The sequence below is a fragment of the Amphibalanus amphitrite genome, unplaced genomic scaffold (genome assembly GCF_019059575.1).
Source record: "Amphibalanus amphitrite isolate SeventyFive unplaced genomic scaffold, NRLGWU_Aamphi_draft 001497F_arrow, whole genome shotgun sequence".
Lineage (NCBI taxonomy): Eukaryota > Metazoa > Arthropoda > Thecostraca > Balanomorpha > Balanidae > Amphibalanus > Amphibalanus amphitrite.
The window spans coordinates 8,896-152,533 of NW_024882990.1; the positions used below are offsets into that span (position 1 = coordinate 8,896).

At 47.4% G+C, this 143,638-nt stretch overlaps 8 protein-coding genes across 8 annotated transcripts; 3 read left to right on the forward strand and 5 right to left on the reverse strand.

The window, feature by feature from the left end:
- Positions 1-12,853: 12,853 nt before the first annotated feature.
- On the reverse strand, positions 12,854-13,508 carry LOC122373449. The gene is made up of 2 exons (XM_043351518.1): positions 13,072-13,508; positions 12,854-13,024 (listed from the first exon to the last, which is right to left on the reverse strand). The coding sequence occupies exons 1-2, from the start codon at positions 13,348-13,350 to the stop codon at positions 12,854-12,856; spliced, it is 450 nt and encodes a 149-aa protein (XP_043207453.1). The 5' UTR covers positions 13,351-13,508.
- Positions 13,509-21,086: 7,578 nt separating this feature from the next.
- LOC122373450 (MFS-type transporter SLC18B1-like) lies at positions 21,087-22,196 on the forward strand. The gene has a single exon (XM_043351519.1). The coding sequence runs from the start codon at positions 21,087-21,089 to the stop codon at positions 22,194-22,196; it is 1,110 nt and encodes a 369-aa protein (XP_043207454.1).
- A 15,194-nt stretch (positions 22,197-37,390) lies between these two features.
- On the reverse strand, positions 37,391-46,678 carry LOC122373445 (neurogenin-3-like). The gene is made up of 2 exons (XM_043351513.1): positions 46,587-46,678; positions 37,391-38,277 (listed from the first exon to the last, which is right to left on the reverse strand). The coding sequence occupies exon 2, from the start codon at positions 38,275-38,277 to the stop codon at positions 37,513-37,515; it is 765 nt and encodes a 254-aa protein (XP_043207448.1). The 5' UTR covers positions 46,587-46,678; the 3' UTR covers positions 37,391-37,512.
- A 3,547-nt stretch (positions 46,679-50,225) lies between these two features.
- LOC122373446 (cadherin-23-like) lies at positions 50,226-100,625 on the reverse strand. The gene is made up of 36 exons (XM_043351515.1): positions 100,461-100,625; positions 98,284-98,510; positions 96,342-96,492; positions 95,967-96,087; positions 95,356-95,464; positions 93,490-93,637; positions 92,800-92,912; positions 91,506-91,623; positions 91,085-91,191; positions 89,336-89,471; positions 88,823-89,000; positions 87,570-87,713; positions 87,139-87,342; positions 85,327-85,495; positions 83,530-83,735; positions 82,594-82,814; positions 82,015-82,199; positions 80,840-80,985; positions 80,356-80,480; positions 79,101-79,256; positions 77,260-77,384; positions 76,969-77,076; positions 76,550-76,664; positions 75,992-76,152; positions 74,571-74,754; positions 70,553-70,653; positions 70,027-70,152; positions 69,079-69,211; positions 67,727-67,902; positions 66,600-66,720; positions 65,806-65,972; positions 64,762-64,846; positions 62,146-62,441; positions 60,745-61,059; positions 51,548-51,678; positions 50,226-51,161 (listed from the first exon to the last, which is right to left on the reverse strand). Exons 2-36 carry the CDS (start codon positions 98,419-98,421, stop codon positions 50,978-50,980), a joined length of 5,403 nt encoding a protein of 1,800 aa, XP_043207450.1. The 5' UTR covers positions 98,422-98,510; positions 100,461-100,625; the 3' UTR covers positions 50,226-50,977.
- A 3,618-nt stretch (positions 100,626-104,243) lies between these two features.
- LOC122373447 (CD302 antigen-like) lies at positions 104,244-105,727 on the reverse strand. Its single transcript, XM_043351516.1, has 2 exons — positions 105,435-105,727; positions 104,244-105,086 (listed from the first exon to the last, which is right to left on the reverse strand). Exons 1-2 carry the CDS (start codon positions 105,648-105,650, stop codon positions 104,844-104,846), a joined length of 459 nt encoding a protein of 152 aa, XP_043207451.1. The 5' UTR covers positions 105,651-105,727; the 3' UTR covers positions 104,244-104,843.
- A 2,922-nt stretch (positions 105,728-108,649) lies between these two features.
- On the forward strand, positions 108,650-110,146 carry LOC122373448 (lectin BRA-3-like). The gene is made up of 2 exons (XM_043351517.1): positions 108,650-108,878; positions 109,632-110,146. Exons 1-2 carry the CDS (start codon positions 108,660-108,662, stop codon positions 109,887-109,889), a joined length of 477 nt encoding a protein of 158 aa, XP_043207452.1. The 5' UTR covers positions 108,650-108,659; the 3' UTR covers positions 109,890-110,146.
- A 22,218-nt stretch (positions 110,147-132,364) lies between these two features.
- On the forward strand, positions 132,365-135,850 carry LOC122373451 (brevican core protein-like). Its single transcript, XM_043351520.1, has 2 exons — positions 132,365-132,659; positions 135,221-135,850. Exons 1-2 carry the CDS (start codon positions 132,365-132,367, stop codon positions 135,661-135,663), a joined length of 738 nt encoding a protein of 245 aa, XP_043207455.1. The 3' UTR covers positions 135,664-135,850.
- A 1,717-nt stretch (positions 135,851-137,567) lies between these two features.
- LOC122373443 lies at positions 137,568-140,025 on the reverse strand. Its single transcript, XM_043351511.1, has 2 exons — positions 138,099-140,025; positions 137,568-137,923 (listed from the first exon to the last, which is right to left on the reverse strand). Exon 1 carries the CDS (start codon positions 139,741-139,743, stop codon positions 138,253-138,255), a length of 1,491 nt encoding a protein of 496 aa, XP_043207446.1. The 5' UTR covers positions 139,744-140,025; the 3' UTR covers positions 137,568-137,923; positions 138,099-138,252.
- Between the last annotated feature and the right edge of the window lie 3,613 nt (positions 140,026-143,638).

A 143,638-nucleotide genomic window follows, 5' to 3' on the forward strand; every position in this document is an offset into this window, starting at 1 on the left:
ATATCTCAAAAATTTTCCGACCAATTTTTTTGAAACTTTGTCACAATAAACTTCAATCAATTTCCTACAGGTACCCAAAATTTGGCGCGCCTGCGGCGCGCCGTTTTTATGCTATGGCCCGGCGAAAAAAGTGGGGGCGTTTAACGCCCCCCCCCCAGCAACTCGCGGGTTAAGGTAAGTAAACTAATCCCACAAAATTGTAGTTATATAAACTGCTCCAATCTGAGGTAGCTATGAAAAACAAGGATAAGAAAGAAGCTTTGATTTTTTTAGAATCCTGGCAGTATCGACACTTTGACTCTGCTGGTAATCAAATATGTCAGGTCAATGGTTACAAAAATATTGGCAACAAATCGTTCCATTGTATGTATCACAGCTGTAGAAACTGGTTCGATGTGATCGTCTCACCTGTTATTTGTTGTGCTGTCGATGACTGGCAGCGTGTAATAAATTGTTGTCCGTTTCGCGCGCAGCTTTCTACCCATTTTTCAGCCGCCAATTGCCTGGGCGTGTTCCTCGCTGGAAAAGAGAACCAACTGTCATATTAAATATACGCTACGTGACATTGACCGAGTATTCAAATAGGGTAGATTGTGGGAAAGCGACGACTGAAATCCAGGCGGAAATTGACGCGAGGTGCAGCCCCGGGCTGCTGCACAAATGAATGCGGCATTGAAATTGATTCGTTCATCCCATCTGCTCGTCTTCTTGGCTGTGAAAAACACGCTTCGTTCCTAAGAGTGGTTTACCATAACATCACATCGTACCGTAACATCGCGGTAACAGTTCCATAAAACAGTGGTGGATCCAGGGAGGGGGGGCAAAATGGGCATTTGCCCCCCCCCCCCCCCCAAACGGCATAATTTTAACATTACGCCTATGGACGATGCATGGAAAGAATCGATAAATTATTATGGTTTGCCCCCCCCCCCAAAAAAAAACTCTGAGCTGGATCCCCTTCTGCCATAAAAACCTGCGTTTATCGCCCCTCTCCTTCCTAAGGTCCTCTGCATCCCAACAATACATCAGGAGTGTGCGACGCTCATAAGTCGTCAGTCGTCTCTCATCACTCGTCAGTCCTCCGTCGTCGGTCCGAGCCGTCGCCATCTTTCTCCGCGTCGGTGCTAACCGGACGTTCGATCGGGAGCACCTCAATCCTCCAGCGGGGCCAGGTCAGCGACCAGGCCACTCCTCAAACTCCATCCGTCGCCTCCCGAAACCTAGCGAGGTGCGACCGCGCCGCAAACCGGCTCGAGCGAGCCTCGCGCGCGTCGCCAACGCCTCAGGCCAGAAGAAAGTCGTTCCTTCGACGCCAGAGGGTGCCAGCGAGAGATGAGATTGATTTGAGGTTCTGGCTGCACCGCGGAGAGGATGAACGAGCTGGGTGACCTCGCAATGTCGCGTGGAGGGGAGGGAGAGAAGGCGAAAGGGGAGGGTGCAGGGGAGCCCACTCTCACTCAGCAGTAAGCATGCAGTTATGCATTATACACTATGCAACATGGCAGGAGTGGTACCGCAACGGGGACTGCTGTAGCAAAAGTGATAGTGATGAATGACGCATTGGTGCGCTGTGGGTTGCAGGTAAGTACAGGTCTCGCGAGATTAAGCGGTAGGTTTTGCACTTTTACATTTCCGGTTATATCTCAGAAACTAATCGATCTACGATGAAGCCATTTTACACGATCATGGCCGGCTTGTTACCCAACAAGTCGATCGCATCTTCAACACTTAAAAGCTTAAGACGACGAAGATATAGCCTGGAGTACACTAAATTTTCTAGGTGCAAAACCTACCGCTAAAACCCGCGAGACCTGTACACGCTGTTTATTAGATTGGTGTATTGGTGTATGTAGTCGACTACAGAATGATGTTCCACTCCTCAGAAGCTATCAGTTGACCGGAGCGCTAAGTTGTGCCATTTATCACACAATTAAGCGTGCCGATTGTGAGCATTGGGACAAAGCTACAATTTGTGAACTCAGCCCGTGTGATGCGGCACAGCCTACCACTCCAGGGAAATAATTGCCTGTGAAAAGTGGAACATCATTCTGTAGTCGACTATACTATAATTCGTCATTGTGGGTTACGTTTTATGCGAGGAAGGGGGCCAGGAGCACATGCTCACTGCCCACTTGTGCAGTGTGCAGTGTGCATTGTGCACACTGCACAGCTTTCATGTTGTGGTTATATATACTGTCGAACTATACATACGAGGAGGACACCGTCTTGTCTGAGCTTTTTAGTGCTATACAGAGCTGCAGGAAATAAGAAAAAGTAGATGCATGATAATATAAACGCAACAATTTTGATTTCTTTTTATGGAAGTAAATCGCTAGAAGTCCGCTCAACGAAAGAGTTGGCTAGAACACAAATAAACCGGGTTTCAATTCTGCCGCAACACCAAGTCTGAGTTCATACCAAGCACCTACCCGCTCAAACCTCGCCAGTTGCATGAATAAGTCATTCACTCTCACTGCCTTCTTGCATACGAGAATCCTCACCATGACATGCTAATTCGCGGCTCTCTCGTGTGTCGAGCTACCATGTGTGTCACGTTCTCAGGTGCTCCCAGGTGAACCAGAGTTCATTTCTGTGTTGGTTTCTCCCCATCCGACGTGTAGGCCTCCAAAGGCATTGGAATGAAACCATCAATCTCACTATTTAAATTTCTAACAACAAAACTTCTGAGAGTTTCCGAGAGTGATAGGGTGGGTGTCTCTAAGATTAGACGGCTGAATTTTTGTTGCCCTATCTTTGAGAGGTGTCCATGTGGTCAATTTGCACAGGACATGCTCAAGTTGTGATTCATTGTAAAGAGCGATTAATAATCTTCCAGACGACGCAATATCAGATAGTATTTCAGTGTAGACTTTGTTTGGTTTCTACGACAAATTTCAATATTTCTGTTCTTCTCACAGACAATGACAATACAAAAACAATGTAATAAGATCATTACATTGTATTGTCATTGTCTGTGAGAAAAACAAAATGTCTGACTCTTCAATATTTCTCTTATGTTCTCGGCTGCATCTACGCATTTTTGTTGCCTCAACCAGATTTTTTTTTTTTTGTTCCGAAGCACGTACAATTTTTATGCCGTCACTGAAGAACTTGATGATGCAACAGCAAGCATGAACATCATTATTAACAAGTTGTTGTACTGCATGTTGTGCAAGGTTGATAGTTTGCCACTTAATGTTACGGTCAAACTGGTTAGTGAGAGTTTCTCGGGTGAGGAAGTGGAGGCTGCCAAGGACATTTTATGCCATCATGTGGACGAGTCTGTGCAAGAGTGGGAACCAGACTGAGACGTGGTCAGAATAAGAAAAAGATGTATATTGAGGGCATTATGAAAATGATTTTGAATGTGACAGAGGAAATCGTCCCAAGTTCGTTGCACTCGATTTGGCCAGACTCCCTCCGATCACCGTGGATAGCATTGATGTAAGCTCTCTTATGCACAAGCACCAGCTGATGGATGTTTGTTGAGATGGCTGCACGATGAAGGACATGATCCATATTATCTTGAAGGTCACGGTCGATACCTCTAAAAGGTAAAAGATGCAATCTTGTAGCAACTTTAGAGAACACGTGCAAGGGTGGATGCCACAATACAGTGTTCTGCTGAGCCGACCCCTGTGACTACTGCTCCGAAACAACTGAAATCGTACGCTGATGCTGTTCAGGACGTGAATGTGATCCCCTCCGGTGACGAAGAAGGCTGGTCCACTGCGAATCGGTCCAAGAGAGGCACTCCCAAGAAGAGAGGAAGTCCACCAAACAGGACCCGTGTGCCGTGTTAATGCCAGTGCACCCGGCTGCTCCTTCTGCTGTTAGGCGCAGTTGCGGCTGTCAATCCAACTCATTAATGCATCGCCGTGATAGTCCCGACCCCTGGGAGCGATTTGAGAGTGTCGCGAATCTCTGCACTCTGTCACAGACGACCTGCCTTTATCTCAGCAGGTGTTAGCTCGAAAAAAGTCAGCAGCAGGTGTTTCAGCGATTTCTGCCTTTCCCTGCTCTTCTTTGATGGCCATCAAGCGTGGCGGCCATCATTACGAGATGTTTTCTTCCAAGCGACCAGAGTTTCAAGTTTTCGGCATGACCAAGCGAAATATGATGAATGAGAGCTATAGTATGCAACTAGGGTGACCCGCGTGCTCCGCAACGCGAAAAGGGATATTTTCGATCGGCGGGTGTTCGGTTGTTCTTGTGTCGGTTGGGTTATCTATCCATTTCGGTCGATTGCTTTTTGACGGCTAAACGTTTTGGTTTGTGGAAAAAATATCCACCGCATCGAGGTGCCCGTGTCTGATAAGCATGCTTTCCACTTCAGAATCTGTCAAATGTGCTTTATAATTGAGGTGCGTAGTTTTAAGACAAATGAAAGGCGTAGATAATTTTCACTAAAAATCGTTTTGCAGAGGTTTAAAACATTTATATTTTTAAGAATACTGTTGCTTGTCATGCAAACGTGATGATTGGATCTTGGAGAGAATTGAATGCTCTTTCTAATGATAGCATTTTTAATTGTCAAACGTATCAGGTTAAGCAGCAAAGTCCGTGTAACTTTTTAGTGGCACATTATGGACAAATACCATTTAATTCAGCGATTTTTTCCACATTGTTTTGATCAATTAGCTGTTCACAATTTTTCCATGAGAGGCGGTACATTTTTATTGCTAATAGGCGCTGTTTCAACTCATTCCGTCTGACGATCACCTGAAATTAATATAAATTCCAAAATCCGTCCAAAACGTCCATTTTTCAAAAGAAAGTGTCCTCCCCGGTGCACGTGGCGCGTGCCAACCCCTGCACCGCACACCATTCGATAGCCCGTTCGATTCTCTACACGATGGTGTTTTCCCCGTGACGATCGGGCGCACGGTTACCGAGATATTGCACGGGAACCGGACCCGTGTCGGGCAAATTTGGCTGTTTTCGCCCGTTTTCGCAAGCCGATTAATACATGTAAAGTCTATGACGCGAATTTGCACTTTTTGGGCACGCGCCACGCGCTCGCTATCGATCCGATCGAGCTGAGACCCATCAAAGGCACGTTGTCCATCCTTGTTCTATGAGTTGCGCAAACTTCAGCGCGGTAGGTGCAACGGTGTGACCTGTAACCCGCGCTACGTAGCACCATGTCGCGACCTTGGTAATAGACAGAAACTACGTCACCACAAATAGTAGTATAGATATTATTCTAGAATATACAATACATGACACGAGGAAGTATATTTGTTAGTTATTTAGTTAATTTTTGACTTCGCCTTTCAATGGGCACTGCCTGTTGGCGATGCTGTGAAATAAACAAACAAAGAAACAAATTATCGAAGAATCACTTCTTCGCTCCATGCATGCATGAGTCTCAGTCCTGCGTTCTACGCCAGAAAGTTGACTGACCTCCCTCTCTCGCCCAACACTTCTCTCTGGCCAGGGCTCATCACGTCACGCCACCAAACTGCTACGTCACGTCCGATCACGTCTGGGACGCACCAGTCACGCCGCACGCGCGCAGCTGCTCGATTTTCTCGGGCTGCGCGAGATTTTGAGTCGAATCTTCGCGACACAAAATCCATCAGGTGGCGGCTGAGATCCCATTGAGCGCTCTAATACACCTTTTTGCATTTGAATTCAACCATTCGCCCATACCTGTTCGAGGAGCCATTTCGACAATCGGCATTGAGCACAGCTATTCCGGCGTTGTATGTTTCATTTCAGCCGTTCAGCAAAACAAATTGAACATTGAAATGAGCGATCTGCAACAGTTTGACACTTGCCAGATTTCAGTATTGAGCGCGCCAGCTCGGCATATGGCGAATTGTTTCGACCATTGACGATTTGTTTTGCTTGCACAATGTTGATCCATTCGGTCAATGTCGAGTTGTAGAGGAAGACCGCCGAATAGTTTCGCACAATGGTGATTATTTGTGACCAGCCGCCCATTTGTAGCGCCACCTGGCACCTATACGGCGAATGTGTGCAAATGTTTTGTCCAATAGTCAAAAGCTAACGCAAAAAAGTGTGGAACTCTCAGTCGGATGCTCAACAATTTTTTTGTGGCTTTTGAGGACATTTTAGCTTGTTGCCTACTCTGACATCGTGTCGGTCTGTTCGTCGTCCCTTCTCATATCACGCATCGGTCCGCCAGTCGTTTGGCCCGTCTGTCGGTCGGTCGATAGGTGGGACGGTCAAGGGATGATCGGTGGACGTCGGTCCCTGGGAGTACCCCTATATCACATGTCCGTGTGCGCCTTCCTAGGTGTTCCTAGTCTCTGGTGCCTGACTGGGCGTCCAGCAAGTCCAAGTGAGCCACACCATGCTTGGTCAATGTGAAGTGTGAACCATCCTTTAGCCGTCCCCAGTCCCTGGTCCGTCTGACCAGGGCTGCCAGCCGGGCAGGTCCATGTGAGCCACACCATGCTTGGTTCATGTGAACCGGCCAGTGGCAGTGACCGAGAGTCGTCACACTTTCACCGGCCGTCTCCAGCGCCTGGGGCGCCGGTCAGCCCGGCCCGGGCCGGCTGTGTGCCCACCAGGTGTCCCGGCGCGGACACCCACATGGGACTGGGACACACCTTGTCCGGTCCCACCTGGGACTGGGACACAACCTGTCCCGTCCCATCTGGGACTGGGACACACGCCCTGTCCCGTCCCACTCCGTCCTCGGTATGTTCGGACTATTGCGTGAGAATGGTTCGTGGTCTGGTTTCAGTCGACTTCAGACGGAACAGGTGAGTTGGGAGGATGTTCGGGCCTTACAAACAATCGAGTCTTTCCTGACCACCACATGCATCGGAGAAATTCCACGAGACAGTATGTCACATAGCATGCCATCAATTGGCCGCCAATAATTGTCTGCGGCAGCCTCGTGGGACGGAAGCTCTGGCTCGTCGCGAACAGTTCTCAGCTCCGCAGTGCGGCGGCAGCTCCGCGTGGGAAGCACGTGGCCTTGTTAGCAGCGCCAGGAAATTTCTCCGCGGCTCGTTTGAGAAATCAGAAATCGACTTGGCTATTTAGCACAAGCGGTGAAGCGTCTGGTTTTGTGTTTGCGAACCAATTTAGCACCCAAAAAGCTTCCCGTCAAGGACGCAATAAAGGATGCTGGATGATTTGGTAAGACATCTGTTATTGCGTAAAGGACGTTATAGACATGGCGCATATTTTAGTCAACCTTCGTCTCCTTCGAGTTCGAGAAAGATGTTATGACATTAGCATGATATTGAGTCAACAATGGAGGAGAGGCCATATCTCAAGCTCTTTATTAGTGCCAAATGTTAGGTTGCAACAAGCCGGTGCAATTCGCGAAACTCACGACAATCACACGACTAACCATATTTGGAGTTTTGTGCTCATCTCTCGCAGATCGATTTTTCAGAACCGTTTGTTTTTAAGAACAATTCCTTGCACCGTTATAGGTATTCAAATTACCAAAAAACAACACAATTCTTCCTCGAGCTGTTTCATATTCCGTCACTCAGCCGAAGTATCTTCGCCAGGATGTAGCCAGCGCCGACGGTGGACGGTGGACGCGCGTCACCAGCGCTCCGGAGAAAGTGGTCAGCTCGTCTCTGCCGGCCACCGACTGCCCTCAGGGTGGCAGCGGGAGGTCGGGGATGGGGCTTTAGTCGCTGAAGAGCGTTGGAGGGATGTGCATTGTGCAGGGCCCATAGGGAATGCATACTGTGCGCTTGTGCAGTGAGACTTAGCGAGGAGTGGATTTGGGAAGGAATGGGGGCAGTAGGAGCTTTATGGCACGTAAATTATCTGGATTTGGCACACATTGGATTTTGGCGAATTGACACGTAATGAATCTGGATTGTAAAGGTACTAAATTCGGTTGTAAACCTTCACACACAGGAACACAGAGACACCTAGCAATCACTATCCCTACGCCAAGCAGTGACACAGTGTGGTCCTACGCGTATCATTGAGGTTACACAGTGACGACCAGACGAGGTCAAACGAGGTCACGCGGGGTCACCAAGGTCAACTTTCTGCCGGGATCCAGCCCGTGAGCTGCGCCACGAGGAAATTCTGCCGACCCTCCCCACCTGAAACTGACGCAACGTCGAACTAATGAATCAAATTTCACGTCGGCTGTCCGTCAATTAGTGTCGCGTCTTCAAGTCAGTGCGGTTTCCGACGGAAGTGTCATTTCCGCTTGACCTGTACTGTAATTGATGGTGAGACGGATAAGTGGTTCATCGTCAAGTCAGCGCTTTATGGTTCGAGGACTGATTAAGGACCTGAGGTTACATGCTAATGCGACAATGCGTGCACATGGTCAGAAAAAGCGCACGATTTGTGACTGCGTCATGACTCATGAGGCAGCCCTACCGATAGGTACAGCACGTCCCAAATGCAAAATTAAAAGGTGTCAAGTAATCAAGAATGATACCATTGCAAGGCGATTACTGGGGGGTTGCGCTGAAACTCGACATGCGGGTCATTGTCGCTTCCACGTCTCGAGAACGGCTGTGGAGCCAATTTGCAACAACTTTAGCGACTGGTTAGTAGGGAACTTTGTACGAACTGGGTCTAAAAAATTCACAACATGTGCGGAAAAGATGCATGAACAGGTATTTTTTAGATATCTGCGAAAACCGCAGGGGGGGGGGTGTCCAAGCACCCCCTCCATCCCCGGCGTGGGTTAACCCTCGCATGTGTAGGGGGGGGGGGGTCGGATGGACCCCCCCCCATGGTTTTTCGCGAATAACTCGCGTAAAAAGCGGCCGATCGCGACGAAACTTTCAGTACCCTCGCATTGATCAATTGGACACCTACCCTGAAAATTTCATGACCCTGACCCAAATGACCTTTGACCTGTGACCTCTTTTCCGAGACCATGTTTGGCCGGAATCGCGATTTCGCGTATGTCGGCTCGCACTAGCCGCGTGTTTGCAAGCTTTTCGTGGTTTCAAACGTTCAAACATGTGATATGATGTTACTCCCGTGTGTGTCAAGGTCACCTGAAGGTTAGGTCAGGTCATTGACCTTTGGTGACCTCGGGTGACCTCGGTTCACTTTTTCGAGTTTTACATGTTTCTAGGCTAGTTTTTGGAGCTGAATTCGAATTTAGCAACCATTTGAACATTTACGAAGTAGTTTTGGTGCCTTCGTAACATGTTACGAAGCTGTCAGAGGCGGTTGACACGTACTACGAATACCCGTCACGACGCCTACTGGTTGACCTGACCTGACCTGACCCGACCTGGTCTAAATGCTTCAAGACATCATCTGTGATCAAAACTAACACGATATTCGTGATCAGCACCCCGAAAAACCCCTTAGCAGCCACACTTTACGACTTTATAACAGGTCCCGATTTTCCCGACTTTGGGTCATTGACCTGACCTGGAAGGTCAACCAATGACCTAGGACCTTAAAATTGGGTATCATCGGCTTCCTCTCGTCACGGGCAACACGCTCGTTTTTTCCGCGAAGCTCTAGCTCGATCAGGGGCCAAACGGCAAGGGGGGGGGTCCAACCGACCCCCCCCCCCTACACATTAGAAGCTGGCAAACGCCGCACACATGCGAGGGTTAAGCAAACAGATATTCGAGTGAGCGGGACAGCTTCCGTAACTTTAACATGCGCATGACGGGGGGGGGGGGGCGGCTCTACAGAGCGCCCTCTCGTTTTTCTGCAATATCTTCTAGGCTGCTGAACGTATTGACACGAAACTGTCGTCCTTCGGCCGCGTGCACAATGGCCTCAGATGACACAGCCAACACTGATTTCGAAATCTCTGACCGAAATGGACCATAAAACATTTGTGAATTCATGATATAACATTTACGTGAGTGCCTGACCTAGTTTTGACCTGAAAAATTCGAAGTACCTACAAGTTCAGTACCCGCAGGGTATTTTAGGCATATACACGAATGAGCTAAAGATGTGAGATGTAAGCGTACTTAAGTGTAGGGGTCCACCTCAACAAAAATGAGCTTAATGTGAGATGTAGGCCGCCGGCCAGAGGCGGGGTCCAAAAATTGTGAAAAAGCCAAAATGTTGATAAACTTTATCTGGACCTGACATGTGACGTCATCGGTGACCTCGATGCCAATGAAATCATTAATTAGGTTTTCTCAGACAGTTTCTCCAGCCTCCAATTTGCATTCGGAGGTAGGAGACGGGGAAGGGGTCCCGCGGCTCTGTAGAGCCCCATCACAGTCAACTGGGTTATCGAAAATTAAAAATATAAATACCGCAAAGTCATGCATGTGTAGCAATAGAAAAACACAGTTTTACTTTTTACGAATAATGACACAACCCGAGGGCATTTTCAGACAGCGCATCCAAACATACCTATTTCCAAAGTTATAACATTTCGGTACATTGCGAATAGCCTTTACATCGTCTCGATCGGTACGCCCCCTCTCCGTCAGAAATTAAACTAAGGCTTCGGGACACGAACGTGTCAGCAGCGCCACCGCCATCGTCCGCTTAGTGGCGCCATCTAAGCTCACTACTCGGCAACAAAAGACGATCGGCGATGCTGCTCGCCGCCGCGCCGGCCCGGGGGGCCGGGGGGGGGGGGGGCGTAGCTTTTTCGTGATAGGATAGCTCGGAACACGCCAGCGATAGAGAGCTGAAACTTCGCATGCCTCACCTTTGATTCAAGCCGGATCTTATGACCCCAACCGCATTTTCAGGTCAGCATTTCAATGCAGATTGAGGAGTGGATCTCGATGGCACTATTCAGAGGCGTAGGAGGCGGAGGGGGGCTGGAGGGGGGGGGGGGGACAAAGCCCCGGCACAATAGTGCCGGGGCTTTGGATTTCTCCATGAGGATTTCTCAAAATCCATCAGGATCAGGAGAAATCCATCAGGATTTCTCAAAAAGTTATCTTAAAAACGGCGGCGCGCAGGGCCGCTGGTTTTGGTACACCCGTTCATACATCATTTCCGCATGCATGTGAAAATTTCAGACTCGGGTCGTTCAAGGTAGGTTACCAGGCCACGTCAAGTGACATTACCTCAGAAAAGGTTCAAAGGCTCGCATGCGAGCGAGCCTATAGAGCCAGAGCCAGAGCCGAGCCAATAGACACCCTTTTTGTTGAAAAATTTCAACTTCAAAATTTGCCCTTTTATGACCTGAACATGACCTGACCTAAGCTAAATTCAGCTCAAAACAATCTCGAATGACACAAACGACATTAAATTCGAAATATATGGCCTAAATGGACCATAAAACATGTGTCACGTGACTGACGCATGATATAATATTTCCGTGACCTAGGATGACCTGACCCTGACCTCAAAATCAAAGTACAAGTTTGGTACCCTCAGGGTATCTAAAGCATCTGTTCACGAGTGTGTAAACCGAAATGAGCATGATCTGACTTGTAAGACGGCGGCTAGAGCCCAAAATGTGAATAAGCCAAAATGCTAATAATTTTTACTTTGACCTGACCTGTGACGTCATCGGTGACCTCGAGGTCAATGAAATTAGGTTTCGCTCGACAGTTTTTCCGGGGCTATCAGACGCCGTTTGAATTTTGACGGTCGCCCCAGTAGTTTCGGAGTTAGGAGGGGTGGGGGAGGCTATGAAGAGCCCCCCCCCCCCAGTAGGGCGTGGTATACGCAGACCCCAGTGGGGCGCGGGTTAAGAACACGACAGGATTAGGTATTAGGGTGTGTCGATAGTCGCAGATTCGCGTTAGACAAAGATATAAATTGGCGCGAGCATGCCAAAACACTAGCCCTGCAGTTGGTTTTGCGTAAAAATGCGATTTGACGAGGCTCGGGCAGGTCGAAGTTACAGCGAAAAAGTCGCAGTCGACGGTGCTGCCACCTACATTGCCAATAACGGGCACTATCATATCGTGATAATTGGGGTAGTTTCAAATTAGAAATGACTTCTATTTTTGTTCAAACTGCTTAAGAAGAAATAAAACTTTTCGGAAACACACATTTTTCCCAAATATCGCGTTCCATTTTTTCCTGTTGAGTTGTTAGGAAAGTGGTAAATTTCAAGGTTGACGGCTAAAAAACGAAACAGGAGGAACAGAGCAGGAATCACCAAGACGTGTGCCGCGCCGATGCTGTAGCCTGTAGATAAGGGGTGAGCAACAGAACCAGCATACCTAACGATTTTGATTACTGATAGATATTTTTCTCTAAATGGAAGACTATTAGTAACTCAGGCATGCCTTCTAATATAGGTATCGACAGGGTTGCGGTAAAAGGTACAATCGATGGCACATTACAATTATTCTGAGTTGGGTAACAACACTCTTCAGATACCTACCATCAACAACCTCACTATCTCCTATATGGGAGCTATATCATCTGATTCCAGCGCCCTGAAAACCAACAGGTTATTACCAATAATCTCTATATTAGCGCCTACCGACATACGCTGAATGACGCTATCAATACCCGACATTTGTAAAAGGTGATTCGCCACACAGCCCGCCGGCGTCTGAGGGGTTGAATAAGTGAGCCAGATTGCCAGCGACTCACTGCTGAACTACCGGGCATAACAAAACGGACGATGCGACATGACTCAGAGATCATCACAGACGCAACGAAAAATGTAACCGAAGGCCATCTGAGCTGTTGTTGTTGTTGTTGTGTGTTCCCTCCAGCCGCGTCACCGCGGTGTAGCCGTGCGGCTCTGGAGGTCCCTCACGGCGGCCGCCAGGGCCGCCACCTCTCCGTCGTCGCGGACGTCTTCCGGGTTCAGGAAAATCGTTCCGTACATCCGGAGACGCCAGCCCATGAGGGCCGGGCACCGGAAGAAGAAGTGCCGGGGCGTGTGGCCTCCTCCCGGCACACGGTGCACCGGCCCGCCGCACAGTCGATGTCAGGGCACTGGCGGCGATCGTCGGAAGGGTTCCGTTCAATCCGGTGGAGGTATTGGCGGGATCCTGACCAGTGGCCCGCGCGGAGCTGGTGGACGTCGACGGCCGACGATCTGTCCCCCGTCGCGGCCGGCGGCGGCAGCCGGTTCTCCATCAGGGTCCGGTACCAGCCCTCCGGCCAGGCGGCGATGGTGCGGTCGCGGGCCAGTCTGGCGGCCGCGCGGTGGGCGGTAGCGACGTCCACCGGGACCGCCGCCTGGGGGAGCGCGGTCGCCTCCTTGGCGATCTGGTCGGCGCGCTCGTTTTCGTCGACGCCGCAATGGGACGGCACCCACTGTAGGTGGATCCGGCGGGACGGACCGGCCAGGGCCGCTAGTTCGGTCCAGATGGCGGCTCCTAGCAGGGTCTTCTGGGACGCCGGGCCCTCTCTCAGCGTCGCGAGGGCCGACTGCGAATCCGAGCAGATGGTGATCGGCGCGCTCGGCTGGTGCGGGTGGTCGCGCAGGTGGTTCAGGGCCGCGCGGAGTGTGACCATCTCCGCCCTGAAGCTCGAGCAGAGTTGACCGGCAGGGACGCGTAGCTCGTCGGTTGCACCGTCCGGCCACTCCACAAAGGCTCCTGCTCCTCCGCTGCGGACTCCCGCATCCGCCGACCCATCCGTCCAAACCCAGATGGCTTGCTGGGGGAGGGACGCTAGGTGTTTCTTCGCCGCCTGGTGCAGTTCGTCAGGTTGGGCGTCCCGCTGTGCAGCGCTCCGATGTCCAGGGAGAATGTGACGTGTGGGCAGGCGGCCACCTCCCACGGCGGCGCGCGGGCGGGCAACAGGGGCTCGATCGGCAGCACGATCCCAGCAGCCCGCCAGGTGTCGTGCCCCACCCCGCCCCATCTGAGCTCGTGCGGAACCCTCTTTCAGATACGTAATATTTATTTATTTATTTTATTTATTTGTTGCACATCCTTCCATGCAGGCATAGTTATTTCAGGATGGCACATGATCAGGGAACCACTATGCACAATGCACATGCACTTTCCTCGACCCGCGTTCGAGTTCACTCAAGAGGAGAAAAAGAGAAAACAGGACCAAGGCAACACCTTAGACCACTTCAGCATCAAACTATACATTTCGTGGTGGCCTGATCGCCCGCTTAAAAACAAATATGCTGGACATGCCTTGGATCTCTCGGGGCAGCCGGTTCCATGCCGAGCCAGCCCTGTACATGAAGTGTTTTTGAGTGGCAATAAGCCGCACTTTCGGTAGGTGCACCTGCTCTGTATCTGTCAGGCGCGTGTCACGAGTCGCCACATCACATCGACGTTTGAACATGTTTTGTACCACGATTGGTGCATGGGGATCGCAGATTGCGCGGTGCACCTTCAGTTGATCACGCTCCTCCACCAGCTCGCCAATCCGTGACCAGTGGAGCGACTTAAGAACTGGTGTGATGTGATCACGGCGCTTCGAACCGGTCACCAAACGAGCCGCAAAGTTAATCATTTTTTGCAGTCGCTTAAGTTCTTTGTCGGCAGCTCCGCCCCAAACTGGTAAGCAGTAGATAATTTGAGGGAAGATGTGAGCTTTGATAATAGTAAGCAGGGCCTCGGTAGTGAAGCTACGCCTGAATCTGTAAAGCGAAATCAATATGCTGTAGCAACGGCGCACAACTGATGAGATGTGTTGATTCCATGTTAACGTCTGGTCAACAGTTACACCAAGAAGTTTGATCGTTTTTGAAGAATGAAAGGTTCTGTTTGAGAACGTGAAAGCGAAACCAGATGCTTTTTGAAGCGAGTTTCTGGAGCCAAGGAGGATGAAATCTGTTTTTGATGCATTCATTTTAGAGAATTACTTCTAAACCAGTTTTGAACGGAAGCCATTGACTTTTCTATGCGCTTTCTGAGCTGTGACAAACTCTCACTGTCTGGCGGCGAGCTGTCGAGGAGCTGCGTGTCGTCCGCATAGCAAACCAAACGGCCGTAGGGAAGATGTCCCGGAAGATCTGCCACAAATATGCTGAACAAAATAGGTCCCACAATAGATCCCTGAGGAACACCGAAGTTCACAGGACAGATCTTGGACCCACCACGTACCATTTGCCCCCGTCCGCTTAGGTAACTGTCGAACCAATGTGAAGGCACACCCATCCATGCCATTTTTTTCAAGAGGACGCCGTGGTCAACACTGTCGAAGGCCTTACTGAGGTCGATCGTCGTTATCGACGTGAGCTCACCGTTGTCGATCTTATCAACGGCCCACGATACTGCGTCGAGTACGGCGTCCTCCGTGGAGTGGCCACGGCGGTAAGCGTATTGACATGCGCTCAGTAGACGGTTGTCATACAAATAATCACTCAACTGGGTACACACTACACGCTCAGCGATTTTAGACATGACAGGCAGTAAAGAGATAGGCCGGTAATTACCAGCTACACCACGGTCGCCAGCCTTATGAATAGGGACCACACAAGCTATTTTCCAGCTATCAGGAAACACACCAGTAACAATCGACTTATTAATCACATGAAGCAGCAATGGTCCAATAACGGCGAAGCAGCGACGCACAGCTAAAATTGGCACACCATCCATACCAACAGCCCTGGAGCTACTCATGTGACGCACGGCTGTTGAGAGCTCCGGCAGAGTGATAGGCGTCAGCTCAAAACCGGTGGCGCATACTACTGGGGGACGATCGTCAGTCCCCTCAGCCTGACCAGTAGACTGCAATTTAGATGCAATTTTGGCGCCGACATTAGCAAAGAAATCATTAAAATTGTCAGCTTGAGCGACATCAAGATCTAATGACGTAGCAGCGCCATCACCAGCCGATGCATTCTTAGCAAACAAATTGAAGCGACTCCAGAACCCACGGAAGTCCTTAGCTGCTAGCTGACTACACAAAAATTCTTTTCGCGCACGTACGAGTCTGCTCTTGACCGAGTTACGTAGGGCACAGTACTCACGTCGGAGATCATTCGATCGGAACATGAGCCAATTGTCACGAGCCTGATCGCGCTTCAACATCAGTTCACGAAGCTCTGGATCGTCTTGAATCCACGGGCAAGGCCCCGCACGATAAGACTTCACTCGCATCACTGGACAATGCCGGTTGATGATATCATTCCATGCGCGCATAAAAATACTCAGCTTTCCGTTAACATCTGGCGCATCGAACATTGGTGTCCAGTCCGTAAGCAACAAATCGAGACAAATGCGATCCCAATCTGCCCGCTCCCATCGTCTGGTCTCACGGATGACTGGTGCTTTACGGATCCTCGTCAGCGGTACGGAGCAGATTACGGGCTGATGGTCACTCAGGGTGTCAGCTAGTACCATCACTGAGTCACTCAGGTCGGCGCAGTTTGTGATTATATGGTCCAGCTATCTGCCACCTCGCGGTTCCCTTGTCAAGCCGAACTCATAGGCGGCGGAACGGGGAGGGCACCGCGGCACCGTGCCCCCTTTGATTTTGGCATTTTAACATTAGCCCTATGGGCGTTGCATGGAATGAATGGGACCAAAAGTCGGCAGTGCCCCCCTTAATTGAAGGTATTCCGCCGCTACTGGCCGAACTGATGACACGCAATGGCCAGTCAGTCACAGCTCAGCTTCCTGCGGAACACAGGAAGACACATTCAGTGAGAGTCGGTTGTCATTGATTGTGTCAATATTATTGACATGGTGACTAAAGAACGGTTATATTGCGCCAATACTGTTGCCAGTAGCAGCACCACCAATCTTTTGAACTAAAACCACTTGACATCGGTAAAAAGAAACCCTCTAGCTTTTTTTCAAACAATCCGTGAAATAGAGGGGATTAGAAAAACCGAAAACCCAAATATTAGCACTAGATAACATAGATCTTAAATTTTGGCCAACATTTTTAAAGCATAGGTACATCAGAGGAGCTGTTGGCGGCTTACCGTCGCGTCTGTGATGATCTCTGAGTCATGTCGCATCGTCCGTTTTGTTACGCCCGGTAGTTCAGCGGTGAGTCGCTGGCAATCTGGCTCACTGATTCAACCCCTCAGATGCCGGCGGGCTGTGTGGCGAATCACCTTTTACAAATGTCGGGTATTGATAGCGTCATTCAGCATATGTCGGTAGGCGCTAATACAGATATTTTTTTATGATAACCTGTTTGTTTTCAGGGCGCTGGAATCAGATGAAATAGCTCCCATATAGGAGATAGTGAGGTTGTTGATGGTAGGTATCTGAAGAGTGTTGTTTCCCAACTCAGAATAATTGTAATGTGCCATCGATTGTACCTTTTACCGCAACCCTGTCGATACCTATATTAGAAGGCTTGCCTGATTTACTAATAGTCTTTCATTTAGAGAAAAATATATATCACTAATCAAAATCGTTAGGTATGCTGGTTCTGTTGCTCACCCCTTATCTACAGGCTACAGCATCGGCGCGGCGCACGTCTTGGTGATTCCTGCTCTGTTCCTCCTGTTTCGTTTTTAGCCGTCAACCTTGAAATTTACCACTTTCCTAACAACTCAACAGGAAAAATGGAACGCGATATTTGGGAAAAATGTATGTTTCCGAATTGTTTTATTTCTTCTTAAGCAGTTTGAACAAAAATAGAAGTCATTTCCAGGGGCGGCGCCACGGGTTTTCGATAGGGGGGGACGGGGACCGAAACTCGAAAATCCCAAAAGTAGGTAGATACTGATCGTGTATGCAAAAAAAAAAAAAACGAGGCACGTAACGCCGCGAAACTTGGCAAAGCCCAAAACACATCGAATCGTGCATCCTGTTTCCAAACTTATCCTAGGACACCTAAGATCGATCACCTTTTCAAGCATCCTTGCCTCTAAATCAAAATTTGCAGTCTTGCCAACTCAAAGCTGGTTTCCTACAAGCTGCGAATTGCTCAGGTATGAGTAGCAGTGCCAACTATTCTTACGTTTCGTACTTTCAAATTTTCGATCTTACGTTTGGTCAGCTTCAGGGCTTCACCATTATATAGTCATGGAGGAAAAGTGGGAATGTCTTCTGCTCTGACAAGTGCGCCAAAACTGCAATATAATTTCAGAATCATGACATCACCACCTGATCCACATGCAACGGGCAGGGTGCAGCTAATGGCTAGCCGTCAGTGCCCAGTGGTCATGTCATCGGTGGGCACTCAAAAGGTCATGCTAGGTCATGGAAGGTCACCAGCCGTTATTTGATCACACTTTCTGATGGATTTTACTTGCCAAGAGCTTCGCGGGAAAAACGAGCGCATGCACCGTTGAAAAACAATGAGTGAAAGGGTCTCAGGTCCGGCGACCTCTGCAGGTGAAATGCCCCAGGGTAGGATTCCGGTCCTTGTTGATTAACTTCGTCAAAAATGGCAGTAGAGCTGTGATGTCGGCACCATTGTGTTCGTCATGATCGAGCTGGCGCGACCTGTATCGTTCTCATATTAACTCTCCAATCGTAACAACTACCTACAGCAGGGATTGGCAAATGGCGGGGTACACCCTTTGGGAGGTAATGAAGGTCTCTGGAAACCTCATCCCTCATCTCTTTAGCATTAGTGGCTCTCCTTATGGAACAGGTTTCTTGACTGGTCTGTTTCACCCCAGAATTCAAAGACCAGTCAAGGTAAAACCGAGCGCACCACAGTGAGCACAATTTGATAAGCTGGGTTATCTCAATTTTCATGTAGAACCTTTCACGTCTCACGTACCTAAAACCCTTTCGTGCACTCATGCAAAAGCAACTGCCATGTTTCAACAGCTGGTAATGGCATTTTCACAGCCGCTGACGTAAGAAGGGGAGGGGTGGGGGGCTCGATTAGACCCCTAGCCGTTCGGTCGGCCGCCGACCGAACTTAGTTTTGCAGAAAAAACGAGTGCTATCGAATCCCTTGACGAGAGGGAGCCGATGCTATCCAATTATATGGTCTTGTGCTACTGCGTGCTTTTTTGGTCCTGCCTCTGATCTATCCGAACACTTCTCCCCACAAGTGCTGGGGTTGAATGGCATAGATTTCAAATGGTTCCTGTGGTAGAACTGCCATGCTTGAATTTGACTTATTAGGAATGGAAAATATCCATATAGTAACGGAAATCTATGGAATTTCAGTGAACTTGATTTTGTCGGCAATGGGGTCTGGCAGTGGGGTGGGGAGGTAATAACCCTGCCTGGCGCCACAAAAGGGGGGGGGGGCACGATCCCCGAGGCCCTGCCGATTACCTTATAACTACAGGCATCACAGCTCCACACCTTTTGCAGATGGCCAGGACCCCCTGCGATACATCCCAACAGCAATGGCTTATTCAGAACCTGCCTTGATTAACCAACGATGCATTAAATGCGACGGATAACTCTACAATGCATTATTATCAACAACTGAACGGGCCTCGCCGATAGGGGGGTACTGTACCCCCCTAACTTTCGATAGCGGGGGACCTGTCCCCCCCGTCCCCCCCGGTGGCGCCGCCCATGGACTCATTTCTCATTTGAAACTACCCCAATTATAACGATATGATAGTGCCCGTTATTGGCAATGTAGGTGGCAGCACCGTCGACTGCGACTTTTTCGCTGTAACTTCGACCTGCCCGAGCCTCGTCAAATCGCATTTTTACGCAAAACCAACTGCAGGGCTAGTGTTTTGGCATGCTCCCGCCAATTTATATCTTTGTCTAACGCGAATCTGTGAGAAAAACCCCTCTGTCGACACACCCTATTAGGTATGTATTTTCATTATTCACCAGTAAAACGCCTTTGGGGGGCGACAAACTGGCGAGCGAGAGGGTGAGCCTTGCACGTGCGGAATTGCGAGTGGGTACCTCAAAATGACTTATGCACAGCACCCTACTAACTTGAGTAACTGGTCTCTAGCGATGTGCCAAATTTGAGCGCAATCGGCCCAGCCGTTTTCGAGATCTGGAAGCGGCACCCTTCACGTGCGCACGTGTTAACTGGGTCCCAACTGACTTGCACTGCACCCTACTAACCGGTCCCTAGCCGTGTACCAAATTTGAGCGCAATCGATTCTGCCGTTCTTGAGATCTGGCAACGTCCCCTGCACGTGCGCACGTGCAGCGGCACCCTAACCGTGACACAGGAATGGGTGCCTGCCTTCATGCCATTTTTCATGGCCATTGGCCCAGTAATTACAGAGATATTGCAATTGTTGCAAAACTGACACCGCTTCGTTTTGCACGTGGCGTGGCAGTTGGCACGTGCATACGAGGTCACACACATGCATCGGTAATAGTTCAATACTTGGTAGAAGGAATGTAGCTACCGGCTATAAAAACTTCTGCAAGTAAATTGTTACAGTGGTTGCGGAGATATAAGTTTCGCAACAGCGTGACCACGGCCGGCCCCTCATACTCAGAAATTTATGCTATTCTAACTATCTTGTTCAAGTGATTGTAATCTTGCAATGGCACTTTTGAGCATTATGAATGTAATTATTAGGTATGCTATTAATAACCTTATGCTCATATTAGTAATTATATTCAAAAAGAAAAGTACAAATTAATATATTTCGACTTGCGCCTTCATCAGAATATCAGTTATTCTGATGAAGGCGCAAGTCGAAATATATTAATTTGTACTTTTCTTTTTGAATATAATTACTAATATGAGCATAAGGTTATTAATAGCATACCTATTCTAACTACTTAGACTTCGATCGCTCCGCTCGCTCCGTAACAGTGGCGTGCGCAGTAGCTTACGCACAGCTCGACAATGGGTCCGAAAATACAATGGAGGAGCGTCACGTGTGTCACGTGCCCTGCTACCTGTGAGATTTTTGTGACATACAGGAGGTGAAACAGAGGGAATGTGCCCCAGCCGCCGTCACTCTTCTGTCTTCTTCCGTGTTGTCGGCTGCTAAATCAGTGGCCCAGCGTTGGAGAGTCATGGTGGTCTCTAAACAGCTACCAAAAAGTTTGTTCACAGTAGAACAGTCAGAAAACTCGCCACTGCTTCTTACAACGACACAGGAAAGTGCAAAGGCGTATTTTCAGGACGGTACTGTTTCAGGAAAACAAGAGTTATCAAGAAACAGCGAGATCGAGTCCGGATCTAACAACTCTTCATCCGCTGCTGATGGCCAATCATCAACTATCCCTGAGCGCACCTGCTGGTCTCAAGTGAAACTGTTGGCATGCCTCTCGGCTAGCAATTTTCTAACCGGCGCCGGTCCAAACACACACATACTACTCATCACAACAGAAGCTGATCGTCGTGGCCTGAGCAATGCCTCAGCGAGCTCAGTCTTCAGCTGCCACGCGTTCTCCCTCGCGCTGGGGTTCTGGGCCATGGGCTGGCTGGCGCCGCGGATCGGCGTGGTGACGCTCTACAGAGTCGGCCTGCTGTTGACTGGGGTCATCCTGGTGGTCTACGGTCTACTCGTCTACGTGGAGAACCATACGGCGTTCCTGGCGTCCAGCATGACACTGCGAGCCGTCGAGGGCGTTGGTACGGCGGCAGTGCTGACTGGAGTGCGCTCAATTATCATCAACCAGTTCCCGCAGAGGATGAACTCGGCCATGAGTCTCGTGGAGGGAATGTACGGAGCGGGCTCGTGCCTCGGCCCGGCCCTCGGCGGTGCCATGTACTCGATCGGCGGCTACGGGGCTCCGTTCTACGCGCTCGGGACGCTGTCGGTAGCTAACGCTGCCATCAGCCTGCTCCTGATGCCGGCCGTGACGGAACACCAAGCTGACTCACCGGAGAATGATGGCCAGGGGCCAAACTACCGCGACAGCCTGCTGTTCGCACTTTCCAACGCCGACAGCTGGCTCATTTTAGCGGCTTCCTGTTCGGTGGCCGTCAATTGGAATGGCATCGACAACTCTCTTGCACCATATGCGCTCGACACGCTCAACATGGAGCTTCCGGAGCTGAGCCTCTTCTTTATGGGATCGTTTGCCGGATTCGGACTCTCCAGCCTGCTGTGGGGTCGACTCTCGGACTCCATCGACAACACGTTCGTGCTAGAGGCCGGCTGCCTGGCGCTGGTAGCGCTCGGCATCCTGCTCATCCCTCCCTCGCCTCTGCTCGGTCTTCTACCGTCCCGTCTTCTGCTGGGAGTGGGGATGACACTGCGCGAGGTGTTTCAGATGGGCGTCAACCTGCCCCTGCTGCCCCTCCTGGTGAGACTCTTAGTGTCGCGCGGTATGCCGGACGATATCCGCAGCCACGCGCTCCTCACCTCTCTGTGTGGTTTTACGTTCGCTGCGGGTAACGCACTGGGCCCGATGCTCGGCGGTCTGGTGACAGACTTCTGGGGCTTCCCCGTCCTGGCGACGTGGCTGAGCGGCATCACGGCCCTCCTCTCTGTGATGATGGCCGCGCGCGCTCTGGTCTACCACCTGTCTCGTCGGACGGCACCGGCGCACTGTAAAGCCTATGTTACGCTAGCATGATTTTATTGAATATTGATTATGAATTCCGCGTTTTTTTTTTCTGTTTCTGTGACATTTCGGCTTGCGTTGTAAATTCGTCCCATAGCGTATCTATGTATTGAGCAAGCTACACTGCCAGCCTGTCGTCCCGTGAAACGAAATCCTGCAAAAACTGACAGGCACCGAAAAAAGTTCAATGCTCTGAATTCTTCGGTTTATTTGTTGAGCAAATAGTACAGTGTATGTACAATGTACACGATTCACTAATATTGTAAGTATTAGTGAATAATTAATATTGTACTCAATTGCATATCTTATCCCAATTCTCATCTTGTATATTTAATATATTCATTGAAAACAAAACAACTATAGTGTCACCTCGAGTGTCGTAAACCCGCGCCCTGCTGGGGGAGAGGGGGGGGGGGTTGAACACCCCCTTGTGTTTTTTTTTTTTGCACACTTTATCATACATCGATTCTACACATGTTGTGAAAATTTCAGACCAAGCTCATTCAAGGTCAGGTCACAGGTCACTTGGAGTGACCTCACCTCATAAAAAGCTTCAATGTCTGCTATAGCTACACCGAGTGACCGATCGCTTTGAAGCTTTCAGTGGTTGCTAAGAACTATAGCATGTACGGCTCTCGCGAGATTAAGCGGTAGGTTTTGCACTATGACATTTTCGGTTATATCTCAGAAACTAATCGATCTACGATGAAACAATTTTATACGATCATGGCCGGCTTGTGAACCAACAAGTCGATCGCATCTTCAACACTTAACCCGGCAGTTGCTGGGGTATTTCGCCACCCACCGTTTGCTGGGGGGGGGGGGGGGGCGTTAAACGCCCCCAGCCGATAACTCGAGAACCAATAGGCGCAGCGAAACGCACGAGGCGGCAAACGAAAGAGCGCGACGAGACAATTCAGATGAGTACTTTAAAGTTGAATTTTGAGGTCACAGGTCGGGTCAAGGTCAGGTCAAACACCTGAAATCGGGCTTTCAGTAGCATGGACTTCAGGACTTCGCAATGGGCGCCTCTCGCCATAAACTCTGTCAAAACGGTGCACAATCCATCTTATAAGGCCTACAAGAGTGTCAGCTCCATGTATGGGTCAATCAAGCATAGGTCAGGGTCAAGGTCAGGTCAACCGGGTAGGCACATATCCCCGAAAATCAAAACTGATATTCGCAGCCTGTGACACATGTTTTATAGGTAATTTGGGGCGTAGAACACGATGGTGACATTCATTTTATCATATGTGTACGTGTTTGGCTCAAAAAGTTCAATTTAAGAAATTCATGTATCATGGTCGTGAAGTAGTCACGAAAAATTGCCAAGATTCAGTTCAAGATTATGGAAAATGCGGAACGATAATCAATAATCTAAGATAGCCATTTGATTGACCATGGTATTGGCAGTCTAATGGCGTTTACGGCATGTCTGTATGTCTATTCTGTGATTTTATATGATTTTTTGAACATATGCCGTTTTTGGTCGAAAACTCAGAAATCATGACGTCACTAAAACCTCGATATCTCAAAAATATTCAGACCGATTTTTTTGAAACTTTGTCACAATAAACTTCAATCAATTCCCTACAGGTACCCAAAATTTGGCGCGCCTGCGGCGCGCCGTTTTTATGCTATGGCCCGGCGAAAAAAGTGGGGGCGTTTAACGCCCCCCCCCAGCAACTCGCGGGTTAAAAGCTTAAGACGACGAAGCCTGAAGTACACCAAATTTTTTAGGTGCAAAACCTACCGCTAAAACCCGCGAGACCTGTACAAAATTTATATCTCAGCATTTTGATATCGGTGACCTAAGGTCAGGTCAATTTTGCGACCTCCCATGATTCAATGTCAATGAGAGAAAACTGAAATGCGCCGCTTTTGGACGAAAGCCATTATAAACACTCCCAAACACTGAATTACAAGTAACGTAGACACACTGAACATGAAAATGGTATCCGTGACCCCTGTTTATGCCCTCGAGGTCACCTCAGGTCACGAATGGTATCTAAGAGTTTTCGCAAATAACTCTGATAGAGGCATGCTAGAGCAATTAAAACGCCTTAGTGATCAGCTCGACGATACGGATCGACTGATAAGCAACATGACCATTTTCGGTCAGGTCATGACCTTGACCTGAGGTCAATTTTTCAAGTTGACTTTTCAAGGCCTGGACCATCAGCAGCGGATGAAGAGTTGTCAGATTCGGACTCGATCTCGCTGTTTCTTGATAACTCTTGTTTTCCTCAAAGTCCTGAAAATAGGTTTTTGCACTCCTCTGCATCGATTTCGGAAGCAGCGGCGAGTTTTCTGTATTGCTGTGAACACGTGAACAAACGATTTGAAAAAAAATGGAAACCAGCACGATTCTTCGACGCTAAATCGCTGATTTCGTGGCCGACAATACGGAAGAGATAAAAGTGGCGACGGCTGGGGCGCTTTTGTTTCACCTCCTGCGGTCACAAAAAATAATCTCACAGGTGGCAGGTCACGTGCAGCCCCAAGTGACTCAGGTGGCGCCGCTTCATCGGGTTTCCGGACCCATTGTCGTGCTCCAATTGTGCGCAAAGCTACCGCACTCGCCGTTGTGAATGCCTTTACTGCCCAGTTAACCTTCCGAATTCCTCGAAGGCTAAGTGTCTATAAAGAAGGAATGTGATCCTATCGCTTTCTTAGGAATTTATTCTAAACTTATTATATGTGACTTGCACAGAAGTTATATGAAATATACTCTGATGCATAAATTATTCATTATTTTAAGTTCGTCAAGTGATAGGCATGATGAGCACGGAGCACCCCCTTTCATTCCTAAGGTACGGAATATATTACCACTGCTGGAAACTAAAACCGGTTTATTCCTTCATTTACCATTTCAAGGGCTAGCTCAAAACGTGTCACGATATATGCATGGTTGTCTTTACCCTTGCACTTCTGGGGGGGGGGGGGGGGGTCGAACGGACCCCTATGTTTTTCGCAAATAACTCGCGCAAAAAGCAGCTGATCGCGCCGAAACTTTCAGCACCCTCGAGTTTATCAATTTTACGCATACCCTGAAAATTTAATGGCCCTGACCTAAATTATATGTGAGTGACCTGTTTCTCGAGACCATGTTTGGCCGGATTTGACCTACATCAAAGTTGCAAAAAGGTCATGTTCGTGTTACAATCCTCCCAAGATTAGTTGGACTGTCCAAGCAACGAGCATAAATTCGCTGTTGTAAGCGCGGGGCACACTCATGTCGATTCAACAACAATATTCGAGGTGGGTTAACAGTTAAGTAAGCATTTGTTGATCTTTATGTAATATGTATGGTTAACCGTGCAGGTTGCTAAAAAGAGACAAACACTATTCGTTCGAATTGTGTTTCTCTATTTATTTTCAGCCTTTTTGAGCTGCTTCGATTACGTATCTTCGGAGTAAATTCGAAGCTCATTCTCGATTGTTTTATGACATACGACGGTTCAGATGCTCGTATCTGCTGGAAACGATGTCGGTCTAGTGTTGGTTTCAACGAAACTCTCCGATCCGAATCACTCCAATCAATCGTCTTTTATACTTTGTGGCCGTTCGACGAAGCTGCGATTAAATCACGCGTCTCTCTCTCTCTCTCTCTCTCTCTCTCTCTCTCTCTCTCTCTCTCTCTCTCTCTCTCTCTCTCTCTCTCTCTCTCTCTCTCTCTCTCTCTCTCTCTCTCTCTCTCTCTCTCTCTCTCTCTCTCTCTCTCTCTCTCTCTCTCTCTCTCTCTCCCCCCTGCTTCCCTCACTCTCTTTCCCCCTCCTTCCCTCTCTCTCCCTCCCTCCCTCTCCCTCTCTCTCTCTCTCTCTCTCTCTCTCTCTCTCTCTCTCTCTCTCTCTCTCTCTCTCTCTCTCTCTCTCTCTCTCTTCCCGAACGGCTGATTTCCATAACACAACAAGTGTTTAGTAAACGGCGCTGGTCCCGTGCACCTGTCCCTCATTGTTCCGCGACCCTCCCCCCTCTCTCCCTCCCTTCCTCCCCTCTGCCGTCGCGTCGGTGACGACTATTTGTTCCTGGACCGACGACGGGTCGGCCTGCCGCTCTCGTCGCTCCGTATTCAATGGTCTCGCGCTCGGGTGCCCCTCAGATCCCCTCTCCTCCCGCTGCCCCCCCCCCCCCCAGGCGCGGCCTTTCCTCTCTCGGCTTGCCCCAACTATGGGCTGCGCACGTGCGCACGTGCGGCGGCTGTGATCAGGCTAGCAGATCCGGTAGCGCGGGTGCGAAAATCCGCCACGTGCACGTGCTAATAGCGCGATGATGGTCCGGTTGGGCTTTTTAGGGATGTGGTAATGAGTTCGGTGGCATTGATTCAGATATAGCGCATTTATGATTTAATGCCGCAAAAATATTCCTATTTGAGTGAATATGGTTGACGGGAGTGGCTTGCCGGCAAGTAACGTTTTTACTTCATTTAAAACTTAAAAAAACTTAAATTTTATCTAAGTTTTTCTCACCCAGCGCTGCGATGTCGAGTCAAACATTAAGCATATTATGCAATTTGCTAGGTATACGTCAAACTGAATTGAGCTAATATTTCTTCAGAGTTTAGGAGCAGTTTTAAAAAACAAACGTTTGTATGCTTTGAGGCTTTGAAATGCGGCTCAAGCAGAGCTGTTCGGCCATAAATGATAAATACTGGAATACTAATAATACTGAAACAATAACAATAATAATAATAATAATAATCTGAAGTGGCCTTGATACAGCCTCTAGCTCCAGAATACAACCGGCACAACCATTCACAAATCACAGCCCACAGCCAGTATACAACTTCCTTATCCCGGTTGCACGTGCCACGCGCACCCCTCCCCCTCCCATCGACGCCGTGTACCCCCAATAATCGCCTGGGGCCATTCTGCGTGAATCTGCTCGCCAATTGGACGCGTCCCATACGATTTCCATACGGGGCGCCGGCGGCCGGGGCAGCTATTTTCCATGAATTTGGAATCACCCGGTGAGGCATTGTGTGCACGTTTGGTCCGCTCGCCGGGCCTATTGTCGTCGCTTCTATTGTTTACCGGCCGGAGGAGCGCCGAATGGGCCGCTGATTTTATATGGGAGGGGGGCCGGCGCGGAAGGGGAGCTGCGTGCTCGTTGGCGGAGGGGACAGGGGGTCGAGGCGGACGGGGTTTGATTGGAGCCAGAGACGCAAATGGTAGGCGATTTGTGTTCGCGATCGCGTGTGTAGAGCGAGTTAGACCTGTGGTTTGGCCCGATTCATTTGCGGGTTTGGGTTGAGATTAATTATATCGTCTCTAATATGTGAGCGGAACGAGCCGGGTATATTTCACTGAATTTGAGCCTTTGCACTGCACCAATGTGATCGCGAAATGGCTTATTATTTATGTGGATGACGCAGCATTTCTGATATTGACTAGCTCGAGCACCATTCAGCTCAAGATTAGCATGATGGAATAATCTATTACATCGAAGATTAATGCTTTCAATGATATGCCCTTCAGATATAAGCTGCCTGTTGGACTAATTTGCCTCCATACATGCGTAATTATCAGCAACGGAGCTGTATGCCTCGCCGAAAACGGTAGGTTAGGAATATTGGATATTCCTATGCATGCTAGGATTTTGGTTATTTACCTATCATTTCTCTCTTAGTTTAGGTAGAAACAGTAATTTTCAAACGGGACTAGGATTCTCTCTCTCTCTCTCTCTCTCTCTCTCTCTCTCTCTCTCTCTCTCTCTCTCTCCTCTCTCTCTCTCTCTCTCTCTCTCTCTCTCTCTCTCTCTCTCTCTCTCTCTCTCTCTCTCTCTCTCTCTCTCTCTCTCTCTCTCTCTCTCTCTCTTTCTCTCTCTCTCTCTCCCTCCCTCCCTCCCTCCCTCTCTCTCTCTCTCTCTCTCTCTCTCTCTCTCTCTCTCTCTCTCTCTCTCTCTCTCTCTCTCTTGCCAGAAACTGACAAACTGATTCCGTACGACCCGCTGCTAATCCGACCCGCACACTGTGCTTTACCAGTGAATCCGTGGAGCGCCACCAATTTCGGTGACCTCGCCCCGTTCGCTCACGCCACGGTACACATGCGCCCCAATCCTTCATCAATCGTTCCTCAATTCTTCAACCCCTCTCTCACTCTCCTGTGAAATAAGATCAATCCAGGTGTACCGGCCGCTGGGAAGGGTACCTGGCACCAACCCCATCCGGGGCACGTCACAATCATCAACGACACAATCGTCTCAGTCGCTTCATTTCGCTCAGATCGACCCATCAAAACTACCGCACAATCGTCCTCACTAATCGTCCGCACGAGCTTTCCACACCTTTTTCCCTCGCCTGCAGCGCTGCGCCCGACACAACGCCCGGCGCTTTCAGTGCTTCCGATTCGCACGCGCGCTCTCGCACAATTCAGGTTACACCCGAGCTTCGCTCGACGCCGCCGATTCGAAGCCGACGCCAGAGGACAAAGCATCTGTCACCGGCTGATCGGCTGGCGGGTTCGCCTCGCCACATCGACGCCCCGTGGCGAATTACCTGCCGATTTCACGCGGTGTGGCGGTAAGCCGGTGGGGATTAGTGGGATGATCACACCCCACACAAAACCTGGCTGCCAACGCCCGATCATTGGGGGAGGGGTGGGGAGTGAGGGGCGGCGCACGTGTGGATAAGACGCATCGGAAGTGGTTTTGTGTCTGGTTGTGATTATTGGACACTTAGGAAGAAGGCAGTGTAAGACGCAACTGGTTGTAGATAGTAATAAAGCGAATTCAGTTTCAGCGCCATACAAAACCTCATCCATCAAATACAACGATCAAGTAAAACATCATGCGTCAATGGGCCAATGCAAATGCACGTAAATACTTTTTAGCACTAACCAATTAATAACTCGAGCTATCTAGCTTTGAGGTACGCAGGTAAGTACCTACCATACACGCGCTTGTCTGTAGTCTACTATGAAGCTACTTTGTTTCAAAATCATAAAGTGCAGTGCCTGATATCGACCGTGAATTATCAGTTGGCACAGGTTATCGATCGACCCAGCTACATATCTCGGCTTTTGCCATTAGTGAGACGGCGCCCTCAACTGTGCCCACAGTCCACACACACACGTGCCATCGTGCAAACAGGGAGGTGCCACAGCGTCATCGGCTACTATGGCAACTGGTGTATATTGATAGAGACAAGTAGAAAAACACGGAACAAATTGTGCATGGACGCGTTTCGATTATTAAATCTTCATCAGCATGACATAACCACAGAGAAAACAAGACATATGACATTTATCTTGTGTTCCTCTGTGGTTATGTCATGCTGATATTTAATAATCGAAACGCGTCCATGCACTATTTGTTCCGTGTTTTTCTATGGCAACTGGGCTGGTTTATGCTGAGTACAAATGTACTCAGGTACTATGTATGTTCTCAGTGACTCCAGCACTGGTGCGCCGACTAAAAACGCATAAATAAATCGGGTTTCTGAAAATTTCAAGCTTCGGTTGCAAGCAATGGATCGCAAATGACATTCATTAGCCATGAGATTGCAAATTAGATGCTTTAAATGTCTATCTGGAGAAAATGCCCTTTCGGTTTAAGGGCAGGGACCTGCTTGGGTCAAATCATTCGTGAATTGATCCAGCTGAAAGAACCACCAAAAACGACTGTCACCGCGAAGCTCAAGCTGATTTAAAATACATGAAGCCATCATTTGTCGGTAACGGAATAACACGCTGAATGCCGGCTAGTGTCGTTCATTTGCCTAAATGCTCCATAAAAATGCATAGCTTCCACGCTAAACTATCCTCGAAAAATCGCAGGAATGCATGGCCGGACCAATACGCACCCCGTTCAAAATTTAATTTCATCAGCACGTGCACGAAGTGGCTCTCGTGTAAAACGCATAGCGAATCAGCTGGCTTCCGAAGGTTCTGCATAAAGACCTAATCATATTCACATTCCTTTTACAAAAGGCGGTTGCCTCTCTAAATGATCCTCTTTCGTCAAGCCTCATATTGGCCAATTTCGCGTTACCAGCGGCGCCTAATCATATCAGAGTACAAAAGGTGCGGAGGGTGTCATTGGCGATGTCACGTGCCGTGGCCCACCACGCACGTGTCGGCACGTGCGCGGCAGCACGTGCCGCCACACACGCGGCACCGCCGGTGGTATTATCCCGTCGGAGAGGCTAGTTAGTGGCTGGCACGAGTGAATTACAGGGGGGGGGGGGAACGGATTTGAGGGGTAAGGGGTGGCCGAACTAGCCAGATAGTCTATGTCGGGTTAGTCTGGAATACTGGTCTGGGTGGCGACGGACGATTAGTTGATGGATGTAAGGATAAAACGGCATTTTTGATAAAACTCTCAGGTTGACTTGTGTTGTCGAATACACCATGCAAAATGCAAATGATTTCTGAAAGAAAACCCGCCTATAACTTAGGATAAGGCATTTAGCTGCATAAATTTTCGAGCGTTTCTCAATCCACGGAGAAAATAGCTACAAATATCACTGCAGCCCTGAACGCTGGACCTTTTCCTCGACGTCATTTACTCTCTCAGTTCTCACTCTAAATTTCCCCAATGTCTCCAAGTACACACGGTTCCAACTCCTAGTCCTCACCTCACCACACCACAGCGCGGCGGACCGTTTCAAGCCCGTCCAAGTGACCGCTCGGCTCGCGGGCTCCAAGCGGGAGCATCTGCGTCCTAATGAGCCGCTCTATCTCTATCAGTCGGTCCCCTCCGGCTCGGTAGATGAGCTCCTCCTGTTGGACGGAGGGCTCATCCGGCTCCGGAGATGGGGACACCTGTTGGTCAAGATGGTCTGTCTGTTTAGGAGAAGTGGAATGTAAGCGATGAACTGCCAGCGGCGCAAGAAACGGGCATCACCGAGACAGCGAGTGTGGCCCGAGTCTGGTCCAGAAAGGAAGAAAATGTGTTTGCTTGTTTTCCTTTTGTACCCAAATAAAAGTTTTTAGAGGTATGTAGATCATATGCTGCTATGGCTTCAATCCACTAAAAACGCCACAATTTGGGCCTCTTCTAATCACACTTGCTTTACCTTATGCGTAAGCCGTAGCCGCCAGTGGGATAACTTAGCCACCTCTGTCAGTCGTCACACACGTGCATTCCGTGCACAAGTTCTGTACGCAGTCAGAAACTTCGGGATTTTTGGCGGCAGAGCAACGCAAAACAAATTCGGAGAACACGAGTATTAGCTACGACGGTTCCTTGATAAAGATCGGCAATAAAATCATTTAAACAATACTTGAAACGGACTCACCTGGTCAGAGCTCCTTAGTTCCATCCTCAGAGTCAGAAGTTCGTCCGATCTCGAGCGACGGGACTGACGGCACATTTTGGCAAGCTGCACAGTCGCTCACGACACGGTAGTCGGTAGTTTGCTGTTCCACTTCGACCGTCGCTCTCGCGATGCGTGCTGATGATAATTCTCACTTACACTGAGTCTGTAGCAAAACACCCGACACGCCACTTCGCACTTCAGACGATAACTGCACAGTAGGTATAGATCGGAAGCCGACTGACCGATCCTTACTCCTCTCTGGGAGGGGCTTCCGAGTTCCACAGTTTCCTAGCAACGGACACGTGACTGCCAAGGCGGACGCGACTTCAGATGTCCTTTCACTTTGAGCGGTCGCCGCCGCCGTCTGGAAGCGCGTCAGGTGACAGATGGGCGGCACCTTTGACGGCGCGTCGGCGGAGTTTGTTGTCCGCGCGGCCATCTTGAATTTGCATGGCCGTCGCGAAGGTGACAAGCTTTGGAAGTCATGTTAGCTCTTTTATTGTGTGATGCGATAGACTGTTATAAAATAATTAGTTGTCAATGTCTCCGAAACTCTGACTTCGCTGAATGATATCAATGATGGCTCAGCTTTGTGTATTGCTACTAGTATTTTTTTTGCGAGAACGTTTCTCAACTATGGCTGAAAGCCAGTGCTTCTATAATGTGCAATATACAATTTTCGGGTATATTTACTTGGGAAATATTTTATTCATACAAAGCAATAACCTGTTAAGGAATTGAATTAAATGTAGATGATATATTTGTTACAAAAATAAAGCAAATTTTCTTGACAAAAATTCTCAGTCTTGTTTGGCAGCGCTGACTTTGAACAACTTCCGCTCTGTTAGTATAGACAAATGGCGGCGCGGGTGTGATCACGGGGTGACAGCTACGAAAAGTATCTGCGATGGTTGCGTGGTGTTAGGGGTGACCCCCCGTCGTGATCAGTGATAATTGCAGTGATATGGGGTGGTAAGGCGAGGTGATTGAGTGATGGCTTGCCTCAGCGTGGTGAGACTGAACTGTGTGTTTTCATCATCATGGCGAGCTCAAGCTGTCATCCATGCGCGTTGGAGCTGCAGAGCATTGAAAGTCAGCCGGCTACACTTCGGAGATTTCGGGCTGCTTCCGGTGGTGGCTTGTCAGGTGAGTTTCAGTTTCTATCTTAAACACTTCTCATCGATGTTATGGGGCCATTCCGCTTCAAATAATCAACATAACGTTTTTTTTTGCTTGTTTGGCTAGCAATTGAGGAGTTTGACATTTCCTTTCGACTACTGTCTACTTCAAGGTCACAGGATAATAGGATGGCCAGCCAGGCCGCTGGCGTTTCTCGATTTCTCATCGATGAAATTCATGAGTGGTGCACGAACGCTTGGCTCCCAAAGAAAAGCAAAAAACGCTAGAAGGTGATATGCATTTATTGTGACGACCCGACCTTACCCAAGGTCATCAGCTGGTGGGCAACAACTGAGTGCGTGAAACACGGCACTACATGCCCGCCACGTGACTATCTCCGCCCGGTTCCTGCCCCTTGAAGGGATAAGGTTGAGATTGAACAAGGGACAAAACATTGTCCTGGCTTGAAGACCAACTACCGCTGCTCGAAGTCTAGCTTTGGGCTAAAGCCCATATAAAGACCGCCTATAACTTAACCTAGTTACTAACTTCGCCTAGTGGCCCTCCCGCCACCTGGGTGTCATGCGGCCTCATGCTATCCCTAGCCGGCGCGGTGGCTGCCCCATCCCTGGCTGAGGCCCACACTTATACCCCGCCCCGTCCTGCCCACACTGTTCCCACCTGGTGGTTGTCCTCGCTCAGTGCAGTGCTTCATGCCTCTCCCGTCACGTGCTCTGGTGGATCCAGAAAGGCGGTCTTGGACGCCGCGGGGATTTTCCCCAAATGCCCCCTGGATCCGCCAGTGGTCGCGTGCAGTGCAGTGCCTCATCCTCATGCCTGTCCTGCCCCTAGCTGAGGCCCTCACTAACCCCGCCCTGTTCCTCTCCTCCCCTCCCCGCCCGGGTCCTACCGTCCTACCCTCGACTCCTCTTGTTCTCTCTGTGATGGATGACCCGGCGGCGGATGAGCGCTATGACGCGGCTATCCTCCCGCCCGCAGGGCTCTCGATACAGCCACCGAGCTCCAGCCGCGCCTCCAACGCTCGTAAATCACGAGTTTGAACGCTCGGTGCGTGCCCCGCAGCTGGCTCGAGGGGCGTCCCCGGCGGCGGCGGCGGCGCACGGAGGCGGGCGCGGGCACGCTGATTTCAATCACCCCTTTGGACCCGGTGCATGGGGGGGGGGGGGAGGGGCGGCCGGCGGCTGTAGCCTGTAGCGGTTCCTGAGGTGAGGTCAGTCCGCCAAACTGTTGATATTTGGTTGGAGTCGTTGAGCGGAGCTGGTTTGTCGCCTCATCTTTTATGTTAGCCTGTTGAGTGTTGGTGTAATGGGGATGCGGTTGACAGCGTTATGGAATGGTTCACTGTTCAGGTTTGGATGAAAAGGGACGTGATTTCGGGTTGGCAGTGTCAATGCAAAAAGCAGTCGCACAGGCAAGTAAAGCTATTTAGTTGACCTGGTGAAACTCAGATTATTTGATTGTATCCAATTGAGCGCTACTCAAAGATACAAAATATAAAGATACAAAAAGATACAAATATACTCGAAACTTTGGAGTCGATATATTTTTATAATGGAATAACAGTTACACAAGTTCACTCCAAACTGTAAGTATCAAGAGATGCGGCGGTGACGCATGTAAGCCCCCTACCACGCGCAGCCGCTCTGCCCGTCCCGTCGTCCGCTCTGCCAGGACAATGGGGCGGGGCGCGCGGTGGGGGGCCTCGCGGGATGGCCCCCGGACCAGTGATCCCTCTCCCCTCCCCTGCCTGCCCTCAGGGCACAGAGCACCGGGACGCCTCAATGCACCAATCAGCAGAAGGGTTGATTAATCTAACAGAGTTGGATGGCTGTCGGTTCGGCGGGGATTTGCACTGAACGCCAGTCGTTGTACTGGGGTCAGGGGCAGGGTCACTGGAGAAGGGAGGGGTTGGGGTTAGGCAATGGGGCAAAAGGTGCCCTGGGGGCATTTGGTTAGTGCGGATTATGATAGGAGAGGGACGATGATTGAAATTTATGTGGGGTGTAGATTACCTTTACGATCATCGTGGTGATCTTATTTTGATACGTGATAATTGCAATACCTATCAGCATTTGTCTGGATATATTTTTTGCATATTTTTTATTGCTGCTCGTGAAGTTTATGGTACTGTGTTGTAAATATAAAGGTAAAGGCAATAATGAAAACACTAGACCCAACCTAATAAATCAGTTGTTACTTATTGAATCTCGACTCTTTCAGCATTGCGCAGATACGCCGAATGTTTTGATCAATAATGGCACAAACTCTTGTTCATTCGTGCATCCTAAGAGACTGGGAGTAGTAGCCGTGTGATTGGAAGAAGAGGAAGAAGTTAAAGTTAAACGCTCGCATTTAACAACCGAACTCGTAAGGGGTTTGGTGCGTTGTGAGCTATTTTCAACATTGTGCATTTTGGAGGGTTAAAACGTAGGATACCGTTTGGCGTTCATGCTCTTTCAAAATGAGGCAAATGTGCATTATACCTACCTATACGAAAACACTAATGATACTGGACGTAACGATGCGAAACTCTAAACTACATAGTCTTGAAAAAGTTTTTGGAACTCCAACGAGAAAACCATGTGCCCTAGTCCGAACTCTCCCGGTCATTTAAATTCATCTGCACTATTATCCCAGCTCACAAAACGCTAAATCCCAGCTTTTCCCATGCCACCCTTTCCCATAATGAGCGTAATCCATGCATCCCCGTTCTCTTCTGTACGGACCCCACAGAAGTGGGACGACACCGGATAGGCGATTCGTTCCGTTTTACATAACAATTACACGGGTCTCGTGCTCTCGCCGCCGCCGCCGCTACCGCCGCGCCGCTCCGCCGCTACTGGCACCGGCGCAAGCGACGCCCGCGCGCGGTAACCCTTCCACGAATCATGTTCCCCCATTTTTCTCGTGTTCGCCCCAGTGCGGCGGTGTGGGACGGGGAGGGGGGAGCGACGCCGGCGGGGAAAATTATCGGCCCGTCATTTTGTCACAATATTGATTGGAGCGCGCGGTGCCGCCGCCAGGGGGAGGGGGGGGGGGAGGGTGACACCTGCCCGCCCCGTCTGGGATTTGATGGACAGTTTAGTCGTGGTCTGCAATTTAGCACTGCCGCCGCCGACGCTGGTGTGGTTCGAGGTGTCAGCGTATCATGGCGTGTGTCAGTTGTGTCATGGCATATATATGTAAGTTGTGTCATGGTGTATGTCGGTTGTGTCCAATGGCGTGTGTCATTTTGTCGTTACAGTTCCTGATTTAGCTGTACTCAAATGAGAGCTATTTGAAGTTCATGTTCTTTTCTTGACCAGTTGAAGCTGGCCTTGCATTTTTTCTCATTCTAAATGTTATAAGATGCCCAGCTTAGAAAGAAAATGTTTCGACATTTGACTCCAATGAATTGCTCGAAGCAGGTCAGAGCTCGGTTCAAGCCGCTTCAGCTCTTTTACCTTTTACAGTGTCATCCCTTGACAACAGTCGCTCATCGTTCGACCTACGCTACCATCACTCATCGCCCCACCTGGCAATGTCACGCCTAAATTCAAACCCGCTAAAAACCGCCACGGCCGCATCCTTCTATCCCACCGCGTGGTAGACGCGATGAGAGGGCATGACACAACGAAGCTCCGCCGCGGAAGGGTTAAACCAGCGACAGCTGCGCCAGGCGACGCCACGCGAATTGTTCTCTTCACAGAGATAAGCACCGTGAATTGTGATTCACGTGAAAGATAAACCGTCGTGAATTATTCACGCCGGAGATAAAGCGACGTATACTGTCGGTAGCGAGTGAGATTACTGCAGTCAGCTGTCGAAGGGAGAGCCGACACAAAACGGCACGTGATTAGCTACCACGATGTTCAAGTGTTGAAAAACACTTTAGACTCGGTTGGTCTGATGTTTTAGACACTGTGGAAAAGGGTTGGAAAGTGGTGGCCGGGCGACGGATGGGATGGTTTTCTGGTGGCAGCGATGGAGTCTATTCAGGCTGGGGGCTATGAAGTGTATGTCATACAGGAGGCAGATGTGTGTCCATTCTGCTGCTATTGCTGTGAGCCGCTGCGCTAGGCAGCCGGCGTGTTTGTTCACTGTATGTAGATTATTATTGGTGATAACAGCAAATACTAGGGAACCTTACTAGGGAAGAGCTTGTAGAAGAATACGGGTGAAATGGCAGATCCTATAATATATATCTCTAACAGAACGTTATTGTTACAAAACTCCACAACAGATTCCTATTATAGTCCCATTGCGCAGGTCTACGGAAACTCTATTCCTATGAATCGTGATTTTACCATTCACCATAATCGGGCATGACCACACCTAAACAATACTCATGTTTCAAATCACCGTTGTATTGAAAACAAAATGCATACTGCTATATATAAAATAAACACTTGCACGATTTGTGTTGTTTTGATTGTGCGAAGCCTTTGAGATGCACAATTGCTTGGCAAGAGTACCCACACATAGAAAATACGCATCTAATCTTCATTGTATGTAGAGCATGATAAAACGATGCTTTCTTTCATTTGCGGTTAAACCGCCCTTCTTAACTCCCCTGATTGTCAACGCAGGTGTTTACGCCGTCTAAGATTTTCAGTGACTGCATATTTTCTGGATATTTATCGAACGGAAATCAACGCATAGGAACTTCAAATAAAAGCAAACACGTGTGAACTTCTCACATTCATCTGAAAAGTGGCATGACATAGTGTCACTCTCTGTGAGGTTATAAAACAGACCCTTTCTACTATCCAGTATCCAGCTCCTAAACCCGATAAAAACGTATAAAAACTAACAACCCTCTTCGGTTTACAACAAAAAATAATTGACTAAATTGGCAAGACTGCTTCCTTTAACGGCTCAAGGCATATGACGCGCTCGAATGTTGACTCTCAGCCCCAGACAAGACACTTTGCAGACACCACGTGACAATCACAACATGAACCCACACCCATAGTCCGGCTGAAGGTGCCCATCGCCCGCATAGCACGTGGTAGGCATCAGCGAGTGGGCGTGGCCACCATCAAACACAGCCTGATGATTGGCTGACCGTCCAAAATCCATCGCCGCCGGCCATGACCCGAAACCGCCCGCGGCGGTCACGTGACCCGCATACGCCGCGGGTGTCGGAGGCTCGTAGCACGGGTACAGGACGTTCTGTGGGGAGTAGCTGGGCTCTGTTTTCACTGGGACCGGCGTGGCCGGACCTCCAAACATTCCAGTATCCGACATCAGTGCTGCCGGCTGGGCACTCACGGTGTTTCCATCCCGTCCCAGGCGCACGGTCACGTTACCCACCGCAAGCAGCACACTGCCATCCGCGTCACGGACTCCCCCTCCGGCGCCACCGTCATCACCGCCACCACCGCCGGCCGATTCCAGAGTACGAGCTAGAGCCACGATATAACTGTTGGCGAAGCGAAGGGTCTCAATCTTCGTCAGACGTGTCTCCTCAGGAAAGGCGGGCAGCACGGTGCGAAGCTTCTCCAGCGCGTGGTTCAGCATGTGCATGCGGTTGCGCTCGCGGTCGTTCGCCTTGGCACGCCTCAGCCGGCGTAGTCGGACAAGCTGGGTGGGACTGCGGGCGCGCGTGCGGGGTTTGGAAGACCGCTTCCTTCGCGGGATGTCCGGACTGCCACCGTCGCCGGCTGAGGAGCACGAGTCTGTCGTGGTGATGGAGGGTGGAAGTGATGTCATCTGGAACAGAGAAAAATGATGTCAGGGTTCAGCTTATTTAAACGTTTGGTGTTGGACAAACAGCTTTGCATTCTGATATGCTAAGATATTAAGCTTGGATTTTGATATTTGGACCGAGCATTAATTATACCCATTTAGTGATCGTGGAACCTATCACTTTTCACAGCCGTCAGTCGTATGAGAAAGGGAAGTTTATCTTCGTAGCTGAATCAGGAAAGGCTCTTGAATTTTGAACAGCATATAGCTATCACAAATTCGCCCATTCATCAAAACACATCAGCTCATGAAGACAACTAGTTGTTGAGATTTAATTAGGGCGATTCGGCCTACCGGGCTGTCAGTATGTATAATAAAGAAAGCATGTTTTGGGCTTCTAAAGCGCTATAACATTTTCTAAATTCAGCCATCTTTCCAAGCTTGCCTATGAGGCCGCCCCACACCGGACCTCGCAGGCGGGTTGCGAGTTTGCGGGTTTTGAGTTTACGGGCATAATACTCATTCATAGAGTGATTAGACCGTTCCCTTATGGTAACTTCATGGATGCAGTGAAGCCGGTACACCTTCAGAAAATTACATATAGTCGCAAAACCAGCACAACGAACCTAAATTCGACTTCAACGAAAAACCCGCAAACCTCGCAGAACTCGCAGACCTCGCAGCGAGGAAAATCGAAAGCTGACTCAAAATCAACTTTTGTAATGCGATGCAAGGTGGCTCGCAAGCTAAAAACATGCAGATTCGCTTGTTCGATGGTAGTGTGGGTCACTCAGCATATATTGTACTATTTAATTTTGAAGAAACCCGAAAACCCAAAAACTCGCAACCCGCATGCGAGGTCCGGTGTGGGGCGGCCTGGGAGGCATGGGAGCAAGTCTAGTGAAGCCGCCGAACTACGAGCACCGATGTATAGATGCACGGTTACATTGTGTTCCTGGGCTCCTGATTTCTTGTAACAGGGTGCCGCGACATAACCCTATGACTGCATTCCTTAGCTCTCCCTTTTCATCGACCAATCGCCCAGAAGCTAAAAACTCTCAACAGCGGATCATCTAATTTACAGCAGGAATCCGACTTGCTCAGTGTTTCGAGACGTGACAAAAGCCTTCAGCCCCAAAACGCTGCGTCACTTACGATAGTAGGTCTACATCATGTCGAGAGCCGATGTTTTTCGAGCTCGCTAATTCAGGGACACCGTTGTGCATGACCCCATGGAGCCAGAATCGGGTAGCGATCACCTTCATACGGCCACCGGGCCACGAAACAGGGGCGGATCCAGGAATTTTCGGGAGGGGGGGCGGCAAGTCGAAATAGGGGCGACCTGGCAATCCGGGGGCGCTCCATACAAAGGGGGCGCCAAACCGTCAAAATCGGGAGCTAAAAGCCCGCGCCGTGCTAGGGGGCGTTATCGCGCTCCCCCTCAGGTTTTTCGCAAATATCTGAAAAACGGCTGCGCGCAGCGCCGCCATTTTCAGCATACCTTATCATGCATCTTTTTTGCACATGTTGTAAAAATGTCTGACGCGGGTGATGGAAGGTCAGGTCACCAGGTTATGCCAGGTGACCTAGCCTAAGAAAAAGTTCAAATGTTTACCATTGCTAATTGCTATACCGCTTTGAACCTTTCAGCGATTGATGAAAGCAACACTATTCATGAAATGTATATCTCGGAATTTCGATATCTGTGACCTAAGGTCAGGGCAGTTGTGCGACGTCTCCATTAGGTAGGTAGGTATAATTAAGTCTTTGGGAGAAAACTGAAAGGCATCTCTTTTGGACGAGCGCCATTCTAGACAATATCAAGCATTGTGATACATATAAAATTAACACACTGAAATAAGAACATTGCACCTAGTGTGACCACTCATTATGTCCCAGAGGTCATCCCATGTCATGAAAGGCCGCAGCAGTTTTTTTTTTAAATAACTTTTGATAGATTCAAGCTAGAGCGATAAAAACACCTCAGCTGTGTTCAGCTCGACGATACGCATCGACTGCTATGCAGCATGACCTTTCCCGGTCAGGTCATGACCTTGACCTGAGGTCAAATTCTCAAAATTACCCTTCATAAGGTCAACCTTTAGTTTGTTCGACGTGTCTCGACGACAGAAACGCAATGCTGGCAAACGTAATGTCGAGGCTCTCTTGAGTCAAAAGTTATTGCAGGAAAACATTGTTCGTAAAAAGGCTATTTTTAGAGTCTTTTGCCCTCTGAAGGCTAAACCGTTGACCTGAGGTCAAATCTGAGCGCAGCTTGCAGAAACACCTTTAAAAGGGCTATCGAATGCGCTTTTCTGCGGCGCTATAGCTCTATTGGTTTCCGAGTTATGTGCCGCTGCTTCGGAAACGGAAAAATGTTGAAACAGGCAACATGTTACCTTTGATGACCTCTGGTGACCTGACATTCGACCTGACCTAAAAAATGACCGTTTTGTTTTCGTCCTGTTTTTGACGATCTTTCGAATGCCGCTTATCGCGTGTCACTACGCGGCCCAGGAGCCGAGTTAGACAAGGGAGTGTGCCCCCCTCCCCAGCAGGACACGGAAAACTCAGACCACCGGCACGGCACGGGCTAAAAGTCGTAGATGGGCACCGCTACCCTAGCAAAAGATATTAGCAAAAAGGTGACCTCCATTTACTGGTGCAGTCCTCCTTCTCCCGGTGATGCCCCCTCCTTTTTCTGGAAGCGTCTCACTTATGCTAGTATGCCTCACTTCCCGGGGGCGCCCAACCTCTGCTTGGATCGCCTAATCCATTATGGAGAGACCCACTTTGCTTAAGTCGCCTCATTTCTTCCTTCTAAGAACGACCAATTTGCTGTAGGCGGCCCACTTATCTGGGACGCCCATCTTCTGCTAGAAGTGCCCATCTTCTTCCTGATGCGTCCCACTTCTATTACGAGTGCTCCTTTTCTGTTAGGGCGCCCCTTTGCTGCTGAGGAGTCTTTTCTACTGTGAATAGGGCGGCCCTCTCCTGTTTGGCGACCCCAATTTCTGCTGGAGGCGCCCCACTTCTGCCCAACTTTTAGTGGGGTGCCCCTCTCTTGCAGGGGCACTTCTCTTTTGCTGGAGACGCCACTCTTGTGGGGGCGCCCTTCCACTGCGGGGAACGTCTCTCTTCTGCCAGAGGCACCCCTTTTCTTCTTATGGGGCTCCTGTTTTTTTTTTCTGGGGCGAGGCGACCCTCTGCTGCTCGGAACGGGGCACACCTCTCCTTTTACTGGGGCACCGCCCCTCTGCTGGGGTTGCCCTTCCGCTGTCGTCAGGGGCGCCCCTCTTGGTAGAATATACTCCTTTTCTTTTTGTAATGGGGCGCCCCGGTGCGAGCGACTTTAGCGAGTGTCATTTGAGCGAACGTCATTTGAGCGAACCATTTTCAGCGACTGGCAGCTTAGCGAATATCAAATTGAGCGATTATCAAATATAGCGATTACCAATTTAAGCGAAAGCTATGTTTCAGCGACATCTTTTTCGTCGACTACAGCTTGAGCGACTGTCATTTCAGCGAAGCACTTCATCGTCCCGCAACGGTGTATTTTTTATTTCTTTATTTTGCGAACGTACGTACAACGTATGTTTCCGGAACTTTCATGGTTATCCGGAACTGGATGGCGGATGTCACGTTCAAAGTTCAGACATTAAGCTCCAAATTTAATGCCACATTTCTCAAAAATTCCAGCGGTTCGATTTCACCCCCCCCCCCTGCTGTTTGCCAAAAATGCTGACCAAACGTATGTTCAGAGATTCATATTGCTTGTGCTGTTTTTCGCGAAATTCCCCCGCTTGAATTTGGATCAGTTCCCCATGTTGTACAATTTGTTCTTGCCCCAAGCAACGTACGAATTTCCAGATATTTGGGTGAGGTCCCTGAAACATAGACTAGATCCCCCTGTGCCGTCCCTCGAGTTTATTATTGGTCCTTGGCATTCCTTCCATCGTCCTATCACGTTCCACATTTCCAGATCAAGGTTGCAGAATGAGGCCAGATATTTTTGTGGTTTCCATTCTTAAAAGCAAATTTTTAATTTGCCGCGCGCAGCTTGAAGCATGACACATACCAAGCGGGTATTCCAAGGGCAAGAATTTCCGAAAAGTAGCAAATGATTGACTTCCGTCGCGTTCGGTTTCGCTGTAACTGTGTTCGCTCAATTGGTCCCCCATTGACCTCCACATATTCGCTCAATCTGGTTTCGCTGATTCTGGTCCTCGCTTAAGTTGATAATCGCTGTGATTGAATTCGCCGACTTGACAATCGCTGAAAGAGTCAATCGCTGAAATTGATAATCGCTGAAAAGGCTTCGCTCAAATGTCGTTCGCTGAAATGACGCTCGCTCAGGTGTCGCAGAACCGGGGCGCCCCTCTTCTACCGGGGGGCGCCCATCTGCTGCTGGGGCGTCTGTCTTCTGCCGGATATTGTCAATGGGGCGCCCATATCCTGTTTGGCGGGCCCAACCTTTGCTGGAGGCTGCCTATTTCTGATTAACTTTGGCTGTGGCGCCTCTCTTCTGCTGGGGCGCCCCTCTTCTGCCAGTGGCACCCATTTTCTTATTATGGGGCTCCTTTTTTGCTGGGGCGCCCAGCTGCTGTCAGGGCGCCCCTCTTCTCGGAATGGGGGCGCCTCTCTCCTTTTGCTGGGGCGTCGCTCCTCTTCAGGGCGACACGTCTCCTGCTAAGGGTGCCCTTCGGCTGCCAGGGGCGCCCCTCTTGAACAGAAGGTATTTTATATTCTTGTAACGAGACGCCCTCTTCTGCTGGGGGCGCCCATCTGCTGCTGGGGCGACTCTCATCTGCTGGGAATAGGCAATTGGGCGTCACTCTCTTGCTTGGTGAGCCCAACTTCTGCTGGAGGCGCCCTATTTCTGCTTAACATTTGCTGTTTCGCCGCTCTTCTGCTCGGGGCGCCCTCTCTGCCGCGGGATATGGGCGCCTTTTTCGGATGGCGGGGGGGGGGGGGGGCGGCCGCCCCCGTCGCCCCCCCCCCTGGATCCGCGCCTGCCACGAAAAGGCTGTCCGAGCGATCGCCGCTTTGGATAAACCTTACGAAACCAGGCGAACGAAGACCGAATTGGCAGATATCTCCGCCGGGGCGAGGCCAGACATCACAACATTTTGCACCACCGTCTCTTTTTCAGTGTCAGCAGCTGCTTTTCGCTGACTTTGGCTGCCTTTCACTGTTTTCCGGCAGCTTTTTTTGACACCACTGCACGCTCCAATCACGAGCGTGGCGCCTTCGTTAGTAAAGAGTCGTGAATGGTTTATGGTATCGTGGCGGTGTATCATCGTCGGTGGTCGTGTGTGTCGTGACTGGAACCGTGTTGAACGAGACGTGTCCCGGCCACCACGCCCCGAGCTTCAGCAGATATCGGAGACAAAACAGGAGTTCAGCAGCAGTGCAGCAGAAGCACGGGACCAGGTATACGGACATGGGACATTTCGGACATCGGACAGCCATTACCAATGCCACCCGAGCGCCCCTATAACTAAAATGCAACTAAAATGAAGGATGCCATGTGCAATGTTATGGAAAATTTGCCAGCCTTACTTCGGCTTGAGGACTCAGCTGTTTTTTTTCGATCGTGAAAGTGGATAAGCAATAAAGCTCTGTGGATTCATTCATTGTCCTTTTATTCGTAAACCGTATCCAATGTCATTTGTCCATTCCTTCAAATAGCATTTTGTGATATAGCTTGAGCGCTATTTGAGAGGTAATATGGTAATGGTGGTAATGAGTGATGATCATCTTCATAAGACTTAAACTTACTCCGCAACAAAGCCTACCTATCAAAACTCATTCATTTTATTTTCATAGTGCTTATACGAAAATCATGAAAGGACGAATATTCGAATGAATGGCATATATTCGTCTGTGATCAAGTGATATACATTTTTAAGCACGATATAATCTAATAACCAGTAAAACGCCTTTTGGGCGAAGAACGAGCGAGCGAGATAGTGAGCCCTGCACGTGCGCAAGGGCGAGAGGGTACTTCCAACGGGCTTGTGCAAAGCACCCTTCAAACCGGTCGCTAGCGGTGTGCCAAATATGTACGCGATCGGCCCAGCCGTTCCTGATATCTGGAAGCTGCATTCTGCACGTGCGCACGTGCAAACGGGGTCCAAACTGACTTTTGCACGGCACCCTACTAACTGGTCCCCAACCGTGTACCAAATTTGAGAGCAATCGGCCCAGCCGTTCTCGAGATCTGGAAGCGCCCCCTGCACGTGCGCACGTGCAGTAGCACCTTAACCGCAGCACATGGGAATGCATTGCCTGGTGGGTGCCTACCTGCATGTCAAGTTTCAGCGAAATCGCCCCAGTAATTACCGAGTTATTGAAATGGGAGCAACTTTGGCACCTCTCCTTTTTGCATTTTGCACGTGCAGTGGGGGTCACTCACATAGATCAACAGTACCCGACCTTTGGTAGAAGGGATGCAGCTACCCTACAAAAATTACCGCAAGACAATCGCCCAAGCGGCTGCTGAGATATGACTTATGAGCCTCTCAAAATCACTACTTTTGCAAAACAGCTTGAACACCCTTGACTTTTTACGTGGCACGTGCCACGACGGTCACTGTGATATATCAAAAGTAGTCAATTACGGGGTAGAAGGGATGGGGCTACCCAGCAAAAAAGACCCCAGGCCAATCGGTCCAGCGGCTGCTGAGATATAAGCCTCTGAAAAGCGTTACAGGCCAGGCCGGGCCGGGCCGCTCATTCTGAGATTTTTCCGTTATAATGAAAAGACTTCGCTTCGCTCGCTGCGCTCGCTCGCTCGTAATAAGTTGTGACTTTTGCTGTTAACCAGTACAACAGCGCCTCAGTCGCTAACCTGCTCCCGACGGAGGGAGGAATGGAAAACGAAAGAAACTTCATACAATCATTGAGTGAAAAGTTATTCAAATATAGCATGTTATGTCTACTTTGACGCTGTTTTATATTTGGTGCCTGGTGGTGGCCAATCCATTGGTGTGAGGCCAAATCTGAAAACGGGTTAACCAACGAGCATTTAAAATGAAGCTTTGGAACGTGTTTCCGAGACATGACTAGGTTTCCTTGTTGGTACACTAATTCTGCGACGTTTTTATTTTACGCCTAATTCGGGAAAATGTGACCTTTGATGATCTTTGGTGATTTGGTAGGCTCTAGCCCGAACCTAAAGCGACCAAAATATTTTCCCATTTCTTGTTGACTTCTCGGATGCGACCTAGGTTTGCCGGTGCCGGCCAGCAACCAAGTTACAGCAGGCTTGTTCAGGCGCCGTTTTCCTAACTGGACGTGGGAATCCAGAAGCTACAAGCGGGTCCGGTTAGACAGTGCTAAGATGTTCGTAAATACACACTACAAACATCCCACGGCACCAACCATTGCCCAAGCAGCAAACAACTCAGCTGTCCAGAGACTGAGAATCGCTGGTTAGAAAAGGTTTCAATGCCGCTTTTCTTATTGAATTCGTTTTTTTACGTGGGCCTCCTGACACGATCTCATCTCAATAGCGTTGAACAAAAAAAAAAAAAGACTAAAAGCTCTCTCATGGTCTGGTGACAACTGAGGTCGACTTGTTTTAGACAATCAGTCTATGTCCGAGTGACACCGTCTATAGAGCAACAATAGAAACGTTAGAAAATCAAAATAGGTACCTCGTAAAAGGCGTCTTGACTTCCCAGGTGAAAGAGTACTGAGCCTGATAGGCGATAGCGTCGATACAAAAGATTCCAATTAATCTGTTTGCCAGCTACTTTTATCGTCTGACATATTGTTTTCGAACTATTTTATAATCAAACGTTAGGAACAATTCAAAATGTGCACCATTTACGAAGCCAAAACGCGACTGTTATAAACGTTCCTGTTTAATCCGTTTTTGAAGCTGATTTTATCCTATGTTATGAAAAGCTATCACTTCTGTGCGATGTCACTTATGTATAAAAAATCGTAAAAACGACATTTTTTGTCGTCTCAGGTCCAGTAAGACCACCTCCAACTCGTGGGAATATGCACTTAAAGCCAACTAACACACCACACTCACGTGTGTCATAATGCTGAGCGATGGCGTTCACTCGGTTTGCTCCTAACTTACGATAATTCTCTAGCTAGATGGCAGGCCTGATCCCAATGTTAATTTCCACGAGACACCAATCCAGTGTTATCTCATCCATGGTAAAAAGCATCACGTTTCAACAAATTCAAACAATCGAAAAAAGTCTCTTACTGTTAGCAACTTTTCAGTCCACCACATCACCCACCGACAGGCGTGAAGGCGTGAAAACGATTGCAATCTGAATCAAGTTCACACCTTTTCAACAGTCACTCACCTCACCGAGATCCTCACCGTCCCTGTACACAGCTCCACCACACCCGCCAATCCACAAACTACGGTCCCACGCCGCGTCCCACGCGTCTCCATCCGTGCCCCATCCGCTCCATCCCCAGTTCACAAACCGCTCGGCCAATCAGCGCGCAGCATCCTTCCGGCGTGGCCAATGCTGGTCGCTGATTGGCTGGCGCTGGAGATAAACGTGCCGCTTTGCTTTGAAGTGCCGCCGAGGTGGTGTGCCGTGCGGAATGATTGCTGGGTCTCATGGGAAAATGTTTTAACCCCAACTGAGCACGTGAAATCAGTGATTGTCAGTGAAGTTATCCGGTGGCGTAAATGCGCTGCCGCCGTACCCTTTAGCTTACACCAAGGGAAGCGCCAACCGTACCTAAGGCCTAGCCCTCCTAACACACAGTTCACACCCTAGTTGACTCACGGAATAAACACTAAAATGGGCATTCCTAAAAATATGTATCGGTCATTGCGCCTTGCAGTTTGGGAAAAATGAGCCGAAACTCCAACAGACAAATAAACGCGACTCTCAAGAAATGTTGGACCGTTCTGTAATCTGTATCCTACATTACCCCCACCCAACCAATACCAAAGACGTATTTTGAACGAATGACGAGCCGGAGCGGAACAGTGTTCGTGATAACTGATCTGAGATCTCAAAATAAATAACTAGAAAATAAACTCTGGTAAGGGTCACACTTATAACTGGCCACTGACGTGCTATAGATGTGAGCGCAATCGCTCTTGACATGAACGGCCTCTGCACGTGAGCACAATGCACAATCTACCGGCCCGCAGTTGTCGAGGGCTAATTTTGAGCGGAACATGCTTGGAAGTTGAAACTGCTGATTCGTCCGATGTGGTATGTGCCGTGACTGCCACCCAAAGGCATCCAGAGAAGCTCAAATAATGTTTGAAGGGATGGGACTATTTGGTCTAAGCGCAGCGATTGTCGATCGGTTGAGCGGTTGCTGAGCTGATAAGGGTCACCCTGCTAACACCTGTCACCTAAAATAGTGGACAACTTTAAATATGTCATAGCTCAGACGCTTCTATTTATGCTCTTCTACTCTTCAACTTCTGTTTATAGTTTGCCTGTAAATATGCTCAATCATATATCGTGTATATTATGCTCGATTTTTACCACCGAAAACACATTTTGTTGGCAGGCAGTTGTGACAGAACGCAGAGGCCACAAGAGACTGACTGAGGCGGTAGCACCGAGGAGATCAGCCAACCACCACACCGCCGAATGGACCTGTTGCCTTGAAGCTGATTGGATCCGCTAAAAGGCTAGTCCCGAGGCCATCTCGGGTTATTCTGTATATTTGTATGCCCACTTCATTGAATTCTGGGTTGGAGGTATTCTCAGCATTTCCAGAATTATCTACATACCTATGTTTTTATGGAACATAAGACACATTTATGCATATCATTAGCCGTATTTTCTTAGAAATTTTCACGCATCATTAGCCATATCATAGGCGGGGGAATGGGGGGGGGGGCACCAGGACACGTGTCCCCCTTTGATTTTGGCATTTTACCATTAGCCCTATCGGTGTTGCATGGAAAAAATGGGACCAAAAGTCGCCAGTGCCGCCACCCCTCCTCCTAACCCGCGCCATGATGGGGTCTGCCGAGCAACGCGGTCTGATGGGGGGCCATTTTGCCCCCCCCCCTAAGATCTCGAGAACCACGCAACATAGCGACAAGCGGCAAACGGCGTTGAATAGCCCCAACGGGGAACTACCTTGTGACCCAATTTCATTGACCTAGGTCAAACCTATGACGTCACAGGTCAGGTCAAAGGTAGAACTTTCACCGTTTACAGGCATTTCAAGAAATGCGTTGTAAAATCGAGTAAAATGTATTTCATTGCAAATCATCGATGGGGAAATGTTCGTCAAACACATATTTTGCTATTTGAGGTCACTGATACCAGGTCAGGTCACAGAGGTCAGGTCACTGAGGGTCACAAATTAAAAATATCATCTGATGCATGTTTTATGGTCCATTTTATATGCCAAATGCGATTATGCGGGACAAGCAGCCCTTGGGGGTCAGTTCAGATTATGTTTTGGTGAAGGTCAGGTCAAAGTCAGGTCAAGGTCAGGTCAAATTAGGTCAAATTTCAAAGTTGATATTTTTGCATAAATGGGTATCGATTCGATGCAGCTTGTCACGGGTGGGGGGAGTTCAATGGTGGTCTCTGTTTTGCGATACGTGGTCTAGAATTGCAAAAAAATTGAGTTAAAAAATTTGACGTCATCAATTTTTAACAGTTTTTTTCGCTATAACTTGGCCAAAAAAAGAGGTTTCGATCTGAAATTTGGTATGTATATCGAAGAGCGAAGGGACTATCACATATATTCCGTTTTTTTCGAAATTCGAAAGCAAAATGTTTGGGAATTTTTTGAGTTTTTCTAAAAAATCATGTTTTTATTTTTGGGGGTTAAAAACCCAAAATTTCACAAATCCCAGATAGCAGTTTTGTAGCGCCGTCTTTTTCTACACAACCACATAAAGAACTTTAAAATTGCTTGTTAACTGTAGAATTGGTGAGCGTTCAAGATGTCATGTTTTTTGCTCATTTTTACTCGAACATGACCTCAGTTTGACCTCAATAACTCCTGACCCGAGGTGACCTGTGACTTGAAATTTTGTGTGAAGGTGTCAAATTGATGCCCGGTAAGGTACTCAAAATTTGGCGGCGCTGCGCGCCGCCATTTTCTCGCTATTAAAGAAAAACCGCAGGGGGGGGGCAAAATGGCCCCCCCATCATCAAGGCGCGGGTTAATTGAAGGTGTTCCGCCACCACTGAGCTATATTTTCATAGAAAGTCAGCTTAGAGTTAGGTAGATACATTACAGTTTACACCGTACCGGATCATTCCAGCAAAGTGCAAACATCAGCCGATTCTGGCTTGCGTCAATCGAGCTATTCTGGTAATAAGATTGCTTCATTTGAGTCAGAAACAAGCGGAGCAGTCAGTATGAATGACTTTCTTGTTCTTCTCCAATGTCGCGCATTTGCATCCAACCCACGTTCGAGTGATGTAGACACATCAGTTTTGATCATTTTCCCTGCTGGGCCTAGCCTCACTGGGAGTAATTTTCTTCACACTTCACACAGAGCTGAGAGATTGTCTGAAACATCTTCACAACCCCCGAGTTTAAAAATTTTGGCCAGTGCAGTGGTCTGTTTTGGATTGGACGCAAGGAGTTCAACATGCGCTGCTTTTGTCGAAACACATCAGCCGATATGTCCGTTGACCGTCTCCGAACAAGATCGGCTCATTGGCAGTTATTTAGCAACGTTTAAATAATTACGCGCACTTTTTAATGTGCCATGTAACTATAGCTGTCCTTGACAAAAGTATTCTGCTGCAGAATATCAACCATTTTCCAGATATGAAAGGAGTTCTTATACAGGTTAAACTGCAGAGGTCAAAAGACTATTACACATTTTATACATATTACATAAGTAGGTATATTTAATGTACAAATGCTCAGCATTGAGTGATCAGCTATCCTAAAAAACAACGCAATGGACGGAATATAGCCATTTCATAAATACAAAATAGTAGTAGGCAATCAGTTGTCATCTTCAAATATCGACTCCTCGATTCATTCATAAACATGTTTCGACTCATTGAAAACATGGAGCAGGTAAAGGTCAGACGACATATTACACTGATGCTTTGATGCACTGAATATCTGGCGACACGAACACGAGTCAAGTAGTGCATGGCAGAAGATGGTAAACCATGTACACAAGGTCCATCTGTTAACATAATTACGAGTACGCATCAACGCACTATTATCTCGTTCATTGGGACGTGGATTGGGGCACTTGGATTGCTACTGGCTTTGGTACGCCAGTCGCGCCTTTTCTGCAAGAACTGTCACTCTGGCGAAGAAAATAATACATACAAAATAACAAGCACCGGTCCGTGTATGACATGCGATAAAGCGGCTCACCAGCTACCACGACTTTGTAACCTATAGTAGTTCATCACATCGAAGTTTGCAGTTGGACGGAAGACTATGCCATATTCGTGGATATTGTCCACATCTCAACAGAAGAAGTCTAACCATACTCGCTGTCTCAAGGTCACATTGACACACTCGTAGTAACAGCGTCAGAATTCTGTTCTCTGACACACTGATGGCTGGAGCATCTCAGAGCATCTCTCCTCAGTGCCCGCCTTCCTTCGTTAAATGGTCGTCCGACTTCTCTTCTCACATTTTACTAAAATATCGCTGTCACTGTTAATCGTTGCGCTTGTTTGCGTCCATAGCATCGCAAGGCACTCTTTCCTTTGACATTTCTTTCTACATCAGGAATGTCTGCTTCTATTCAGACTACTCCTGGTTTCTATGCTGGCACGGTGCTGTAGTGTGCACCATCTATCGATCCTGGCGAGAAGCCGTAGTTCCCCTCGCCGACAACAGATGGCTGTCGTGAACCGGGTGGCAGTGGGGTGGCCACCACTGGTGTCGGAATAGTGACCTCCTGGATAGTGAGTTTCCGCTGCCGCCTCCGCCGGTCCCGCTTGTACCTGAGGGGGTCATAAGGAGGGGTTAGTGCTACCTTAGGAGTCACGAGCTCAACAGCAGAGAGCTGTTGCATCAGGGGACATGAGTAGGACAGGTAGACAATCAGTTGTAGGGTCACCATAATTTTCCAAAGAACTTAACACAAGACATCCAGTAAAGCTGAGCCTTCGTGGCCTTACGGGGACAGAAGCAGAGTGACCAAGGGGGTGTGACCAGTTCCTGCTTGTCCTCCACATTCGAAGCACCCAGCTCCCCCTCCGTCCTTCGCTCTAACTACCCGTCCCATGTGTGCTGTGTCATTGTAAGTAGGACCCATTCCAGTTCCCATTTCATACCTTTCCCATTCCTAGTACCCACTTCCTCCCAGTCCCTGGTTCCCAGTACCTACCTGTGCCAGTGTACTGACAGCACGATGAGCGCTATGAGGGTGCCCACGACAATGAACACTCCGATAGCCAGCACGAGCGCCTCAACCACGGAGAACTGATACCCGGAGCCGCCCGGCTGCTGTACACACGGCTGGGGAAGAGGTCAGAGGGGTCAGAGGGCTGCTGTACACACGGCTGGGGAAGAGGTCAGAGGGGTCAGAGGGCTGCTGTACACACGGCTGGGGGTGAGAGGGAGAGGTCAGAGGCTTCTGTACACACGTCTGGGGGGGGGGGGGGCTCAGAGGGGTCAGAGGACTTCTGTGTATGTAGCATTGCTTAGGATTGGAGGGAGGGAGTCAGGTAGGCCAGAGGACTGTTGTGTACGTACATACGCACGGCTGGGGGTCGGAGGGAGAAGTCAGGTGGGCTGCTGCACACACGGCTGGGGGAGAGGAAGAGGTCAGAGGATGCTGCACGTACGGGAATGCTGCAGGGCAAAGGGGCCAGAGGGCTGCTGTACACAATACACATGGCTTAGGATTGGAGGGAGGGGGTCAGGTAGGTCATGACAGGTCAGAGCACCGATGAACACAATTGTACATTCCGCACATGACAGACGGTTAGACGACAGACAGACGGGTCAGGTAGGTCAGAATAAGTCACAGCGTCGTCTTCCATACACAATGCTACGCAAGAATCGAGATACACGGCCAAGGGTCAGACAGATGGGACTGGGTCACAAAGTTAATTGAAATGCAATGCAATACGCGAGGCCGTTTGCAGAAGAGACGGAAGAGACGCATCCGAAAGTTCAAAGAGGTGGGAAAGATTCTAAGAAATGTCAGAAGAGTCCAGGGGTTAGAACCTTGTTATTCGTTCACGGTTTCCGAGGTCTCTTACCAGCTCAAACATGTGGCGAAGCCCTTGAATAGCTTGTACGTTGTTGAAAAAAAATATATCTACCCTGAAGTGAGAGCTATTAACCTACTTCCGATACTCAATTTCATCAAAGCAAGTGATACGCGGAGCCCGTCCCACTGCGCGTCGCTCCGCCATGGGGGCCCCCAGAGCGGTCCTGTCTCTGTCAATAATGATTGGCGTGCTTTATGCTCACGGTGATGCCTTTAGTACCACCGCGACACTAACACAACCGTAAAACTCCCCGACATTACCGTTTCTCAAACATCCACCGGGGCCTGTGCAGTCCTCTGCGCTAGGGCACCCTCCTGGCTCTGTGGTAGCTTCTCCTTCCACCAGGGCACCTGCTATCTACAATTTCAGTCAAGACCCGATATGCGTGGGATGCGCCATCCCCGCACCGGATGTTGGCACGGAGTCGGCCTCGTAACCTATCAGCTTTCGTCGTCAGGAAGTGGAAAGATGTCAAGGTAAGTTGTTGTGAGTTTGTGTCCCATCTCAGGTGAGTTGTATGGTGAGTTTTGGATCCCAGCAGCGACTAACTTCTCAACACTTCCAAATACGGTAAGAAATTACGCCATTTTTATTGAATCACGAATGGCTTCTTTAATGGTTGATTTATTTTCTCGTCCTAAAGCTGAAAACTCCATAGCGCGGTATACTTTCACCATAAAATCAGTAAATAAATTCGAATTAAGCAATGAACATTTAAAATAGGACCTGGTCCTGGAGGAGTCATCGTGTGTGTGTTTGAGTTTAGGGGCGTCTCAACTCGGGAAGTTATATGACGCCTGGAGGAGTCATCACTTTTACCTGTCACCCGATTAACGAGTGGGCGAACGAGTTTATTTGTGGTTTAGGCAAAGCATTGGTGAGTGGCCTGACCCGGTTAGGTCGTTCTGGGTATCAAATTGTAACACAAACATAATTTCCAGTACAAACACCAACTGCGATATCAGTCGGGGGAGGTTTGGTCAATCGTTGTCATTTTTAGAACATGCCATTTTTAGCAACCATGTGCCAAAAATGACAACGCTATCAGCTATTTTTGGCAACGATGAAGCCGATTTCACTCCTCAGCGAGGAAATCACGATTTTGGAAATACAAGCACTGATTTTGGAAAAGAAGTGCTGCCACCTGGTGAAAGAAGAATAAACCAGCTTTAATCTGACCGTTGTTTGTATGGTAGTCCAATTCGTTGACGTCTTTTTTTGTGGCCTGAAGTTGGAACTTCAATTTGCAGCATCCGAAAATGATCAGTATTGATCGAAAACATAATTTTGATGAAAAAGGAATATGTGAAGTTGAAAGAGGAGGCGATTTCATCCAGATGCGGTGGTTTACTTCTTGAAATTATTTTTGTTTATGACGACCGCCATGTAATGACGGATGATGCGCGGCCGTCAATTAGCAAAAATAATTTCAAGAAGTAAACCACCGCATCCGGATAAAATGACCTCCTCTCTCACCTTAACATAGGTATTATTTTTATTATCAACATCATAGTTTCGATCAATATTTATCATTTTCGGATGCTTCAATTTTAAGTTCCAACTTCAGGCCACAAAACAAACTACCATACAAACAACGGGCATATTAAAGCTGGCTTCTTCTTCTTGCACCAGTTGGCAGCACTTCTTTTCGAAAATCAGTGCTTATCTTTCCAAAATCGTGATTTCCTCGCTGGAAGTGAAATCGGCTTCATCGTTGTCAAAAATAGCAGAATCGTTGCCATTTTTGGCACGTATGACAAAAATAGCACGTGCTAAAAATGACAACGATTGACCAAACCTCCCCCGACTGATATACGGTGGGACATAAAAACAACATATGGATACACAGCATCATGTTCCATTAGTCGTTAAATTTTCAGGTCGATATCAGGTCATGTCAGGTCGGGCTGGGAGATCCGAAAAAGGACATTAATATGTTTGGTTTGTATGTTGCCCTGACAAATATGCATAGGTATGTACACATTGGCCTAATTCTCATAAAAAATGAATGTTATGAGAAATATCAAATCGAATATGCTGTCCTCTTTTCGTTTCCTGTTTTAAGATCTCTGATGTGAAAGCGTCATTCAAAGACAAAGAAGGTGGCCTTGGGAATAAGCTTTCAAATTTCATAAAAAATCTAAAAAAATGCTGCCACCTCTGCATCTGTCGTGCCAAGGCACGTCAACCTCCCCTAAGACCTTTCCAGCCCGGTTTATCGATATAGTGAGCCTATGGAACGATTACAATGATTGAGAATTTCGTCACCAGCTGTGTAAAACCGTCAAAATAAGTCGGCACGCTAGTTTGTTTCCGTTGTGTGATGAGCGGTTTTGTCGTGTCAAATGTTTGTCTACATTTGTCCAAACTGGAATACTAGGTACTAATAATCTATTCCTTGCAACAATACGTATTGTACATACACAACGGGCTTTCAATGAGAGAACAATTTAAATGTAAATAATAGTCGTCCACATAAAACGTTTTGTTCGTTGTTTGTCACATAGCTTTATTTCACATAAAACTACAAAAGAGTGGTCCTAATACGGGTCCTTGAGGGACCGCGGCGCCCTGTGACCGTGTTTGAGAAGTGGCGTTGTTTATGTTAACCGCCTGTTTCCTGGCCGTCAGATATGATTTAAGCCACGCATGAGGCTCTCCGATAGTGGCATGGAGGGAGGGAACGAGTGGGACTGTAGCGAGTGCCAGTTGTGTTCGGGGAATTCGGCGATCAGCCGGTCTGTGCCATGTGTGCGCGGGTCGGTAATGACCCCTCGCTGCCGCGCGTGACCTTGCTGGAGTGTCGCGCATGTGGTCACCCTATGACCGTTCTCGACCTCGACAATGGTGCAACTGGCTCGTCGACCCCGGACTTGGATCTCATCGTCGCCCCGTCGCGAAGCCCTCTAGCTTTTTGCATCGACAACCGTGGACAGAAGGGGATGACATCCCCCAGTCGACAAGAGTTTCTCTGGTCTGGTGGCAGAGTGGTGGTCTGTCGACAGCGCCATGGCAGCACGCTGCTGCGTGACCTGACCCAGGTCAAGATTCACGTGACCTCTGTGACCTGGAGTGGTGGCTGGCGCGTCGAGCTGCCCAGCGGCTGGCTGCGGTTGCCACCGGTGGGACCACGCGTTGCTGACCAGACCTTCTGTTGGCCTCCGCATGAAGTATGAAACGCCTCAAGGATGACTGCAGGCCAGAGGTAAACGGGAATCTTGAGGATTAGACGCTTTAGCAGAGCCAAGGCGTCTTAGCTTGATGGGAGTTTGAAAAGCCCGGCATCGGAGTTAAACCACGATGGGTCATCGACTTTTCTCAAGAGTCGTCTGAGGCCCTACATGGAGGCTTTCACTTCCTACTGATGGGCTGCAAGAAGGCTGCCATTCGTCAAGGAGCGCACTGAAGATGGTGCCTTTTGACCTGTGATACCGATTTGAAGCTCCAGATCGGACGCCAGCGAGCGCCACTGACTTTCAGGTGTGGTTGTTTCCTGGTCATTTTCTGGTTATTGCACCGCGATCGCCAAGGACTGCTAGTGTCAATGTTTCATGTGACTGTGAATGATTGTTTGTCAGTTACCTCAGAGTTTCATATCACAGTTCCCCATACGCTCTATGCCCTAAATCGGTGAAATGAATCCAAAGTTCGTTTCCTAACTGTTTTTGTAAGCGATACGCGTTGCAAGCGTAATCATCGGACGAAAATTTAGGAGAATTTCTTTTTCTTTAACCCGCGCCCCACTGGGGGGGGGGGCTATTTATAGCCCCCCTCCCGTTTTTCTGCAATAACTTCCAAACCGCTTGACGAATCGACACCAAACTTTCAGTACCTTCGGCTGCATCAATTTGACACCTTGTGTCAAGATTTGAACTTCGTAGCTACCATAGGTCGGCCGGAAATGACGTCAGAGTGACGTCATGTTCGTCCGATTTCGACGCAAAACATTGAACCACGGCAATCGCTCCCAAGAGCTCAGTTTTTAAGCTAGATCCAATTTCTTTGCATGAAAGGACTTAGAATTGACCGCGCTATCAAACTGCTATCTCGGATTTTCAAAATTCTGAAAATTTCGAAAATTTTATATAATAATATTCAAAATTTATATTTTTATATTTTTTTTCAAAAATTTTTTGACTTTTCGAAAAAAACGGAATATATGTGACAGAACGCATGATAATGACTAACTCTAGCAAGTTTTAGCTAAATATCGTCAAAAATGGCCAAGTTATACGCATTATTGCAAAAAATTCACAATTATTTATTTTTCAAATCAATTTTTCAGTACGTATTTGGCATCGTACACCAATATAAATGGCACCATCGTGTTCCTGAGCTCAAACTGCATCCAATAGACACATTTTTGTTGAAAAATTTCAACTTCAAAATTTGACCTTTTTTGACCTGAAAGTGACCTGACCTAAGCTAATTTCGACTCAAAATGACCTTGAATGACACAGACGACATCAAATTCGAAATCTATGGCCTAAATGGACCATAAAACATGTGTCACGTGACCGACGCATGATATAATATTTTCGTGACCTGTGATGACCTGACCCTGACCTGAAAATCAAAGTACAAGTTTGGTACCCTCAAGGTATCTAGAGCATCTGTTCACGAGTGTGGAAACCAAAAATGAGCCTGATCTGACTTGTAAGACGGCGGCCAGAGCCCAAAATGTGAACAAGCCAAAGTGCTAATAATTTTTACTTTGACCTGACCTGTGACGTCATCGGTGACCTCGAGGTCAATGAAATTAGGTTTCGCTCGACAGTTTTTCCGGGGCTATCAGACACCGTTTGAATTTTGACGATCGGCCCAGTAGTTTCGGAGTTAGGAGGGGGGGGGGGGGGGCTATGAATAGCCCCCCCCCCCAGTAGGGCGTGTTATACACAGACCCCAGTGGGGCGCGGGTTAATGTGCTATCCGTTTCTATTATTTCTGTTTTTAATGTTATTGTACCCTGTTCTGTCTGCTGTCCTCTTGGAATTAAAAATAAAGCTAACTGTCTGACAAAAGTCCTCTGTCTTTGAAAAGCCCCTGAGTTTGAGCAGCATTATTTGCCACATGTTGATAAAATATAGTTACCACCCACGTCTACCTACTTAGTACTTATTGCTGATTCAGGGACGCATTCTACTTAGTACCTGCCCTTTTATCCTATATCGATCGCACCTGAAAAGACATGTTTAGTGATCATCTTTAGTATTCGAAATGGAGGTAAGAAAGCAATGCTGTTTTAATGACGTTTGGTGGGGGCGGGAGGGGGAAGGATTGATGGTCTTTTTTCCATGGTGTGTCTGAAGTGTAAATAGCCACACGGCTTTAGTTCTCCAGCCTTGTCAATAGATGGTAGCACCGCAATATGGGCGGCGGATCGTGCGATTAACGTCACATTTTCGGTACCTGCTAAGCAGTGTTCGCCACGGGCCCCAAAATCCCCAGCCCAGCCCGGCCCGGGCCCATGGGTTCAGAGCCCGGCCCAGCCCGTAGCCCGCTCTTGGCAAATATTCCAAGCCCAGCCCGGCCCGGCCCATCAAAAATAGCAATCTAGTTATTGTCTTAGTCTATTGCTATAATAAGCATGATTGATTACACTATTTTGAGAACAATTCAAATTGCATGAATATTAACATGGCAATCATGACTCCCTTCTTTTCAATGAATATAATCATTTCAAGCACCTATGGCACAAATTTTAACAGTAACAGCAAGCACCTCAGTCAATTAGGTCATGATTACACACCTATAAAAAGTTTACATGATTATATTAACTACATTCTATGAGTAAAGTTATCTTGCAAGCTGATGTGTGTGAACATTATCATTAATAATTGGTGACTCTAATGCATACTTGAAGGAAGTATTTGCAACATACTCTATACTTCCCAGCACTTACCAGCAGAAAAAAAAGCTTGACTTATGGGAATTGATGAATCTGTCTGGGATTGACCTTGCTGTTAAATTCACTCCATAGATGCTGCAATATCAAAAGCCTGAGAAAGCATACAAAATAGGTGACACTAACTTTAGCACTGTCTTCCAAAAAAAAGAGAAAATCCATCCATTTATCAGCAAAACTGATTTAATCTATTTTCAATTCATGCCCACGTGTCAACCGAATCTCTGTGGACAACTATCTGCTACTTTCCTTGCTATTTTATGTTAGGCTCTTTTCAAGATATGGATATCGCTAGCAGCGTAAGCAGAAAACATGGTAAGCTTGAAATGTCATTGGGTACTTTTGCGACTTGTACGCATCATCATCATCAATCGAAAATGAGCGAACACTTCTTGATTGTCGCAGCTGCGGCAGGTAGCGATTCTGACGAATTGTATAATAAAACATATATGATCAAGTTTTTGTTTTGTTTTTCGTTCGAGTTTTCAAAATTCGTGATTTTGGTTTTATTTTTTATTTGTTTAATTTTGTTTTCACCTTGATACTCACTTAAAAAACGTATTTATTTGATATACTGTTGTGTATACTACCTAGATGCCGCCACATAAACATAGCGCCGCCGCCATGATTGCACATTTTGTTGAGGAGGGGCTGGTTTGTTGTGATTTATTTTGACAAATTTATGGACGTTTAAAGAAGCTTTCATCGCGAAATACTCTGTAGAGTTCCTCGTTACTTACTGTGTGTTTTGTGAGTATCCTTTTAAGGTTCTGATCGTTAAAAAGCCGTCGGTGAAGGAAAAAAGACTGTGTTGGAATTGTCTCACTATCGCCATATATAAGTGTTAACTTAATGTAGCCCTGTAGCCCATCATTGTTGAGTGGCTTCTTAGTTTTTGGAGTTGTAGTGCTAAGTAAGTTATTCTGATGACTACATTTTAACTTTTATTAACAAACTAATGATGCTAGAGATTCTCTGATCTTTTTGGTTGCGGAATTTTTATGAAAACCCTCCTATGTGTGACATGATGTGATATTGTGATATTGGATAATTCTCAAGACTCCCAAAATTCAATATCAAGTAGGTTTTCTTTCACATTGCTTAAATTTGGTTTAGTTTTTGTATTTTCCCAGTGGGTTTTGTTTGCATCAGTTTCCAAATTTTCTTAAATTGACATTAGTCGCAAAACCCATAGTGCACAAAGCTTTTGGCCCGGCCCGTCCATAGCCCGTTAACTAATGATATTTGGGGGCCCGGCCCAGCCCGTAGCCCAGCCCGGCCCGTGGCCCGTTGGGCTGGCCCGGCCCGTGGCGAACACTGCTGCTAAGGATCGGAGGCTCCGTATCATACCGGAGGCGCCGGATATTTGTAATTTGCTAGTACAGGGTGATTTTTTTACTTGTTAAAAAGTAATGAGGTTTAACGGCGCTAAGATGCAAATATATATTGTAAAATTATATACCAGCATGACGAGCATTCTGGGACATTTTGATTTCATGCAGACACGATGTGAAGGAACGTCCATCGTGTATTTTACTTGTGCTTGAAGTTACCCCCTCTCTCACCAGCACGAATCAGCCCGCCTGAGCACGTGTTGAACAGCACCATGGACTCCCATGCTCATTAGGCGGACTGAAAAGGCTCCTATCACCCATTTTCAGCTCTGCCAGATATTTCCACTGTTTTCTTGTTATATCTGCCATACCTGGGTCCAAAAACTAGAAGTCTAGAAAGGGCAGGTCGAGGATTTTGCTACTGGCGGCCCTGGTGGTGTCTGATTCGCTGTTTTTGTTTCTCCCTGAAGACTGATTCTTCAGAGGCTGCAGATACGCCAGATGGACCGTTTGAAGGTTATTCATGACTACAAGCTTGTTCGTGCATTATTTAACGTCTTTCTGAGGCATCTCCTTGATGATCGTATGCTTCGAACTGCCTCAATGCTTCAAAATCATCGTTTTGTGTCGTTCCTAACTGAACGGCGGTGGACCATGCGTGCCCGATTGGTGGGACATTTTCAGGCTCCATTGGGGCCGAGGCCTTCAATCAAAAAGGACAAATCATGACACCATGCAAAATGTCCCAGACTTATCTATCACGTGCATTGCTTTTTTGCACAAGATTTTTCGATTTAGGGACCACCATTGACGTTTACTTTTTAACAGTAAAAAAAAAAATCACCCTGTATATTTCCATCATTACATAAGCAGCCTTTTTACCAATTTCCTGTTCGTTTCTGTCGCTAATCCCTATAAGGATCAGCGCACAGAGCACGGCAAACCTGACTGAATTCCAGCAATCGTGTAACTGTAAGAACTTGTGATCAAGCTTGTGATAAGAACAGGATCTCTGCGAATCAATTACCAGATAGACTATTTCCAGCGCGTACGTAACAATTCTTACCTCAATTCCTTGCACGTGATATTGTTTGAAGAGCGCCTCTAGCCGGGCATTCACCGTCTCATCTAATAACGCCTTGGCCTCTGCTGCTGTGTAGATATCCCCGGCCGATTCAATCTGGAAGCAGGCTGCCGTGCTACTGAAGTCGATTCTGCCGTCCGAAGTGCCGTGGTAGCTGGTGTCGTAGAGGTGGAGGGAGACGGGCGCGGGCACTGCTGACTGAACCGCCTCCCGGAAGGAGGCCAGCTGCGGCTTCACCTCGGCTGGAGGACGGGTGAAGACGAGCTTCATCAGCTCCGTGTCCTGAAGGACGAACACCTGCCGAATGGAGGAGCGAGTGCGGTGAGGACGTCAGTCACAGCGTCTAGCTGATGTGCCTCTGGGAATTCAGAAAAGTTATTCTACCTTCTGCGCTGGATCAAGATGGGATCAAGATACTTTAACACGACGTTGGGCAAGAAAGGAAGAAAGAAGTTAAAGGTAGACTGCCACCTTTTTTCACAAAACGGTTTTCACTAGAGCTGAGCCACCTATGTCCCAGACTGAAGTCGGTTTTCCGAAATTCGAACCCGTTTGCGAGAAATCGGAGACCAAAGTTCAGTTTGATGCCATTTTTTTAGTCCAAGAAACCGACATCTCTACTGTTTATCGATAACTTTGAAACATGAATTTTCTTATCTTTTGGTAAATATATGTCAAAACTTTGATTGTTTCGAGATCAGAGAAGAATTTTGGAGTGTCAAAATAAAAGTTAAACTTATATATTCAGTAGTTCATGTTTTCCAAAAAAGTGTGGGAAATGGGGTTTAACATGGGCCAGACCCATTCCAAATGAGCCATGATTTTTTAAATGTTTTACGAACTTAAATGCAAAATAAATTAAACATGGCCAATTTCTTATGAAATCATATATTAGTAAATCATAAAATACCTTACTTTTTCAAATAAAATGTAATAATCTTATGACCTTGAATTCTAGTGATGTGTAAACATTGTCGCTAGACATTAACCGATTGATAATTGTATGATAATCGACAATTTTTTTCGCGATTCACGTGATGATACTTTGTCAGGTGAATTCTAAAATTTTGTTTTGTCCAGGGAATAAATCATAGGCCGATCTGAGAAAACTTTTTGAAGGTGGCAGTCTTCCTTCAATGCCAAATCTGACAATGGCATGCTCAATACAAAACATTGTTTAATTGTGGCTTTCATTTGAAGACGGCCACTCATATCAATCTAAATCCTTCATTCCTCGCTATTGAGAAGTAGATATGACGGTCATCGCGCTACATCTCGTATGTCCCGTTCATTTACCTTCTCACTTTCACATTAAGCCATTGCAACACAAACTCCCCCAACCCCCTCACTGGAAGGAATTGTAGAGCCGGACCCGTCACTCACCCTAATTGTCATCTCGGATCGATGATTCGGCTCATCCGCCGACATTGCCGCTGCGTGCACCTCGAAGAACCCTCCACTATACTTGGCCATTCCTTCATTTGTCCACAGCTGACCACTGGCCTCATCCACAACGAACGCGCCCACTTCCGAACGCATCTCGTCCCGGTCCGTGGCGCGCACGTGACGACTGAATGTGACGTCATCGATGACGTAGCGCACGGGTGCGGGTCGGAGGTCGGGGTCGACAGCGGTTAGAGTGGTGACTAGAGTACGCACGGGCGCGTTGACCTTGACTCCTGCGTAGGGAGCGGAGAGCAGATCGTGAGGGAAAGAGCATCATTGAAAAAAAACATTATCGACAACATCATTGGATTTTTATCCAATCTTTTATTTCAATGTATTTGTTCCTTAACTTGGCCAATAAACGGGCAATGCCTGTTTGCTATATAATAAGGAAATAAGTGAATAAAAATTGTGAAATGTGAACTGTGAAGAAAACTCGGGCGGTGGAACCGCCTAATGTTTACTGCACTGAAAACACTTTGGAAGAACGTTAAGAACGTACAGGGGTATTTAGACCCCTGTGGGGTAAAATGTTATGCCACCGTTTTTCAGAACCCCCATGGCTCTTCACGTAGACGGCTTTGCATTCTCATGAAAAGAATCCACACGATTCTTCCAAAGACTCTTGTGAGGTTTAGGGTTTATAATAAGAGCGTTCTTAGCACCTAGATAAGAACCCCAAAGGGTCTGTGAAGAAGTCCCTGAGGTTTATAGGGAAACCACCCTGTGTTCTGAATATCGGTTGTAGAACCCTTTCAGTTCTATTGCAATACCGCAAAATCCCCGTTCATTCGTCTATTGAACCTCCCATGCATGGCTATCGATCTGCGCCATCACATCTGCTGCGCAAACACAGTACTTGATACACCTTAAAATGTATTACCTTCCTCTTTACTCTGAGCAATCCTAGCCTGCAAGTCTCCAGTCAGGAACAACCAGCCCGCAACCAGCCCATGCGATCAGCCCGCAACCAGCCCGCATTCAGCCTGCGATCAGCCCGCAATCAGCCTGCAGGAACGCTTTCCATTCGGCCGTGTCACTTGCCTTACACATCCAAGCCAAAGAACTCCAGAGCCAAATATGAACACATTTTTAGCTTTAGCAAGTGGATGTTTTCCCAAACACAGTATGTATAGCGCTGTCGCCCATGTCAGCAGCCGGGTGGCGATATCGCATTCTCCCAAATCACATACAGTTTCTCCTTCCACCACCAGCTTCAAGCCAGCGTTTTCGACGATGTCGACGTCTCCGCGCGCCAGGACGCTCTCCTCAGACTCCAGGGCCTCAATCAGAGCGGAGATGGCCTCGTCCCCTGGAATGAAGAGTCGGGCGGATGCGTTATTCAACAGGCAGGAAGTAAAAAAACTTTGACTTCAGAGACCATGAGCCTACTCCGAAAATAAAATAATGCACTTGACATATAAAGTGCAGCTAGATAAAATATTGCACTAATCAGCAAGAACATATGTTTATTAAAATCAGCCAAATTTATACCTAAATCAATTGACCCCAAAATGGCAAGCTGATTCTATTCCTGATTTATCTTCATTTGGAAGATTTGTCTAAATACCACATGCATAATTTAAGCTATGGGGCATTTATACAACATATAAATACTTACTGCATTGAATGGTCTTGCACATGAATTGTCTTCATCCAATGCATTCATCCATGCATTTGAAGAGCGTTGTGATATTGCTTATTATTGTCAATCACAAGTAATATAAATAATACACAACACTTGACAAGCCAAAAATTAACCTTACTTCAGTTCCTCAATATTCGATTACTTGCCATTCACCCAATCTTGCACCAGCCGCTCGTCACTGCACAAAGCGTGATCCAACGCGATCGAAAAATGGCGATCGCTTCCGATGGACGCTAGAACGTGGTACCGCGGGCGTGGTCTTGATGAAAGCCATTACACTGATCAAACCACAACCCCTTCTTCTTAAACCCGATGCTAGTTCGTGCAAAACCTTCAAAGGGTTTATCTTTCGCGCGCTTGGTGTGACGTAATATCACGTGACTAGGGAGAACGACTGAAGAACCGGTGTTGGTCGAGTTGAAGCCCCCTGGGGCCACTAAGACTGCACGCGAAGAAGCAGCACGTGTCTTCGGTCTATGTGAAACACTGTGTGTGTTCTTCATGAACCAGACGTTCTGCTTCGCCTCTAAGCCAGTTTACCCTAATACCCAAAAAACCTAAGTGTGGAATATTTTAAGATGCTTTTGCATAACGTTCTTTCAACTTGTTTTCAGTGTGGGAAAATACGGTCGACTACATATTTTACATTATGAGATAAGTTGTCAAACTGTTAAAAGAATTTTTATCTGGTTGTACTACGTCTTCATAGTTGTCTTGACTGCATACCTAACACTGTATTTCATAATTTTTTATGATCTTTTCACAATAATGTCGAGCTAAAGCATAGCAAATAAGTTTGAAACCCAATTTTGCTGTCCCCAAGCTACGCAAAAACACGGCAAAACTTAATTTAAAAGACTGGCTTCACGAAATGGTACACATGTGTACGGTGTGGCAACACCTACCGGTTGTGATATTGTCCTCGGTAAAGAGCGGAGGATTGTCGTCAATGTCCAGAACCTGAATTCGCAGCTGCATCATCGACATATCCTGCAAACGGGTGACGGTCTTCGCGTCAAAACATGGTTACAGAGAAAAGGCACAGAGGATAATGCTCGCGCAGATATCGTTACTTTATATCCGAGGCACCAACAAAACAACGATAATACGATAAGATAAATAAGTAAAACAAGTAGAGCATGAAACCAGGTTACGGTTTAAACGGAACCCCAGCTAGCGTGCCGTGCACCTTTTCCCATACGCCGAGATATCCCTTTCGCATTATCCTAGCCGTGCGGTAAACATTTGTACGTGATCTTTCCTGCACTGTTTTCCGGCTCTGGTTGATGACCTACAGTTCTAATGGAAATCAGATGGATTAGTAACCTTTTGCTCATAACTAATGTAAGCCAAAAACTTACAAAAACTTTTTGGCTTACATTAGTTATGAGCAAAAGGTTACTAATCCATCTGATTTCCATTATAATCATAATCATGCTCAAAAAAACGTTTCACACCATTCAACCTACAGTTCTGGTGATTTTTTGATAAAAATCTTAAAAAAGGTGATTTCAATAATTAAATTGTGAGTTTCTGAATAGATATTAAACGACGTATGGGAAATATCTTACTGAACTTGCTCTGGGAAGAAAAATGGAAACCTCGGTCTTCAAAAAATCTCCGGCAGTCGGCTACGCCTCGTGCCTACAATTTTTTAAAGACCTCGGTTTCCATTTTTCTTTCCCAGAGCCGTCCAGTAATAAATATTCAACTCTCAGAATATACACCTTGACCTTACCATATTCAGAAATCGCACGGTGACATAAACTGACTAGATTTCATGACCTAGCACACTGACCGATATCAAGTCACACATTGTCCCCTGACTGACCCCTGGGTCACATGTCCTTATCAATGACCTCGGGGTCACACATTCCCCCCTGACTGATCTCTGTATCACACACATCCCCCTGACTGACCTCTGTGTCACACACATCCCCTTGACTGACCTCGGGGTCATACGCCGCGCGCTGCATGCCCTGGGGCGTCTCGCTGACACAGCGGACCGTCAGCAGGTAGTGGTCCCTCTCCTCCCTGTCTAGACGAGACGCGACCAGCAGCTGACCCACATTCGTCTCGGTACGGTTAATGGTAAACACGCCCTCCGGATCGCCGGCTGAAATAGAATCGGAAGGAGAGCTGTTTATAAACGCCACGAAGAAATCATAATGCAAGGCGTATGAACGACGTAATGTTTGCATTATGCCTAGGCTTAGATACGATGATGATGAGGTTTGGGTGCTCGAACTGCGTAGGTTTTCGTTGTCCGGTCTCATTGGCTTTGATAGATGCAGGCATATCAATGCGTTAGAAAGATAGCCGTGGTCATTTACTGTTGAGCGTTAACATACTTTAACGACGTCGTCATCTCAGAAAGGACTTTTGTAGCATATCCTATGTTCGGAATATTTAGCAGAAGCTAAGAAAGCATCGCTTCAATCATCAAACATGCCGGCGTAGAGCTTCAATTATAAGTTTTCCGTCCAATTAAATATCCCAAGTCAAATATCAATCAAACTCCGTCCACAGTAACTGCCATCTGCCTGCATGCCTAGTATACTACCTAGAATAAATTCAAAAAAAAAAATAATGGAAAGAAATATTGTGCCGTTTTCTCTGATCTCAAGATACTACTATCAGGCAGCTATTCTTGAATGGTTCTTATCATAATTCAGGTTTGTTTGCAATAGCTAAAACACGATTCTAACAAATAGTGCTTTGGCTATTGGGACCCTCCGGTTACCTGTGATGATGTAGTGGATCTCTCCAAACTTTCCGTCGTCGCCGTCGACAGCGGTGATGTCGGTGACGACGCTGCCCTGCTCCAGTTCTTCCGTCACCACCAGCTCTTTCGGCGGTGCGTCCTGTGCAGGAGGAACGACGAAGATGATCAGCGCGTGCAGAGCATGTTTATACCATGGACTGGCCACTACTTAGCCTGGGCTACTTTGTGGAAAACTTATACAACATGCACATGCATGCGATCATATTGTATCATACTCTACACACGCCTCCGTAGCAAACAAGTTGATTGGATAGCTGCGATTGGATTGAGCAATGATGTTTTTGACACCTGACATGGTCTAATGTGAGATTCGTGCACACGACTACGCATGCATATTGCATACACATTCAAACGCATACGTACACAGCAACCGAAAACAATTCGTAGGTACTCAGGACGGTCGACAATGCATCGGGCTCTCCGAAGCGCATAAGTTTGTCAGTCATTCACAATGCGTTCTATGTCAAGTTATCAGCATAGAGCCAGCGTAGACGCTCTGCCGTTTGCTCAAAGTTTTAGTGGTAATGGCCCGCGGATATTTTGGGCTGAATAGACGATATCCAAAATAATTTATGTAAATATGTAACTCCTCGGCCTAGCAACAATCAGAACCCGTCCTAGCCGTATCAGAACTAAAGTGTTTGACAGCTCAACTATCCCGTCAGAGTAAAGACGCAGCATTCGATGATCCCAGTCTTTCCTCTAACATGTCCTGGGTCTCGCCCAACAACCAGCCTTAGCTCGTTCACTAGCCCACCCTGATTCGATCAAAATGCAACGCCCACCGATAAACGCATTATCGATCTGTTCTCGCCATTCTCAGAACAAACCCATCCGCACCCCCCCCCCCCCCCACACACACACACACTCGTTGACGCCTCCGCGGATCACTGTCGGCATTCCGCAAACCCCAATGTCTACGTCCAATCCTAGCATCCCATGCCTCTGCATTTAGGCCGAAAGACCTTACTCCAAAAAGCAAAACAAAAATAACCATATTTGACTTGTTTACGCACTAACTCAACCCTGAATCGTACAATCCTCTTACAGATACAGATACAGGTCTCGTCCACCCCACCACCCACCTTGCTCCGTTCGAATCGTGGCTCGTTATCGTCCACATCCCGCACGGTGACGGTCAGTGCCCGCACGGCCTGCTGAGGGGGCTGACCGCGGTCTGACGCCTGTAGGAGGAGGTGGTGCTCCGAGGTCTCCTCTCGGTCCAGACTGGCGCGGGTGCGGAGCGTGCCTGTACGAGAGTCTGTGGAAAACGGGGACAGGGGAGGTGAGTGGTTATGTTGGAGTTGGGTTAGATGTTGGTAGTTTGGAGCGCGCGACGCTGATTACGGGTTATCTTAGATAAGAAAGCTTTGGCGGAACAAGACATGTCATATGTTAGATGAAGGTTTGTGAACGCGGATCATAAGCCTCATGCACGTAAACACCTACCTAGATTGCGATTCCTAGATTTGCGAAATATAAATAGATTGAGATTTCCTTAGTTTTTTTGCACCGTACACACTAAATCGAAAAAACTATAACCGTAATGGTTGTAAATGCATAACCGTAATAATTTCCCTTTGAAATTCTACCGAGAAGCTATGCGTTTGGATTAGGAGCTGGTGCAAGAGAAATTACCACCGTATGCATAGCCAAGTACGAAAATAGCTTTCCGATTCCACGTAGTCAAGTATTTTTGGTGCCAGAGGCCTTATGCAAGACTATAATTGATTTCAGATAGCACAGGAGCAGGTCGGGTCGGTGAAATTACTGCATCCGGTATAGCTGAGAGGCTGCGACGAATTCCTGGCATCCCTCATATCAGCGCCATACTGCTGACCTGCCCGAGGCGGTAGGTCGGGCAAAGTTCGAGGCATATTGAATCTGGTAGCGTCAGAAATTTGCATAATTATTTCGTGTAGCCGATGCAGACTACAATAACAACCCATTACTTCAGCAGATAATAAGATACTCAAAAATGCGTTGCACACATTGATTGGCGGCTGATGCACGCCCTAACAAGAATAAAAAAAACAATCCAATATAATCGTTACCCTACATTTTTTTTTTTTTGGCGCGTATCTCTGTGATAACAATTATTTACCCCATACCGATGCACGTTTTTACCGTAAGCACGTGAGGTTGGTATACGTTTAAATGCCCGCTGAGTGAGGCCCGCTTCCATGTTTATTGTGTGTATCACGAGCTCTCGCTCTTTCAGTGACTGGACATCGTAGCATTGTTTTTAGTTACATCCGTATCGAGCAAAAAGTCAAAACATCGGTATGATCACTAGTTCTGACCGAAGCTGAAGATTGAACCGATACTGAACGATGCAGGCCTGTGATTTGAAGCGTTTCTGACCGATGATGAGGAGCGAAGCGATACTGAACATGAAGCGATACCGACCAATGCTTAGGTGTGAAGAGATACTGACCGATGCTGAAGAGTCCGTCCTTGGAGACCGTGTCGCCGCCGAGGAAGGAGTACTGCAGGTGGCCGCTGGGGGTCAGCGGGTCGTCAGGGTCGGTGGCCCGCGCGTGCAGCACCAGAGACCCCGGTGGCAGGTTCTGAAAATAAGGACGGAGATGAACGTCAGCACGCGCAAACCGAGAGGGGGCACAAGCAGGCGCTAACTATATGTTCTGCTGTGCTTTTAGGGTAGGGTAGGGTCGGAGTGGGGGAAGAGGGAAACTTATAAAGGTCGAGGAAATGATGGTCTAGATTAGTCGGTAATTTCAGAGTGAATTTGACATCGATGCAAGGCTGAGGATGATTGATATTGGAAGGTACATTTTTCCTTTGACCGTCACCGTGACAAAACATTAACGTTACCGCCTACCGGACTGGGCTGCTTAATCAAGTTTGTTTATAATTTATAGTGGTTTTGGATATGCTTTATCAAATGTTCTACTAATAATTATAGACGATGAGGAACTTGCTAGTGACATCAAAGCCTTCAGGAAGTCAATATTTACATGCTTGTTTGCATATGCAAACTACATGCTTCAAATGCAAACTGCTCCAAACTCTTGACATTGCTTGCACGTTGATAGGCTTTGGAAATAGATACAGTTTGAAGCAGCCGGGGAATACGATACACGATAATAACCTGCATTATCAAACTTTTACAACTTGGCAGATTTAATTTCCGATTCCTTATACCATCAGATCGCTTTAATCTGACTATTGGGGTCATTGCCATACAGGTAGGTAACAGTTTGACACCAAACCACTAAAGTCTACTGTTCATTTCGCACACAATTTAGCTTATTTTGCACTGGCTCTCTTCCAACTACAAATCCAACCTCGACGCCACAAAGGGCTTTGCGAACTAATCCCACCGACGATTTGAGTACCCCACAACTCTGTGATGACGTCATACCTCTAAGACGCCGACCGCCTCGCCGGGCTCTGGCTTCACAAAGCGCGGTATGCCGTCATTGTTGCTGACGTCACCGATGTAGACCTCCAGTGTGACGTCACTCAGCAGAGGGTCGTCGCCCTGGTCCTGTCGACGGATTTCGTGACGTCAGTGGCTGCTGGGTGAGGCTTTCATGAGGGACTTCGGGCAGGTATTGATTATTTGCACTAATGACTTAATGACAACATTGTGTATGGTCTCAATGCTATGAAATAAAGCTAATTATTAAAAATACGTGTTAGGAAAAAATGATACACAAAACGATAGTTATATATAAATAGAAAGACACTGTAGAGTCAATGTTTATGTGTAAAAATTCTTCCTAGGTGAATCCCTAAGGATGTTCGACCTGTACATGACATGTGCCAGTAATACCTGGGCTCTCTTTAAATGTTAAACTGGCCATGGCCTGTGACCTGTGCAATGTACATACGTCACGTGCATCATCTGTGACCTGTCAATGACCTGTCACTGAGAGCTGACTGACCTGGGCCCGTATGGAGAGACGGTAGGGCGCGGTGCGACCTTTTCCCGAGAGGTCACCGAGTACGCTCAGCGCACCCGTCTCCGGCTCCAGGTCAAATAAACCTGAAATAACGGGCACGCTTTGTTGGAGCAGAATGGCGAGTCGGGGCTCGGTATGGTGACAGACATAATGCTGGTGTTGATAACACGGTAACATGATAACACATAACAACACGACGCTGTTTTTGTTACGATAGGCTGTAATTCTACCAAATGTAAAGAAGAAGGGATTTTAAGTAGGTACAACAATTAACTTATTTACGCGCCCTCATGAATAATTTCCTATGCGTCTGGAAACATCTTTTGTTTCAAATCTTAAAACAGATAGAGGTACTTTGGGTGATATATGCAGCGTCCAGTGATCTATGTACATACTGAATCAATGCGCTTCGACTATTCTGTTTCAGATTTCCCAGTGTAAAGTAATAAAACAATCAAATTATTGCAGACGAGCTGTAAGCTACACTGGTGTTTAAACAGATGCAGTACAGTTCACTGGAGTTGTTGGAACTGAGGGACCGGCGAGCGCCGTCGGGCGCTACCAGACTGGCACTGCAAGCTCGCCTGTCGAGCATAATCTGTGCAAACTCCGCTAACGAGCGCACGCGAAAATATCGAATAAGCCGAGATCGATGCGTCCGTCGTCTGAAAAATCGCGGACGAAACCCCTAGCGACCGGCCAGTGGGAGTTTGTTTGATGTTTGCGGCCGCTGACAACCAAAGCTCTAATGCAGTAAGGCTCGGGCGGTGTTGGGATTATTTAATTTGATGTTTTAATCTCTGACATCAAAGAGATTATGAAATAATATTGGGTCGCTGGCATCGGCTGCATGTGCCCTGGTGCAGCTGACATGTTAACTCATCAAAGACGGAATTCTGCTGGGATTTTCAGTTTTAGACCTGAGAATTAGGGTTATATTTGATAAAATAATGGCTCTGTGTCTTTGATGTATAACTTTTCGGTCCAGAAATAAAAAAAGTCTGATCAAAGCACATGAAAAAAAAATGTGGAAGTAGGTACCAAAACCACCTGTATCAGGTAACAGACCAAATCGAGTGAGCTTATAAAACGTCAAACATTGAAATTCTAACGAATGCATAGTTGAACAAACAACACAGTAAAGCGATGCTCTCAGTTGTTCCGCCAACAAAACTTAAGTTATTCAATACCATACCGAGTCTCCACTTCAGATATTTATTTTTTAAATTCGGTTCGAAAGAATGAATTGGTGGTTTCGGACCAGGGTAGCACGGTGAATGGCTGTTTTTGTATATGACACCACCCAACCTCGCCTGCGTTCAGTTAACCGGTGATCGTTTTAATCCGAAGTTTTTTGTTGTTGTTTATTGGGGCTTTATAGGGCTAGCAGACATACAAGGTCATTTTGCGCCCATTAACCCGCGCCCTGCTGGGGGGGTGTTTGAACACCCCCCTTGTGGTTTTTCGCGAATATCTCAAAAACGACGGCGCGGAGCGCCGCCGTTTTTGGTACACCTTATCATACATCAATTCTACACATGTTGTGAAAATTTCAGACCAAGGTCATTCAAGGTCAGGTCACCAGGTCACTTGAAGTGACCTCACCTCATAAAAAGTTTCAATGTCCGTCATAGCTACACCGAGTAACCGATCGCTTTGAAACTTTCAGCGATTTCTAAGAGCAATAGCATGTACAAAATGTATATCTCAGAATTTTGATATCGGTGACCTAAGGTCAGGTCAATTTTGCGACCTCCCCATTATAAGTCAATGGGAGAAAATTCAAATGCGCCTCTTTTGGATGAAAGACATTATAAACACTCCCAAACACCGAATTACAAGTGTTTTAGACACACAGAACATGAAAATGGTGTCCGTGACCCTTGTTTATGCCCTGAGGTCATCTTAGGTCACGAATGGTATCTAACAGTTTTTCGCAAATAACTTTTGATAGAGGCATGCTAGAGCGATGAAAACGCCTTAGATGTGTTCAGCTCGACGATACGGATCGACTGATATGCAACATGACCTTTTCCGGTCAGGTCATGACCTTGACCTGAGGTCAAATTTTCAAGTTGACCTTTCAAGGTCAAGTTATAGTTCATTCGATGCGTCTTGACGAGAGGAACACGATGCCGGTAAAAGTAAGCTCATACAAGGCTTGGGTCAAAAGCTATTGCAGAAAAACTGTTTCCGAAAAAATCGGCTATTTTTGCAGTTTTTGCCCCCTGCAAGCAAAACCGTTGACGTTAGGTCAAATCTGAGAGAATTACTCAGAAAGGGCGTTAATAGGGCTATCGAATGCGCTTTTCCGCGGCGCTGTAGCTCTATTGGTTCCCGAGTTATGCGTTGGCTTTTTGGAAATTTTCGACATTCGACCTGGAAATCGGCGAAATTTTGCCTTCAATGACCTCTGGTGACCTGACCTTTGACCTGACCAAAAAATTGACCGAAGTGATTTCGTCATTATTTTTGACGCTCTTTCGAACGCCGCCTTCCGCGTATCGCTACGTGGCCCAGGAGCCGAGTTACAAGGGGGGGGGGGTGTTCAAACACCCCCCCCCCAGCAGGGCGTGGAAATCCAGGACCCCCAGCCGGGCGCGGGTTAATCAAAAGTTTTAAAGGGACCCTCCCACCTTCAAAAAAGTTAATGAATTGGCACGAAAGTGATGTCGCTCGGTTCAGAAAGAGCGAAAACGAATATCTACCAAATTTCATCGAAAAATATTCACCGGTTTTCAAGATATTAGACTTTTGCTTTTGTTTACTTTTTGGGATCTCCGCTGTTCCTAGCGACTTTATTTGAAAGTGCGGCATTTGTTGCGCGCAAAGCAGCATATACCACCGCGTGCTACCAAACGTTTTAGTAAAAGATTTAAAAATCGTTAGATCTCCGCTGACGTCACAAATTCTAAGGGGGCATACCAATGCACTAGCCCCTTAGAATCCGAAAACTGCAAGTTTGAAATTCCATATCTCCGAATTAAAGCATTTGTCGATGTTGTGAGTGCCCAAACCGGTATTTGCAGGCCATGGCCACCAATTTGGCTATCTCAACTCAAAACTAATGTTAAGGTGGGAGTGTCCCTTTAAGCATCGCATGAGTAAGTGACACGGTCGTCCCGAGTCTAGCGTGGCCCTCTCTCGCCAGTCGAATGTAATATAAAGTGTACCTTATATGTAATATGCTAGCTGAATGTGATGACGCAACGCAGACAATGTGGAGCTCCCCGGCTGCGAACTCGCAGTCATCGAGTTAGGCCACTTTCTACAACAGGCCTCAAGAAGTATACAACTTCTTTGCCAGACGTAACTGCCCTCGGGACTCATTCATTACATTCTTTGACCGCCCTCCCTGGTTCTCCAGGGCAGACAGTTAACTGGTAACATCGCAACTGTACTGGAGAAATTTTCGTTGGGAATGAATTTCCAGCCTAATGACATTTAGCTCCTACGTGTAATGGCGTGCGTGTCTGTGGTAAGGGCCGCACAGAAGCCAGGTAACGTGAGTGAGCGGAGGGGGCCGTGTTCAGTCGTGAGGGCATGTTAAACGTTCGGACAAAATTCTGCCATACAACTGGAATTGCGCGATCGGGTGGTGGGGTGAGGGTCAGCACAACAAGCTATGCTTAGTGCGGGCTCTGATTCCTCAAAATCCACCCATTCAACCATTCGGACTAAATTTATTTAAAAAAAAATGACCGTTAGCGTGGCCTGGCGGCGTGTCCGTCGGGACGGCATGAGCAAAGACGACGCACTTACTGGTGGTGGTCGCAGCTTTTTGCCTTTCCATAATTTTACCCAACTATCATTTTTATGATATTTTGACTAATAGAAGAAATCAGTGAGTCTTTCCTTATACTGACAGGACCTAAGCCTACAAACAAAACAAACAAAATTCATCCTACTTTCTCCTGTCGTATATTATCGAGCGAGCGGGCGCAGCGAGCGAGCGAGCGAGTTTATCCATGATTTTAACAGGATAATGTCATTCCCCTACCTTCCGCAGTGCCGGCGTCGACGATGCTATAGCGCACGTGTCCGCTGTCGCCCTCGTCCAGGTCGGAGGCAGTAACGGTGATGACTGCCGTGCCCGGAAGGGCGTTCTCTGCCACCACGGCCGTGTAGCCGTCCTCGGAGAACAGGGGACGGTTGTCGTTCTCGTCGGTCACGGTCACTGTCAGCTGACGGAGGGGGGGGGGGGTCAGGGGGTTAGAGGGGGTAGAAGAGAGTAAATTGGGCAACGGGTATCTCTAGAAATGGCTGAAGATGGCTATTACTGTCAACTGAGTTGCGAGCGGCGGGGGTAGGTGGTGTTAGGGGAGGGGCACAGGGGCGTGAGGAGAGCCGGGCGGGGGGGGGAGGGGAGGTCAGAAGGTAGAGAAGAGCCAGGGTGTAACGGGTATCTCTAGAGATGGCTGAAGATGCCATGGCCGTTACTGTAGGCTGGCGGGAGGGCGGGGAGGGGATAGGAGTTAGAGGGTTAGCAGATAGTCGGGGGGGGGGGGGGGGCAGAAGAGAGCAATTTGGGTGGCGCGTATCTTCGAAGATGTTTGAAGATGCCATATAGGTATCTGAATGGTTGCTACTTTTGTACAGAGTTTCGCTCGGTTTATCTTAAATGTTTCATCGTTGTTTATACAGGGAATTTAATGCAAACTTTATCGCATAATGTTTGACTAGTTTTATTAAATTCTGACAGTTATTTTCTTGCGCCTTAAAATAACAATTCTTATGAAAAATAAAGCAGAGGAAGGAAAATAAATAAATCTTTCGAACAATAACAGAATAAAATAATAAGCAAATAAGGCTGTTGAATTTACGGACCCAATGTTTCTTACGATAAGACATAAATATCGGAATTGGTGAGTAGGTTTCAAAGGCTGACTTATTTTATAAGATACCTGATGCATGACCTGATATTTAATTATTGCGACATCCTACGAGTATCGTAAGATGCACGAGTCATGACTGCATATAGGTACGCAAGAGAGTCGTGATGTCAAGAGGTGGCATAGAGGAACAGTGGCATCAATGTCGGCTAGATGGATGACTCTCCCATAGCAGTTTCGGACACTCTTATATTTCCCGTGAGCTTCCATAACTTGGCGCGGAGCCTCCGGAACCGAACAGAAGACTTTTCACCTGAACGTGGGAAGAACGTGGGAACTTCCCACCTGTACGTAGGGCATTCCAATTTGAACGTAGAACATTCCACACTGAACGAAGCACTTTATCACCTGCACATGGGTATTTCCACCTGAACGTAGCGCATTCCCACCTGAACGTAGGCCATTTCTAACTGAACGTAGAGTATTTCCACCTGAATGTAGGGGATTCCTAACAGGACGAATAACTTTCTCACTTGCAGTCCTCCCTCTACCCCTCTCCCCCTCCCCTGAAGGCGTTCAGTCGACCTACCTGTGCGTAGGACTTGTTTGGCGGCTCGTCCCCCGTAGGGTTGTCCTGGGCCACCACGCGCAGCAGGTGCACGGGCGTCGACTCGCGGTCCAGCCGGACGCCACGTGCCACGTGCAACGTGCCGGCCACGGGCTCGATGTGGAACTGATCGGCCGTGGTGCCTTGAAAGTAAAATAAGAGTGAGGGTGAGGTGCAGCAGCTATATATTTCTCCCGCGTATGTGAAAAGGTCGCACGATACACCGCAGAGTGAAGAGACACCCTCCGACTGAACCTCGCTTGGCGGGGTAGACAAGGTGATAACCACGGCATAATAATGTGATGTGGCTTCCTGAGCAAGAAAATCCAGTGAGGCGTTAATCCAACTCCTCGGTAAGTGAATAAGTTCTATTTCGCTCGTGGGTTACAAGACGATGACCCACGGGTGACTGGAAAGTGTGCTGCTAGCTCATCGGCGATTAAGGTAATTTCTCATCGGACGAGTAGGTTTGTTTGTTCATGCAAAGCTCATCTGCAAGTGAAAAATGTCTTAGTTCCCAGTGATAAACCGATAACCCACCTGCCAGTGAGAATGTAACATTTCCGTAGCCACTTTCCGAGTCGATATCTCGTGCTGTGATGGTCGCTATCACCGTCGGATAGTAGGTCTCTTCAGACACTTCGACATCGTACGTCTGCAAAAGAAGTTATGATCTCGGTGAGGGGGGGGGGGGGGCGAGACCTCGGTGTAGGTCGTGATTGTGACCTTGGCCAGAAAAGGTCGTGACCCAGGTTAGGTGAACTTGTGAGTTACGTGAACAGATGTCATGTCCCGGATAAATAATCGTACCATCAAAAACACAAATCCCTTAATTCCTGTAAAGCACGGTTCTACAAGCCATTGAGCTCCTTCAATGTGACATGTTGCATCCTTCCCCATTCCACACTGGTCACGTGGCGAAAACACGGGTCAAGTCTCGCCATTCGCCAACACCTTACCTTCTGACCGAAGAGTGGCTGGTTGTCGTTGATATCGGTCACGGTGACCAGAACCAGCGCCTGGGAGGAGCGCTGACCAGAAACGGCACGGACGCGCAGACCAAGCGTCTGGAACAACAAACAAAAATTTATAAACTACACAATTTTTATTTGATTTTTCATTAGAATTAGAAACATGGGTCTATTCTAATGAAGCATGTTGGATTTATTCGTAGGTTTGCCTTTTTCTTTTGCAGGATTTTATTTATACCATAATAAAACTACGTTTGCATTTCATTTTCAGCCTTTTACCTTATTCTCCATGGTGTCAAAGTCCAGCCGTCGGTTGATCATCACTTCCCCGACACTCTCATCTACTGAGAACCAATCGTCGACGTCCGAGCCGGCTATCTCTTCGTACCGGGTCACAGCCTGACCTGGAAGGGTAAAAAAGAAGGGTCATGGGTCATTAGTAGTGGGATGCAGCAAAGAAAACTGTCGCATTCAGTTGTGTTCACCAGTGGCGGCGGAAGCGGGGGGGCAGCGGGGGCACGGCGCCCCCCCATCTTCCAGGGTGGGGGTGCAAACATATCTTTTTGCCCCCCCAAATTGTTATCGACGAAGTACCACAATACTTCCATACTACGTCATGAACATATGCCAGTTTGGCTGAGTACCTTTTTAAGTTAATAGAGCGAGTAATTTGGAATGGATTGATATTGTTGTCAATGTCGTCGTACATATTTTGATCACATTGGCTAGCATTTTGCAGTGCGAGTGTTACCAACCAAAAAGGTTTGCAATAGCCAATAATTGGCTAACTTTAATGACGTCATTGGTTTAAAGGAAGCAAGTTGTTCAACGCGAACAACAGTCACGGTGACAGCCACAGCGTGCTACACGTATTTGAACTGGACTTGCCGCAGTGGCGCGGGAACCAGAGGGGCGGTTCCCGGGTACCGGCTGGAGGGGCTAGCGGGGGCTGAGCCCCTCCAACTTTTCGGCGGGGGGAGGGCTCGTAATGTAGGTATTTGAGACCCTCCAACTGGAGGAATCGAAATCGGAAATCTACCAACATAATTTCATAGATTTATTACCTTTTCGAAATGTTAACCAGAAACAACCTTCATTATGGAGCGTTCTAACGCAGAAGACTGTGACAACATGTAAGCACATATTCATTCTCTAAATATCATACATTTCCACCAAACGCCCTCCACACATAATGCTCAGAAATCAAGCAGCTATCTACGAGCTACCGGTAACCGGAAGAGTAGGACGGAACGCGAGTGGCCCGGCATGCGGACGTCACAGAAGCGCGTCTGAGCGTGCCACAGGCCTTTCCCCGCGACTCTGCCAGACGCCAGCCGGCATAGACTCGTGAGCCGGGGGGCAGCATGGGGGTAGCCTGCCCCCACAACTCTGGGGCCGTGGGGGGCGCAGGCGCTGCCCCCACAAAGTTTCATAGGGCCAGGAACCGTCGGGGCAGCTTGTCCTCCCTATATTAGCGGCCGTGGGCCTCAAAGAAAAGCTGAATGGAAGACAATACCTATTTAAGTAAAAAAAATCCCCCTCTATACCTGATTTGACAGCTCATGTGTGAAAGCTTTAAACGTTTATTCCAAGTTACCAAAAAGGTAGTTCCTTGACTCAGATGAGACGGGATATCTCACTTTTTGCAAATGTTTTCGTTTCGATTTTTCGTTGTAAAGGCCAAGGGGTGAAAAATAAGTGGCCTAAAACCGGTGAGAAAACTAGATTTGGGGGTACCCTAGGTTCCGGGAAGGATCAGGTGTGCCCCCCCCCCCATCCCAAAATACCTTCCGCCGCCTCTGGTGTTCACAGTCGTACTTAATCATACATATACCACAGCTACCAAATTTGTATCACAGGATACCTAAAATGCACCTACTAAGCGTCCCAGTTTACAACTATTCTCACTTTAAATATTTTCTTTTTTTTACGGGCACACTTCAATATACTAAGTGTTGTAAGCAGCATCGGTGTTGAGCCCAAAGGCTCCAAATCAGACTTCTCTTTATCGGCCGAGTAAGGATCCCTGTTGCCCTCAGGCTCAGACACTCGGCGCACAGCAAAAACGCGTTACTGACAATTCACAGCACGAATTGGACCGCTCTAGTGAGTTCCCTTACCTGACACGGGATCCTTTGCACGCAGTGTGTAGATGGTTGACCCTGACTGACCCTCCTCGGGTACAGACACACCAATGACCGGGTCACTGGGCAGCCAGGGCGCCTCGAACACGGGCTTGTTGTCGCTGAACGCCTGAATGAACACCGTCAACTCGGCTAGAAAAGAAGGCAGCAGCAGTAAGGACACTTAGCGTGTCGCATCCAGGCCGATGAGGGAGACAAGGCAGTGTCACTGACAGGCTTTGAAAGCAGCGCAGCGATGTGAAAGAGCATCAAACAATTGCATCATTTGTAGAGAGCAAATGGGCGTCAGCTTTTTGTGGTAGTGTTATTGGCATCAAGAAACAAGAGACGATTGATTCACCCTATGATTATTTCTGAACATTTGATGAGCTTGTTTGTACTACGATCATCATAATTGGTTTGTTTGAGTTCACTGTTCATCGCACTGTTTGTCAGTGCATGGTAAAAACTGTTGGCAATTTACCGATAAACAGCACACCTGTCTCGACATTCTGTGTAGACATCAGACATCAAAAGCCAGCAGCAGCTCATCAAGACATCAAACCCCGTCATTATCGCCACGTTAGCAACACCGACTCTTCAGTGGCATTATTCAGAAGTATGGGGTAAGAGAAGCGGTCTGAGTGAAGGGTAACCCACCGTTCCATGCTTCTATCCTCAGGATACTGAAATCCTTCTCCTCCACACCGCCACCCCCTTCCGGGCTGGACAGGCAACTTTATCTCATGCGGGCTGCTCCCTTGGAGCGGCACCGCTGCTCCCGAGGGAGCGCACCCCGTAGCCGGGTGCAGTGAGTGCCTTGGGGCTGGGTGGCCTGTCTTCGGACGGGCTCAGCCCCGGCGACTCACTAGGGTGCCTGCCCAGACCAATGTCTCCCCCTATATCCTATCATCCTCCCGGCTCTGAAATGGTCTTACTGGACCGAAAGGGCCTAACCCAACAAAACAAACAAACAAACAAACAAACAAACAAACAAACAAAAAGGGTAACCGGCTATTTAGGGGAAGGGGTTGGTAACCCTAAATTTTAACGATAAAAGAGATAAAATATAGAATTTTAACCATAAAAGAGTTATCCCGAGGTACCCCAGAGTGCTTTCTTTATGAGTACCAAGTTACTCCTAGCTCGGGGTTACCCGGGGGTAGGAGTATAATTCGATTGTGAATACGGCCACAGACAATCATCATAAACCAAAAAGATAACTCGAGATTATCAAGATAAGTAAACATACCTGTATCGGACCGCTCTCCGAGCTCCGTGTTGACGTCTGTGACGCGTATCTGGCAGACAAGGACGGCGGCCAGGCTGTGGTCCAGCGTGGTGTTCACAGTCACCTCACCGGTCCGGGCGTTCACGCTGAAAGAAACAGAGGTTATAGTTAAAATGGTGACTTACGGATGGATTGACGGGAATTGGAGGGGAACTTTCGGGAACGTTGACCCATTGTGCAACTAAAAACAGCAAGTGCTATAATGATGTTACCGTTGGTATGCGAAATCCGTTGTTTTGAAACGTATTTGCTTACTTTTCGAACAACCTGACATGCCAGTAGTTTGAAATCTACCTAGTTACGTTGCAAACTATCTGACCGTTTAGTTATGGATATTTTTGAATTGGTAAGCGCCCTAATTTGGCTTCCTTTGATTAACACCCATCAGTATTATTTTTGTTAGCTTAAGTAAATAAACAAACGCTATCAGATTTGGTCTACTCACGCCAGCCACCGGCTGAAGTCGGTGACGTTAGCGGGCACGGTGACACCGGCCCGGTCCCGCGCCATGATCGGTAGGACCAGCTGGTAGCGCAGTTCGGCCGTCTGGTCAGGGTCGGCCGCGGCGACGGTCACCACAGAGCGACCCGGCTGGGAAGAAACGGGGGCATTAAACAGCTGCCTGGCTTGGAAGGGGAGTCTGGGGAAGGGAGAGGCCACCACAGAACGACCCGGCTGGAGAGGAGAAGGGGGGAGGCCATTAACTCATCACAAAATAACACGGTTATGTACAGGGTTATTTCAGAGCGACGCGACCTGGCTGGGGTTAGGGGATAGTTTTATTTTCTTTTTTCTTTTTTTCTTTTTCTTTTTATTACGTCACCGTCAGGGCGGCGGGAACCCTATGAAGTGCAAGTTGTATGTAGTGATTATTGCAAAGTGAGCTGGCTGGGAAGGGTGCAAGGAGCAGGTGATTGAAGGGTTGTCTGTTCGAGGAAAGCGATGGACTAGGGCGACAGTGCAGACTGCAGAGGTCATAAGTGCAACAGGGAAAAATTTACGACCAGACAGAAGCGCTGCAAATAAAAAGAGCGGAGAGAATGACAGGGGGTGGAGAGAGGACTGGGGGTAGGAGCGAGGGAGGAAGCCAATATTCTAACTTGCACTCTAATGGGAAACATCCACATCACCATGTAATTAGCGAGTTCTCGGAAAATGACAGGCGGATAAAAGCGAATGCATCATCCCGGACTTGCGGAACAATGGGTCTCCACTTCAGCTAAAAAGAACAAAAACTAATTAAAGGTTAAATTTGATCTCGTGTTACTCATCCATTTGATCCACCGTGATATTAGTTATTAAATCCCACGAACAAGCAGTTCAATGTCACCCATTGAAAAAGCAACATCAAATACGATTAGTGCTCACTTTCCACCCATACACCGTATCATTTGCTCCAACCGGACATACGAAAACATCACATCAAACAATCACATCATAGTGTGAATAACTGCCTTACATCACCCCTAGCCACCAAATACCACTTCCTACACACTGAAAGCATTCTCATCGCTCATTACACGTTGCTACCCGCGATGATTCCATCCAACAACCCCTCCCCCATCAAACCCCACACCTGCATTTAGTTCACTCCCCAGATAGCGCACTGAGTTCACTCACTTGGGAATTTTCCGGCACATATTCTACGTAGGAGTTGGGTTCAAAGCGCGGTGGCGAGTCGTTGATATCCCCGACTGTAATGGTGACCTGTGCGGTGCCCGTTTTCCTCGGTTGACCTCGGTCAACGGCGTGGATGATGAGGTCGTACTCGGGCTGACCTCCACGCTCGAGGTCCAGCACCGCTCCTGGACGAGAGGTCATGGGTCAGGTCAGGGGAAGGTCACGGTCAGCTCACTAGTCAGTAAGACACGTGTTTGGGTGGCAGAAGGAGCGTGATAGCGAGTCCTACATGTGTATAAGTACGAAGGGGGACCTAGAAAAGACTTATGCCGGACATCCTTCAACCAGGAGCTACAAGCATGTAGCTTCAGCCCGAAAGTATTTCAGTCCCCAGTCACTCGCGTTACGGAATACATCCCAGTAATACGACGTGGGCTAACCATCAACCTTCTCTTCTCATGCACATTTCCAAGAGGCCAACCGACCTGCCTTGATCTCTAAACACACCCACGTACGAACCCTCCCTGATTCCCAGAGCCCAACCCACAACTTCTCCAACATCCGACAAACCCTGCCTACCTTCCCTCACGGATATCTCTCCTCGCCCGTTGATCTGAAAAGTATCAGCAGCTCCCTCCTGCAGATAATACGCCAGCTCGGCATCAGAGGCGTCCGGGTCATTGGCGGAGACACGCAGCACGCGCTGACCCGCCGAGGCCGTCTCATTGATAGATGCCGAGTAGGGCGATGAGCGGAAGATGGGAGCTTCGTTGGAGTCGCGACCGACCACCACAAACACACTGTGGGCAGGGGGAGGGAAGGGGAGCTGTAAGGCTTGGTACTAAGTATAGGGTATGATTGGCTCACGCTAGAGTTCTGACAATCGCTTATTGCAGCAGTGATGCAATCGATGTACGCATCGGTGGTAGATTAGTCTGACGTTTTTATTATATCATAATCTTAGCAGTGGTACATAAGCGGAATATATTACACATTGATCGTCTTATGCAAGCGCACGAAAAAGTGCACATCAAATACAGCTATCATCTCTCTCTAAAAAACTGGCTCTATTATGATTAGACACAATCGGCTTATGAATATGGCAAGGATAAAACCACATATCATACACATTATTTATTACCCATTATGTGATCCTAATGGACCCTGATGTGATTTTCCGCTGAATCTCCCACTCGAATAATCTGTCGATAATGTTGTTTATTTATAATTTGTTCTAAGGTGCTCTTTGGGTGCGGGAGCTGCTGGGGAAGTGACGGGAGTTCCCCGTGGATAGCTTTCCGCTTCTCTGTTGCATCCAAGCCTACACAAAGAAGATGTTTTGTAGCGGCATCCGCTAAGTTTTTCATTTATGTCCATTATTCCAGTCCAACAATTTGGAACAGAATGGAATGACTCGTTCTCATTGTTGACTACCGTGTGTTGTGCTCTACATAGCTGACAAACAACTCCTCGTGCTGTTTTCTTCTTACCATCCCCGCGGCGAGAGTCACTTACCGCACGTTACTGCTGAGAGGAGGCTGACCACTGTCCGTGGCTTCAACGACCAGGTCAAACCGGCCACTGGCGGTGTCACTGTGTCGCACGGCGCGTGCCACAGTGACCTGACCCGAGGTCGGGTCAACGACGAACGTAGCGTTGAGGTTACCCTCGATGATTGCGTAGGTGACGGCTGATTGACTATCCTCGTCAGTGTCAGTTGCCTGGGGACAGGGACGGGTCAGGTCAGTCAGGTCATCCAGGTCAAATCGAGTGTGCCTGGTCGGGTCAGGTCAGGTCAGGCTAGTACAGGCTAGTCAGGTCTTGACCTGAGTGACAACGGTTGACCTGACTCAGGGAAACGTAGAGATTTGCACTAGAGACTGAGTTACCGGGTCTGATACAGGTAAGAGTGAATTTTATGGTTTGAACGATGATTTTGATGTTCGGTGGCATGGTGTTTTGATATTATTTCATTAACCTTTCAACATATTGTTTGATGTAACTTTTTTGTGAGGTTTAAGCTCTTTCGATGCAAGTTGCTGTGCTTTATCCTGGTGTTCATCTTTGCAATTTTCTAAATATTAGGAAGGGTGCTGACAGATAATCAGACTGGGGAATAAGCATCCCAAAAAGCTTAACATCATCAAAGGCGTGGGTTCCGAGAAACTCAAAAGCAATAAGCGCCAAACCCAGTGTCATAACCACACACAGGAGCATCATAAAGATGACCATAAGCAGGCCAGAGAGAGAATTCAAAGACGAGAGCGCCTTTCATTCCACGGCCAAAGAAGGGTGTTTGGCTTGTCTCATAATTAAGTCCTTTATTCGATAATGAACTTTCTTCAAACTATACTTGCCCTGCACTCTACACAGTGTTGATGCCAAAATATGGAAAAAAGCGGCATATAAGCTATCTTGAGATTATTTTGTTTCAAAGTCAAGAAATCCCAAGCTTGGAATAGATTCCATCTACAAACAGCTATCATCATCATCATCATCATCAATTGTATTACGTCTAGAGACAAGACAAGCATGGGCATAACAAACATACACAATGCACACAAGACATACGCCAGAAAACATATGCACAATCATACCTACACCAAAACATAGGCATACCAAAAACAACATAACACTATCATATGGGTGGCGCTAATATCATTTGTATTAGTGCCCATGCCTCCCCAGTGTTCTGAGCCAGGAGCCAACTGAGCGAGTCGGATATAAATTGTAGCGCTTGGAACTATTGGATCAATCAAAATCCAGAAACGCAGAGGCCATCGACCACAATCTCGTTAAAGTTTGGAGACAAAGATGGACTATAATGATCAGAAAACACCCAAGTACAGATAAATTGAGCATTATGTGCACTTGCACGCAATTCACAGACCATTGCCAATATAGAAATTAAAAAGCATCAGGCACAGCCGGAGAGACAGGTTACCTTTGTCAGTGAAACACGAGCAGCTAGAAATAAATATGAACGCATATGCACAGTCACTATTAAGCCTGAAACAGACTCTTTCCGCAGTCAGGAAATCGCATACGAGAGCCTGTTCAAATACATGGAAGCACGCTCGCATCAATCGCACGCACCTCCCGCAAGCGATTGATGCGAGAAGAATTGCAATGTATTTGAATAGGCTCTCGCATGCGATTTCCTAAACGCGGAAAGAGTCTGTTTCAGCCTTTAGTTTCTTTCATGCTATTTGCAGTGCACTGATTTCAATTTACTACAATAAATATTTAATTACTTTAGTTCACACTCACACATTCGGTGTACCTTCATACACCGAGTCACGTGTGTCTCACCTTGACGTAAAAGTCGGGGAAGAAGGCATCACTCCCGTCTTCCAGCGTTCTCCTGTACTCCCTCTCGGCGAACTGGGGTCGGTTGTCATTCACGTCCGTCACGTCCACAAATACAGAGGCCGTGGATGTTCGGTTACCGCCGTCACGTGCCACCACGGTCAGCGCGTAGCTGGGGACAAGGTGTGCGGTCAGCAGAATAAGAGGTTTTCTTAGATGTTGTTGGTGCACATTTTTGATATTTGTATGGATTTATGTTATGCTGCTTTGATTTATGTTGCAATCTTATTCATTGCCCGCGTAACGGTGTTGAATGTTAACCCGCGCCGTGCTGGTGGCCTGAACTTTCCGCCGAGTGCTGGGGGGGGGGGCGTTTTCACGCCCCCCCGTCTAACTCGGCTCCTGGGCCACGTAGCGACACGCGGTAAGCGGCAATCGAAAGAGCGTCAAAAATAAGGACGAAAACACTTCGGTCATTTTTTGGGTCAGGTCAAAGGTCAGGTCACCAGAGGTCACCAAAGGTAAAATGTTGACTATTTCAACATTTTGGAAACTGCCAACGGCTATCTCGGGAACCGATAGAGCTACAGCGCCGCGGAAAAGCGCATTCGATAGCCCTTTTACAGACCTTTCTGAGTAATGTTCTCAGATTTGACTTAGGTCAACGGTTTAGCCTCCAGAGGGCAAAAACTCCAAAAATAGCCGTTTTTACGAAAAACGTTTTTTCGTCAATAACTTTTGACTCATAAGCGCCATGACATTACTTTTGCCAGCATCGTGTTCCTCTCGTCGAGACGCGTCGAATGAACTATTTGTTGACCTTGAAAGGTCATTTTGAAAATTTGACCTCAGGTCAAGGTCATGACCTGACCGAAAAGGGTCATGTTGCATATCAGTCGATCCGTATCGTCGAGCTGAACACATCTGACGTGTTTTCACCGCTCTAGCACGTCTCTATCAAAAGTTATAACAAAAAAAAACTGCTGGCGACCGTTCATGACCTGAGATGACCTCAGGGGCACACAGAGGGGTCACAGGTGCATTTTTCCTATTCAGTGTGTCATGTTTACCTATGAACCGATGTTTGAGAGCGTTTTGAACGATATTCGTCCAAAAGAGGCGCATTTCAATTTTCTCCCATTGACTTATAATGGAGAGGTCGCAAAATTGACCTGACCTTAGGTCACAGATATCAAAAATCCGAGATATACATTTTATACATACTGTTACTCATATCAATCGCTGAAAGTTTCAAAGTGATCGTTCAGTCGGTGTAGCTATAGCGAGCCTTTGAACTTTTTCTGAGGTAAGGTCACTTGACGTGACCTGGTGACCTGACCTTGAACGGCCTAGGTCTGAAATTTTCACAACATGTGCGGAAATGATGTAGGAACACGTGTACCAAAAACGGCGGCGCTGCGCGCCGCCGTTTTTGAGATATTCGCAAAAAACCTGAGGGGGGGGGCGTAAAAACGCCCCCCCAGCACGGCGCGGGTTAACAGACTCATCTAAACGTATCATTTATTATGTATATTACGCTCATCTTCAATGCTTCGTTCATGGACCCTTGTCACCCAAGGAACCTTGTCATGAAACCTCGTTTTTCGTTTTTCATAATAAAAATAAAACTAGGAGGAAAGATCAGTTTATCAGCACCGTTTGTTTTCATCTACCTTTGGCATAACCACAAAACGTCAACACTCCAAAACGGCATTACCCCCAAAACCAGCATTGCTCGCGCACTCATGCTGTCCCAGCTGCTATATGTAACCAGTCCAAAGTTACCCATGTCTGTGTCAAGACTCCCAACCTCACCTCTTCTGGTCCTCATAATCGAGGCACGGCACGAACGTGCACTGTCCGACGCTCAGCTGCCCCGTGACCTTGTTCACGTGGAACCTCTCTGCTCCGAACCCCCTCAGGCGGTAGTGCACCGCCCCCAGCTGACCGCTGTCCCGGTCACGTGCCGTGACGTCACCGAGCACGTGACCAGCGGCCGCGTCCTCCGGCACGGAGAAACTGCCGGAGACAAGACATGGGTCATTGGTTGGTCAGAGAAGCGAATAATCAAAGTCGTGGGAGTTTTGATCATTGACCTGACTCTCCGCCCAGTGTTGGCTGTTGGAACAATCGGCAGATTCTTTATTTTAGCAAATAGTTGTGCCTGTTGTTGCCACACTGGACAGAGACAAACTGAACACAAATAATAAATAAATCAAACGGCAACTAAACCGAACTCGACCCACCTGAACGAATCCCGGTCGAACTCTGGCGCGTTGTCATTAGCATCAGTGACGAGTACGGTGACGGTGGCAGAGACCTCAGCCTCGCCCTGGGAGGCGACCACTGCAAACACGAACTGACGCTCCGTCTCCTGCTCGTAGTTTAGTCTGTGGACGCCGGGGGAGGGGGACAGGTGGGTTAGATGAAGTCAGATTAGGTCATACGGGTCAGAGGGGATGGGTAGGTTAGATGAGGTCAGATAAGGTCAAACGGGTCAGGTGGAGTAGGTACTAGGAAGGTCGGACAGGGTAGAGTGGAATAAATATGTTGCAGGCATGTCATAGAGGGTAGGAAGGTCAAATAAGGTCACATGGATAAAGTGGGGTCACATCAGTCGTGGACCCGATAAAGTCACATGTGGGATGGGATCACGTAGGGCATGTAAGGTCAAACGTTGGGGTTTTGAGAATGGGGCGATAGAATTAACGGACAAAAGTAAAAGTGAAAAAATGATGAAGTAATAGATAAAAGTGGAAGATCACAGGCAGGGATAACAAAGTTCAGCAACCACAGGGACTAAGATGAAAGAAGAGCATTCAGGAATCTGGTTCGCTCGTGAGCAGCAAGTCACAAAAACAAGCGTGGATGTTGGCGGAAAAAGTGAAAGTCTTAGGTGTCAGGCATGTTATACCTGTACCGTAACACCGAGAGGCTCGCTCAACCATAATTGATTTCGCCATCAGGTTACATGCTTGCCGTGTTGCTCATGTTGCGCCCATAATAAAAAAACACTGGTATAGGCTTCGTCGTGGAAACCCTGAAGCCTATCGGTGTGACCCTAATCCCGTGGTGAAAATTGCAAGCAGTCAGATATAATTAGGAGGCAAAAGTGTGATAATGAGACGCCGAACCTACCACCATGAGGTCCCTAATAACTTGACCGAAGTCGCCGTGAATGAAATGAACGTTACGTTATGAATATTTAATATTAAAGTTCATCTGCCATAGTGGACGGACAGAATATATTTTCATACTGTATATTTTTATCATAAATTTAAAACAAAAAATAATTGTTTAATTATGAGCTGTATGTACGGCTCTCGCGAGATTAAGCGGTAGGTTTTGCACTTTTACATTTCCGGTTATATCTAATAAACTGATCGATCTACGATGAATCCATTTTACACGATCATGGCCGGCTTGTTACCCAACAAGTCGATCGCATCTTCAACACTTAAAAGCTTACATTGTACGTGACCCTGCGTTGACCTCTTACCTGGACGAGTCGGTGACCTTGATCAGAACGGGGGTGCGTCCGGCGGCCGAGGTGGGAAATATGTCGAACACACCCTCACTGGCCTGGACGTCCCTCAGTCGCAGATCGAACTGAGACCCGGCGCCCTCGTCCGAGTCCGAGACCAGCATCTCCAGACCAGGGAGAGGGGTGCCGTTCGCTGGGGGTAAGGAGGAGAGAGAGAGAGATAAAGAGTCAGAGATGTATGAATTGTCGAACAATCATTGGTTAGCCAAAAATACGTTTAGCGATAATTATCAAATGGATAGTGTGTGAAAAAAACTTTGTCATGGTACTTAACCCGTTAATAAATTGGTGAGATTTATATCAGCAATTTGTCATGATTTCAAATGAGCAAAAATAATTTTCTTTTGGCGTAATGCTACTGTAAAGAAACATAGACGGTGAACTTTATAAAAAAAAGCGAGCGACCAGCCCAGCCGTGTCAGATCCTCGCGCCGTTATGAGCGGAGCGCTATCTCATCCGCTGCTCACCGGTATCCTCCGGTATGAAGACGAGGAACTGGTTCTTGTTGAAGACGGGCAGCTGGTCGTCCTCGTCTGTGACCACCACAGTGACGTTGGTGACCACTTTCTCTCCCACACCGCCCTCGGGAACCACTTCTTCGGCCTGCAGGTGGAGCACAAGAGAGCGATAGTTGTAAGGGTTCATAATGAGAGATAAGAGGGTGATATTTGTTACGTTCCTGAGTGGAAGACATGGTTGAGCGATCTTTGGAAAGTTCCTGAGTGGGAGACAAGTGAGGGGTATTTGTGATGTTCTTGAGTGGAAGACGCGGGTAGGCGATGTTTGTAAGGTTCCTCGTCACCAATCATCTTACGTTTAAACAGGTTGACTTTAATTTTAGTTCAAAAGCTATGTCAATCACTCACATTTCTCTGCATCGGATCACCCTTCCTTTCAAGTTTTGTAAAAATATAATACCGGAGTAGGTAAGTGAAACATGTAGCTTCACGGCATATTAATTTTAGCAAGACAGACAGCCAAAGACAGAGACGAAGAGAGAGAGAGAGAGAGAGAGAGAGAGAGAGAGAGAGAGAGAGAGAGAGAGAGAGAGGGGAGAGAGAGAGGAGAGAGAGAGAGAGAAGAGAGAGAGAGAGAGAGAGAGAGAGAGAGAGAGAGAGAGAGAGAGAGAGAGAGAGAGAGAGAGAGAGAGAGAGAGACGGCCATACCACGTCTATGATGCAAGATCATCCTTATTTTTCCTGTTGAGTGCATCCTAGCCTTGTTTCCACAGGCCAAAAGCCACGCGTTCGATCCGGATTCCGCCTGTGCCAGCCGCACCGCGCGCCGTCTGGGTTTGTCACTCTCGTGATAAGTCTGACGCCGTCCCCCACGGGTGTACGTTCGTCATCAATAATTCTCTCAGTTCTGGCAAACTCATCTGACGTCTGGCACAGGCCCGCTGGGTATTGACAGAGCCTTCGCTCCACTGCGCCTCGAATGTCGACAATTGCGCCGCCCCGAGGGGCTATGTCGCACTGTCTGGACAAGTGAGGTGGCGCAAGGAGACAAAGGAGGCGGGGCGTAAAGGTATTCCATTTATTATTTATTTATTTCCATTTTATAAATGCGATTTGGGAGGTACTGTAGTCGTCCAAGCATTAATTACCATGAGTTTTTGGAAGAGCTGTCATTTTTAATATCACTTTGCTTTCATTAATGCTTCATTGGATTATTGTCAATGCGATAAATTCGTGGATGTGATAAATGAAAGTACTTTGATTGGATTCGCAGCAGAGTTGTCTGACTATTCATCAGCATATTGCGATTCCTGCAAAAGGTAATATTGACGCACTCGCCCTCCTTCCTCGGATGCATTGCCTGCCAACATGATTTCGGACTTATTTGTCATTGACGGCAAAAGCAATAACGCAAATCCAATACTCGTAAAATGAATGTTTAGCTAAAAGATTCACTTTGAAAGTCCAACAATCCGAAAAACGCAGTAGTTACCTTGTGATGTCCAAATGTTTTTCATCAGAATGTGTTTTAAAATTGTGATAAGGCAATAAAACCGGTCGATCGCCTCAAACCTGTTTGTTAACATTATTGTAAAGTGCAATTATAAAGAGTACACAACTTTTCAGAATGAGTGTATGCCGGCATTGTGACTAAATGATAGCATATAGGGCGACGGCTCTTTGCCGAGCGTTTACAAATTGTTTAGTAGGTCGTTAATACGATTTATACCAAGAAGAAACTATTCATACGGTTCTCACCTCGAGGCGAAACTGGTAAAGTCCCACGTTTCGAAGAATATCGGGATTTTCTCTGTCCAGTGTGGTATTCCCTGTGACCAGTTTTGTACTGTATGCACCATTTGGTCCTGAAAAAAGAAACAAAGTGGCTTCAAATGTAACGCAATTGCCCGGGAAGCCGCGAAACATGTTAAGAGGTAGGTAAATGCCACATCTCATATCATGGGTGCTCGACGATTATGAAGGTACCTGCATGTTCTTTAGACATTGCAGCATGCGTGACCTCAAATCGTCCCCCTAGCCCAGCTATCCGCTTCCTGCACCTGAAAACCATCTTTCCATCTTCTAAGCAATATCGCCTCCGGTATTTGCATCTATCTCCCCATAACTCTGACCTCTCAACCTTGACCTTTGCCCTCCCGTCGCTGACCTTTGACCTTACCTCTGACCGGGTCCTCTAGCCGGAAGTAGCCGAGGTTGTCGCCGATAATGGCCAGCTTGAGCTCGCGGGGAATGCCCGTGTCTCCGTCTCTGGCCAAAATATCGAGCACCGGTGTGCCCTGGAGACATGCGGCCGTGAGTACGGTAAAACACATCGTAATACACTTTTTGCGGTAGCTTTCGACCATTGCACAAAACATTTGTTCACATTCGCCATACAGGTAGCACTACAAATGGGCGGTTGGTCACAAAGAATCACCATTGTGCAAAAACTATTCAGCGGTCTTCATCTACAACTCGACATTGAGCGAATGGTTCAACATTGGGCAAAACAAATCGTCAATGGTCGAAACTAATCGTCATACGCCGAGCTGGCTCGCTCAATGCCGAAGTCTGACGAACTGTCGAACTGTTTTGCAGATCGTTCATTTCAGTGTTCAATCTGTTATGCCGAATGGCTGAAATGAAACACACAACGCCGGAATAGTTGTGTGCTCAATGCCAATTGTCGGAATGGTTCCTCAAACAACTATGGCCAATGATTGAATTTAAATGCAAAAAGGAATAGTATTAGCAGAAGGCGGCAATATGGAATAGCGCATCTTGAACATGATGCCAAACATATACCACGTTGCAAATAAGCGTTCATGCTTTATGGTAATTGTATGTAATTGATCGTGGGAAATGACAAGGTCTGATGCTAAGGAACCACGTCGTGTCGAAATAACGATTAGATGGCAAGTCTTATTCCATCTGGTTCAGCTTTTAAATTTCAGCCCTTTTACGGTATCCACGTCGTAAGAAAAAACAAAGTCACTACGTGAAGGTTAAGGTAAACAAATCGCCTGGCGAAGGTAACTAAGAAAGAACGGATTCAAAGCGCAAAGGTAAACAATGCACGCTCTTCATTTATTCCCGTGTATCCGAGAGAAATCCTCTCACGGGTTTTTAGTTACGTGGCTTATCCGATGCTTATCCGGGCTATCAGCGAAGAAACACGTGTAAAATGGTGCAAGGCGCTTTAATTCCGTTTTCTCTTACGTTTGGCAGACTATAGACGAAGCAATTGACACTGGCATAAAATCTGTACCAACAGTCATAACTGAAACATACTTTTTCCGCAGTCAGGAAATCGCATGCGAGAACCTATTCAAATACCATAAATCTGTTTGTACGTTAATCGTATAAACCTCCGTGCGAGCGGTTGAGGCGAGCGAGAGCTAAACATTCTGGCATGCTATTTTCTGACTACCGAAGGACTATTTCGGCCTTCACGGAGCTCTGATCGTGCTTACCGGGGGCGTGTTTTCGGCCACGGTAGCCGAGTAGGGTCCATTGACGAACTCTGGAGGTTGGTCCTGCACATCTTCAACAGAAATCACCATCCGCGCGGTGGCTGTAAGTTGAGCTAAAGACGGCGCGGGGGCAGGACAAGTCAGTAGAGTGAGTGGGAGAACGGGTCAAATCACCAGCGCAGGGAAGGTGTGGGCCAGGTCAAGGGGAAGGGAGCGAGGACCAGATCGTCACCAGGACACGTTGGATCAGAGCTGAGATAGTGAGAAAAGATAGGTCTAGAATGTGATAGGTTTGTGGGTGGACGTGCGCGTCTGTCCTGGATAACATCTCTATGAGGGTAATTTTCGGCATACATGAATAACATGAGTCGCGAGAAGCAGATGGTTATTTTCTGTTTGCGCTAGACAGTCATGACGGACAATTACGGTCATACCGTTTCTAGTTAATTACAGAATGTCGACTTGCCATCACCAGGAACCAAATTCTCATCCAGGGCCACAGGTACTAAAAAAGTGTCAGCTGCCCTTTACTCTCATGAAACACTTTGCGACGGGGATCGCGCAACACAGCAGTCGTTGATCGTATTTCTGTGGAAGGTGGAATCGCTTACGGGTGGACGTAAGCGAATTACGGTGGACGTAAGCGAGAGTCCCTCTGTTTCTCAGAGGGACTGAGGGACATTCGCTCACGTTTCCCGTTGTCTGTAGCGCGGACGCTGAGGTCAAAGTGTTTCTCGGCCTCAAAGTCGACGGGCTCGCGCAGAGTGACGATACCGATGAACACGCCACTTCTCAGGCCCACTCCGCGGACATCGAACCGCTCGCACGCCTCCGGGGTCTGCGAAAGAAAGGCCGTGCGGTTCTAAGACATCGTCTACAGAGTACAGATACAAACAGCAGATATAAGTACAAGTACAAGTTAGTACTAGGTACAAATAATAGGAGATCACCAATTTTAATGCTCCAATTCAGCACTGTAAAGAGTTTGGACGAAAAAAAAAAAACAGGACGAAGGAAAAAAGATGACGGGAATTTTCGCGTAATTCACAAGTCCGCAAGAGGAAAAAAAATACATAAATAAACATATGGGATCAGCGGGAATGGAACTTGGGTTTCTAGAGAATATTTGTACTAAGATTTTAATTGCATAGACTCGGAACTCGAACGTAATAGTGCTCAGTCAATAAGGTGAAATACCTCACCCTTCAAATGGTATTACGGCATTACATTTACAAATACCGAACCGTAACGACTTTGCTATTTACTTGAAAATGTAAAGCATTTGTTGCTTGTCAATATCCACTCTCAATGCCATTCATTACGACGTCTGTGCCTTCTTATTACCGCGTCGCGAGTTCTTTTCATTGGAAGTAAATCGAACTCGTCAAACTGACCTAGACATTGATGCTTTAGCGACGTTAGTCCATTCTGCAGAAAAGGCAATGCTGAGTACATATTGTGGCTATTTGGCCAGTGACGTTTGTCCGGTGGCCAGAATACACAATGCATGTGTCTAAATGCAATTTATGTGCTGAAAGCTTCGCTACATCAAAGAAATGATGCAGTTTTGAGAAGGCATACAATTCTGTAATGTGACTGAATGGAACTTGTGGCTATCTAGAGTGCTTGTGTGCGGGAAAATTAGAACCTTCATCATATCTTTATGTGGTCCAAGAAATGGAATTCATCTCAGCTTTGCAGTGAGGTGAAGATCATTCACAGAACGAAGTTGAATATTCTTAACGAAAATTACATTCTATACTTTTAAATACAGACGTTACGTCGCGAATGGGTTTTGTAGGGTGATATTATTATCATAAAAACTTTATTCCTTCACGAGTGAAATCGACCTATTTATAAGAACGCGAAGATGTTTGATGAAGTGAGCAGGCCTGTATTCAGAAAAGTCGCAACCGCTGAGCACCACGCAGGGTCAGAACGACAGGAAAAACGCTATACAACAAATATAAACAAAGATAAATGACTGCAAACTCTGACGCTTCAACATCCTTGAAAATCTAACTTTATGAACTCAGCTCAAAAGATAGGAAGGAGATCAAGGAGCTATTGGATCAAAGGTGATCGTTTACCTATCTCTCTTAGCCCTGAGACAATATATTCCTGCCCGGGTCCGGGATAATTCAATAAATGTCACCGAGGTTTTTTAGCAAAAACTCCGAGGGCCGTTAGGCCCGAGGTGATTTTGCTAAAAAAGCGAGGTGACATTTATTGAATTCCCGGCCTTAGGGCTGGAAGGTGTTTCCCATACCTGCCAAAAAGCTCACAACTATATGATAGTGACGTCAGCAGCCGTGTGGTTCAACGTGTTTAACCACACCCCTTGAACCACACGGCTTGTAATATTAAAGCATTGCATTAAACTTTGAAAAGTGTGGTACAGTGCAGGTGCCGTTTAAATGCCTGGATGTCTCGATTTAATCATGCAATGTAGCAGGTATGGGAAAACTGCATTCTACCCTTTCCCCGACCGAAAAAAAATCGGTTATCTTCCTTACCCATCAGACAGCTATACAAATGACCTTTTCTCTCACTAACCTTGTTAGAGTCGCAGACCAGATTGACCTCGCCGTTCATCCCAAAGTCGGCGTCGGTGACGTTGACCTTTGAGAATACCGTGGAGCCCACCTCCGACGTCTCGCTGACACTGAGGGTCAGACGAAGACACACATGGCTTAGAGGTACGGTCCGTATTCATTAGTGTTTCTTAGGTACTAGTCATGGTTATTTCGTTTGTCAAATCAATGTAGATCTTGTGTGATACGTGCTAGTAGAACATCTGTTCTGTCGATGGTGAGGGGCTTACTAGTTAAGAACAACCGGATGCCGTAGCAATCTCAACTTTGCATGATGTGCTATTTTACCAGAGCTATTTATTTGTGCTGTTTGATGTGTAAGTTCATTTTCATATAGGTAGGTAGTTAAATCGATTTATGCCTTTTTAAGAGTGCAAACAAAATACCTGCGCCCTAAAGTATTCGTGTTAAGTCGAACAAAGGCCGTAAATTGGTAAGTAAAATTAGTGCAGTCGGCGATGGCTTCGCAAGACAACTTTTATCGGAGCATCGATTTGAGTCTACTGCAATGACCACAATTGATGAAGTAACGTCTATCATCATCACCACTGACATGCTGGAAACGCCACCTACCTGAAGCGGTAGGCTCCGTTGTCGAGGCCGTTGAACACGGGCGGATTGTCATTGGCATCGACAATGGGCACCAGTCGTCTCACCGATACCAGGTTCGGCTCTTCGCCGTCGGTGCCCGTGTCTGAAACAAGGCACGTGCGGAGTCAGTTTTGTGAGCTCGATAAGGATGTCGGTTCGATGCAAAAGGTCTACGGTTCGATTCCCGTCCGGTTCGCGGTGCGGATCAATGCTTACTAAACTTTCTAACGGCAAAAAAGTTGGGTTCGGTTTTACAGTTTTTGTAACGTCCACACTCAAATGCTCGCTGTATAGGTTCTTTACCTCTTCTACAGTGTAAATTGATGGTGATGCTACTGGTACTGTTAGTGCTCTCACCTGTGATTGTGAGGATGACCTCCACCGACCGCATGCGTTCTCGGTCGATGGGTTTGACCAGCGTGACCCGGCCGTTGATACGGTCAATGCTGAAGAAGTCGCCACTGATCGAGTATGATACACGGTCTCCGTCAGCATCCGATGCTACCACCTGAAGAGGGGGCGGGAGGGGAGTCAGCAAAGAAAAAAACTTTAAAAATGGTTTGGATATTGTGGATCATATTACTGGACGCCTATAAATTTTGCAGTTTGGGCGCCCGAAAAAAACATCATCATGGGACATCACGTTGGATTCCTGGGTCATTGAAGCATTTATTCATTTGAATAACTAATACAGGGTAAATATACATCAGTGCTAAGTCAACGTCGAAATCCGCAGGCTTGCACTTGTTTCACAACCAATGGTGTTGAACTTCAAAAAGTCGACCCATTCATCAGTAATTTGTTCCGACTTCCGAGTATTGCATATACCTAAAAACATAACAGATCGCACAGATATTAAGCCGGGAATAGAGCCCGTAAACTTAGCTTTAACTTGTAGCATTGACGTCTATCCGTGTTCGTAGAAATTCTTTTTATCATAGGCTTCGAGTTACAGAAGATAAGCGTTCGAATTAGGTTCGAATTAACGAGACAGGCCACTAATTCAAAGCTCCACGTGAAGACCTGAGCGGCGCACTTCTCCCTAGAGATGTCATCGTTCCCAGGAGACCCCATTTCTCGGAGCTGTCACTGATCCTGCACTGTCCAAAACGCGGCCATCAGGAGAGTGTCGCACAGCGCTGTGACGTATAACGTGATTAGTGCGGGGAGCACACAAAAACAACCGGTCATTCCCGATAGAACGCGGTGTCTGCGACGGCGGCCGACGCTCGCTCGGCAAAGACGACAAGTCAGAGCGTTAGGTAAGTACAAGTGGTTTTCAACTTCCGACTCGGTGGTCATATTAACGTGACGTCATGGGATTAATGACGTCATCAGACATTTTGCATGACCCGCGATTTAGAACCACATCACAGGTGAACGGGGGGGGGGGGGGCGTAGCGGAGGCGTAGGAAAGGCGTTTACACTTAATGCGCGAGTTTTTTATCATTTGAGACTTATCATTATTTTTGTTAAGGGGGATTTTTTGCGAGAGCTGTAGGTAGGTAATGCAAATGGTAGCAGAGCCCCCCCCCCCCCCAAAAGAAGCAAAAACGCGTACGTTGGCCCTCTATAAAAAGAGGGCTGGGATAAAACATTTTATATTTCTTCAATCTTCATGTATCATGTGCGATATAGGTAAAGTCATGGTAGTCATAGATGGAACGGTAGAAGATGAAACAGATGGATTTGTAAACTCACTAAGCGGTTCACTTTTTTCGTAAAAAAGATACATGAAGAGCATTTATGACGGTAAGACACCGTGCGGTGGTACCTATAGTTTAGGCCCCGATGGGCTACCGTATACTTATACCAAACGGTTTTTGAACCATTGAACATGTTAGCTACAGACGACATCCCAATTTGCACAAAAAAAAAAACTTAGTCGTCCTTAATAACGGAAACCGTATGTAGGGCAAAACGGTCAGTGACATTCCTCAATGCAATGGAATCCCACTACACATGACTTATTATCCAAGGAAAATCTCTTTATGAAACGTATTACGTGACTGTTGTGTGATATTTTCCCCGTACAACGGGCTACTACATTGCAAAGCACACGTGCGATCTCATTCAACACTGTCAGTGCAGAAAATGACAGCGGATCAAACCATGGAACGTGACTTGTAAACGGTAGGGCGTCTTCGCTTCCGAGATAAACGTACGAGCGTTGGACTTACCAAAAGCTGTAGCTGAAGTAAGCTATGGCTGAAGCATGGTTGTGACAAAGACTGTCCTTGCACCAGCAGTAAGAAGGCAACACGGGCACGAAGTACACCATAACCGAAAGATCGCTCACCTGATAAACTTGTGAGCCGACTTCCGCGTCTTCTCTGATGGCAAAATCCAGCATGTCGCCACCCTTCTCGAACTGGGGTGGCGTGTTCTGACCCAGTGCAGACACGCACCAGAGCAGGGTCACAACAAACCGCAGCATGATTTTGGGATCTTTCCAATGGAGGTACCGCACGTTTGGCCTTGCTGATGACTGGTGCGTCTAGATGGCGTAGGTAATCCGGACCATAGCTGCAACAGAGAAGGGAAGTGTGTACAGCAACATAATGATGAATGCCAGCGTACCTGACCGGCAAGGGCCACTGGTTTCATATAAATAAATCCGTATCGTAGAAATTAACTGTTTTCACTGCTTTAGCATTTCCGTATCAAAAGTTATAGTCTAAAATAGTTATGTGCATTTCATGACCTTGGGTGACCTCAGGGGCATAAAGAGAGATCAGGAGTGCAATTATACTATTCGATATTCCATGTTCACTTGTTACCTGAAGTTAACAGGTGAATGGTAATGCACCGTTTTTCACCTTTTATCCGATGTTTGAGTGTTAAGAATGACTTGTTCAAAAGAAGCACAGTTCAATTTTATCGTATTAACTCAGATATATTGGCAAGATCGCAAAATTGACCTAACAGGTCACCGATATCGGAGTTCTGCGGCATACTTCTTACACAAGCAATGCCCAATGCCCATATAAATCACTGAAAGTTTCTAAGAATCTAAGCGATCATTCAGTCGGTGTAGCTACGACAAGCATTATCAATTTTCCTGAGGGTAGGTTACTTGTCGTGACCTGGTGACCTGACATTGAAGGACCCGGGTCTGAAATGTTAACAATAAGTACAGAAAGGATGCTTGATAAGTTGTGTCAAATACGGCTGCGCGTGATGCCGTCTTTTATTAGCTATTCGCGAAAGCCCGCGAGGGGAGCTGTGTTCAAGCTTCAAACACCTATCTCAGCAGGGCGCGGGTTCAATAACGGCACAGGCCACAGATAAAGATCTTGGTAAAGAAATATATATTTTTGAGCATGCTTTCGAGTTTCGACGTACTTTCGTTAACCGAGTAAAACGTTACAATTTACATGAATTCTCTTGCGTGTTGCTGTTACATTTGCCATGTTCTTTTACGCTAGGTCCTGCATTTTTGTCGTAAATCACGCAATACTGAACTGTTTTAAACTGGAATAGTTGCATGACTCGAATGCCACGTTAAAACTATGACTGCTGCTGAACATGAAACCAAAATTTTCCCGGTAAACATGAACAAAATTACCGTTGCAATGAAAGCCATGACATGATGACAACATACAGGTAGGTAATCATTTTTGATAAACATCTTGAATGGTTCAGGTTCAGCTAATCATCATTCATCAGCGGATATATAAAGATGGAGTCTGAATCGCAAGGCGTCACTGACCGCGCCTGTCACTGCCATTGGGTTCCAGTTGTGAGTTGATACTTGATAGTAGGCATTTGCTATTTACCATGCAGTACCACGGTAATAAGAAATTTGCACATTTCCGGTATTCATCAATACCTACAGTATCCATTCTCAGTTTTGTCACACAACTACGAGTTACGACGTGACAATTTATTTATTTAGCACCACGCTCATTGTATTCGCGTGCACCACCATTTGAAATTCCCTGCCGGAATTTCTGGCGATGCATCTCGCCGCCGGCGGTCAGCCCAGGAGCACCTCAGCGGCACACTTCGTCCGGGGTCCGGCCAGCGTCAAATCCCGTGGGACCGGTCCCACTGGCCGGGGCTGCCTTACCCGTCCGAGCACGTCCCACGTAATCGGCACCAATTCGCCCGACCGGGCCTGACACCCATTTAGATTTGGCAAAGTTCGGTGGTTCGACAGCCCGGCTGCAGTGCTGTCGTTAGGGTAGATGCAAAGAAATGATAGTTGGATGGTTTGGTCAGCTCACATGCGGGTCATTGGTAAGTCGGGTGGACATTACGGCATGCGGGTATGTCTTTAACTTTAGGATCAGTGCCTGTCTGCCCCTACAAAGGATCGTTTGGAGTGTCTGATAGGTCACCAGGTTCATGCGACATGCTGGTACGGCACAGCACCGGATGACGCGTCGCCGAGAGACGCGTGCCTTCGCCTCCAGGTCAAGCCAGGACGCTGACCCGTCCCGAGCCGGCCGGCCAGACATTCCCACCACTGACCTTCGCTGGACTCCTCGACTCCTCCGGGCTCCCGCGACTCCCCAGTGTCCTCCGCGACTCTGGTGACTCGCACACCGATTCCGAGTCACGCAATGACCTCGCGCACACCACACACTTACACCTGCACGCAGAGGTGCTCACAAGTCTCCCCCACCACGCGTTGAACTCTCCGAGACTCTGCTGGCCCGCCGTACAGCTGCACTGCTTCCACCGACACCTGGACCGGTAGAGCACCGTTAGCCGCCCGGGGTCGGTCTACCTCTGCGCGGACCGGTAGACTGGCCGCTCACCTGTGGTTTGAGACCGGCCGGGTTCGGTGGGAATGTACGGATAGCCGCAGGAGACAGCGTCAGGCTCGAGCGGGCTGGGACGGTGGCCACCCGCACACCTTGAGACTGGGGGACCGGCTAGGTGGGGAGGGGTATGGGTATACTGTCTCGATGGGGAGGGGCGCCGGTCGCCGGCGGGGGAGGGTTGTCGGCTCCGTGGGGACAGGGGAGGGGTACCGGCTCGAGCGGGGGAGGAGGGGGAGGGGCAAAGAAAGCACTCGCGCGGCACGACAGAGGAAGGTCAGTCAGGCAGAGCGATTGTAAAAGCAGCGGAGACAGAAGGGGCGGGGCGGGGCTGGCCTTGGGTCAGACGAGTGCCGGACGCTGCGCCGGCCTAGATGCAACGCCTGTCAAAACACATTGAGACAACTGAAATGAAAGTTTTGTTTAAGGATTTTTCAGGCGTTGCCTACATTTTTGGTCATCGCACATTAGAAATTACCTGTATTATTTCTGATTTAAACAGCTTGGCATCAGCATGGTAAGAATTAAGATGCATTCGGGCGAAGGTGACGACAAATCAACCATGACTTCATGTAGATGTCAGAGCTGTGGATGTGAATTTCATGTTTCATGTTTCATGTGTGTATAAAGCTAGATTTAGAAGAAGTTGGCAAATAGGCAAGTGTTCATTACACATATTAATCAAATTCAGCGTGTCACACTCCGCAGTATGAAGAAGTACGCTTTTTTGTTTTCAAGTTCTCAAGGGCGGTGTAGCGAAGAATGGGATAATTAGGCGGTGTTGAGCCCCGTGCCATTATCAGGGCATATTTTAAGGATTTTTCACTGCGTCCCAAAGGTGGCATAGGGCACACGCTTTGATCGGAAAGGGCACATTGCAAGCGAAATAGTATATAATGCAAGTGAGATAATGTACAGATACATTGTGTACTGTGCTGGTGGAGGGGCACTGCAAGCGGGATATTGGGAGCGGGCTGTGATTGCTTTTGGCCAGTCTTGAAATTCGCCCAGTCGTAGTGCGTTCTTTATCCGCATTCAAAGGGCGGACCGGCGATTTCATGACATTTACATTGTTGTTAGTCACTCGTTTTCCTGAACGACGTTGGGCGTGTTTGACCCCCTTGACGCACCAAATTGTACCTATGCTTGGAGAATAAAAATGAATATGCACATGATTAAAATGTGATACATACGTCTCTTCATGCGTTTTTCACCCTTATCAATCGATTCAAAATAGAGGTTGACGTGTGAAACATTGCCAATTTGCATTGAAGATACTATGTGTTTGAAATAATTAGATGACATAAGGTCAAACAGTACCCACCTAAGTTGTGACAAGAAATCATCGGATTTTAACCCGCGCCCTGCTGGGGGGGGGGGGGTGTTTGAACACCCCCCCTTGTGGTTTTTCGCGAATATCTCGAAAACGGCGGCGCGGAGCGCCGCCGTTTTTGGTACACCTTATCATACATCAATTCTACACATGTTGTGAAAATTTCAGACCAAGGTCATTCAAGGTCAGGTCACCAGGTCACTTGAAGTGACCTCACCTCATAAAAAGTTTCAATGTCCGTCATAGCTACACCGAGTGACCGATCGCTTTGAAACTTTCAGCGATTGCTAAGAGCAATAGCATGTACAAAATGTATATCTCAGAATTTTGATATCGATGACCTAAGGTCAGGTCAATTTTGCGACCTCCCCATTATAAGTCAATGGGAGAAAATTGAAATGCGCCTCTTTTGGACGAAAGACATTATAAACACTCCCAAACACTGAATTACAAGTGGTTTAGACACACTGAACATGAAAATGGTGTCCGTGACCCCTGTTTATGCCCTGAGGTCATCTTAGGTCACGAATGGTGTCTAACAATTTTTCGCAAATAACTTTTGATAGGGGCATGCTAGAGCGATGAAAACGCCTTAGATGTGTTCAGCTCGACGATACGGATCGACTGATATGCAACATGACCCTTTCCGGTCAGGTCATGACCTTGACCTGAGGTCAAATTTTCAAGTTGACCTTTAAAGGTCAAGTTATGGTTCATTCGATGCGTCTTGACGAGAGGAACACGATGCCGGTAAAAGTAAGCTCGTACAAGGTCTGGGTCAAAAGTTATTGCAGAAAAACTGTTTCCGAAAAAATCGGCTATTTTTGCAGTTTTTGCCCCCTGCAGGCAAAACCGTTGACGTTAGGTCAAATCTGAGAAAATTACTCAGAAAGGGCGTTAATAGGGCTATCGAATGCGCTTTTCCGCGGCGCTGTAGCTCTATTGGTTCCCGAGTTATGCGCTGGCTTCTTGGAAATTGTCGACATCCGACCTGGAAATCGGCAAAATTTTGCCTTCAATGACCTCTGGTGACCTGACCTTTGACCTGACCAAAAAATTGACCGAAGTGATTTCCTCATTATTTTTGACGCTCTTTCGAACGCCGCCTTCCGCGTATCGCTACGTGGCCCAGGAGCCGAGTTAGAAGGGGGGGTGTTCAAACACCCCCCCCCCCCAGCAGGGCGTGGAAATCCAGGACCCCCAGCCGGGCGCGGGTTAAAATATGCCCTGGCCATTATGGTTCTTAGCTCTAACATTTTTCATTTACGCGATGCAATCTGTTCCGCTAGTGGAAGCTAATGAGATGCTTAGTTATCTCTTCATTAGAACGAACTACCCTCCGCAAATACGATATGATGGAAGATGATGAAATAGAAGGAACCCGAAAGCAGATGGAATGGAACGTAATTTCGGAGAAGCATGCCATTACGTATTCCGTTCTGGTTTACCCTGTTGTTGACTCCCAACTTTCTGATTCTCCGTCTCACTCCGGCCTTTTCATGGGTCGTAACTTTGATTGAATGCGCACATGCCTTGCAATTTCGGGTTCTCGCAGAAAATATGAACACCACTCAGTATTCTGGAACGCAGAGGAGCAAAAGTGCGAGCGAGGGTCTGATTTTCGCGCGCTCAAATCACTTCACTAATAATTGGGGACGCTTCGAATGTTGATAGCAATCGTGGTATCGCAAAGAGGACATAAACGTCAAGTAACGGCGACGGTGATTTTTTTTCTCCACAAATTCTTCTTCAGCCGACCTTAATTTAGGCCTGACAACAGGAAATCTATGTACTGCAGCGTCGTGTCATTTGCAAAATCACGTTAGGAGTGGACACCTTTATTTAAGCGATTTACTCAGGGGTTCAGCCATTTGCAAAGAAGTGTTCAAAAGCCGACGATTGTGATATCGCTACCAGAGTACCTCTCGCTGATGAAATGCGGCAAATAAAAAGTGGAATACAGCGCCATTAATTGTCGACGATGACAAACGCAATATGGTGAAGTAATGTTAGCTGATGTTTGAGAGGCCTCCATAACATTGGCATTCTAATGTGCGAAAATCAAGTTCTTTATTTTGGATACTTTGCTAGTCTAAACTTTTTATCAAGGATGGCTTAGTGCTACGCCTGTTCAAACAACAGCAAGAAAACGCATGCGAAGGTATGCATTTTATTCACTCATACGATCCTCCCAATGAAAGACATGCGACCTAAAAGCTTGGATTCTTTTTTACAAGGTCGGCAACAAATCGTTAAAAAAAGGAGCAAAACATTGCAGAACATCTCTCATCACTACCAACAGGATCAATTTCAGTTAGTTTTAAACCAAGCCTGAAGTCAAGTCGCTTCCAACGCTTCTTCAAACTGTATACTCTAGTTTCAGTTGCTTAAAAATTTCTATTTTTACATTAACGTCGCAGAAAACCTTAAATAAAGGTTGGGATACGACAAGTGATGGCACGTGATGACATAGGCCGCCCGTGAACACTTTATATTTTGTTTTATAACGTATGGATCACCTTAATTTCACGTGCGATGAATAGCTCAATGCTCAAAACACCATGCAGCGCCAACCACTGCTTCCACCTAACGCTGTCATATCGACAACCCCACCCCATTTTCGTCCTTTCATAATTCATCCTGCGAATCTACAAACGCCATGCCATGCTTCATTGTTCCATCCTACAAACCACGACTCCAACAAACTAGACTCTAGACTAAATCCGGCATCGACAAGCCCTCTTCAGCAGCTGCATCCTATTCCTCCAGCGCTTCATCAGTGGTGAAGCAGACGACGCTGAAGGTCGAGTTGACACAGTCCATGTTGTACCAGTAGCCGTCCTTGGTGTAGGCGCAGTCTCCGAGAAAGATATCTTCATCGGGGTTGTCGGTGGCCCAGCGGTAGTAGGAGACGTTGGAGCTCGGCCAGAACCAGGGGTCGTACTCGGAGTCGCGGTAGAGGCCCAGCCAGACGGCCAGGCCGTCAGCTAGCTGGTCGAGCTGTGGATGAAGGTGATACATGCAATTGCACATGAGATGAGCGAAAGGAGCATCTGTGGTCTGAGCGGGGTCTGGCGGGTGTGGTGGATCACTACAAAGAGCTCGAGGGGTCTGAGCAACGTTTGAAGTGAGCAACGCTGTACATATGCTGGGCAATTGACAGTAACTGTGTGAGGAGAAAGTGGGTGCTTGGGTTTGGCGGCAGCCCACTTCTTGAGCTCACAAAACTTGGGTACTGTCACTGACGTAATTGCCGTGACTTATCATCAATTAAATGACATCATTGCACAGGACCATTTAAAACTCTCAATTATCATGTAAAGTCGCCGGAACTTCGACAGTCATTACCGTGAGCTGGTCCTCGTAGTTGTGTACTTCTGGCAGCGTTGCAGTCGGCTCAAAATCTCGACAGGCCACTTCTGCATCTTCTGCGGTAGTTTTGAAGAGATCTCCAGGCAGCGGCAAATAACAATCGCCGTCTCCCGTGGCAACCCAGTTTGAGTCTGGGCACAGCAGCGCCGCCCTGGCGGTGAGAAGGAGAACTACGGTGGCAAGGGGCGACATGGTGCAGCCGTCTGGAGGGAAGCGCTCGCTGCAACCGGCTTTTGATGCTGCGGTTTCTCAGGGGCGGAGCCGGAGGTAAGATAGGACGCTGGTCACTGAGTTTGAAGGTGCCTTATCGGTGGGGACAGATGCGAATTTCACGCGGAGCTTTGGAAGCTCTCGCTTCTCGAAAGTGTTCTAGCTGCTAAAACCTAAAACCAACAACTTACCTAGGTATATTAAAAATACATTTTTTTGGACGATCGGCTGGCTAATAAGTTAATATCCATGGCGCATGGTATTGGTGCTCTATACTAACCGAAACCTCTGATTTTATCGCATGTCAACATGACCTAACCAATAAATGAAAATAAAATCGTTAGGTGATGTTCGAGACAGAAAACAATGTTAACGTCAAAACACTGGATAGGCACCTATACGCCGGGGCATCAAAAAGTTTCGTTCTTCACCATGAACTAGAAATGACAGAATTTGATTTTCTGTACATGACGGCCGTTACTCTTCGACATATCACCATACATGACTGCAAACTTCTTCCGTCGTTTCTTGAGCTGCCTCTGGCAGTCATCGCTGAACTCTTCCCACTCCGGTAAATGACTGCTTCACCTGATCAATGACGTCATTTGTCATCAAATCACCGGTCATGCTGTGGATTCTTCATTTCTCGGAACACTCCAGAGTCACTTAATACCAGGTCAGATGAGATGCGATAGGATTTAATGCCCACTTCATTAAGTTTCTTCAATCGCATCTCCAAACTTCTTCAAAATGCTTAAAAGTAAATGCTAATTATTATCTGAACCTCATCAAGGCAGTCGGTAATGACTTTCCTACGCCAGATCCAGAACACTGACAGCATTGGCCTTCTCGGCTTCTGCATTTTCGCCTTATATGATAAGAACTGAAGGGCAGATGCGCTTTGCCTTAACTTCTTGATCATCTCTTCTGTCTCTGGATCCAATGCATATATACCCAGCATTCGTCAAAAGTCCCCAAACTATCGAAGGTCATTGTGATATCCGTTTCGGAACGAAAAATTAGTGTAGGGGAGGATGGGGTAATTTGGCCGGCAATATAATTAAACCGCCCCCACCTCTACGATATCTGACAAAAGCGAATGAAATTCTAGCCACTATTTATGTGTCATTGGTGGAACTAATCCGTGGAAAATTTTCAAAAAATCTCCCCTTCGTAATTTTCGTCAAAATCGTTAAAACATGAATTTGATTAGAAAATGGTAACTTTTACCTACTTATTCCGTTCGAAAAATTATATAGCATATGTGCCATGTACACGGGTGATTTTTTTTACAGGGCAAAAAGTTTTTAAGCCTAGAGAATACCAAAACATATAACAAACGCCAAAAAAGTATATCCATGTGAAAGGAAATTGTTTGTCATTTTGTTTTCAGGATCTTTTAAAGACTTCTTGGGACTCATTCTGTTGTGAAGTTCCGTGAAAATGGCGCACAACAAAATGTTTTCCCCAAAATCGCCAATTACTCCAGGCTTGCGTGCATTAATTAAAACTGTGCTCACTTCGAGCACGTTCTGTAAGCCTAAACGGAGCTGAAACTCAAAGTTTGTGTGTGCAAATGAAATGTCACTGTCAGAATGTGCTTTTTACAAAGATATACATTTGCTGTCAGTTGATCTGTTTTCTGGTACCGCCATTGCTCTTTACTTTTTGCCCTGTATAAAAATCACCCTGTAGAATTCGGGCTGTGGATAAATTTCGACAATGTGGTCCCATTGCTTAGGATATTCAGCGTTTTCAAGAGTAATTTTATGCATTTCCGTATTACCGTAACGACTTTATAGACACAGCTTTTCAGAATGGCAATGCGGGGTAATTTGGCCGGTGCCAATAGAGCAGCTTTGACGGTGCTCTCAGGATCGCTATGCTGGGACGGCCGACTTGATAAGGTCGTGCCGAGCTGGTTGGGTTTACACTTTGCAGGTGGCATTGCGGCACAGTCTGCCTCCTAGGGGCTCACTAAGACACTGCGCAATGCAACACGAAGACGATGTTAGGGATCTATTCAACCCAAACTGATAGTCACATCTCCAGCTCACAAACACTATCGACAACTCGTTAGTTTGCAGACATCGGAAAGTTACGAGATGTGAGGATTTGAGACTGAGTTCGGGTTATTTCATTGATTGCTAAAAAAATTTAATTGAAATTAGTCGATTTTTTCCTTACTAGAAAAAGTTAACGTTTTTTCCCAAACAATGTCTTCTCACTAATCATTAATTACAAGTTTCACTGTAAAATATTTTTACCACAAATAAAATGGAAATGTTTGACTGAGCAGTGTATGCACAGGAAGCGCATTTTCAGTTGTGCTGGAAAATGCTGAAATAAGACCTGAGTCAAAATCATTTGAATATAAGTCCGACACTGAGTCAGCCTAAAAATGCGCGTAGGACACATGTCATTGCTGACGCTGAAGCTGACTCGCCTGTAAAATCAAATCAAGGCCGTAAATAATCACCGGCCAAATTGTCCCACCCCACCGGCCAAATAATCCTGCTAGTGGGGCAATTTGGCCGCTTTGCAGACCTTTGTAAATGTCAAAATTCGGCCCTAAGTAGCTACTCAACTCAATCATTTTCAGTTTACTATACAAGAAAACTTACAATGAATGTTTCACCTGTCCGCGCTGAGAGAGTGCAGAAATATGTCGCCAAGTTCGAGCTACAGCGCTTCCTAAAAAAAAACGACCAAATTACCCAGCGCTTCCTAAAAAATCGACCAAATTACCCCATCTTCCCCTAATATCTTATGTCGGTTTCGAGGAGAGCTGACGAATCGGGATGCAACTCACACCTGCAGCTGCTATCTAACCTCTACCAGCTGTGAGAATCTCACGAACCGTCTCACACCAACATATCTAGCCCCTCCCTCCTCGTCACGTGAGCGCCTAAGCCACGCCCTCTTGACTCCGCCCCCTCCGTCACCGCCAAAAACTGCGCCGTTGTTCTCTCCTTCAGACACAACCTCACCATGCTCGGTCCGAACACCTGGATAGTTCTCTTTTTGGCCACCAGGGCGGCGCTGGGGTGCCCCAATAGCCAATGGCTTGCTACGGGAGACGACGACTGCTTTTTGCCGCTTCCACCTTCTATGGCAAATGTGACGGCTGATGACGCGCTGGAAATTTGTCACGACATCGAGGCCACGTCTTCACTTCCAGAAATTCTCGACGACGAAGATCAACAAATGGTAAGATGATGAAAATGGTAAGACTTGGAGATAAGGACAGCACTGAACTAGAGCCGCCGGGGTTGGATGCAGCTACCCGAGTGAATTAGATTGGAAATCTGTCGCAAGCTGTAATTGACTTGGATGTCGTTGTGTGCAAACAGGTGCGCGTGCTTCCGGAAATGTTTGCCGTCAGCCATTTGGATGTGTTTGGCATGTTCGCTATTGCATCTTTTTGAAAGCTGCAAGGGATCAACGTAGTTTTTTGAAGCCCCAGCAACTTGTGTAATGTCATGTTTGACATATTGGATAATGCTTAGGATACTACATACCCAGTACGAAGCGTAACATTCAGATCAGCATGAAAATTGCGTGGGAGGGGAGGGGAAAGGCGCAGAGGGTGGTTCATGGACCGAAAAACAACTGAAGTTCTGAATCTGGTTCATCCACATAACCTGCTCAAAATTTAAAATCTAAGTCATGGTTGCCGTTACACTCAGGCTTTTATGTGTGTATTGTATCACTTACACTCTCTCCCTGTCACTCTTACACCCGTCGTGTGTGTTTTATTATCATTACACTCATCGGTACACTTAATATGTTCATTAAGTTCACTGACTCCGATAAACTCATTGTCTCGTGACGCTTCCTCTTTTGTATCCCCACTGCGCCCCTTGAACTCATCCAGCTGGTGTCGCACGCCTCCAGTGAATCCTTGAAGTTCATGTCGTACGCCTCAATTGGGTCCCTTGACGTCCCCTCGTTGTGCGGCAGGTTCACGAGCTCAGTGGCGGTTCGAACATCTGGCTGGGCCTGCGCCGCAGCTCCTCCACCAGTGCCTGGGTGTGGCCCTCCGGCAAGGCCGCCATCTTCACCAAGTGGGCCAACGAGCAGCCGGTGCAGGGAGACGAGAACTGTGTCTACATGAACTTCGCGCAGGGAGCGTGGTACAACTCCTACTGCAACAGCGGCTCCGACACCAACATCGCGCTCTGCTACGTCAAGTGGAAGGAGGAGATGGATAAGCAGTAGAGGAAGAGAGGAGAATAGGTGAAGAGGAGGAAGACAATGGAAAGCAGAAAAATCGCATGTGGTCATTTTTTATGGTGAAGGTACCTATATTAGGAAACTACTTCGACGTCGTCCCAAGCGAAACAGAAATGACATTTTGTGCCCGGATGATGCTGCATTGTGCATTGGCTGTGCATGAACTGTCTCTGTCAATAAATTCTTATTCGAAACCATTAACAATGATTGTTCAGTTGGTGAGCAATATATTTTTGTGCCAATATGGTGTCTATAAAGGTAAAGAGCTTCGTCATCCATGAAGATGCTTTCGACGTCTGTTGCCATCCGTCGCTTGATAGTGGGGACACCCGTCACTGGGCGTTCTGTTGATGGCTGGGGGGGGGGGGGGGGGCACAGGATTCTTCAGATCAGACGTTCTCCCCACAATACTTCGTGTCCACATGAGCCGTGATCCCGTGAGTATACACTCAGTATTTGGTGCGACATCATCGGCTACACCACTTCATTCCCTGGAAATAAGCAGTGCTTGCGGGCATGCTGACCGCGTCACGAGCCCAAGGCCTTTGCCGAGGCCAAGGCCTGGAGGCCTTTGTTGCTACATTTGGCGCCCACGACTTCCCACGACTTTATTTCGTGACATTTTTCGCTGAATTATGCATGTGGGCGGATTTCTAACCCTCGCCCGTATTGGTGTTTTGCCAGCCGCGAACAGCCCGATCTTGTCGCCCCAAGAACGGAATTCATGAAAAGCTATCTAGTATCTTTCTTACCAAGGCTCTAAGCTGGAACAGTCTGCCCTCTCAAGAGAGGAACGCCTCAAAGAATGAAGTAATAAAGTACATTCTAACTAAGGCAGACATTGACAATACATGATTATCAGTCATATTCTTATACAATGTATCGTTTCAACGTGTGCAATTGCCAGTGTTTCATTTGATGTCACTCGCCAGTCACTGTATTATCCGTTTGAGGACAATGTCTTTGTATCAGGATTCAGGAGAATATGAGCAAATGAGAACCGAATCACCGGATGCCACTTGTACCAGAAAGAAAGGTCTTCTTTCCGACTTTGTTCCCAGCTTTGGAAATATAACCCGTTTTGGAAACAGTTGGCTCCAATTAAGGACTGACATGACTGCTGCTTCCTTAACCCTATTCCTGGCGGGCTCCACCGGGACAAGAAACTGGCGGGGGGGGGGCCGATTCGGCCCCCCCCCCCTGAGATCTCGAGAACGAAGCAAGATAGCGACAAGCGGTAAACGGCATCGGATACGCATGGACAAGGTCTACAATTTTTACACAGGTCATTTTCAGGTCAGGTCAAAGATGACGTCACAGGGGTCGAAAAAGTCAAAATGGCGGCGCTAGATATGGAGAGAGTTTTTCTCGAATAACTTTCGAATTAGTCAAGATAGGAACAAACTAAGGGCATCATCGTGATCCTCTCGTCAATCCGCATCGAATGATATATATGTTGACCTCGAAAGGTCAAGGTCAAAGGTTGACCTCAGGTCACGTGACCTCGAGGTCATCATGTATATCATTCGATGCGTCTTGACAAGCTGAACACAATGAGACCATCCACGCGTCTGTATCTTGTTCCTGTACGGAGTTATTGGCCAAAAACCTTTGGTGACCTTTGATGACGTCACATGACCTCACAGCTGCCCAACAGCAAAACAGACCTCAAGGTAGTGAAGGTTGATCGTATATGAAGTCATGTATGGTATATGGGGCCATTCCGACCCGTTTTAGTGGTAAAAACAGGGAGTTGATTTTTCCCCCATTGACTTATAATGGGGAGGTCGCGAAACTGACCTGACCTTAGGTCACCGATATCAAAATTCCGAGATATACAAATTGCACATACTGGTACCCTAACTAAAGCCTGAAGAGAAGAAATTGATCGGTCAAAAACTCTAGCTCTGGCGTGATTGCAAACTTTTCTGAGGTAGGGTCACCAAACCGCCTCTGGTGACCTGACCTGAGGTCAGATCAACTCAAAATTTCAGACATGTTGCGTAGAAGCCTTATAGGAAAAGTCAGAAAATTTGAGCTTCCTAGCTCAACGCGTTGGGGAGAAATAACCAAAAAACCTCAGGGGGGGGGGGCTCCTGAGGCCCCCCCCCCCGCCAGGAATAGGGTTAATGCCCTCCATGCCAATGTTTTTTTTCTGCATTCACAGGCGAAGTAACTTCCTACATGGATAAGCGCGGGAAAAGCTCTGACTACAAGCGGGTCGTTCATGGACAAATCAACAAGTTCATTAACGAAAAGATACAGGATCTACGCCGGAAGACGACTCGTGAGCAGCATCCGCGAGTGCTGTCTCCGGAGACTGAAGTGAATATGGTCGAGGAGAGTGAGTGAGTGAGTGAGTGAGTGAGTGAGTGAGTATGTGAGTGAGTGAGTGAGAGAGTGCTTTGTACGCCGATCGAGCGTGGATGAGAGGAAGTAATGGCATAGCGTTTACCTTTGTTCGTTAATAAACGGCCGCCCACGTGTGGTCCAAGCTATGTGGTTTTTGTGTCGCGGTTGATGATCGGTGATCTGGCGGCTGAAAACATTGTGACGAACGTCGATGGGTTTACACAATTTCAACATATTTGGTTATAATAACACGGAACAAAAATGATAGACGAACGCGTTTCGGCTAAATTACCGTCATCAGCGTCTAAAAGGAGAACAAGAGGCACACATCGAGCAAATATCACAGTTCCTATCATTTTTGTTCCGTGTTATTATACCTGTCTCAACTGAAATATATTTGGTTATCACTTTAACACATTTTAAAACGGCGCTTTTATGGTGTCCAGCTAGGACCATTTGGAAATCATTTCAAATGGATATCAAATGGTTCAATGTAAAACCATTCCAGATGGGTTTTTAGTGGTATCAATTGGTTACCTATTTGATATGGTGGCAGTCTGAGTCTGTTCATGTAACGTGCATGTAGCCTGTGGGTCACCTGCATGTGCTCATACACGGATCTGTAGGTATGTAAAGTGTTGTGTGTGAAAATTTTGGTGATTTTGTATGTATGCATCTCTTAACCCTCGCCCCGTTGGGGGGGGGCCATTTTGGCCCCCCCTGTGGTTTTTCCTGAATAGCAAGAAAACGGCGGCGCGCAGCGCCGCCAAATTTTCAGTACCTTCCCGGGCATCAATTTGACACCTTCACACCAAATTTCAAGTCTTAGGTCACCTTAGGTCAGGAGTTATTGAGGTCAAACTGAGGTCATGTTCGAGCAAAAATGAGCAAAAAACATGCAAACTTGAAACGCTCACCAAATCTACAGTTATCAAGCAATTTCAAAGTTCTTTATATGGTCTAGTAGACAAAAAGCGGCGCTACAAAACTGCTATCTCGGATTTTCAAAATTTTTGGTTTTTGACAAAAAAAAATCAAAAAATTGATTTTTTTAGAAAAAACTTTGAAAAAATCCAAAAATTTTCCGAATTTCGAAAAAAAACCGGAATATATGTGATAGTACCAGCGCTCTTCTATATACATACCAAATTTCAGATCGATATCTCGTTTTTTGGCCAAGTTATAGCGAAAAAACTGTTCAAAAATGATGACGTCAAATTTTTGAACTCAATTTTTAGCAATTCTAGACCACGTACGGCAAAACAAAGACCACCATTGAACTCCCCGTGACGAGCTGCATCGATTTGATACCCATTTTATGCAAAAATATTAACTTTGAAATTTGACCTAATTTGACCTGACCTTGACCTGACCTTGACCTGACCTTGACCAAAACGTGATCTAAGCTGGCCCCAAAGGCTGCCTGACCCATATAATCGCATTTGTCATGTAAAATTGACCATAAAACATGTATCACACGACACTTTCATATTGTGACCCCCCGTGACCTGACCTCTGTGACCTGACCTGGTATCAGTGACCTCAAATAGCAAAATATAGGTTTGAAGAACATTTCCCTATCGATGATTTTCAATGAAATACATTTTACTCGATTTTACAACGCATTTCTTGAAGTGCCTGTAAACGGTGAAAATTGGACCTTTGACCTGACCTGTGACGTCATCGGTTTGACCTAGGTCAATAAAATTGGGTCACAAGGTAGTTCCCCGTTGGGGCTATCCAACGCCGTTTACCGCTTGTCGCTATGTTGCGTGGTTCTCGAGATCTTAGGGGGGGCCAAAATGCCCCCCCCCCCCAACCGGGCGCGTTGCTCGGCAGAGCCCAACGGGGCGCGGGTTAAAGGTATCGCTTCACGGGCTGCGGCGGCTCGGCGAACTATTCCATTCAGTTTGAGGAACCCAGCAGTGAGGTCATGGGCTGTGTCATAAAAGGTACGCTGTGACACGATCCTACGCCAGCGGCAGAAGGAGAACTGCTGTACTTACATATGACGCAGGCACCAGCAGCTGACAACTGGGTCGAAACAGGTGGAGGCCAGCCACAGAGGTCATGCTCGTATCACTCACTCTCCCTTGACGTGCGAGAGGACCAAGGCGCTGACCACGGTTGGCAGAAGTTCACAAGGGATGTGGTGACGCGCGTGGGACAGCCCAATGAGGATACCGTTGCATTTTTGGACGAGGGCCGATACGTGAGCGTCCCAGGTGAGGTGCTTGTCGAAAACCACGCCAAGGTTCCTCACCGTGGGGCCCTCACGGATCGTGTCCTCACGGAACCGAATTGAGATGGGATCCAGGCTGCGGCAATTTTGGCGCGAGCCAAAGACGATGAGCTCAATTTTGGCTGTGTTAAGTTTTAAGCCGTTGGTATGAAACCAGGCATCAAAAGGGTCCAGAATTTGTTCTATAGATAGTGGCGATGAGATGAGGGAGGGAATCTTTTTTGCCAGAAAGTGAATTTGGGTATCATCAGCGTACTGCACCACGTGCGCCCCAGGGGCGTAGAGGGGGAGGTCATTGGCAAATATTTGGAACAGGAGCGGGCCGAGCGAGGAGCCTTGGAACACGCCGATAGGATTGGGTAGAGGATCGGAGAGGACTCGGTTTCCTCGCCCGTCAGTTGTGCATACTGATTGGGTATGGCCACGGAGGTAAGAAGAAAACCAGGTCGGATCGAAAGAATAGGTTTGAAGTTTGGATGTTAGCTTTGGATCAAAGCTATTAAGTTATAAGCTATGAAGTTTGGATAGTAAGTTATAAGTAGAAGTTTGGATCAATGCTATTACATATGATAGTGAGCGATCCGAGCTTCTCGTTTTTCTCAAAATAATTATTCTAGCTGATAGCTGAAAAATGTCTTGTTATATCGCACACGTTCGCAAAATATCGAAGCTATGCCTGTGCTTCCACCTTCAACATATTTGGTGCAACAGAAGGACGCAGACGGAATATATAAAAGCAAATAACTAGTGATGAAGATATATGATCCCAGAGTGTATGCCATAAACAACGCAACGGCCGGATGCGTGACTTCGCGTCGCGGCAAAATTAATTCATTTACCATCATCCTGCATTATTTGCGGTCTCACCACGCCTGGGAAACCAACCACCCGGGTCCTTTGCAGGCGCGGCAGAAGCGCTCTAATCTGAGCAGAAAAATCCCCGTTTTCAGACGACTCCCGTATGCCACTTGTCCTTTCTCAGTGGTATCTTGGGTTGCAGCGGGTGACTCCCGCGCCGCTGATGCAGAAGTGTCAGGTGGCGGACACATAGTGCGACAGAGCTAGATGGTCTCTGTCGGCAACAGTGATTCGGCATTGTGTTTCGTTCGTTATGAATATCGATGAAAGTCATGCTGAAAATCCCCGAAAATGTCATATGCGATGTACAAAAGTCCATTGAACCTTAAATCACCATTTCCGAAATTCTCACACCTGGAAATGAATGACACGGCAATGTCGATCAGGGGCCGACGCACGGTCCTATATGTTCGCAGCTGGCAAAACACCAACGCGGGCGAGGGTTAACCTTAACCCGCGCCGGGCCGTTGCTCCGCGACTTCCGCGCCGGGACGGGGGGGGGGGGTACCTGAACACCCCCCTTCTAACTCGGCTCCTGGGCCACGTAGCGACACGCAGTAAGCGGCATTCGAAAGAACGGCCAAAATCAGGACGAAAACACTTCAGTCATTTTTTAGGTCAGGTCCAAAGGTCAGGTGACCAGAGGTCACCAAATGTAAAATGTTGGCTATTTCAACATTTTGGAATCTGCCAATGACTAACTCGGGAACCGATAGAGCTACAGCGCCGCAGAAAAGCGTATTCGATAGCTCTTTTAACGGTCTTTCGCTAATATGTCCTTAGATTTGACCTCAGGTCAACGGTTTTGCCTCCAGAGGGCAAAAACTCCAAACATAGCCGTTTTTACGAAAAGTGTTTTTCGGCAATAACTTTTGGTTCAAAAGTGACACGACATTTATTTTGCTAGCATCGTGTTCCTCTCGTCGAGGCACGTCGAATGAACTATAATTTGACCTTAAAAAGTCAACTTGAAAATTTGACCTCCGGTCAAGGTCATGACCTGACCGGAGAAGGTCATGTTGCATATCAGTCGATCCGCATCGTCGAGCCGAACACATCTAAGGTGTTTTCATCGCTCTAGCATGCCTCTATCAGAAGTTATTAGCGAAAACTGTTAAAAACTATTCGTGACCTGAGATGACCTTTGGGGACATAACGAGAGGTCACAGTTGCCATTTTTCGGTTCAGTGTTTTGATTTTACCTGCATCTCAATGTTTGAGTGTGTCTAGAATGGCGTTCGTGCAAAACAGACGCTTTTCAATTTTCTCCCATTGACTTATAATGGAGAGGCCGCAAAATTGACCTGACCTTAGGTCACCGGTATCAAAATTCCGAGGTAAACATTTTATAGATACTGGTACTCTTATCAATCGCTGAAAGTTTCAAGGCAATCGTTCAGTCGGTGTAGCTAGGACGAGCATTCTTATTTTTTCTGAAGTGTGGTCACTTGGCGTGACCTGGTGACCTGACCTTGAGCGACCTGGGTCTGACATTTTTAGAACATGTGCGAAAAAGATGCCGCCGTTTTTAAGATATCTGCGAAAAACCGCAGGGGGTGGGGTGTTCAAACACCCCCGGCCCGGCGCGGGTTAACACATTTCAAGCACAGTTCGAATCACAAAATGCTACGCAACATGTCAACGTATTTCAACATTCGTATTTGGTGGCAGGTCACGTGACTCTTGACCCGTGAGCATCTAATATTAGCCGTATGTACAAATTAGCCAGCTGTCTAGACGTTGTGTGCAGCCGATTTTTTTTGCTCGCTGAGTGGGCCTATCGCATCCAGGTGCTTGTGCGGCCATGGCGATGAGAGAACTGCAAACTAATAGGACTGGACGGTGCTGATTGGGATAGGCCGCGCCCCGCGGTTTTCGGTTCCGTTTGTTCCTGGCGGTGATGGACTATCGGGGCGCCGGCACTCTGTCGGCCGCTGGCGACTGTATGGGGACGATATGGCGGCAGTATGGGGACGATATGGCGACAGTATGGGGACGATATGGCGGCAGTATGGCGACAGTATGTATGGGACAGTATGGGACATATGGCGACAGCTCGTGCCTCGTGGACAGCAGTATGTGATAATAGTCATTTAAGTAGCGATATTGGGACAATATGGGTCGGTATGGGGACAGTATGGTGACAGTATGGTGACGGCATGGGATAGTATGGCGACACTATTGCGACAGTATGTCGACAGTTCGGGGACAGTATGGTGACAGTGTGGGACAGTATGGGGCAGTGTAGCGACAGAACGGGACAGTAGTGACATATGACATTGTACGGGACAATGTGCCGACAGTTTGGGACAATATGGCAACAATATGGCGACAATATGGGACAATATGAGGCAGTATGTGATGGCAGGGATATTATGGGACTGTATGGGACGGTATGGGGACAATATGGGGACAGTACAGCGACAGTGCAGGATGGTACGGAACAATGCGGTACAGTACGAGACGGCTCTTTACGAGACGGGACGGTGCGAGACAACTTAGGTAAATTCATAGACCTCTGTACACCAGGGGTCTATTGTGTACAGAGGTCTATGGTTAATTACAAGGCGACAGTATGACCGACGGTACGGGACGCGTATCGGGAAAATACGGCACTTTTTGACATGTGAACGGCCATCGAAGCTTGCGCTGGCTTTTCAGTTAAAGTTGATATTCGTGGAACTTATTAACGATAATTAAAATTGAAATCACAAAGCGACAACGTTAGAAATAACAACATTCAACCTACATACACGGGCATATTTGATCAGCAGCAATGATCCACGCTTCACTGCTTAGTCTTCCGTAACAAGTCTCGTACTTATACAGGGTGTCCCAGAATTACCCGGACATTTATTTTCTTGCTAAAAGTACGATTGCGCTCGATTCTAATGATATACAAGCATCATACTTTCATAAGATATCCCTTAGCTATCGAGCTTGGGGACTGTGTGCTTTTGGTGACCGGTAACGACTTGAGTCAAGTATTATCCAGAGTCAAGTAAGAGTAGTCCTTTTCCGTTTTCAGCTTAAGCCACTAATAGGCAACCATGGTGAATCAACTCCCGTTTTCAACTTTGTAAACGGACTTTCGGCATGGTTTTTGCTGGAGAGCTTCAGCAGCTCATCTGCAAGCAGTTAGGATTGAGCAAAGCGCAATTATATTAGCTAACAAAGCCAGAGAGAGCCAGAGATAAACCTGATTGACAAGCTTGGGCTCGGCCAAAAAGGGCCATGCACCAGTTGTCAAACGGGTGGTTGCTTGTCATGGACAACAAACGTCACTGATCTAGCTAAAAACTAGCTAAACGATAGATCAGGATTATCTGAAGAACATCAGTCTACTTTCCACCACTATCTTCGCAAAATTTTGGAATTTGGGGTCCCTCGCCTGAAAAATATGCGAAAACTTCGGGAAAAGCAGCGAAAATCACTACAATTCATCCCAAAAAATATAACATATACAACAAAAAATTATATTGAAGCACACTTTGTGGTCTAACGAAGGTATGCTGTCATTTGAACCGCCCGAAAAAGGCGTGTGTGAACGTCAGATGGCTACAACGCCCCAACAGCAGAGACGGCCAGGCACCCGTCGAAAATCAAATTGTGAGACATTTTGAGCCACCGTGCACTCATTCGGCTTGATATGATGGCCCAACGATAGCCGTTAGCACAGAGTACTACTGCGGTAATATTCTACCAGTACAAAAACTGGATGCCGTGAACCAAACGGCCATGAACGGGTTTGTTTTGGAAACCAAATCTGTTGGAAGCCAAAGGTCCCGCCATGTTCAGACATGGAGCTTCTCCACTTCAGATGTAAAAAACGCGGCAAAAGTGGTGTAGGCAGCAATTTTTGTTTTGGGGGATAATGCCTTATGACCTGGGAACACTTTGATGTTAAGTTTATTTTATATGATCGTATTATCATCCGGCAACAGGTCAAAGAAAACAGGCCTTCGCCCAATTTCGGGAGAGCCGTAAAACAACTGAGACCAGCAATGGCTGGCATTTTCAATCATTGTCGGCTGATCTTGTAACAAGCGTATCTATTGCATGTGCTATTTCACAGCCACCCTAGTTGACTATATAGGACGATAAAAAGAAAAAAGCGCAATCATGTTTGCCTTATTTTATACGCTAATTAACAATGTCCGGGTAATTCTGGGACACCCTGTAGTTTCTTGCGCAACGTTCGCCTTGGCTCCGGAGAACTCCGAGAAAATGTCACCTGTTGATTGCTATCCTTGCTGCGCAGTTCTCTTATTGCCTCTTCCCTCAGTCGACTTCCACCCGCGGCAAGATCTGTTGATCAGTTGATCATTGCTGTCGCAGGCAACAGGTCTCTCGAGCATTGATCGAACTGCTGAGATGCGTGTACGCTCCGGAAATTGAATCCTCGGAACTAAGGCGCCGCGAGGAAATCTGTGGTGTCGCCGGGATTGCAGCCTGTGTGTCACAGTGTGTGTCTGTCACTACAAAGTACGGTATGCTTGTATCTCGTTTTGTCTAATGTCATCTTCATTCTAAGAGTCATTTTAAAATAGCACCGACTTTGTTCAGATAATGGTTTGGAGCAATGCGGTTCAACTCGGCGTTGTGCCTCGAAACAAAGCTCACTTCAGCATTCGAGTTTCCTTTGTACGTGACGTAAGCGTGGACATCTGAGGGTGCCCGAACCTGTCTCGTTGGCTCTCAGAACGAGTCGACCCGTGTTTGTTATCCTCTTCCCAATTGTGCTGGAGCACTTAGATGTCATCCAACTGTGAGTCAGTGACGGCACAACACCCTCTGGATATATCCACAGTCACCAACAGATGTTTGAAGTTCGCGGCTAGGGCGTGGGACAAAGGCTGGATGTGTTTATCTTTCATCGAGTTATTTTGATGTTTGTAATGTATGTAATGTAATGTAATGTACGTACATAATGTAATGTAATAACGTATTACATCATCAGACACCCCAATCGTGCCGTCGAGGCGTTTTTTTTTTTTTTTGCAGCCATAGTCTCTAAAGTTGATTCTTGATATGCTCAATGGGGGGGGGGGGAGGTCATGTCTATATTTGCCATTTTTTATCATCCACTTTACATTTTCATCCGTTCTATTTCTTGACTTTTGATTCGTAGAACCACACTGCCGTAAATTATTTCATATGTTCAATCATAAACAATGATATAATATGATGCAATAAAATGCCATAATGCAGGTCTACCCTCCCAGGCGACCTCTGTGACCCCGCCGCCACCACCGCTACCATCGACACCGTCCCTCACCCGACCCTGTGGGCGTCATCTGTAGCTGACAATGCCTCTCTGGCCGGCGAAGAAATGCCGTGCTGACAGCCCCACTATGGCACAATGGCATCGGCCACTCCAGCCGCAAAAGTGGGACGATGGCCGGTGACATAACTCTAGCGACCCCAGTGGAGGACCTGATGTGACAGGGAGGACACAGGGTTCAGCGCCGGGGCCTGGACAAGGAAGGGTATGTTACTATGAGATGATACTTTTATTATATCATTTATTGTTGAAGACTGTGTTCTGAGCAGGGTACTGAGAAATTGCGGCTTGAACTGCCCTGCAAATGTTCCATGGCATAGTTAACGCTTTGAAGACCAATCCAAAGCACACCTAAATAACAGGCAACACTCCAAGACTGGCTCATTTTTACTCGTAGGTCTTAAAATAGCAGGCATGAGATGTTTTCTGTTTTTATTTTATTACTGTGTTAATAGTCTCGACAAATGATTGACAGATGCTTGACAGACAGTCTCTGACAGTCTTTCTGTGCTCGTAACATAGACCCTAGTCTAAATAATGTCGTAACCTCCACATCCATTCTTAGCGTGACCTTGTCCGATATCGACCGACTGACCGATCGACCTATACCGGCCGACCTAACCTGTACCGACCGACCGACCGACCTAACCTACCCGACCCGACCGACCGACCTCAGTCAGAAAAAGTGTGTGTACGAGTGCGTAGGTGTGTACTACATACAACCCCAGCCCATTGTGCACGCCCATCTGGCGCAGCAATTGTCCGTGTTGATAGCAGGCAGATTTCCAGAAATGTCCCTAAAAGCGGAGCCCATGGGCACAATGGGTGGAATACAAAGCCGAGCTATTACGGCGTCTGCTTTTGAAAGGCTGGTCCGGTCTTTTGTTTCCGGGGAAATCTTGCGTCTCTCTCCCTCTCTCCCTCTCTCTCTCTCTCTCCCTCTCTCTGTCTCTGTCTCTGTCTCTGTCTCTGTCTCTGTCTCTGTCTCTGTCTCTTTCTCTCTCTCTCTCTCTCTCTCTCTCTCTCTCTCTCTCTCTCTCTCTCTCTCTCTCTCTCTCTCTCTCTCTCTCTCTCTCTCTCTCTCTCTCTCTCTCTCTCTCTCTCTCTCTCTCTCTCTCTCTCTCTCTCCTCTCTCTCTCTCTCGGCCACCATCTCCGGAGCCACTGCAACCGTTGGACCACCCACAGAAGACATGTCGCTATCTGCGGGAGCGTGGTTTCAAATCGGGACCTGCCTCAGGCGCCGCCCGCCGCTCCACCAGTGACGTCACTGGATAGGATTTGTGGTCCACTGTGGTCATCGCCAGCGGCCGCCCTGGAAAAATATCCGGTCAGATATATGAAATAATGGTGGAATGCGTCTTCATGGCTCGGTATAAAACAATGTAAAAAAGGCTTCCTGGCTGGGCATTTAGATAGCTATTTTAGGGGAAGCGTGAGGGGTTTGGATAGGCTGGTTTTGATGAAAAAAGGACGGCTGGTCAATTGCCTTTCCTCACGGGCAATGCACATATGACTGGACTTCATGACAGCACACAGATGCACGTAGCTATAGGTAGGTAAATTGGTAGCTTGGCTAGGTAGCTACTGTTCTCTAGCCTCCGTGGGTAGGGCCACTAAACTTGACCGCTTTAGCCCACATGTGCTTTGAAAACTAATAGCCATTTAGCATATATCCAAGTTTGAGCTCTGTATTACTAATTTGATCCAAAGATTCCGATATTTAAAACGGGCTAATTGTTTTCATATCCGAGATGCAGTAAGTAGCTCACTTGGAATGAGTCGATGTGTTTTGAGGTGCTGCCACTAGATGGCAGTAATGGCCCAGCCGCCAGGGGACAGCAGCGAAGCTTGGTTGCTTCCAACCAGGCTGCTTGTAGACTCAGGGCTGCGGAGTGCGGAGTCACTGAGTAGGAGTCGGAGTCGGTCAGAGTCGACAGTTCTAGCCGGAGACGGAGTTGTTTTTTGGAAGCTGGAATCAGGTCGGAGTCATTAAAGTTTCGCCGACTCCGCAGTCCAGCTTATATGGGTTGACAGCAGGGAGACGGACTGAGGCTGCAGATTGTCTAAAAGTGCGCCCTCGGACGCACTTATAGCGGGCCACCGTTCCGTGCTTCTATCCTCAGGATACTGAAATCCTTCTCCTCCACGCCGCAACCCCCTCCGGGCTGGACAGGCAACTTTATCTCATGCGGGCTGGGCTGCTCCCTTGGAGCGGCACCGCTGCTCCCGAGGGAGCGCACCCCGTAGCCGGGTGCAGTGAGTACTGAGTACCTTGGGGCTGGGTGGCCTTCGCCGACTCCGCAGTCCAGCTTATATGGGTTGACAGCAGGGAGACGGACTGAGGCTGCAGATTGTCTAAAAGTGCGCCCTCGGACGCACTTATAGCGGGCCACCGTTCCGTGCTTCTAGGCTCAGCCCCGGTGACTCACTAGGGTGCCTGCCCAGACCAATGTCTCCCCCTATATCCTATCATCCTCCCGGCTGGTCTCATTGGACCGAAAGCGCCTAGCCCAACAAAACAAAACAAAAACTATAGCGGGCCAGCCGATGCTGAAAGGGCAGCTATAGCCTATAATACTTAATTCGAGAGTCGAGAGTTCGTATCTATCTATGCATTGATACCTATATGCGTACTGTTAAAATCGGGCCCTGAAATGAGACGACTATAGCCGTTATTCCTTGTGGCCGCCGGTATCGGTGAACTACCTGTATACACATCAAGGTGGACGATTGTTATGAAGCTTTCAACAAATCAAAAGGGTTTCAATATGTGCATGCAAAATATCCTACCAAGAAAATGTTGATTTTTTGCATCGGTGACCTAACACAAATCATTTCCGCTTCTTTCCTTTAGTAAGTCTAATTTAAACCAGGAATAGTTTTGATATTTTTCCATGTAATGCTAAGTGCCACTTTAACAACTTTGCTTAAAAACACTGTTATGTTATTGTTAAAAACATATTTCATGTATTTTATTATTGCAAGCCTTTCAATGACTGAATAATTGGAAGCTGCACCAAAATAACAGCCAAACGTGCCATTCCAGCTGTATGAAGACTTTCAGGCGATTGCGAGCGACCACATCTCGGCGGCGACCATCACTGGCACGGAAGTACTGAACGCCGAGAGCTGGGGGCGATCGATGTGAGGTCGTTTCCTGTAAACATTTCCATTTTTATCTGTCTGGACGGGTCGTGCCGTTCATGTTTTAAGTTTGTTTGACACATGTCACTGTTGGTATACAGAGTCCGTGAGAGCGTTGTTTAGGCGTGGACACGAACCCCTCACAAACCAGCTATATTCTCCCTGCTGGGATGCGTGCCGGAGTGCCTAACAGACGGGAACTGTGCCCTGTAAATCGCATGCCGAATGGATTTGGGTCAAACGAATGGCGACGAGGGAATGATGACGAAACGTAATGATGTGCGCCCGAGGCAAACGAGTTTTTTTTTGCGTTGGCAACGAAGGAATGCTAAAAATACAGGCCAAGTCTCAAGTTGCTACGTGCGAACTGAGGGAGTTCTATAGCCTTGGAACTGAGCAATGCGTTTATGCTACAAGGTTCAAGCACTAGTTAGTATGTGCGCTATACCAAGTGTTGGCATGTTAGTTAACACTGCACTACCTATCCGGCACACTGCTTAACTTTTTGCGTATCGGCTACAACATATCTAATGACGTAAAAGAATAAATGTTAAATGGAAAGTGAATTCCTTTTCGACCGTTAAATTGTTCGTAGAATATAAATCTAAGATTAGAATGAATTCAAATGTAACCAACGCCTCATCGGAATATGTGCTTGGCACGTCTTTGCTGGCGTCCTGATGTTCATATTTTTCAACGAATATGGTGTCAGCTGATACCAGAAATATGGTGTTTTACCATTTTACATTCAGCAGCTTCGCCGAAGCGTGCTACAAAGGGATACGGAGGTAAAAGTATTACCATTTCAATGGAGGCAGTGCCTGTGTTGTCATTTGTAAGGCTTTATATAGCATGCATGCTGCCCCCACAGAATATTTCATTCAGAAGCTTCTAGAGAAAGTGGGCTTCAAAAGTGAATTTTACGAAACACATCGTACGATGTACCGTGACTGCATCGTGGCCTAGTACATAAAAGCAAAATACCTAAGCTAATGGTAGGTATATCACGATGCACCTCTTTGCAATTTGACGGATTGAAATCAACGTTGTGGAATGAACAACACTTCAACATACAAAGACATGCGCTTCAATTTTCTTGGGTCATTCAGGTTGAATGATTTTCTTTTCAACACACCCTTTACGACAGTGACCTTGGCCGTTTATTCGAGTCGTCAGTTTTAGCTGGGCTCGGGCACGGTCGATACAATTCCGCTGTAAGGTTGTCATGCTCGGGCAGAAAGGCTGCCTATCGCACTGTCCAGGTGACATGCCATTGGTAGTGACACGACGCCGACGGGGTAGGGGGAGGGGGGAGCTCACTGGGCAGCTGGGAAGATGTGAAAGGCTCTACGGGTCGCCCTCGACCATCAGTCCGCGAATGAATCTGTGCTTGGACGCTTGTAGGTCAGCTCACTTTGGTAGAAGTTTGGTAAGAAGGTAAGTAGCATTAGCCAATTATATTCATCAGTCAACTGATATCGTCAACTTCTGTCCAATTCCATTTACCCAAGACTCTTCTATTCCTTTCATGTTTGGAGAACAATTGCTCATTTTGTTCTAACATCGATGAATCGACCGAACCGCCTTTGCGAGTGGCGTCAACAGGTTTGAAAATGATTGAACGTAATGATGTGAGTAGGAACAGCCGTCTATCATCATATCCTCGATAGGTATTTGACCGTTTTATTATCACACGGCATGACTTTCATATCGCATTTTAAACTACATTAGCCGTTTTCACAACAGGCTATCTGGCGAAAGGACCAAACCCGACCAAATCTGACAAAACTCTTTTACAGCAAAGGTCTTCATACCGTGCCTTTATTCCAATATTTAAAAGTCCAGAACAATGTCAGATGTTAAAATAAAGTATCAAGTTCAAGGCAAGCTGAAACTACAAACAATCGACTATGAACGTTATTTGACCAAATCGCACCAAATGTAACCATATGTGTGCCACACAACCATCGTAAAAATGGGCATTATGCTACGTTATCACACTACATTACATTATCATGCACATTACCTTATTAAATTTACGTAAAAATGTGATGGCGTAATCTATTGCGCCGAATAAGCCCATTGATAAGCTAGAAACGAAACCAGAACAAGCCACTCATAAGTTCTGCTAATGCCTTTCCTACTAGCCCACTCACCAAGCAAATGCTCATCACCTCTGAATTCGGTATACCACAATGTCATTTCTGGATCGCTCTCCTAAATTGGCTTTCGCATCATGACGGTGGCATTTTGTAAAACACAACTCGCCACTCAATACGCACGCTCGGCCTGGGCAATGTCGAACGCCCGAATACGTTCTTGCCCTGTATTGATTGTCCATTTGAGCTTTGACCTTTGCATTTGGCCCTGATCCGGGCCGCTCGTAAGCCGTAATAGGGCCTGTTTCGGAGACGCTTAAGTCCATGAAAGCTCGCAAGTTGGTGGCTCTGTTCCTTCAGTCGTACTATACTGGAGGCGCAGGATTCGCTAAGGATTGTGGCCTTGAACTTTTGGTTATGAGTTTTGACGTAAAGAGATATTTTGGTGCTGGCAGTGAATTGATGTGTCGAATTCGAGATTGTTTAATTTTGTTAGAGTCGTGATTGATTTACCTATAGATGTAGCCAGAGAGTAGACGCACGCTCGCCGTTTGTTGAGTTTGTATATGTTTTCGCGCAAGTAATCTATTTTGTAACTAGCGGTCGTAACTGTTCGCCGCGTGCGTGTCGCCGACGGCCACGGTAGCGCCGGCGCGCCGGCGGGCCGTGCGGCACAGTATGTTTGCGGGCGCGGTGCTCGGGCGCGCGGTGATTGGCGGTCGCTTACATGTCACGTGACCCGCAGTGACCTCCGGTCTGTCCGGGAGGAGCGGGCCACTCGTGTCTCAGCATTCGTCTGGACCGGGTCGGTCTCAATGCGCGCTAGCCTCTGGAGTGGCACTGCACGGCTCTCCTGGCTGTAGCGCTTGTGGCCGCCGAGTGTAGGAAACGGACTTGGCGGTCCTTTCCTGAGCCTCACTCGGACAAAATTAACGCCTAACCCTCTTTGGCACCCAAATCCTGACGGGGCATTATATGATACAGATCAGACGTGTGTCTTTGATACCGTTCATAATGTATCATTAATGCACCCTTTACCTGATACAAGTATAATGTAATCGTGCCTGTCGTTACTGTGCACGTTTCACGGCGAATTTAGAGGGGCTGTCCGTAAGCCCCTCCTTGGATGTACGAGAAAAAGCAATGAGCTGTACTTGATTTGTGCCTTATCATTACTGTGCCTGGTCGTTAAATGATACGGTGACTACCTCTCAACCTGTTGGTGACGAAGCTGTTGCACCCCAATACAGCACTGAGGTCAATTATATTTCTGTTCTGTTTATACCGGCGCAAAGAACGGACGGATTCTTAACATAGTCCTCCGGGCCGGATAGTCTTTTCGGTTTCAAAATTTGTACCTTGTTAATCGGACAGACATTGATATTCTTGTTTGATACAGTCCACTTTTACCCACTTGTTAAAATCCGTTTAGTTCAACATGGATGATTTATTGAGCACAAGAACGAGGCTTCGTTCAAAGGCAACCAAACAGTGTAACGACCTCAGGTCATGCCGGGAGGGGGATCAAAAGGCACTTGATGTGGATCAGCTGGCTCTCAAGCTCCATCACTTGGAGAAGCTGCAGCACGAGCTTCAGCAGGTCCAGGACCAGCTCGACAAGCTTGGTCAGCCTGACGATTCCAGTCACAGCCAAAACATGGAGGATGAGATGTTCCTCGGCTCCAGGCTACTCACCCGGCTTGAGAAAGCTGGTGACACTGTTCAAAGGGTCGACTCCCAAAACCCGACAGGAAATGCAGACCTCAAAGCATCAGTCGCAGTCAAGATTCCCATTTATCATGGCGACGTGATGAAATGGTCCGAGTTTTGGGAACTCTTCACAATTTCCGTTCACGACAACCCAGTTTACGCTGACGTGCAAAGGTTTGTCGTTCTTAAGTCGCATTTGGCCGGCGCGGCGCTGCGCACAATCCAAGGGATTCCGGTGTCGGGTGAAGGCTACGCTGAAGCCGTAGCAGTCCTCAAAGAGCGCTTTGACCACAGCGAGGTGCGGCGAGAGCTTCTGATGCGCGAGCTCTTGAGCATGCCCTCTGTCCGCCACAATGACCTACGAGGCATGCGAACCTTGGTTGATCACCTGTCTTCTCACACGCGCGCTCTAAACACCCTCGGTGTGCCCGCCGAGAGCTTCTCGAGCCTCCTCCTACCAGTCGTGAAAGACAAAATTCCGGAAGACTGGCGGCTGGAATGGGCTCGGCTGGAGAGCGCGGACTTTGACGTTTTCCTTAAATTTCTCAATCGAGAGTTACGGATCCGCGAGGCAGCCAAGGGAGTTTCTGCGTCTGTCGCAAACGCAGAAGCACCGCCTTCGGCGCCGTCTGTCACCAGCATTATGACGGCACGGCTTGAGCCTCGGAGGGAGCGGTCACAGCCATCTCAAAGGCCAAGGAAGACGGCTTGTAGCGCGTGTGGACAAGGTCATCATTCGCTTGCCCAGTGTGTGACATTTCGTGGCATGACTGTACAGAGCAGATGGTCACTCGCGAGAAACTCGAAGGTATGTTTCCGCTGTCTCCGTCCTGGTCATCGAGCCCGTGATTGCAAAGAGGGATCATGTGTGGAGTGCAGCAGGCCCCATCACGTCCTGCTGCACCATTCGGGACCCTCGTCAGGGGGTCACTCGGCGGTCCCAACGTCCAAACTGTCGCCGGATGCGGCCAGCTTCTCGACGGCACAGCCCCCTCAAGAGGCGGGTATGAGTGCCGCAGAAGTAGATGCCCAGCGACAGTGCCATCGTCGTTTCAACGCCCAGAGAGCTGACGGAATCCGAAGCTTCTTCCAGACGGCTCTGGTTGAGGCTGTGGGCCCGAATGGTCGGCGCCGGGCCCGTGTCTTGCTGGACGGAGGCTCCGACTCCTCCTATATCCGTGGCGCTCTGGCAGAAGAACTTGGGCTACCTGTTGTCGGCTCGGGAACCTTCTCCTGCATTGGCTTCCAGGAGAAAACTGAACAGGCACGCCAATATCGCAAAGTCCGAGTCGAGCTTCAGAGCCGTTTTGACGGCAGCTCTGTGCACCTGGACATGTGGAGCACAGGTCGTCTATGCTCACCCCTTCCGGCCACATCACCTCCCCAGATGCCCTCCCGATTGGAGATGGCGGACGACTTTGGGGGAGGTGAGATCGATCTCCTAATCGGCGTTGATAGTATATATCACGTCGTGTTGTGGGAGCAAGTGGATCTCGGTGAGGGGCTTCGAGCTGTTGAGACAATCTTTGGATATGTTCTGCATGGGAAGCAGAGCGGAGTCCTGTCACACGATCAGCCACGTCATCAGACGTTCCACTGTCGCCAAGTGGAAGCGATGTGGGACTTGGACACGATTGGGATCAGTGAGCATGAGGTGGTCGACTCAAACCACAGGCTCTACCCCAAGCCTACATGGAATGAAGCTGAGCAGCGCTATGAGATGGGTTTAGTATGGCGCTCCGAGGATAGGCCCGTCTCCAACAGAGGTCCTACGCTGGCTCGAACGCTTCGAATGTCGGATCGCCTCAGCAAAGAGAAAGCTGTCATGTCCAACACGCACGGCGATGGCGTGCCGATGAATGCAGCTGTCGATCTCTTTGATCTCAAGTATGAACAATCACCAATGGAGCTTTCCGAGTCGGACGCTGTGGGCTCGTGCACGGTGGGGAGCCGTTCTGCTGCTCAAGCGCCTGATCTGCCGGATGTCTCTGCCGAGACGAGGCGGAATCTTGAGCAGGGCCAGGAGCTGTTGCATAGGCCGATTGCCTTTGAAGCTTTCTGGTCCCCCCACCAAAGGGCACTCCAATGCCTGCAGTCAGACGTGCATGAGAAAGTCTTTGAAGTGGTCAACCCAAATGACCAAAGGAGCAGAGCATGCTCATGGCTCTTGTCGGAAACACGTCAGAGGTCTTGCCGGATTCCGTTTGGGCAGACCGGACGTCCCCCAGAACCGATGCGTCGGGGGTGAGGTTGGAGTCGTGGACTCCTCCTCCAAGTTGTGCAGTGTGCACTCAGAGTCTGGACAGTTGATTTAGTTTTTTTTAAGGAATTGAATTTAACTTTTGTTGATATCATTGCCAAAGCCCTTGAACTTCGCCAGATCCAAGGTTCTCATGAGCGTGATCGCCCATGACGTGGAAAGCTTGTCGGCTTCCACGCGAGCCTTTCGTTCTTAGGGTTCTCATTGAGCGTGTCCGCTCGTGACGTGGCAAGTCTGTTGGCTTCCACGCGAACCATTGGTCCTCCTGCACTGTTCAAAGCTATGTTTCACGCATGTCTCTTTCCCACAGCATGGACGTGTCGTGTGCTGCTGACCTGACGTGGTTCGTGGCAGGAGGCGCGGCTGCTGGTGACTACGTCGGCGACTCCGTCGCTCACGACGGGGAACGCCGTCCTGAGCCAGCCGAGCTAGGGGTGTTGCCCCCTGGAGCTGTCGCCGACGTACATGCGTCCAGGAGATCGTGGCGGACGCTGATGCGTCCCATCTGGCTGCCCACGGGTGCAGCCGCTGAGCAGTGCCAGTGACGCCCCACTACCGTCGTAGCGGTGCGTAAGCGCAAGGGGCGTGCCATCCGGTGCGTCTGGCGGGCGATGTATGCGGACGCACTACATGGACACTTTCGCAAGTGATGCGCGACCGCGACAGACGTAATCCGGTGCGCGAGAAGTGTTTTTAAGTAGTTTGTCAGTGATGTGCCCATGTATTTTAAAATGTGCATCCGAGACGCACATTTTGGTGGGGAGTATGTTGAGTTTGTATATGTTTTCGCGCAAGTAATCTATTTTGTAACTAGCGGTCGTAACTGTTCGCCGCGTGCGTGTCGCCGACGGCCACGGTAGCGCCGGCGCGCCGGCGGGCCGTGCGGCACAGTATGTTTGCGGGCGCGGTGCTCGGGCGCGCGGTGATTGGCGGTCGCTTACATGTCACGTGACCCGCAGTGACCTCCGGTCTGTCCGGGAGGAGCGGGCCACTCGTGTCTCAGCATTCGTCTGGACCGGGTCGGTCTCAATGCGCGCTAGCCTCTGGAGTGGCACTGCACGGCTCTCCTGGCTGTAGCGCTTGTGGCCGCCGAGTGTAGGAAACGGACTTGGCGGTCCTTTCCTGAGCCTCACTCGGACAAAATTAACGCCTAACCCTCTTTGGCACCCAAATCCTGACGGGGCATTATATGATACAGATCAGACGTGTGTCTTTGATACCGTTCATAATGTATCATTAATGCACCCTTTACCTGATACAAGTATAATGTAATCGTGCCTGTCGTTACTGTGCACGTTTCACGGCGAATTTAGAGGGGCTGTCCGTAAGCCCCTCCTTGGATGTACGAGAAAAAGCAATGAGCTGTACTTGATTTGTGCCTTATCATTACTGTGCCTGGTCGTTAAATGATACGGTGACTACCTCTCAACCTGTTGGTGACGAAGCTGTTGCACCCCAATACAGCACTGAGGTCAATTATATTTCTGTTCTGTTTATACCGGCGCAAAGAACGGACGGATTCTTAACACCGTTCCCAATCCCGTGCCGTTATGCGGTGAATCAATGGTGATTTCCGTTTCTCGTGACGACTACACGGTAGTTCTACACATATGTATTTCAGGAATACTTGCGACCAATGATAGACGATGCTGAGATAAAATACTCGATTCATTTTATTTTGTTTAACTCGTGCTTTTTGACTGTTATATGTATGTGTGCGTGCGTGCGTGCGTGCGCGTGCGTGTGTGGGTGCGTGCGCGCGAAATGACAGTGGTGCTGCATAACTTGAGAATGCAGTCAATGCGGAAGATCAAATTTTAATAAAAGTTCAGGCATACCAAATTTCATCTCTGGACCTGTAATACTTCTAGAGGCATCGCTAAAAAAACAGGGATTGCACAAAATCCCGACTACTAGGCTCAGTGTACTGCCATTTAATGCATACTCATATTCATATTTTAATTAGACTTTCTGAATAACTGCGATTAAAAATTGATGCATTATTCAATACACTTGCTAATTTGTAATACTTGTAAGACGTAAATCAGCACACTGTAATGCATTATGAAGGCAAACCGTGAGTGAGTGAGCGCCCCAAATAATTAAGTCCTGCAATCTGCATCGTATTTCCATTCAAACCGTGCACTAGCAACGCTTTTCCGGAATAAATTTTGGAAGGATCGTGGCACCTACAAGGCGCAATTTACATTAGCGGCTAGTATTTTCACGTTTATTATGCCTTTCATAATTGTTCCATCATTATGTCCAATGCCACTGAAAAATGATTATAAATTGAAATATAAGTCACCCGTCTGTATAGGCATGACGATTTGAATGCAAATGGAGAGGTAAACATTTAGTACAATCTCCTTAAAGTCACGCTAATCACACACAGGCAGCTCAAACAAACGAAACCCAATGAAAATGAGTGTTACAAGTCGGTTAACGACTTCACTAAATATATTTAAACAGCGAAGTGGAGAAGGAGGCTTCATTATCACTTGCAGCCATGGTCCGGCCGGGAGCGGTACTGCTGCTGCTTCTGGTGACTTCAGCGGCCGCGGTCCGGTACCGCTGGCTGGACCCGGTGTCCCTGCACGGTCCGGCTGTGCAGACCGTCTCAGCAGTCTCAGCAGTCGACTGCGGTCGCCGCTGTGACGCGCAGACCCCTCAGGAGTGTAGCGGCTTCATGTACGGCCCAGAGGACGGCATGTGCCGCCTGTTCTCTGGCGACTGCCGCGGTCCGGCTGTCAACAAGTCAAAACAGACTAGCAACCACTATATGGCTAGAAACCAATGTCCAGGTAAGTCATCGTCTAGCCAAGAGCTATTCTTAGATACGACCAGTGGCGTATTTAGAAAATCACGAGGGGGTTCAAGAACCTTATCAAAAACCTAAAAAATATACTCACGCCGACCAACAAGAGGGGCGGGCGCTAAAGGTTGAGAGGATGGCGATCAACACGAGAGCGCCAATGGCCCAATAGGTAGGAGGGCCTTGATCAACATTAACCCACGCGGGGCTGGGGGTAAATTTTACCCCCACTCGCGAATTTTTGCAATATCTCAAAAACGGCGGCGCGCAGCGCCGCCAAACTTCCAGTACCTTTTCTCACATCAATTGGACACGTTTCCTGAAAATTTGAGCGAAATCCTTCTGAAATTTTTTGAGAAAATGGCGTTTTAGTGACGTCATGTTCGCCATTTTCGCCTCAAAAATGGCAAAAATTCCAACGCCGCTAACATCTTCATTTTTAAGGGAATCAAGACGTAACAAAAAGGTAATACGTGATTTTACTTTGTCTATCAAATTGCTATCTCGGTTTTTTGAATTTTTTTATTTTGGCCCATTTTTTTCAAAAAACTGACTTTTTTGGGAAAATAATTATAAAATCCAAAATTTTGCGTGTATCGGAAAAACCGGAATATTTGTCAGAGAAGTGGTCCATGTGCACCTACCTACATACCAATTTTTAGAAGAATCGGTTAAAAATGTGGGAGTTATTCAAAATTTTATGACGTAACGACAAACAATTTTTTGAAAAATGAATTTTTTGGAATTTCTAGACCTCGTACGGAAACAAAATAGCACCATTCGATTCGCCGTGAAAAATTGCATCAAATAGACACCTTTTTAGACCTTAACAACCAGCTTCAAAATTTGACCTCACTTGACCTGACCTTGACCTGAGCTCGACCTGAAATTCATCCAGATGTGGTCCATATCACCTATTGAGTGTGCCTATTGAATTATATGAATAAAATGACCTATAAAACATGTGTCGCACATGCCCTTTTCTATATTTTCTTTTTGGTGACCTGACCTGACCTGACCTTGAGCTTGACCTCTGAATGATGTTGTATGCAACGAATATTGTCTTGGTAGCCTAAGAACACGTTTTGCACAATCAGTCTCAGTCCATGACTCCATTCTTCGGCAACTACGGTGCAAGGCCGATACTGAAGAAACTTGCAATTTGTACCCTTGACCTGACCTTGACCTTGACCTCAAACTTTAAATTAAGTACATGTTTTTAGTTGCTCGTGATGAGATCTTTCGATCGGCGTTTGAATTTTCCAAATCGGATCATTAGCTCGGGAGATAACAGGGGGGGGGGGGTAAAATTTACCCCCTCCCACCAGCCCCGCGCGTTCGGCTGGAGACCCCAGCCCCGCGCGGGTTAAACAGGAGGGCGCCAAAAAGAAGGACACCGAGCAAAAGGAGGGCACCATTGATTACGAGGGTGGTGATCAACAAAGAGGAGACAAAAAAAAACAAGGGCAACAAAAAAAAAGAATAAAAAACAAGAGTGCGCCAAACGATGGGGGGGGGGGGACATCAACAGGAGATCGCCAGTTGGTAGAAATGTGATTATTAGCCCGCGCCCTGCTGGAGGGAGGGGAAGGGGGTTGAGCAGCCCCTGCGTTTTTTTTTTTCGCGAATAGCCGCCGTTTTAGGCACACCTCATCATACTTTTTCCGCAAATGCTGTGAAAATGTCAGACCAAGGTCACCCAAGTTCAGGTCACTGGGCCACCTCACATGATCTTACCTAAAAAGTTTCAACTCCTTCCATTGCTACACCGAGTGACCGATCACTTTAAAACTTTCAGCAATTGACAAGCTCAGCAATGCGTATAATTTTTTTTACATAGGAATTTCGATATCGGTGACCTATGGTCAGGTCAATTTTGCGATCTCTCCATTATAGGTCAAAAGGAGAAAATTGAAAATAAATTGAGAGACGCCTCTTGTTAAGGTTAGCCTTCGACTTTCCATGAATAATTCACGAACCGTTAAGACTAGCAACATGAAACGTGGCATACCCTCTTCTACATCAAGCTCTCATCCTCCCATGAAATTTCCTTGTGGAGCAAAGACCGTTTTAATATATAACTTATTCGACCTCCACATCATGTCATTAAATGATCTTTTGTCTATTGGCAATGGAATACACCACCAGATAATCAGATCATCGCCCTAATTCCCATTGAATATGTCAGCATTATGAAAAAAGTGTCTGCTAGTGAAGGGTTTCCAGATATCCACATTTCGCTAGATGAGCTCAAATGCGCAATCAAGATCTAAGCTGTCATTTTAACACTTATATTGTATAATGAATAATGTATATGCAGCGATGAAGGGCCTTTTTGTCTTTTGACCTTTCGTATTACCTATGCTTCATCGACATCGACCGACTGGGGAGATGGTCTGTTGTTTTTTTTTCACATGAAAAAAGGGGTGCGGAATTTCGATAGCAATTGCCGAATAAATATCAAACCAGCATAGTGTTGATCAAAACTGTTTCTTACTTTAATGAAATGCTTCCCGCAACAACTTCAGAGAAAATTTTATATTGTTTCAGGGACCATGTCCAACCGCTGCGCCTGCCCGGCCGGCTTCAGCCGCTGTGCCGGCCGCTGTCTGAAGCGACTGGACCTGGCAGTCGCCTACACTGAAGCGGAGAGCCAGTGCAACGCGCTAGGCGCCCACCTGGCCGTGCCCCGCTCTGACGAGGAGAACCGATGCGCCATAATTGCCGCTGGCGGCACCACTGTCTGGCTCGGCCTCACCGACGTCGTCACCGAGGGCCAGTTCGTCGGCGCCGACGGCTGCGGCACCGTGCCTTCCACCGGTCCCCTCTGGGGAACCGGACAACCCAACAACGCAAACGGAAACCAGCCTTACGTTGTCCTGGGGCTGATGGAAGCTGGAGTGTGGTATTCTGAGTGGAACGACTACTGGGGCGATGAATCAATCAACCCTCTGTGTCAGCTAGCGGTCTGTTATCGGCCCGACTGCCAGTGAAAGAATCCCTTCATTTCGGTGTTACCAGTCCGAGTGCCAGTGAAGGAATTCCTTTAGCTGATCTATGAACTTTGACAGACTTCCAGTTACAATTCCTTATTTGGATATAAGTCGTTCTCAATCAGCCCGCCTATGGCAGCGATATTGAATGTTTGTTGATTTGATTTCTCTTTGTTATATGAAAATAAAATTTTCGGTATGCTACTGGTCATTTTCATATATATTTGAGTGTTGTATTTACAACCAAACCAATTACCCAACCCGGTGAAAAGTTATGACTGTCATTGACCCTTCATTCAGGCACCCGACTGGAAGGAAATGTGGTTAATTCTCGTGGAAAAATCAGAACAGATGGCGATTGCAAACCAATTTTATGCAAACTAATATCTAACCGATGCCAACTTGGTAAGATTTGGTGCTTGGAAGATATTTTTGGTGTTTTACTAGGAACTTTGAACTTTGCAAATGCACTGTATTATTGTTGGAAATTGATAAACTGATAGTATTGCTTGTATTATTGTTTTTTGTTTTTTTGTTTTTTGACAAAGCACTAGCGTGCGAGGCATCCGCAAATGGCTTTTTCGATTGCAACTTTAAAGAAAACGTATACTTTCCGCCACCTTTATTCTTTATTTTTTACTCTACCTCCTACGCTACCGACTTAGCAGCTTTATTCCTGACGACAAGGACATCGATTCGACCCACGCCGACTACTTACGTGCTGATCCCTGCCCCCTACCCGCGCCCTCATCCCCCATCACTGTCATCGTGGCAGAGTGGAACGTTTAACCTCCTGATGACCCTGTCGACACCGATAGCCCCACCCCTCCCCGATGTCGAGCTTGAAAGGTCCGAACGGCTCGAACTGCATGCATTATGCACGATTGGCGCCGCGCCTGACGGTGGTTTGACATCATGACCAGGGCACCTTCCTGGAAAGGCAGCGAGGCGACGTGAGACTTGAGAGTTCACTTTGGTGCCCGATTAGACGTAGGCATTGGGGCCATCAACTGTCTGTAAAACTAGAGATGGGTGGAGGCAGGCTAATTTGTGTTCGATTTAGTGATATGTCCCGCCCGATGGCGTTTGGTTGTAGGTTTGACTTGACAAAGCAGGACCAGAAAGTTGATAATATGAGAAACATAATATGTTTCAATTATTGCAATGGTCGAGGATAGATCAAATTTGTTCGAGATCGATGAATTATAAGGAGAAGCCCAGCCTTTCATCAGGTAAAACATGCGATTGGTAGTCGCCATCTATCGATCTATCGCCCTTGAAGGCTGCGCTTCACTGATTGCGAATTGATCTTCCATTTGTGAGTGGTCCGAAAGTCTTACAAATGATTTGCCTAAAGTCTGCGTTGGCGACCAGACAGACATGGGATAATTACTTTAAACGTCTAGCCTTACTAAGTACTGGACCCAAGCTGCATCCTAGCATTCGGCTTTTCCTTGAACTCATGGTTTGCTGATATCTTTAGATTTGCATGATTTCCAGATGGTTTAGCGTAAGCAACGGATATATCAAACAAATAAATGCGACTCGCCATGCTATTTTAGTAAATGCATTGGCAAAGTCGTTTTCTGTGATCCAGACATTGCCTTTGCGTTCCAGACATCCGCCAGTTGTGAGTTGCGACCGTCTCGCTGATTATCATTCAGTAACCATAGGTTGTTTGAGAAGGCAAACACTTCGTTAGAATTGTGTTTTTCTATTGAAAAACAACCGGAGCAGTCCTTCACCGGGCTATGTTTTCCATAGTTCGTGATCCCATATCCTGCATTATATGATTAGGGCATGTTAGCAGTAAAGTTTTTGAGGATGGAGATGCTAGTACTGAGCATTGTGTTACATATGATGATGAAGATGATTAGCCAGATGCTCATTATTTAGGATCAAAATTGATAGAATAGTTGTATTACGTTTCACCCACGGGGCTTCTTCGGATACATATAGGTAAATTCAACAAATAGAACACAGAGATGCAGGCCAAGCTCAGACACAAATCATGCGCATGCAATAAATATCGTGAAAGGATTAACAGATATCTTGAGATTTAGACGAATAATAATTTTAAGATCGACCCCTAAGTGCGTACTGCGCGCTATTATTTGTCTTTGTTAATAAATACGTATACCTATTTAACAGTCGACAACACAATACGTACTACGCGAATTACGCTATCATTCCATCTCAGAATTCGTACTACGCGCACACTAATACATACACATCATTCTAAATCACAGCTAACAATGACCTATAATAGTGCGTACTGCGCGCTATTATTTGTCTTTGTTAATAAATACGTATACCTATTTAACAGTCGACAACACAATACGTACTACGCGAATTACGCTATCATTCCATCTCAGAATTCGTACTACGCGCACACTAATACATACACATCAACCTAAATCACAGCTAACAATGACCTATAATACCCAATCATAATCAGTGTTCGGCGGTACAGCATATCTACAGGCGCTGCCTACTGGAGCCATCTGTTAGACACGAAAGGAACTACTGCTACTATGTAGGTATCGGTGTCATATAACGCTACCAACAGAACAAGCCAAGGAACAAGCGCTAATGTGCATATGATGATGTGTAGGGAACTGGATGGAGTAAGCGCCATGATGATGTGTTTTTGTTAAGTGCTGGTTTTTTGTTTCTTATCTCAATTGATTCAGTTATTAAAAGGTTCGCTTCGTCCTTGCATCTATGAAGAATAGAAATTTCGAAGTCAGTGTTCATCGGTTGTGCTGTGGGGTGTGCTGTCAGTATATGATCACCTAGGTCAGTACCTTTCCTTTTGTTCCTAGCGTCTCCCAAGTGTTCCATAAATCTAGTCCTCACCATGCGTTTAGTTTTACCAATGTATGTATCTCCACACATTTTACATTTAATCTCATACACAACGTTTTTGGTATGGCATCTACCTTTGAGGCCACCCTCACACGTACTGCAAGTCTTACGACACCCCCTGGGACAATCAGGGGGTTGCAGTGCAGACGAGGTCAGTTGATTTGAGAGTGTAGGTCCGCTTTTCCACGCAACTCGAATATCCAAATCTGAGGACTTCACTGCTGCGTTGACTTTACGTGTGAGGGTTTCGTCAATGTAAGGTAGAGATATGTAGGTAATATTGGGAGAAGACTTTTTCTTTTGAGATTGTTTGTTTTTATATCTGATTGCGTTTTGTATGTTACGAATCAGTTTAATCGGATAGCCGCTGGAAATGAATATGTCCGTTATTTTTTGTAGACCCCGGTCCTGTGCTGCTTTATCAGACCCCAAACGAACAGCTCTAAGCGACTGAGAGTGTATGAGGCTCCTTTTGGTCTGCATAGGGTGGCTGGAGTCAAAATGTAATATGATAGGGGCTGCTGATGGCTTAACATAAAGTTCTGTGGTGTATGCTCCTGAGGGTTCTACAGTGATTAGTGTATCAAGGAAGGGAATTTGTCTTTGTGACGAGAGATCGGTGCGTTCGAAGCTGAATTTTAGACAAGGATGGAAGCTATTAATGAACTGTATGTATTCATCTAAGTTTTGCGAGCCATGGGTCCAAATACCAAAAATATCGTCGATGTATCTAAGGTAAAGTGCAGGTTGTAGTCTATCCGATGCTAGTATGCGTGTTTCTACTGCGTTCATGAAGAGGATAGCCAGGGGAGGGGCTATACGGCTTCCCATAGCTATCCCCTGGGTTTGCTTGTAATATTTTGTACCGAAGCGTACATAGTTGTTTTCCAGACAGTGCTCAAGTAATTTTTTCACATCAGGGATGGTGAGACCATATAAGTTCACCTTTGACGAGTGGGTACGTAGCATAGCTATAGTCGCCTCTATCGCTTCTGCTGTGGGGATGTTACCGTAGAGATTGTTCACGTCTACTGTGAATGCGATGGCACCGGGTGGGAGGCCAGAAGGGAATCGAGTGCTCAGGTGTTGCAAATAGTCATAGGTGTTAGTTAAGTGGGCTGGTACTAGGATCAGAAGCTGGGTGATTATTCTCTCTAGGAACCACGAGAGCTTGTCAACTGGGTCCCCACATGCTGATACTATGGGTCTCATCGGGTTGCCTGGTTTGTGTGTTTTCGGAAGTCCATAAAGTTCTGCCGTGCGTGACTCGTTAGGTTTTAGAGCGTGTATGATTTTGTCGGGTAGTTTACCTGCCAAAGTCTCGGTGATGAGGTCAGAAGTCTCGACGTCTAGTTTTTTGGTTGGATTTTTGTCAATGGGCTGATAATCATTCACTATAGTTTCAGTCTTGTGTACGTACTCTGATTTCTCCAAAAGGACTAATCCCTTGCATTTATCTGAGCGCTTGACGATAAGGTCGTCATCATTCTTTAGGTCTGTTCTTTAGGTTAGCAGTAAAGTATTCTTCTTTAGGTTAGCAGTAAAGTATCTCACAAGTCACATATGTATGTGATGGGCTTTTGAGCGAATGACAATTTGTCCACGTGGGGTCGGGAACTTGAAATACAGGTTATCAATAATTTATAAGGCATCATGGGTCATTTATTTATCATTATAATTGACAGAACGTCTGATAAAATTTGCCTTTATTAACAAAAAAGAAATAGTGGGGACATCAGAGCAGATGTGTTTATCTTGGAAATCAAAGGCAATGTGACATCTGTTGTTTTATCGGCCGGAATCTGGAACCTGTGTCCCATGCATGTTTTACACTCACAATAGATAAATAATAACATGTAGAGGACTGGATGACATCAAGAGGGCGGCACAACACTAGCGTGGTCGGGCCAACACGTTGTACCACCAGATCACTGACTTGTATCTTCAAGATGAGATGTAGAGTAAATCGTTCGCTGTTAAATAATGTATTTCATCATCCGCTCGTGCAGGGCAGCTTTTATGCGGCATGTGATGCGCACGGTGGTTGACGGCCTGGTCCTCTCGCGCGTGAGGTACTGTATTGCGATTTATGGCTGTGGCACTTCCAAGAATGACGCTAGACTGATGAGCGTGGTTAACTTCTCCACCAGAGTCGTCACTGGCCTGCGGAAGTATGACCATGTGTCTCGCGCGCGGGAGGAGCTTGGTTTTATCTCCCCTCGACTGATGTGTGACGTGTCCACCATGACTGTGGCTCAGAAGGCGATTGTGTGCGGGGAGCCCACGGACATCTCATCCCAGTTTGTGACATTTGTGGACTCACGTCAGCGCTGTGATCGTGGTACCCGGCAGGACCGGCGGCTGCGGCCTCCACTCATGCGTACAGCCGCCGGCCAGCGGTCTTTTACCTACCGTGCCGCATCACTCCTGAACGAACTGCCTGCGAGCACATTGGAGCTGAACCCGGCACGCTTTAAGCGAGCAGTCAAGTCGGTGGTGTGCAATAGGGGTGGGGAGGGTGGACGGGGTTAGCATTTTCTGACGTATGAGTGTTGTTTGACTGTGTGCCTGTTTTTACCCCCCACCATATTTCCCGTTGATCGTTTTATCTTTTGACTTGTGACACAGAATAGCCACAATGAGTGATGTGGAGTTGTCAGCAATTGTCAATACAATATGAGGAAACTTGTATTCACTAATTTAATCTGCCATCGATTAAGTCATAAATCCATGCAATGTAGCCAGTTGCTATCACAATCCTAATTCAATATACCCTGATGACAATCACTTCTGCACGACATGCTCAGCGCATGACTCATTAACGCTCATTAATTAACTTGTGAGCGTGGCTCGTGACTTTTGCTGCTGATGTCTTCGGAAATCCGGGTTTGTGAAGACGTTCTTTTTTTTCGCCGCCTTCTGCAACAATTGGATTAGAAGATGTATCATAAGACACAGTGTCATACATATTCCATGTCGCCACCAGCCTGAGCTCAATGACACCGTTGCATTCTGTAATGTTGCACGTGCCCAGTTTGAAGAACGACTTTGATTTTAGTGACGCCAGTGGTCTGAGACATAAACCGACGCGGTGCTCTCCATGTGGGTCTATCTGACGTGCTTTGCTGGAGGTGTGTCTAACCGTATTAGTCTCAAGAAGATAATGGGGTGATGTTTGAGGTCATGAAGGATGCAACATCCTGTTCAATGCCTCTCATTTGTTTGAACTGGTTATAGATAGGCTTCATAGAAATATACAAACCATGTATGTAGGTACATACAAGCATCGTGTACGGTGAAAACGTTTCACTTGTCATTTAAAAGATAAATATGCTTAATTCAGTGAAAAAGCTCAACCAACCATTCCGGGAATGGTCGAGCACATCATCAGATGTATCCGTATCCGATGCGTATAAATCGCAAACTTCACAGTGTTATTTCAACCTGGAAACATTTTTATATTTAAACTCCAATAAACCTGCACAGATAATGTTTCTGTTCAAATGTATTCATTCTTCAAGCTCGAATATAGGTCTGGCATGATTGAGCTATCGCTTGGACTGGGATCGATCTGCTTCTGCAAGTCGTGCGCATGCCCTCAGGCTAATTACGAGTTTTTTTTTTGTTGCTGCAGGGAAAAACTGAGCTTCCCTTAGAGTTAGCATTGTCATCGTAGTAGCATTGCTATTTAGTGTTAACTAGTTACAGAGAATCGCCACCAGGGACAAGTCCGATTTACAGGCTAGGTCGAAAGAAAAAACATGTTTTTTTCTAATGACGTTACATCAGTCTTTTCATCAGACTGAGCTGAGACTCTTGAAACATTTGATCATTCGCTGACTAGCCGGTCGCGTGATGAAAAAACGTTCGCGTGGGTACGACAAGCGGCTACCTAATGCTATGTTCAGCTCGACATCAGAAAGGTGCACATGGAGCATCCGGAGATGCGCGACAACATATCCAACGTGTGACAGCTTTGATGTTTCCACAAAATGTCAACGCACATGAATGCACTTTTGGCGGTGACAGTCCTCGGAGAAAATCAGCACAAGGGATTTCCACGATTTTTCCAGGCAGGTAAGACATGTCGATAATGTCACGTGGTATATCTACCATTTACTGGATGGTGACAATTGTTATATTTACCTGCGCTCTAGGGCGGGGAGAGAGGGGTCTTATTGTCCCTGTGGCGTTTTCTCCCATTTGGTCTTGCCGTATTTAGACACGGGTGTAACGCTTCACAGTGACAGGGACGCCCAATCATGGAACAAATTCACCGTCGTATACCTCTGAAGAGTTGCCCCTCTCGTTTGTTTGGGATCCAGCGCATACAATACGCAATTGCGCTTTTTGCTAATCAGCTATCCGCCAGATCTTTTCACCGGATTCGGTGTCACCCAACGACGCTTTAAGACGTCTGGAGGCGGTGATTTTGGAGTCGGTGCCTTTCTTGGCTGGTTCGTCCGACGATTTAGAGATGACCTTACGCCTGAGCCGGGGTGACGGCCTGGTGGTGCTGATAGCGATGGCGGCGGAGCGCGATGTGGTCCGATGGTGGTGACGATGGTGGGTGTCACTATCGACAATGGTGGTGGTGGTGATAATTAGTGATGTCAATTGCATATAATTGGGAAACCGATACCAAGCCAAATACCAACCGAAACCATGGGCAAATACCGAAAACCCAACCAAATTGAAAAAAAAAACTGAGGGAAATACCAACATTTTACCAAAGCCAAAGCATTTAATCCATCGATAAGGATCCAAAACGCCAGCAAAATACCAAGCACATAAGGATTGAACTACCAACTACCTGGTTGGTATCTGTTTGGTATTGGTATGCCAAAAAGATGGTTGGTCCGATTGACATCTCTGGTGACAATATATCGATGGCGGCGTCACTACCCATGGTGATGGTGCTACTGCTGTTGATGGTGGTGTCGATGGCGTCTGTCCAAGTCATGAGGCTGCAATTCTGTCGCTTTTTCAGCGGAGCACCGACGAATCACCACGGTGCCACCCCGTGGCGTGGTCGTGTTATTGATGATATCATCACGAAGAGGGGTGGTATCCGACACCGGAGAAGGGCTGGTTTCCAGGGGCGTAC

Coding starts and splice junctions, on each gene's coding strand:
- LOC122373449 (XM_043351518.1), bottom strand. CDS start 13,350: ATGGTCACACTCCGCGCGGCCCTGAACCACCTGCGCGACCACCCGCAC. Junction 13,025..13,071: donor AGGCGACCGCGCTCCCCCAG/GCGGCGGTCCCG, acceptor CGCGGCCGCCAG/ACTGGCCCGCGACCGCACCA.
- LOC122373446 (XM_043351515.1), bottom strand. CDS start 98,421: ATGCTGCGGTTTGTTGTGACCCTGCTCTGGTGCGTGTCTGCACTGGGT. Junction 83,736..85,326: donor TCCCCGACTTTTACGTCAAG/GTGAGACACACG, acceptor CCCTGTCCCCAG/GCAACTGACACTGACGAGGA. Junction 64,847..65,805: donor GCGCGGCGTATGACCCCGAG/GTCAGTCAAGGG, acceptor ACCCGTTTGCAG/GATATGTCGATGATGCAGCT.
- LOC122373450 (XM_043351519.1), top strand. CDS start 21,087: ATGGGCTGGCTGGCGCCGCGGATCGGCGTGGTGACGCTCTACAGAGTC.
- LOC122373445 (XM_043351513.1), bottom strand. CDS start 38,277: ATGACATCACTTCCACCCTCCATCACCACGACAGACTCGTGCTCCTCA.
- LOC122373451 (XM_043351520.1), top strand. CDS start 132,365: ATGGTCCGGCCGGGAGCGGTACTGCTGCTGCTTCTGGTGACTTCAGCG. Junction 132,660..135,220: donor GGCTAGAAACCAATGTCCAG/GTAAGTCATCGT, acceptor ATATTGTTTCAG/GGACCATGTCCAACCGCTGC.
- LOC122373443 (XM_043351511.1), bottom strand. CDS start 139,743: ATGAGACCCATAGTATCAGCATGTGGGGACCCAGTTGACAAGCTCTCG.
- LOC122373448 (XM_043351517.1), top strand. CDS start 108,660: ATGCTCGGTCCGAACACCTGGATAGTTCTCTTTTTGGCCACCAGGGCG. Junction 108,879..109,631: donor ACGACGAAGATCAACAAATG/GTAAGATGATGA, acceptor GTTGTGCGGCAG/GTTCACGAGCTCAGTGGCGG.
- LOC122373447 (XM_043351516.1), bottom strand. CDS start 105,650: ATGTCGCCCCTTGCCACCGTAGTTCTCCTTCTCACCGCCAGGGCGGCG. Junction 105,087..105,434: donor ACTACGAGGACCAGCTCACG/GTAATGACTGTC, acceptor CTTCATCCACAG/CTCGACCAGCTAGCTGACGG.